Source organism: Pongo pygmaeus, chromosome 3, assembly GCF_028885625.2.
Source record: "Pongo pygmaeus isolate AG05252 chromosome 3, NHGRI_mPonPyg2-v2.0_pri, whole genome shotgun sequence".
Lineage (NCBI taxonomy): Eukaryota > Metazoa > Chordata > Mammalia > Primates > Hominidae > Pongo > Pongo pygmaeus.
Genome location: NC_072376.2, coordinates 52100078 through 52244256, shown reverse-complemented (window position 1 = coordinate 52244256; position 144179 = coordinate 52100078).

The following is a 144179-nucleotide window of genomic DNA, read 5'->3' as shown; positions in this document are numbered from 1 at the left end:
CGGAAGTACCGTTTGACCCAGCAATCCCATTACTGAGTATATACCCAAAGGAATATAAATCATTCTATCATAAAGATAACATGCGTATGTATGTTAATTGCAGCACTATTCATAACAGCAAAGACATGGAATCAACATAAGTTCACATCAATGACAGATTGGATAAAGAAAATGTGGTACATGTACACATATACACCATGGAATACTATGCAGCTATAAAAAATAACGAGATCATGTCATTTTCAGAAACATGGATGAAGCTGGAGGCCATCATTCTTGGCAAATTAATGCTGGAACAGAAAAGCAAATACCATATGTTCTCACTTATAAGTGGAAGCTAAACAATAGGAATACCTGTACATCGAGGGGGAACAACAGACACTGGGGCCTACCAGCAGGTTGAAGTTTGGAAGAGGGAGAGGAGAAATAACTAATAGTTACTAGGCTTAATACCTGGGTGATGAAATAATCTGTACCACAAACCCCTGTGACATGAGTTTACCTATATAAAAAAACCTGCAGATGTACCCCTGAACTTAAAATAAAAGGTAAAAAAATAATTATTTGATATATTATATCTGAGTATTCATTTATTTATGATAAAAAAGCTCATTGTTTTTTCTCCAAGCTACAATATAATATTTGTTCTGATTTATTATTATCCACCTGATCACAAAAATGACTTTGTAAAGTGTTTTTACTTTTTATGAGTATGTTCTGCTTTATCAATAGTTTATTTTTTCTGCCATACTGCCACATTCTATATTTCCAGGAGGCACTTTTCACATTATATTCTATGCAGTGTAGTGCATATTCTGATTGAAATGATGGATGATTAATTTTGATAGATAATTGATTTTATTCTAAATAGTATGCTATTGTTGTACTGACAGCACCATATGTTCTCATTAGTCAAAATTCTCAACTGCCAAAAATGTAAATGTGTTAGATTCTGAAAAGCAATGCTTGGAGAACTTTTAGCAACATGACAAACTAAGGTGATGCATGCAGTGCTCTTATACATTAAAACAAAAAAAGTTTGATAAATTAGAGCAATTAAACAAAAAGTCTAACTCAAAAGAAAGGGATAGCCTCATATACCAAAATAAGAGAACAAAGAAAGCCATAATTTTAAGATGAAAGTGAACTTATAAGTAAATTATGTCAAGAGAGGCTCTGAGATCAGGGGTTCTACATTTCTAACACTCATTGTAAGATATGAAACCTATTATTAAATACATACGAGGTTCACATGGACACATGGCAGGGAGCAACACACACTGGGGCCTGGTTAAAAATGGGGGTTGGGGGGTGGGAGAACATCAGGAAGAAGAGCTAATGGATGCTGGGCTTAATACCTGGATGATGGGTTGATCTGTGCAGGAAACCACTATGGTGCATGTTTACCTATGTAACAAACCTGCACATCCTGCACATGTACCCAGGAACTTAAAATAAAAATTAAAGGAAAAAAAATAAGAAAAAGAAAAATAAGAAAAGAAAATCATCCAGACAACAACAACAGAAAAAGCACCACCACCAACAATAAATAACCAAGCAACAAAGCAAGCAATGTAGTGTTCCCCTAACTCAGCATCAAACACAAAGAACACTTCTTCCCATCAGCATGCATAATTGGGCAGTTTTCAGTGTGATTAGGACTTCCAGGGAAAAGTGATTTTTACAAAATCAAAGCCTCAATTATGGGCCACACACAGATTAGGGTCCAAATTTGCATGGTGTGAATTGTGATGATGTTTTTAATAAGAGGAGTTGGAGAGGAATTAGAAGTTAATCACTAGGAGAATACCTAAATAATATTTGGTAGATGCCCACTACAGCATACTAACTTAGAAAAAGAAAGACTAGTATACATAGAACTACATAGGTAGATACTAAAATATACTTTAAAGTGAAAAAGTCAAGAACTCAAATGAAATTTATAGCATGATACAATTAACAAACCTATACCACTCATGCATTCAAAATGCCACAGTATATATTTTATAAAGATAAGTTCATAGTAAAATACATTTATCAAATCTATTGAACAGGATATTTATGATAAGAATGAAATATACATTTGCTTCTGGAATGTAACAGCAAATTAAAATAATATAAATGGTCCCCAAAATAAGTGAGAGGTTATGCATAAACCAATTATGACACCATGGTATGATGGAGGATAGCAAATAACTCAATATATCTAATTCTCATTAAATAATATGATAAAACAAAACATAGGCTTATAAACAATTTATAGAACAAGAAATAAATAATCCAGCAATTATAACAAATACACTTATATAATTAAATAATAACTGTCTGCTCAGGCTGCCACAACAAAATACCACCGACTGAGTGGCTTTAACAACAAAGTTTACTTTCTCACAGTCCTGGAGGCTGGGAAGTCCAAGATGAAGGTGGTGGCTGATTAAATTCCTGGTGAATGTACTCTCTCTCTAGACTGCAGATGGGTGGCTTCTTATTGTGTCCTGACATAGTAAAGAGAGACAGCTTTGGTGTCTCTTTCTCTTTTTCCAGAGACACCATCCGTTTCAGATTTGGGTCCCTTCTTTACGGTTTCATTTAACCTTAATTACATCCTTGTACAGCCTGTCTCCAAAGACCATCACAGTGAAAGTTAAGGGCTTCAAAAAAATTTGGAGGGACACAATCTAGTTCATAGCTACAATTAAAACACTATATATGAAACTTGCGAGATACCACCTAAGAGATATTGGGGCAGCAGTTCCCATTTTGACATGATACCAGGAGGAGCTCTGCAGACCTACTTCCCAATAAAATGAATCATATTTATTTTTAAATACACACACAGAGAGACCCTGACATTTAAATGTTTCACGATGGTCTTAAAGGTATACAACAAATGAAGAAATATTTAATAAATATTAATAAAATAAAATTAAAAATATTCAATAAATATCTACTAAATTTTATCAGTAAAAGTGAGTCTGTCATTTACCTGTTGTGAAACCAAGTTCTAAGCAGACCAATTAAGAGACAGGGGTTCCCATTTGCAATGCAGACTCCACTCACAGGATGGAGGCTTTGCTTGGGATGTGATGATGTTAAAAATACTGGGTCCCCCAATCCTCTTTGCATCAGTTTTTGGGGTGGAAGTTTTATACTAGAAAAGCCAAGTCAAGAAGACTTGGAGCTGTGGCCCCTTCTACCGTGTACTCAGCTATTAAACGAAGAATGTCATTCAAGAGAAGCTCACCATGGTCCTTGCCCCCAATGCAAAGCCATGGCTTAGAGATTTTGCGCTGGACAAAAGCAGGCCACAAAACAGAGAGCTGCAAATTTCTCCCTTCTTAGGAAACATCATTTGCAACTGAATTTGGAGAAGTTCAAGACTAAGGGCATTCTCAAAATCATTGGAGCTTGCAGTGAAATGCACTTGGGAAGAGAATGGTAGTTCCTTGAAGACATAATCTAAACTACAGGCCAACTAGTTTCCCGGAGAGAACGGGGGAAAAAGAAAGTTGTGAGGCCATTTTTGGGGAACGGAACAAATCTCAAATACTGACCTGGGAAACTATTCTCTCAAAGGAGCTCAAGTTTCATTGGATCAGTCTACAAAACAATTTGTTTCCCAGGACCTTGTTGAAAACAATAGCAATTAGCAGAGTTCAACAGCTTGGTGTGGCCAGGGAAAGAGACAAAAGAGAGCCCTGCCAAATCCATTGTGATTCCAGGATGACTGTGGACATAGCCAAGGCTTTGCATCCTGAGAAGAAGGCTCAGAGGCTTTATACTGCCCATAAGTAAAGAAAAGGATAAGAAAATGCTAACATTTTAACATAGGGGAATAATATTTGACAATTAAAATAAATAAACTGGGTTTAAATTTATCAACGCAGATCAATCTCAGAAGTATAATGCTGAGTGAAAAAATAGATAAGCACAAAATTCAGAAAAATGATTGTTACCTTAGTGAAGAGAGTGAAACTGAATTAAGGAAAAACATAACAATGTTTCAACTTTATGAATAACTTTTTATTTCCATAAAAGTGACAGGAAGAAAACATGAAAATAATTTTTCTTATAATTTTTTTTATTTCTAATTATATTTTGATGTATATTAATTTAAATAAAAGTTAAGTAGTCTTTTATAATTTTCTGTAGTTCTCTTTAGGTTTGAAATGTAGCACAATTAAAATAAAGACTTAAACTGTATTAGTAATATGCATTAGTAAGTGAGCTATAGGAACAGCCATAGAAAAACATGTTGCTATGGTTTGAAGGTGTCCCCCAAAATTCATTTATTGGAACTTAATCCCCAGTGCAACTATATTGAGAGACGGGGCTGTTGAAAGGTAATTAGGTCGTAAAGGCTCTGCTTTCATGAATAGATTAATGCTGATATTGCAAGAGTGAGTAAGTTATCAAGGGAGTAAGTTCCTATTTTAAAAAGATGAGGCTGGGTGTGGTGGCACACGCCTGTAATCCCAACACTTTGGGAGGCTGAAGTTGGCAGATCACCTGAGGTCAGGAGTTTGAGACCAGCCTGGCCAACATAGTGAAACCCTGTTTCTACTAAAAATACAAAAATTATCTGGGTGTGGTGGCGGGTGCCTATAATCTCAGCTACTGGGGAGGCTGAGGCTGGAGAATCACTTGAACCTGGGAGGCAGAGGTTGCAGTGAGCTGAGATCACGCCATTAACACTCCAGCCTGGGCAATAAGAGCAAAACTCCATTCCAAAAATAAAAAAATAAAGATGAGTTGGCTCCATCTGCTCTTGCTCTTGACTGCATTCTCTAGCTCTTTCTTCAACTGTTTGCCATACAAATTAGCAAAAACGCCCTCATCAGAAACTGGCACCTTGATGTTGAACTTCCTGGCCTCCAGCACTGTGAGAAATAAATTTGTATTCTTTTTAAATTGTCCAGTCCCATGTTTTCTGTTTTAGCAACAGAAAGCAGACTAAGACACAAATAAAAATCAGGACATAATACATTTATGACAGATATTTAAAAAAATGAACTTTTTTTCAAAAGAAATAAGTGAAGTAAGTTTGCCTGAAAATTATAAATTAGTGAAATGGACTTAAAAAGAAGAAAAGATATCTGAGATTCTAAGGAATCTAAATACAATTAGATAAATTAACTCATTAATTTTCCACAACCTTGTCAATATACGATAAAGTTTAATATGCATATTTTTAACACTTTAGCAATTTCATGCGTAGGTATAAAGCTCCAAGAATCTCACCTATATGTGAAAATGAGGCATGTAAATGACCATTCAATGCAACAGTTCTTATCACAGCTATGCAAGAAAAACCTCCCACATGTCAACCAAAAGTAGAGTGGTTAACCTGCAGTATAACCATACAATGAAATTTTATAAGCTTTCAAAGTGAACCAGAGTTACACATGCTAATGTAAATAAATGTTAAATAAAACCGGCCTGGCGCAGTGGCTCACACCTGTAATCCGAGCACTTTGGGAGGCAGAGGCAGGAGGGTGACCTGAGGTCAGGAGTTCGAGACCAGACTGGCCAATGTGGTGAAACCCTGTCTCTACTGAAAATACAAAAATTAGCCAGATGTGGTGGTGGGCACCTGTATTCCCAGCTACTCGGGAGGCTGAGGCAGGAGAATCACTTGAACCCAGGAGGCGGAGGTTGCAGTGAGCTGAGATAGCAACATTGTACTCTAGCCTGGGACAAGAGCAAAACTCCATCTCCAAATAAATAAATAAACATAATCCATAATCTCAAACAAGAATATGAATTTAAAGCTGGATGTATGCAATATAAATAACTATAAATATTTAAAATGAAAATGAAAACAATATAATTTATGTATTTATATATTTGTAATAAAAGTATAAAAACATGTTTAAGAAACAAAAAAATTCAGATAATGATTTCCCTGGTGTAAAATAATGTAAAATATTATTGAGAAAGATCCAGGTAGCTCCCTCCAGCTGTCTCTTAAAGATTTATTTCTTTAAGAAAAATTGAGAAAAAAAATTATAAAACCCAGTAAAAATCTAAAAGAATACAATTCAGAAAGCTGGCCTCAGATGTAACTTAATAAACATTGCTTTTCTTTTACTCCATTATTTCTAACTTTCACAGTGAAGTGTTAAGCAAATATTGAGGTGATAGGTGGAATGAGAATGTGGTATACTTTCTCCAAAACAGTCATTGTTTAAAGTAATATACTTATTAAACAGATGCTGAAGTACATATCTGTAATAGCCACAAATTAAAATGCAAGAAAAAAATCAAGAAATTATGACACTTTAATACTGTTCATTTTCTCAATTTCTATCACTCAAACATGCCTCTGGAAAAAAAAAATGTTTTTCTTTGAAAAAACGATTTGCTTTATACTTCCAGAAATACTGCAACTTGCATTTATGACACTCTTCAAAAATAAAATCTTTTACTTTCAGACTAAATCAACTTAAAAATTGTTTAAGATTTTATATTAAACTTCTTTGAGCTAATGTTATTGCTATTGGATGTGGTTGACTGTATCTATTGACTTTGACATTGTCATTCCGAGTTATAAATATTAATGGTAGCAAAACTTCTGTGGATCAATAAATCTCTACAGTGATTTTAAAAATGCCAATTTTGTCTGAAGATTAAAAGTATATTTTGTATATTAACTAAAAACTTCTTCATCAATGATGACATCCTCTCTTCCCAGACTTTCGTCTCTGGTATACAGCTTTGGTAACAGACCAGAAAATCTGTAGTTCACCAAAAGTTTCAAGAATTAAGAGCCAGTGGAATTCACAGTACTTACGGAGTTGGATGCCAGGGGATGTGGTGATAATGAGTATAGCTCTCACTTCCCAAAGCAAAGTGGACAAAACAGAAATGGGCAGTTTTTCCCATGATTTCTCTGTAGAGAGAAAGAGAAAGCACAGATACATTTTGGTTTTCAAACTTCCAACCTGATATATTTGTTGGTTGACCCTATCAAAATCTCAACGCATCCAAAACTGAACTAGCTCATGTTAGACTAGCTCATGTTAGATGGGCATTTATGCCCATCTAACTCCACAAACTTCCTCCTCTCACAGCAATCTCTGACTCTGATAATTGCACCACGACCTGTCCACACAGGGAACCCCTGTCTTTTCTCTGTCTCCACCATGATCTTCTGAGTTTAGGTCACTATAGCCTCTTGCTTAGACCTTTTCCCATCATCTGCTTGTTTTGCCTCCCTCCAGTTTTCAACTATCCAATATAGTCTACAACAGTGATGGTGAGTGGCTCCTCTAAAATGAAAAGTGAATCACGTCAGGGCTTTCAAGTTGTATTTGGTATAATGTTCAAACTTTTCATTATATTTTCAGGACCCTTCTTCACTGTCTCCTGCCCATGTATCCACATTCACCTCTTGTCACTTCACCCCTCCACTTTAATCTCCAGCAATACTCACTCACCTTTTAATTTCTTGAATCCAACTAATTCTTCTTGGCCTCCAAGACTGTATATGCTAATACCTCTTCTTGAAATATTTCCCATTTCTATTTTTAGTCTAGATAATTCTGAGGAATCTTTCTGGCATAACTTCATGGCTACTTCTTTCAGGATGCCTTATTTACCCTTCTAGGTTAGGATATGTCCTATTGTATTCACCTGTATTATGTATCCTGTCACAGCATTTATGCATTTTAGTTTATTTGCTTCCTGACTGACTGTAATCTCCATAAAAGCAGGGGCTATTGTCATCTTGCTCACTGTTAAACAGCTAGTACTTAAAACCTGTGTGGCATACAGTTGATGCCTAGAAACTTTTTTTGTGAAGGAGGCGGGAAGCAAATACATTACCAAAAGGAACATAGCAAAGGTTCTTAGGTATGGTCTGGTGAGAAAGAACACTCTCATAAGTCAGGCAAAGTCATACATAGGCAGCAGGTATACACAGAAGCCTTGGATCTGCAGTGAGTTAGCCCTCCAAGGTTCAGTACAACTGCCCAGGGCACATGGAGTCTCATCACCATGTGCTGCATGTACCTCTGCTGCTGAGGGACTCCAAAAGCACTTTGCTCTGGGTTTTATACCCCAGTCCCCAGCTGAGTCACTGTGCTGAAGCACTGTAGAACATCATATTCTGTGAGAAATGAGGACACAAACTGGGCTGTATCACATATTTCCTCTTTATCTCAGAATGTTCCTCTTGGAATGTCTGATAATTATAACCAAGGAGGAGAAGAACTGGGTCAGCAAAGGCTGTCTGGAGACCTGTCCTTCTGCAAATCATTAAGGCCCATGCTTCTAGGAAGGGGACAGTGAAACAACATTTATTTGAAATATCATGAATGATAGAAATAACTGGTTATTCTTATTTTTGTTATACTTTATTCAAATATTTTTCAAATGTTTCTTGATAGATAAATAAGGTATCATACCCCAAGTCTTTCCATAAACTTAGAATTTGGAATTATGTCTCTATGCTTTTTTGGTTTAATAGTTCTCTCTTATTTGTATTTTTTACAGCTTCTTTTGCACAATTATATTTCACTTCACTGTACATTCTGAAGTAGAAAAGTACATTTAGATACATAATACAGTATGACAAGAATAATCCTTAAACATGTATTAGCCATGCATTACTATAAGTGATATGGACTAAATAGCTTAATCTATCATTTTAGAACACAATTATTAGAGATCGACGATGGGTTCAATTTGCATGTATTTCTGGTCAATTGTTTAAAGCTGCCTTATATTCTGTTGGGAAGAGAGAAGGTGAAACAATATGAGATAATTAGCAAGGAAAATAATCACGTTAATTATTAATGTCAACCAGAGAATGAGAAAAAGGTCATATGGCAGGTCCATCACATAGATACCCTCATGATATTGTGCAATTATTTAGTAGAAAAATAAAAATGAAAGCCAATGGACCCAAGTAGCTAGCACAAAAGAAGTATATATTTGGATAAATGACACTTTGAAATACATATATTGAAACACAAATCATACACACACACACACACACACACACACACGTAATACGTGATCATTAATCTATGACATTGTAGTATTAGGGTAGTAACTCTATTAAGATTTAATTAAAAAATTAGTAATTCTTCCAAATCTGATATTATAAGTGGGCTAAAAATGTAATCATAATGTATTTTAGAATGTTTCACTTCTAAGCACAAATAGAAATAGTCTAACAAATTTCCATGTAAATATAGTATTAGTTATATTGAAATAATTAAGAATGCAGAAAGAATATAAATTTAGTGAAATATTTTCCCTTCCCAGGAAAATCTAGCTGCATAATTACATTGTAGTAAAATTTTGCTTTTCAAAATTTATATTTTATGGCCAGGCGCAGTGGCTCACGCCTGTAATCCCAGCACTTTGGGAGGCCGAGGTGGGCAGATCACAAGGTCAAGAGATTGAGACCATCTTGGCCAACTTGGTGAAGCCCCGTCTCTACTAAAAATACAAAAATTAGTCAGGCGTGGTGGCAGTCTCCTTTAATCCCAGCTACTTAGGAGGCTGAGGCAGGAGAATAGCTGGAACCCAGGAGGCAGAGGTTGCAGTGAACCGAGATCGCGCCACTGCACTCCAGCCTGGTGACAGAGCAAGACTCCATCTTAAAAAAACAAAACAAACAAACAAACAACAAACAAAAAATTTACATTTTACAAAGCCCATTTTGTTTCCAATGGTTATATAACTTCAATTGTTTTAGAAATATATTATTTTTTGAAAAAGAAATTAAAATAATCTGCTGATACTCTACATAATTGTCTCATGGTTTATAATTGTAAGTAGTACGAGACCTTGAAATAAATACATAATTCTTATTATTAACTAGGGGGATTAAACCTTTACTAAATATCAAAATTTTACTGTAATTAAATTTGACTGACATTTTACTAGACTTTTCTCTAAGCGTCATCAACAGATAATATCATATCATGCTTGTTTTTATTTCCTCATCAATTTCTAAGCATCAGGTATATTGCCTAGAAAATGTTGGCATGTGAAAAAATTTTTTTCAAAGGATGTCTCACAGAATGACAAATGGAGAATTATACACACAAGAAATGATGTTTTAAAATACAATGTAAGCATAACTTTCTCTGAAAAATAAAAATTGGGGCTATAAAACCTTAATATAAACAGCTAGTAACGGCCGAGGCAGACTTGAAATCGATATTTCTGTTTTCCAGGTAAAATGTACTTCATAGCATATAATCATTTTTAAAAATAAATATATGTATAAAGAAATTAGTTATAATTGGCTATTTGTTTATAACAAGTTTATTCATAAGCAATGTAGTCTGCTACTATAATGTATCCATTTATATGGTTATTTATAAATTACTTACATAACAGCCCCTACCTGAATCCTCAAGAGACATGTTTGAGCCTCTGGGGTGAAAACCGGGCAGTGACATTTATTTGACTGGTTTTCAGTCAGTCACTCCACAAGGTGGCAGTGTAGTATTATTACAAATAATACCGCTCCTGCAATATTTTTTTTTTTTTTTTTTAAGAATATGTTTTTTTCACGTACGTTGGGGAATTATTTTACCTTTTTTTTCCATGTGATATATCTTAAGGTTAAACAAATTCTGAGTAAATTTTAGATTTCATACATTGTACAAACAAGACAAAATGAGCTTGTTTTAGGTGCCTGAATGATACAAGCTATCCAAGATTTGTTGAATATCATGTCAACATTTTGAAGAGAAATATCTTCACTGAAAAGGGAAGGAAACCTCATGTATATATAATCATTTCTTATTGTCTTACAAAAGCACATTATGTTGAAAGGGAAGGTTCATCACAATCTATATTGAGTCTAATGAAGGTAGTGCTCTGAATTTAAAATTATAATTCTGGATCTTTTCATGTACATTTTTAATTATAAAGAGGAAGAATCACTTGTATGATTGCACATATAAATTGATATTGCCCATGTATACTTCCTTTTTGAACTATAATCTTTTTAGTAAAATTCATCAGAATCTACAAATCTATAAAAGTATCCGAAGAGTATCTCATCAACTCCTTTGTGTTCTGTAGAAGCTTTCACAAAGCTATTGTCATGCTCAAGAATTCGTGATATTCAAAAGTTTCACCGTTAAGTAGAAATAGAGATACAGAAAGAGGCATGCTATGAGGTTTTTAATACAGAAAGTCATGATTTTGGCAATGAATTTATGGTACTTTATTTTGTCATCTTTCTCATCTTGAATTAGTTGAAGTGGGAATGTGTTTGCAGTCATATATGCTGTAGGCAAGAAGATGTTTATCGAGGAGCCACTATTTATTCCTATTTTCAGAGAGCTGTCTCCAGCCTGATGAATACATAGGATAATAAAAACAATTCTGTTACCCATTTTCATTATTTGCTTTCTTTTTTTTTTGTTTCTAAATCTTATTTTTTACTGTAATCACTTATGGTCTACTGAAAAACGGGCTATATAAAATTCAAAATATTATGGTCTTCTTAATTGGGTTCTATCTTCCCAGCACTATTTCACTTTTTTTGTGTAACAGATACTTCTCCATCCTTTTAAAAAAATATTTTCTTCCCCACTTAAACCGTATTATGAGGGAGTTCCAGTCCAGTGCTTTGATAATTTGTGGAGCTGGACCTGTAGCCTAGACCCGGTCAACCATATTTCCCTATGCCTCTAAGCAGAACAATTAATAGTAGACTTATGACTCAATCCAGGCCAATCATAATCCTTTCTTAGAATGTAATCTATTAGAAGTTGGAGAGAGAGAGAGAGAAAAAACTGCAGTGGGAAAGGATTTAGCCAAGTAGAGAAAAAAAAGAGAAAAATTGACGAGGGGGGCAGAATGCTGATGGTATTTAATCTGCAGTTTCAGTCACTGAAGTCCCTGTAGATGATACCTGCTTATCTTCTGTTAATTCTGTGATTTCATATAGGATCTTTCCTATAAACACCATTTTCTGCTTCAGTTAGTTTATTTGGGTTTCTGCCATTTGCAACCAAACAAATTCTGACTAGACAACTGTTTTGCAAGATCTGCAAGTGATATTTTTAAAAGTAATTTTATTGATCATCTGGCAAAATACAGGTAAGTAAATGACAAGAAGTAGGACATATTGTAAAATATATGATAATCATGTTTTAAGCCCTTTATAAATATCAGATTTGGATGAAGAATTACAACTCAGAGAAAAGTATATTACAAAATTAATAAATATGTTGAGCTGTAATTGAGCTATAGTTTTAATTCAATAAATGTTTTTGTTTTCTTAATAAAAATTTTAATACCACACCCACCTCTCCCAAACTTCATATTCCTCACCATCACAGCTAAGCATTGGAAAAAAAAAAAAAATTAGGCCGGGTGCGGTGGCTCATGCCTGTAATCCCAGCACTTTGGGAGGCCGAGGTGGGCGAATCACTTGTTGGTCAGCCTGGCCAACATGGTGAAACCCTGTCTCTACTAAAAATACAAGTTAGCCAGGCATGGTGGAATGCGCCTGTAATCCCAGCTGTTTGGGAGGCTGAGGCAGGAAAATCGTCTGAACACAGGAGGAGGAGGTTGCAGTGAGCCGAGATTACGCCACTGCACTCCAGTCTGGGCAACAGAGCAAGACTCCATCTCAAAATAATATGATACTAATAATAATTAGTCAATGAGGCAGAAAAGGAGTCAAAGGAAGAAGAACGTTCAAAGGTGGGGGTTGTAAAATAAAAATCAGAAGCCTGGAGGAAATGATCATTAGAGAAGCAGAGAAATGTCAGGTTGTGTTCACGGAGTTGAGAATAGTGAAGTCAATGTCTGTATGTCAGAACAAGATGCATTAAGAATCCACTGAAGAACATAAGAAATGGCACTGTGGAAAGAATTCAAAGTTGAGAACCAGTAAAAATAAAAGAATTATGGAAATATGGGAGTTTAATAAAGAAATCTGGGTATTATAACTTTATTATGGATGATGTCTGTTTTGGCTAAGGTACATTTTAGTTTATCATTCTTCATTTTTGCTTTTATTTTGTTGCATTATTTGTTTTGTTCTAACTTATTTTTAAGAATTACAGTGCATCCATATACACCATGGAATATTATGCAGCAATAAAAAATGAAGAGTTCATGTCCTTCGTAGGGACATGGATGAAACTGGAAACCATCATTCTCAGCAAACTATTGCAAGGACAAAAAACCAAACACCGTGTGTTCTCACTCATAGGTGGTAATTGAACAATGAGAACACATGGACACAGGAAGGGGAACATCACACTCCGGGGACTGTTGTGGGGTGGGGGAAGGGGGAAGGGATAGCATTAAGAGATATACCTAATGCTAAATGACGAGTTAATAGGTGCAGCACACCAACATGGCACATGTATACATATGTAACAAATCTGCACATTGTGCACATGTGCCCTAAAACTTAAAGTAAAATAATAATAATAAAATAAAATAAATAAAAAGAAAAAGAATTACAGTGCATCTGCCTGATTACATTTGAGGATTATCTTGAAGTGTCACCAACTAAATGAGCAAGTGTATTTAAAAAGAGAAGAAAAACAAGATTTAGATCTTGATAATTTTGTGGAACAAGGTGACTATATGGTGTGTCTTACATGTAAACTTTTGATAATTGTATGTAAAGTTAGTTTAAAGTAAACTATATTAAAGAACATGGCAAATGTAATTAAATGAACATTTTGAATAATGGAGAGCAATGAAGAGTACTTGTATATTTTGAATTAGAGAGTTGGTGCTATTGATAAGAAAAAAAATCAATGAATGTGCTATGGTTATTGATTTTTCAAGAGAAACTGGTTCAGAAAAAATAATGTCAGAGAAAAAGGACAAAATTTTCATCAAAGGGCAGCATTGTACAAGTGTTCAATTCTACATTATCAGTGCTTACTGCCAATTAAGAAAAAGCAATGAGATAAAAATTCCATCAAACTATGAAAGATTAATTTTTTCACCTGTGTGAAAGATAAACGTTTTAAAGCCATATTGATGGACATTTATAATGAGGTAAAAACAATTCTTGAACTTTTCCCCTCAATTTATTCTCCATATTTTCATTAAACAAACTTATTAAGTCAGAAAACCTAGTTGATTTCTGCCTGATGTATGTCCTACATAATGAATTTCAACTATAATTATTCGGAAGACCTCAATTCTGAATTAGTGTGCTTTTCTTTTTTTTTTTACTTTCAATGCAAACCTTTAACATCATGTTTCCCATTCTTTATATTCTCTTTAACTAGTATGAATGACAGTGATGTTTCTTGATTCTATAGCATATACTTTGTTAATGTGTAATATGGAAAAGTTCAAAGCCAAAGAAATACAAGTGTTTGCTTTGTTTTGTTTTACTAATGTAATAATTTACCTACATCAATAAAAAGATAAAGGAAAGTTAGCCTGAACTATTCACCTGATGACTTCCAGTTGAGATTTTATATAATATCTTAAATACCACAGTGGGCACATAAGCATACAATATTATACATGTGTACTTCTGAAGTTATTTTTCTAACATAATATTATGATATGGCATATTGTATATTAAATAGAGTAATTATTGTCTAAGAAAATACATGTAGTCAATTATTTATTTTCTCTAAACCATATTTTTCTCAACAAATTATGTTACAGGCTAATACATGATTAAATTGTCACAGATTAGAAAATATTGAAGTTGGTACTAATAAGGTTTATTATAGGTACCCTATCAGAGAATCTAAAAAAAGTGATACAATTTAATTTCTCAAACTCTCCCCCTTCTCTGTGTTAAAAATTAACATCTTCATATATTCAAAACACATCCAGTGAGTTTCCTTTATATGAACTCAAACACTATTAGAGACCTCAATAGTTTGATGCAGACACATCTGTTGAAACCATATATAATGAAGCTCATGGCAATCCCAATGGAGCCATAAACAGATATGCTGTTCAATAACTATTTCCAAGTTCATTTATTTAAAAAGTCATAGAAGTTTATTTTAGCTCTGTGATTTCAGTGACAGCCATAGAATTCAATGGCTATACGCTGTTCTAAGGTTTTGACTACTAAATGTTGTTGCAGGTTCTGAAGGGTATTTCTAAGAGTAACCAGAAGAGAGCATCCATATCTCAGAGACACATGGAGCTAAATTAGTAAGGCACAGAAGGTCTACCATACAGCTTAAGCCAACTCTTTCTGAGGAAATGATGATAAATTTCTTTTGATCATGCACAAATGGCTTAGGAAATGACTGGGAGGTAGTTGATATTCCAAGATTCAAGCATCTGGTATTCTAAAAAAACCAATATAACTGCGTCCTAGTTCTGCAAATTTGTTATCAAAACAATTTAGGCTAAGCATTATAGTCATATACTTATTCCAGGGCACATCAGGCCACTAATGTAATTACTGAATGGGTTCTAAGAAGAAGGAAGTTAAATTAAGAAAAACTGTTTTGCATAGCAGTGATTTATAGCCTACTTTACTCCCCAACTAGTGAGAAGTGTGAAATCCAAGTTTTGCAAAATACAGTTTTAATAGTAAAATATTTGAAAAAGAATTCATAGGAGGAAAAGGAGACTCATCAAATCAAAGGAGAAGTTATAATCACATGTGAGCCTTTACAGTAGTATTTGAACAATAATGGTTCTAATCCTAGTAAATGAAAATCCATTATTTTTCAAGGGTTGCAGACTATTTCAGATTCCACTCTGCACTGGGGTATAATTTGAACTTTGTGTATGTGCACATTATTTGTATATTAATGATGCAGTTTTTTTCTATGTCTTCATTTCTAAGTCCTGATTATTTAAACTCTACTATGCTTTCTGCCCCATAAAATTAGTCTTTGGCACTTGAGTCAGAATAGAAAGTTTTCTCAAATATCTCATGTCAATTAGGTCAGGTTAACTCATCATAACATTGCATGCTAAACTATATTAAATACATAAATCAAAAAATGATTAACTGTAAGTTGCAACATTTTCAGGCTTAAAGCATATTAGAAACATTGCTGGAATGAAATAATTTTGCATACATTTTACTGAAGAAATCTGGAATAGAAAAAGGCTTACAAAATGTTGGATCAATAAGAGATTTCATAATGAAGTACTTTAAATTATTCAGAAAATTATTTTCCTCATTCTTTTACAGTGTTAAATCTAAATCCTTCCCTTTGGTCTCTCTTTCCTTTCTTCCCTTTTTCTTCATTTTTTTCCTATCTTTTCCTTTCTCTCTCTCTCTCTCATTTCCTTTCTTCCTTCCTTCTTTTCTTTGCAAGTCTAATATCCTGAGATCTCAATTCCTTGTAATGTGGTAATTATAACCCAACCAAGGGCAACACTACTTCTTAATTATATTTTTGATCAATAATATCTCAGACAATCTGATAACAAGTATGGAGAGTCATCACAAAAAAACATGTATATGAACATAAAACTTTTATTAGATTTAGAGAATTAAAAAATTTTTCTCCCAAGCCTAAACAGAGACATTATAGTGATGGATTCATGAAGTTCATGTTAGAAAAGAAAGCAAAAACAACTTGAGGTTGAGTACATTATTTTAAATACCTTATGATGAGTGTAACATTTCAAAGAAAAACTAAGTGATGTTACTATAAGTGAAACACGAAACCTTCCCTTGTCACCCTTGCAGGGCATGCGATGGGGATGTGGCTCGCTTTTTCGGTGCCCCACTGCTCACACCTCTGGGGAGCATGCAGATGGGTAGGCTGTGGGGCTCTGACCCCACAGCAGTGTCTAGGGGTGAATAGCTGAAGCCCCCGTGGGCATGTGTTACAGTGTGCTCTTCCAGTTTAGCCATCCCTAGGCAGCTTGTATTAGTCAGCTCAATTAGACTGCCTGCCTTACTCAAGGACAGAGGGCTTTCTGTATCCCAGGGTTTCTTGCCTTGGTGCACTGTAAGAATTATATAACACATGGGTTTGGAGAATGAGTGCAAGGTTTTATTGAGTGGAAGTAGCTCTCAGCAGATGGGGGAGCCAGAAAGGAGATGGAGTGGGAAGGTGGTTTTCCCCTAGAGTCAGGGCACTCAGCGGCCAGGCTTTCCTCCAGCTGCCCCAGCCAAACTCCACATTGTTCTGCCGGTTGATGACCTGCCAGACTGCTGGCACCTGCCAGTGCCTGTCAGTATGCTCTTCTGCCAGTGCCTGTCAGTATGCTCTTCTGCCAGTGTGTTCCTTGTAATGTCCAGCCGCTTGTGTCTCTGCCAGCTAGGGTCACAGCACGGGGGTGTGGCAGGCCGGGGTAGTCTTGGGAAATGCAACATTTGGGCACAAAAACAAAAATGCCTGTCCTCACCTAGATCCCGGGGCACAGGCCTGGGGGTAGAGCCCTTACCAAGGACCCAGCCTTCTCTACCAAGCACTTCCCCGCCCCGCTCCCATATCATAAGCACTAAACAGATAGGCTCAAAGATATTTTAACTAGAAGTATTATATGACTTCCAACTTACTGAATTATACTAATAGTATGTAAAACCTTGAGATAAGGAGCCCATCTGTCAATTAATGATTCATCTAAAAGATTGTTTCTGAACAACTAGAATGGGCCAGGCATTGCTTTAAAAAAGGAATGTAAGACAACTATTTGCAAACAGTCCAGTTGCAGGCAAGTATATTATCTCTTTTCCATGCGATCTTAACATGCAGTCATTTGAGTATTAATATATATGCCACAAGATACCCTAATAAAGGTAGTATCCATAATAGATAATAGTTTTTGAGCACTATAAACCCATAAAGTCTAAGACAATCAATCAATTTAGAAGTTTATTTTGCCAAGGTTAAGGACATGGCTGTGACACAGCCTCAGGGGGTCATGACAGCATGTGCCTGAGGTGTTTGGGCTATACCTTGGTTTTATATTTTAGGGAGACATAAGACATCAATCAATACTTTTAAGATGTACTTTGGTTCAGTCCAGAAAGGTAGGACAACTCAAAGTGGAGGGAGGGCCTTCCAGGTTGTAGGTGGATTTGAAGATTTTTTGATGGGTAATTGGTAGAAAGAATTTATCTAAAGACCTAGAATCAATAGAAGAAAGTGATATCTGGGTTAAGATAAAGGATTTTGGAGACCAAGGTCATTATTATGAAGATAAAGCTTCCACGTAGTAGGCTCAGAGAGAATAGATTGTAAATGTCTCCTATCAGACATAAAGAGTCCGTTCCATCAGTCATAAGATCTCCATTTTAATATTAATGCTGGTCAGTTGTGCCTCATTTCCAAAGGGAGGAAGGTATAATTAGGCATGTCCAACCCCCACTTCCCATTATGACCAACTAGTGTTTCAGGTTGACTTTAGAATGCCCTTGGCCAAGAGGAAGAGTTCATTCAGTTGGTGAGAGGGGTTAGAATTTCACTTTTTGGTTTGCAGCACTATGTAGCAATCATGCTCAGCTCTTTACATGTACTTACTCATTTAATTATAAGTATTAAATACAAGGAAGTACATAGAAATATATTATAAAGTGTAAAAATACATTTGCAACTTTTCCACAAGTGGTGGGGAATAGAACTATTACCTAAGAAATAGTAAGCTTAATCCCCGGATGGTTTGAAGATATAAAGTGGCCTATTGTGAGTGAAATGTTTTTAACATTTTATCATGTAAATAAATTACAGACTTGTTGTATTGCATTTAGTAATACATTTCACTATGAAAACAATGTATCTGGCAAGTAAATTAACAACTTTTTTAAGCTCAAATATTTGCCCTAGCTGTGCACATGTATAGATGTGCACACTCACACATACACCACACACAGACAATAGTTCTGAGAGACATGAGGTGGCAAATTGCCAGAGGCAAAAGGAAGTGAAAAACAAGAAGGAGCAGGTAAAGTCCCAGGGCTAAAACTCTCCAGCCCTTCACCACTTGTTTATCCATGGTTCTAAGCCACAAACCTTATCCTATAGGCACTATACGCGGGAACTATTTCATTTCTTTATTCCCAGACCTCAAGAGGTAAATTGCTTCTGGTATCTCATTGAAGAAATTATAGAAGAGTCTATGAGCAAAAGATTTAGAGATAGGAGATTCATATTTGAATCCTGGTCAGGTACTTGATAGCAGTATGAAACTCGACCCAGACCCATCTATAGAGATGATCATAGCAATATAAATAAATATATAAAAATAAATATATAATATATATGCTTATATATATACATATATAAACATGCAGCCATGTGAGTTTTAATATCTATGTCACAGGATATCCTAATAAATGTAGTATCAATAATAGATATTAGTTTATTATATCTAATCTTAATTTATATTATATTATTCTGTAGCTCTCACCCATCCCCCATATATGAACATTTTAATTTAAGTGCATTTTAACTAATTTCCCTGATCTTCCATTTAAAAAGACACTTTATTTCCTTCATTTGGAGGATGTGAGAAAACAAAGTAGGCTTAAAAAAACTCTATATGCATTACAAATTAATACATGTATGTGGCAATAATTCGATATGTCATATACACATAGTAATTGTTACTGCATAAGAAGTTTTTTTTAAATGCCTACTTCTTAACCTACATCCTCTAGATTTTGTACTGGAAAACAAGGGATCATGTAGATGAGAATGAAGAATTAAATATGTGGTTTTTTTGGGTTTCCTGGTATTTATATAAACAACATAAACATTTCTTATTTACAATTAATATCATTTTGAGATGGTAAATATAAAAAAACTTTTTATTTTTTAAATTTCTATATAGATATTAATTGTAAATAGGAAATGTTTGTATTGTTTATATAAATACCAGAAAGTCTATATAAATCTTAGAGAAATATTTATCTTTATCCTGTAACATACTCAAAGATTATTCCTCTACATGATGATGGGAAATATAACAAAATGGTTTTACATTAAAGTGTTGACATATGGGGGAGATAATATGACTTACACTAAGAAAAAAAGAAAGAATATGAAAGCAAGTTGGTTTGCACTAAAAAACATCCATGAAGGATTGTATAAGTAGGAAAGGTTGATAGCTCTTCCTACTTCCCCTCACTACCTGAGAGACACCTATGTTTCTTACCTTCACTATGAAGTGATCCAATTTATGCTTTCCCGTCTTATTTCTCAGAACATCCTTTCACAAAACCAATAATCAGCTGAAGTTATTTTTGTTACCAAAGATACATTGAACATTCATACTTCTTCACTTTGTGCTTATTCTAGGACTCAATATTAGTTTCCCATTGTGGCTGCATCAAATTACTACACATTTAGTTGCTTAAACAGCACAAAGGTATGTTCTTATTATTCTGAAAATTAGACACCTGAAATGAGCCTTACTGAGCCAAAATCAAGTGTCTGCAAGGACATATTTATTTTCAAATGTCTACGGAAGTACCCATTTTCTTGCTTTTTCCAGCTCCTAGCTACTGCTGCCTAAATTCATTGGCTTGGGGCCCCTTTTTTCATCTTCAAACACAGCAGTGTAGCATCTTCAAATTTCTGATACTGATTTCACAATTCCAGTTAAACGACCTTTGTGATTATATTGTGTCTACTTTGATAATCAAGAATAATCTCCTTATTTTCACATTATCTGATTATCAACTTTAATTCTCCCTTGCCAGATAACATATTTATGGGTTCCTTGGATTAAATATTGAACAATTTTGGTGGCCATCATTCTGTCTACTGCAGATCCCAATCCAAACTCATATCTCTCTTATTCTGTAGCAGTTGCTTATTATCTATAACTATGAATTGTTTTATAGCATTATTTTCATTGCTATTTGTGTAACTTATCCTTCTGAACAGCATTCTCAATGCATTAAATTTATTCATATTCCTTTCAGGGTTTGACACCCTGAAGGGCCAGCCTAGCACCCCAAATCTAAATATATTTTTATATTCTTTCTAACAGTTACTTTTCAAGAAACCTAAAATAAGCATTAACTTTAATCAATTGAGGTATTGTACCTCAGGACACTCAGCTGGTTATTTGATACTTTTTAACAATTCATGCATATGCTTTGATGGCTCATCAGAAATTCATAACAAACCAGATGATCAATGCTGATACAATGGCCATGTGCAGATACAATTTATTCTAAAGCTGCAGTTATCAGGACTGGGTTGCAAAGTAAGAGAGATTCTTTGCAAAGTATCCAGGCATTGGGAAGAAAGTGAGAAGCACAAAAGGCTTACCGATACCCACTTCTGCTCCTGCTGGTTTTCTTATTACCCGAGTGCTCTTGCAGATATTGTCCCTTATTTCAGTAGTTGAATTAAGAGGCAGACCTGTGTGCACATGGAGATAGTCTATCTGGAGGAAAACCTGAACGTGGAACCAAACCTGTGCCAAAGTAAATGTTGCATCTAAATGGTTCTTCTCACATGACTGCCACTGCTGAGACAGGCCCAGCTACATGCTGAGCTAGATTGACAGAGAATGCAAATTATTTTCCCCTATTTTTTAAGGAGGAATTGAGTGCTCACATGTAGCTTACTTGCAATGACATTTCCTATTTTGCTTTCCCTAGGATATATATGCTCATGTATATTTAAAATTGAAAGCAATTCTGTTTTCCAGTTTTAATGTGTGATTGGTTCACTTTTTTTAAGGATTTAAATGCTAGTGATATCATTGAATAAATATGAGATTTATTTTAGGAGCAAATGCTGAATTTTGCTTCTTCTCTTCGCTTTTCACATGCATTCCCTCCCTCTGGATACCTATACTATTTTGCAACATATGAACTTAAATTTTCATTGCCAAGCTGCAGGTTACCAACCATTTTGTTAGTAAAAATTATAAGATTCTAAATTCTTGTTCATGTAATCATATCTTGATTGCCACTGAATCTATAGGTGTGATATTACTAAATAGATGAAGAACAATAAAATTGGATTCATTCTGTGGGGCTAATTCTTCAGGGAAACAACATAAGTGTATCCCAGACAAAATAAAGCTGTAGATATGGACACCTTGCTTATTTTACCTGTATAAAAATAAACCACAATCTTTTCACAATTGTCTTCTGTTAGAGCTTTTCTTTTGTTAAATAAGGGAGAAGATGAAATAGAAAGACACAAAAATACTGACTTTTCTTCAATTTGGCAGTCAACATGAATAGCATTCAGCTTTTTTTGAGAGTTTATATCTGTTTTTGCGTATGTATTTAATTATTTTGATAAATGCAACACTTTTTGCCCTGGTAGAGTTACAGCATGCTTTTACTGAGACCTGACTGATTAGCAGAAAGAGTTTATTCAACATAAGACTCAGAATTATGGCAAATGGTTACCATTGTCCATATTTTAATGTTATATTTATCTGTCCTTTATTATGGTATTGTGCATGGTTTATATATACATACAAAGAATAAATAAATATCTGTTTTTTTTTTAATACTAGTAATTCAGCCTTTCATTTTACCTTTGAGTTGTTATTTTTTGTGTGGATGCTCTGTTGTATCACTGGTAGCAGAGTACCCAGTCCTGAGGGAGAAGGTACTCAGAGGCAAAACTTAGCAAATCAAACATCCAACTTCTGTCATGCATCATGAAATGAGAACTTTAACTCCAATACTGGAAGAGCGCTCACCATCCAAGGCACAGTTCTTGGGATGTGCGTACGTTGTGTTACCTAAACCTAACTTAAAAATAGGTAGGTACTATATGATTTTCCTGTTGCCACTATAACCAATTACCACAAACTTGATGACTAAAAACAATAAAACTTTATTCTCTTATAGTTTTCTGGGAGTCAGAAGTCCAAAATCAGTTTCACTTAAGCTAAATTCGTCGGTAGGCCTGTTTCCTTGTGGAGGCTGTGAGGGGATAAGCCACTTCCTTTTATTTTTCAGCTCCTGTGGCTGTGCTTCTTTTATCACCTCCCATCTCATTATGGTTTGCAGTATTCTTTGCTCCGAGGGAATATTAAAACAATGTCAAAACACAAAGTAAGTGTATAATACAGTGGGGTTAGTAACAATCAATCCAGGGAAAACAAACAAGACTGTTTTGTGTATAGACCCAACCTGACTATTTTAAGAGATTCACTAATTCTTCTGAAGAAAACAAACAGTATATGCATTCAGATTTGTGAAAAAATTTATTTTTTTATTTCATAATAGTACCCGTGTAAGGCTGAAAAAAAAAAAAGTCCCAAGGATATCTAAATTCTAAACCCCAGAAGGTACAAATATTCCCTTTTATGACAATAGAGATTTGCAGATGGGATTAAGTTAGTGAGAAAGATAAAATAGAGATAAAGTAAGGATGTTGAGATTATCTTGTATTATCCCTGTGAGCTCTAAATGTAATCACAAGTGTCTAAGAAAAAAATCTAGGAAGTTTTCACTTTAGAACCTGAGAAGAGAGGTGATAAAAGAAGCAGAGACTGAAGTGATGCGCTTTAAAGAAGGAAGAAGGGGCCACAAGCCAAGAAACACGCCCAGCCACAAGGAGCTGAAAAATAAAAGGAAGTGGATTATCCCCTCACAGTCTCCACAAGGAAACAAGCCTGCCAACAACTTGACTTTAGCTTAAGTGAAACTGATTTTGGACTTCTGATTCCCAGAAAACTATAGGAGAATAAAGTTTTATTGTTTTCAGTCATCAAGTTTGTGGTAATTGGTTATAGTGGCAACAGGAGAATCATTACGGTTTACAGACTTCTGGCTTTCAAGGGTAATAGTTATGATTACTAAGAGGTAAAGATCAGTATTTAGATGAGGAAAATCTGTTTTTTATATCATTATCATAATTGTATAAAGACTGTTATTTCAATACTAATCAGGAATAAAGAATGTGTGCCATACTGATTCTAAAAGTGCCTTATCTTTTGCCTTTTGGCTTTCATAATCATGTAAATATAAACATACATTAAATAGGCCCACTTTTCCAGGATTCTTTGCTCCGAGGAAAGACTGAAACAATGTCAAAACACAAAGTAAGTGTATAATACAGTGGGGTTAGTTACAATCAATCCAGGGAAAACAAACAAGCCTGTTTTGTATGTAGACCCAACCTGACTATTGTAAGATTCACTAATTCTTCTGAAGAAAAAACAGTATATACATTCAGATTTGTGAAGAAATTTTATTTTTTATTTTTGTAATAGTTGGTTAATTTCATTGTTTCAGATTGGGATACCTAGGGGTAAGGCCTGAAACATGAATTTCTTACACATGGTTTATTGAGGGAGTACTCTCAAGAAAACAGAAGTGAAGGTAGAAAAGAGCTGTATTAGTACATTCTTGCACTGCTATAAAGAAATACCTGTGACTGGGTAATTTACAAAGAAAAGATGTTTAATTGGCTCACAGTTCTGCAGGCTGTACAGGAAGCATAGCAGCTTCTGCTTCTGGGGAGGCCTCAGGGAGTTTTTAATCATGGCGGAAGGCAAAGGAGAAATGAGGCATCTGCATGGCAGGAGCAGAAGGAAGAGAGAGAGAGGGGAGGTGCTACACACTTTCAAAACAACCAGACCTTATAATAACTCACTCACTCACTATCACAAGAACAGCACCAAGAGGATGGTGCTAAACCATTCATGAAAACTCTGCCCCCATGATTCAGTCACCTCCCATTAGGCCCCACCTCAAATACTGGGTATTACAATTTGATGTGATATTTGGATGGGGGCGAAGATCCAAACCATATCAAGAGCAAAGAAAGGAACAAAATAAAGATGTGTCTCAGGAAGGCTACAGCTATGAGCTGATCTCACAGGGAGCTTCGGAGCACAGAGTTGGTCACTTGCAACAGGATTTGGCCTACTGTAACCCTTGTGAGTCAGTCATTGACTGCAGGCCGTGTCTGAAGTTGAGTCTGATAACCTGACTCCCATTTAGCATTCTGACAAGAGCCAGTCTCTCAAAAGGAGCTAGCTGGAAACTGTTAGGATCTAATGCTCACACTAACTTGGCTGGGCACCAACGATGTCCCTTAAATCCCTAGCACCACAATTCTGATATATCTTTTTTACTCAAATATCATGTCTTTGGGAAATCATTTAATTTTTGTATATCCTATCTCTCCCCTCACCCTAACTGTTGTAAATATCTCTGGTTTTCAAAATGACTTATAGCTATAACTACATAGTTAAATCAATTTGGGTAAAAAGGGCAAAGTTAATTAGTTAGCTAATTAATTCAATATACTAAATCGTTTGGTTTCATATAACTGGCAAATATCCTCTGATAAATTGTTCTATTATAAATGGTTAGTGGGCAATATGTAAACATAACTGAAATACCAGTACTATATATGTAAATATTATCCTACTTTGCTTGACATGATTGAACTGTAAGATATATAGGCTGGGTGCAGTGGCTCACCCCTGTAATCCCAGCACTTTGAGAGGCCGAGGCGGGTGGATCACGAAGTCAGGAGATCGAGACCATCCTGGCTAACACGATGAAACCCCGTCTCTACTAAAAATACAAAAAAATTAGCCGGGCGTGGTGGTGGGTGCCTGTAGTCCCAGCTACTCAGGAGGCTGAGGCAGAAGAATGGCCTGAACTGGGGAGGCAGAGCTTGCAGTGAGCTGAGATGGCGCCATTGCACTCAGCCTGGGAAACTTGAGCAAGACTCTGTCACAAAAAAAATATATATATATATAATATTAAACATTTTGTGTTTTGAAAACACAAATTATTACATATTGAGTATGTAATAGTGCTTTTACTTCCAACATCAATCATGTAAAATTATGATCTGTCAAAAACCTGTGGTCATTGCCTGACCCATTTCATTAAAAAAAAAGTTCTTCAAGCTTATTCTAAGAGGAAACAATGTTTTAAGCAAACAGCTTGTTGCATCAGACCATGAAACTTGAAATAACTTTTACCTAAGTAAGTTTGTTGGAAAAATGGCAATTTTCCTATTTAGTTAATTTCTCAGTGATCCATGACCTCAAATAATACAGAAGTGGCACACCAACTGCTTGCGATGCATCCGAAGAAAAACTATGGCAACAAGTTCACCATATTTGTAATTAGGAGTCTGAAAAAGACTTCAACCGATTTCTCATAAATAGAAAGCTCTGACATTTTCAGACTCCAGGCCGTGAAGGGCACAGGCATTATTTGATGTATCGTTAAGAAAGAGGCCCTGCACTTCCTGCAGTATATTTGGCTGATAAGCTGCCGTAAGCCTATCCAGTGTAGTAAATGAAGAAATGAGAGGAGAAAGTTTCTTTATGAGATCACAAAAATACTGCATAATTTTCCTAGCTTCACTAGCGAAGTAAACATGACCAAATAAAGCACCCAGAGAAAACTTACAGACTTTGCAATCTAAATGTGTTTATTTATAGTGTTTTGCAAATATATAATGACAAAGCCAAACATAAATTCCTCATGCCTTTTTTTCTTGTCCTGATCTGACTAAGTTAATTTTAAAGGGAATTCCATTTTCCTTTTGAATGTCTCATTTGCTACCATGAACACGTTGGTACATTTGCCAACTCCAGTCCTCAAAAACAAACCCCTTCATTCTTTTTTTTTTGTTGTTTCATTCAGAGACTAGATTTTCTTTTCTTTTTTTTTCTTTTTATTTATTTATTTATTTATTATTATTATACTTTAGGTTTTAGGGTACATGTGCACAACGTGCAGGTTAGTTACATATGTATACATGTGCCATGCTGGTGTGCTGCACCCACTAACTCGTCATCTAGCATTAGGTATATCTCCCAGTGCTATCCCTCCCCCCTCTCCCCACCCCACAACAGTCCCCAGAGTGTGATGTTCCCCTTCGTGTGTCCATGTGTTCTCATTGTTCAATTCCCATCTATGAGTGAGAATATGCGGTGTTTGGTTTTTTGTTCTTGCGATAGTTTACTGAGAATGATGATTTCCAATTTCATCCGTGTCCCTACAAAGGACATGAACTCATCATTTTTTTATGGCTGCACAGTATTCCATGGTGTATATGTGCCACATTTTCTTAATCCAGTCTATCATTGTTGGACATTTGGGTTGGTTCCAAGTCTTTGCTATTGTGAATAATGCCGCAATAAACATACGTGTGCATGTGTCTTTATAGCAGCATGATTTATAGTCCTTTGGGTATATACCCAGTAATGGCATGGCTGGGTCAAATGGAATTTCTAGTCCTAGATCCCTGAGGAATTGCCACACTGACTTCCACAATGGTTGAACTAGTTTACATTCCCACCAACAGTGTCAAAGTGTTCCTATTTCTCCACATCCTCTCCAGCACCTGTTGTTTCCTGACTTTTTAATGATCGCCATTCTAACTGGTGTGAGATGGTATCTCATTGTGGTTTTCATTTGCATTTCTCTGATGGCCAGTGATGATGAGCATTTTTTCATGTGTTTTTTGGCTGCATAAATGTCATCTTTTGAGAAGTGTCTGTTCATGTCCTTTGCCCACTTTTTGATGGGGTTGTTTGTTTTTTTCTTGTAAATCTCCATCAAGCTACCAATGACTTTCTTCACAGAACTGGAAAAAACTACTTTAAAGTTCATATGGAACCAAAAAAGAGCCCGCATCACCAAGTCAATCCTAAGCCAAAAGAACAAAGCTGGAGGCATCACACTATCTGACTTCAAACTATACTACAAGGCTACAGTAACCAAAACAGCATGGTACTGGTACCAAAACAGAGATATAGATCAATGGAACAGAACAGAGCCCTCAGAAATAACGCCGCATATCTACAACTATCTGATCTTTAACAAACCTGAGAAAAACAAGCAATGGGGAAAGGATTCTCTATTTAATAAATGGTGCTGGGAAAACTGGCTAGCCATATGTAGAAAGCTGAAACTGGATCCCTTCCTTACACCTTATACAAAAATCAAGTCAAGATGGATTAAAGACTTAAACGTTAGACCTAAAACCATAAAAATCCTAGAAGAAAACCTAGGCAATACCATTCAGGACATAGGCATGGGCAAGGACTTCATGTCTAAAACACCAAAAGCAATGGCAACAAAAGCCAAAATTGACAAATGGGATCTAATTAAACTAAAGAGCTTCTGCACAGCAAAAGAAACTACCATCAGAGTGAACAGGCAACCTACAAAATGGGAGAAAATTTTTGCAACCTACTCATCTGACAAAGGGCTAATATCCAGAATCTACAATGAACTCAACCAAATTTACAAGAAAAAAACAGAGACTAGATTTTCTAAGTAGGAGGCAGAAGCAGAAAGTCCAAACTTCATCATCCTCAAAGCCACCACTAAATCAGAAAGTACAAAGTGCTTCAAATTTAATGCTACTCTTTAATCAATCTTTAGCAACCTTTTAGCAAAGAAAATGTGGCATTTTTCTTCTGGTTCTTCAAAGCTATGACTGTATACATAAATAAAGCAAATACAAATGCACATAAATTATAGAAGCTGCATATAGAAATTCCCATAAATCAATTAAGAAAATTACATGTTGCTGTGATTTATTTAACCTTAAAATATTAGGTAGCTCCTTGGATTCTCATCCAAATAACAATATCCATTTACAGTCCCTGTCTTACTTAGTAAATCATCCTAACACTCCCAATCTCTCAGGCAGCCAAGAACATAGCTGCTGGGAGTACACATATTTTGACCATCTAATTGAAATACTATACAGTATGATAAGTATTGTCTTTGTTTATGTTGCTCTAAAGGAATACCTGAGGCTGGACAAATTATACAGAAAAGAAATTTATTTGACTCACGATTCTGCAGGCTGCATAACAAACACGGTGCCAGCCTCTGCTTCTGGTGAGGAACTTAGGCTGTTTCCATTCTTAGTACAAGCAGACGGGAACAGGCATTCATAGATCACATGGTGAAAGACAGAAAGAGAGAAAAGAGAGAGGTGCCAGGCCCTTTTTGTCAATCAGTTTCAGTGGGAACTAACAAACAGGAACTCAGTCACCCCTGTACCATGCTCCCTGCCCCCACCAACAGCAAAGGCATTAATTTATTTATGATGGATCCACACCCATGACCCAGACACCACCCACTAGGCCCCACCTCTAAAACTGGGATCAAATTTCAACATGAGATTTAGAAGGAACAAATATCCAAACTATTCAAGTGATGATTACACTTCTTTTTCTTTTTTTTTTCCAATTCAAAGAACAGCTCTGATCCCTTGATAAGTTACCTAATCTTGCTGTAGCTCAATATCTTTATATAATGGAGAAAACAATAACTGAATTGCACAGTTTTTATAAGGAAAGCCAGACAAAAATAGATAAATACTGGATAAAAATTAATTGTCCCTAGTTAAAACTTACTCTGTATATTATCCAACAACTAAATTCTAGCAGGAATTAAAGTAAACTCATATTCACATTCTATACACTTCCACCATGAAACTATATTTCCCAATTTAAAGTTGTTTAAAAAATTGTGTACATTATTAAATACCTTCTATTGTATTATCTGTTTCATATTACAAAGAAAGAAAGTTTTGGCTCCCTTCTCCTTATCTTTTTACACCATTCCCCAGGGAAGAGAAATGATTAATAGGATTGTCTATGTTCAGAGGGCATTGATTAGATCATGATTATTAATAGGTAGGTTACCATTCTTTAAAAGGGCCATTTGCCCATATGTGGTTCTTTTTCTTTCAATTTTACATTTCTCATCTTCAGAGAAGTAAAAAATCTCACTATTCTTTCTCTGCAGGATTTTCTTCAGCTCTTTATATTTGTGTATACGTGTGATACACATTGGCACATATATTATTTAAGATTTTTTTACAGCAATTTTAGGTTCACAGCAAAATTAAGAGAAAGGTATGGAGATACTTCATTGATGCCTTCCCCAACACATGCATAGCCTCTATTATCAATATCCCCCACCAAGGTGGTACATTTGTTGCAATTGATGAACCCACGTTGACACATCATCATCACTCAAAGTTCATAGTTTAAGATTCACTCTTGATGTGGTATATTCTTGGGTTTTGTCAAATATATAATGGCATGTTTCCACCCTGTAACTATTATATCCACCACTGGGAATGACTGATCTTTTTTACTGTTTCCATACTTTCGCCTGTTCCAAAGTATCATATAGTTGAAATCAGTTTATAGCCTTTCAATTGACTTCTTTCACATAGTAATATGCATTTAACTTTTTCTCATGTCTTTGCATGGCTTGATAGCTCACTCCTTTTTTTGTTTGTTTATTTTTCAACTTTTATTTTAGATTCAGGGGGTACACGTGCAGATTTGTTACTTGGGTACATTGTGTAGATGTTTGGTGTATGAATGATCCCATCATCCAGGTACTGAGCATTGTGCCCCATAGTTTTTTCAACCCTTTCTCCCTTCCTTCCCTCCCCTTTCTAGTAGGTTCCAAGTTCTATTGTCGCCGTCTTTATGTCCACGAGTACCCAAGCTTAGCTCCAACTTGTCAGTGAGAACAAGTGGTATTGTTTTCTTTTTTTTTTATTATAATTTAAGTTTTAGGGTACATGTGCACAACGTGCAGATTTGTTACATATGTATACATGTGCCATGTTGGTGTGCCATTAACTCGTCATTTAACATTAGGTATATCTCCTAATGCTATCCCTCCCCCCTCCCCCCACCCCACAACAGGCCCCAGTGTGTGATGTTCCCCTTCCTGTGTCCATGCATTCTCGTTGTTCAATTCCCACCTATAAGTGAGAAAATGCGGTGTTTGATTTTTTGTCCTTGCGATAGTTTGCTGAGAATTATGGCTTCCAGCTTCATCCATGTCCCTACAATGGACATGAACTCATCCTTTTTTATGGGTGCATAGTATTCCATGGTATATATGTGCCACATTTTCTTAATCCAGTCTATCGTTGTTGGACATTTGGGTTGGTTCCAAGTCTTTGCTATTGTGAATAGTGCTGCAATAAACATACATGTGCATGTGTCTTTATAGCCGCATGATTTATAATCCTTTGGGTATATACCCAGTAAAGGGATTGCTGGGTCAAATGGTATTTCTAGTTCTAGATCCCTGAGGAATCGCCACACTGACTTCCATAAGGGTTGAACTAGTTTACAGTCCCACCAACAGTGTAAAAGTATTCCTAGTTCTCCACATCCTCTCCAGCACCTGTTGTTTCCTGACTTTTTAGTGATCGCCATTCTAACTGGTGTGAGATGGTATCTCATTGTGGTTTTGATTTGCATTTCTCTGATGGCCAGTGATGATGAGCATTTTTTCATGTGTCTTTTGGCTGCATAAATGTCTTCTTTTGAGAAGTGTCTGTTCACATCCTTCGCCCACTTTTTGATGGGGTTGTTTGTTTTTTTCTTGTAAATTCATTTGAGTTCATTGTAGATTCTGGATATTAGCCCTTTGTCAGATGAGTAGATTGCAAAAATTTTCTCCCATTCTGTAGGTTGCCTGTTCACTCTGATGGTAGCTTCTTTTGCTGTGCAGAAGCTCTTTAGTTTAATTAGATCCCATTTGTTAATTTTGGCTTTTGTTGCCATTGCTTTTGGTGTTTTAGACATGAAGTCCTTGCCCATGCCTATGTCCTGAATGGTATTGCCCAGGTTTTCTTCTAAGGTTTTTATGCTTTTAGGTCTAACATTTAAGTCCTTAATCCATCTTGAATTGATTTTTGTATAAGGTGTAAGGAAGCGATCCAGTTTCAGCTTTCTACATATGGCTAGTCAGTTTTCCCAGCACCATTTATTAAATAGGGAATCCTTTCCCCATTTCTTGCTTTTGTCAGGTTTGTCAAAGATCAGATGTTTGTAGATATGCCACATTATTTCTGAGGGCTCTGTTCTGTTCCTTTGGTCTATATCTCTGTTTTGGTACCCGTACCACATTGTTTTGGTTACTGTAGCCTTGTAGAATAGTTTAAAGTCAGGTAGCATGATGCCTCCAGCTTTGTTCTTTTGGCTTAGGATTGACTTGGTAATGCGGGCTCTTTTTTGGTTCCATATGAACTTTAAAGTAGTTTTTTCCAATTCTGTGAAGAAAGTCATTGGTAGCTTGATGGGGATGGCATTAAATTTATAAATTACCTTGGCCAGTATGGCCATTTTCACGATATTGATTCTTCCTATTGATGAGCATGGAATGTTCTTCCATTTGTTTGTATCCTCTTTTATTTCACTGAGCAATGGTTTGTAGTTCTCCTTGAAGGGGTCCTTCACGTCCCTTGTAAGTTGGATTCCTAGGTATTTTATTCTCTTTGAAGCAATTGTGAATGGGAGTTCACTCATGATTTGGCTCTCTAGCTCATTCCTTCTTAGTGGTGAATAACATTCTACTGTCTGGATACACTGTAGTTTATTTATCCATTTATCTACTGAAGAATATCTTGGTTGCTTCCATGTTTTGGCAGTTATGAATAAAACTGCTATAAACGTCCACGTGCAGGTTTTTGTGTGGACATACATTCTCAACTCCTTCGGGTAAATACCAAGAAGCATGATTAAAGGATTGTGTGGTATGTTTCGTTTTACAAGAAACAACAAAATTATCTTCCACAGTAACCGTGCTATTTTGCATTCCCACTAGCAGTCAATGAGAGTTTCTGTGATTTCACATCCTAATCAGCATTTGGTGTTGTCAGTGTTCTGAATCTTGACCATTCTAAAAAGTGGGTAGTGGTAGCTTATTGTTGTTTTAGTTTGCATTTCCCTGATTGTGTATGATATGAAGCATGCTTTCATATGCCCATTTATTATCTGTATATCTTCTTTGGTAAGGTATCTATTAAAGTCTTTGGCCCATTTATTAATTGGGTTGGTTTTTTTTCTTATTATTGAGTTTTGAGTCTTTAGTATATTTTGGATAACAGCATGGTTTGTCTTTTCATTCTCTCGAGATAGTGTTTTTTTTTTCTTTTTTTAAAGCATGTAGCCATACAAAACATAATAAAAATTTTAATACTTAAATTTGAGTTAGGTAGGAGAACATTCTTATATCTCTTGCCTAAACCACATGCTCCCATAAATCTTTACCTAAGTTCTGCAATTGGGTTTATCAGACATTTTAGCTCAGTGATGAGTTAATTGCCTTCTGTGAGTCATGTATATCTCCCTGAGGATTTAGCATAGGAAGGCTGGGGTGAAGGAGAGGATGCCAAAGAGAAGTAAATGTAATCAAAAAAGGAGAATTTGGATAAAATACCATCAAAACACAATTCCATATCTGTTCTTACTTCTAACTTATGTGTATGCTTTATAAGCCTTTATCTTGTAATAGTTATGGAGTATATCACTTCCTTCTCTCCAGGACCAAACATTATGATGCCATATATTTATTGCACGACTATAATGTTTCTGATATGGTGAGATCATCAAAGTTTTTCCAAACTAAATTATGACACTCAGTGAAAGATAAATGTTGTAGCTCTGAGGCAAAGTGACGAAAGTATTCTTCGACTGCGGTAATTTTTTCAACCACTTATATTTGTGTATACAAGTGATAGACATTGACACTTATATTATTTAAGAATATTTAGAGCAATTTTAGATCCACAGCAAAATTAAGAGAAAGGTACAGAGATAACTCATTGATCCCTTCCCCCACATATGCACAGCCTCCCGCATTATCCATATCCCCCACCAGAGTGGCACATTTGTTGCAAATATTAAAAAGACTGTAGAACTCATTGGGAAGGGCTAGAAGGAAGATGTATGCCTTTGAGACTATTGAAAGTTTTTTCTCATGGCTTACTCAGACTCTTCATTCAGGGTCTCAGATCTGTGAACTAATATCTTGGAATCTGGAGAGGAGCTGTGACTCTCAAATGGAGATTTCCATCAAGACTCTCTTCATTAGACCTAGTTTTTTCTTTCTCTATGTATCTCACGTTTAATCTCACAGGATGCCAACTTATTTTAGTGGCAAAGACCCCGATCAATTAGCCCATCCTGAAGAGCCATGTAGGTCAAACTACTATGATACTTACTCATGCCTAATGATATTACATGAACATGTCTACTTTGCCATAGTGTTTAAGTGCTGCTGCTACCTGTCTACTTAGAATGTTGAATTGTTCTCTTAGAAAATGGTGAGATATTATCATTATTTTTAAGTTATACATATATTTTTAGTTATAAATATATGTTTATATGACTGATTCTGATAGTGAGATTATATAAACAATGAGTGCATTTCATACCATAGAAGAAATACCCAAGGAACTGTGAGGCATGCATGCTTCACCAAGAAAGGGAATACCCAAAGGACCCTAACAAAATCATTTACATAAAAGGTATACAAGTGAATGTCAAAAACATTCCAATTATAGAGTCGAATGAGATAAACCTTTAGTAACTAACAAAGCAAAGCTGCACCATACTCAGGAGAGAAATCTTTCAGATTAATGCTGATGCTGCAGAAAAGATGCAAAGGTCTGTAGCTTAGTTTTATAGTAATTAGTTCTTATGCAATGGTAAACAGAGTGTTGATGTTTTATAAATTGGAGTAATGAAAAGGACTGTAGAATTAATGCAAGTTACAAACTTCTGGAAATTAGTCAAGTGACCTCTAGTGACAGTCAGGGGAATATGTTCTCTACATGAGGGTGGGGAACATGACACACCAGGGCCTGTCGTGGGGTCGGGGGAGGGGGAAGGGATAGCATTAGGAGATATACCTAATGTAAATGACAAGTTAATGGGTGCAGCACACCAACATGGCACATGTATACATATGTAACACACCTGCAGTTTGTGCACATGTGCCGTAGAACTTAAAGTATAATAATAATAAAAAAGAAAACCTATGCCCTTGTCCCAGTGACTATATTTTTAAAGACCTTCATTTTTAGAGACTCTAGGGCACACTCTTCAATGTTCACCGGAGCTCATAATTATGTTACCTTATCACTGTTATCTTGCTGGATCCTGACTTACAAAGCTGTTAAATAGTATCGTGTTACAACAGAAGGATTTCATATTCCTGAAGACAAGAGGGAGCTATTGGAGAAAATCTAGTAAAGGATAAAATATGATTCAAATTGTGTGTCAATAAAGATAGTTGTGCAGATTGTGGCAGGATGGAATCCAAAAGGACACAAAAGAACTGAACACACGAAATCACTTAAAAGTTAATGAGGGTAATCTAAGTAAATAATTAAAACCTGAAAAACGTAGCTGCATAAATTGAAAGGAGGAATAGACTTGAAAAAATATATAGTAGATAGATTGAGTACATTGAGTGAATAATTAATATAAGGGCATTTTGAAAAGAGAATAATCTATGACAATTACCCATCTACTACCTCGAGTAACTGAGATGATGGTGGTGACATTTAGGAAGATGGGTAATACGACAAGCATAAAGAGAAACACTCCTCTTTAATTTATTCCTTTCCCCCTCTACAGCTTCCATTGGGTGTTTATTACCATTCATATGCATAGATATTAATTTAGTGAGTGGAAAAATTGGCAGGTACTTCATCAAGGAAGAGGCTACGTGATAAGGAATCAGAATTCAGAGGTGGACAAAATGATTTTTGCCCAGAACACTCTCACTTAAAATCATTTTGAGCCTCTTAGAGAAAGGGCATGGAAAAAGAGCCTAAGGGAACCTCTAGGCCTACAGCACAGTAAGAGATATTTCATGGACGCTGGTAGCTTTGTGAGGCATAGTGTGGAAAACCCCGCTCACCACAACTCAACAATATCTTATAATTTTTATGCTATGAGGATCAAAACATTTGGTGGAATCAGAGAGAACATCGTAAGAATATGTTGCTCATTTTAGGGTGGTCAGGAACGACTTGTGATTCTCTAAGTAGGCATATCATGAGAAAAGAATGATCACAGATGCCTCATGATAGCTGCAAGACACAGGATAATTTATAGACACAAAGAATCTCTCAGTCTGCTTTCAGGAATTGAAGTGAGACTAATATTAATCGTGTAAAAATTTGGGAAAAATTAGGTCTAAGGGAAAAGAGGCATTTTTGATATGTGCTATTAAGATATCATTAGAGTATCTAACTGGAAACTTTTAGTAGGTCTGATGATATTACAGTCTGAATTTTAGAATATTGGTTTGGGCTGAAAGCATAGAAACAGATACCTTGGGGGAATGATCATTGTTAAAGTTACATGTAGATGTTATTCAATAGGGAGAATATGCAGAAAAATGATCCAAGATGGAACTCTGAGGAACCTTGACATTATCACAATTTTAAAGTAGGTTTTTCCTTCTTTTTTTCATGTAATTGAGAGTTGCTTAAATTATTTGAAGCGTTACGTTTTCATAAACATCAATTAAGTTTTTACCCATACCAATTTTTTTGCTTTTTTATACCAGCAATCCCCAAACTTTTTTGTCACCAGGGTTCAGTTTCGTGGGAAGGAAGATGATTTCAGGATGATTCAAGGGCATTACATTTATTGTGCACTTTATTTATATTATTACATTGTAACATATAATGAAATAATTACACAACTCAGCATAACGTGGAATCAGCGGGAGCCTTGAGCTTGTTTTCCTGCAACTAGATGGTCTCATCTAGGAGTGATGAGAGACAGTGACAAATCATCATGCATTAAATTCTCATGAGGATCAGACACTTAGATCCCTTGCATGCACAGTTCACAACAGGGTTCGAGATTCTAAGAGAATCTAATGCCACCGCTGATCTGACAAGAGGCGGAGTTCAGGCAGTAAAGCAAGCAATGGAGGGTGGCTGTAAATATAGATGAAGCTTTGCTGGCTCACCCAGCGCTCATCTCCTGCTGTACAGTACCAGTCTGTGGCCTGAGACTTGGAGACCCCTGTTTTATTCTGTATGAGGTTAGTTTGTATTAACCCTCCCAAATGTTTCTTAGAAGGAATTTTGCAGGCACAGAAATCAGAGGTTTATTTTGGAGGCACAGAAATCAGAGATTTAGTGCCTTCTTGGGATTTACTATGGTTTGAATGTCCCCGCCAAAACTCTTGTTGAAATTTAATTGTCATTTTAATGATTTTAAGACGTGAGATCTTTAAGAGGTGACTGGATCATTAGAGTTCTACCCTCATGAATGGGTTAATGTCATTATCTTGGGAGTAGGTTACTTATCTTGGGAGTTTGGCTCCCTCTTTCTCTCTCTGTCTCACATGCTCACTTCCACCTTTCACCTTCTGTCATGGGATGGCCCTTGACAGAAGCTGTGCTGGTTCTTGGACTTCCCAGACTCCAGAAATAGGAACAGAATGAACTTCTTTTATTCTTTTATTTTTCTTGTTCTTTTCAGTTAAAGTACAAAGAATAGTACACAAAGTAAATGTTCACACCCCATCACCTAGATTCAACGATTATCAGTATTTTGTCACATCTGCTTCATTTATCCCTATTTTTTGGCTGATATTCTTTAATAAAAATTACTTAAGTACAATTTCACCCCTAAATATTTTACTATGAACCTCTAAAATAAGGGTATATCCTGAACCACAATGCTATCACACCTAATGGTTAACAGTTCTCTGATATCACCTAACACCCTGCGGTACTCACATTTCTCTTACTGAGACAGAAATGTCCTTTTAGCCTAGATATGGTGGCTCATGCCTTTAATCCCAGCACTTTGGGAGGCTGAGGCAGGAAGACTGCTTGAGACAAGAAGTTTGAGACTAACCTGGTCAAAATAGTAAGATCGCATCTCCATAAAAAAAGCAAAAATTAGTTGGCTGTGGTGGTGCATGCCTGCAGTCCCAGCCACTGAGGAGGCTGAGGTGGAAGAATCCCTTGAGCTCAGGAGTTGGAGGCCACAGTGAGCTGTGATTGTACTGCTGCACTTCAGCCAAGGCAATAGAGTAAGACCTCCATCTCTGAAAAAATGTAAAACCAAAATAAAGTAGGAAAAGATATGTATGTTAACTTTGGTACATATACACACATACACACATAATTTCATCTTTATAACTTTCTTGCAAAATAAATAGTACCTCCATGTTGCAAATGAGTTTCAGCCCACTACCAGAAATTAGCAGAACCTAGATATAAACCCAGATCCTCTGGTTAACTTAGTGTCTGATACTAAGAGTTTAAAAATGTACCTGTGGACATCTCTTTTTTTTAATAATCAGAGGGAAAAATAATACCTCATTACTTCTTCTTTATGAATAAAGCACTCCATTGACAAATCATTTAAGAGTCCTGGTTTATCAGTGATTGAAGGCATCCTTAGACATCTCCTTACAGCTGGCTAAGACATCTCAACAAAGGTACTTTGCCTAAGACTGTTTTATCAGTTTTAAGCTCATTTTTTTAACAGCCTATTTCCTACATCTCATTAGTTGTTTTGAAAATACTGCAACTCCTGGGACATATTTAGGGCTCAATAAATGTTAGCTATGTTTGTAAGAAAATTCTGAAGAAAAATCAGTGTACCATAATGCCCAAATAATTTTTATTACCCAGTCTCTTCTAGTCTCTGACCTACTAACTAACCATAATGCTCATTATTAAGACTTTCCAATTCTCTTCAGTGCCATTACAAGTCACTGTATTATAAAATTCTATGCACAATAGCAAAGAATACAGGCTGAAATAAAAACTATGTGGAGCAGAAGGTTTCTAAGAAATCTAATGTGGTGAATGCCACCAGTAGGTGGCTTCTGGAGATAACAGAAAAATAAATTGTCAAAGCCTGATATATTAAGGCTAAAAATGTTTACCCTCTCTATGTGGTGCACATCCCACCCCTTTCAATTGTGCCCTGTGGTTTAACTAAGGGTTACAACCTGTTCCCTGCCAAGCAGACAGTTTTGTATGTGTCAGGAATAGCACAATTCAACTTTTATATAGAAGAGGCAAAGTTGACCAGTTCTGCTTTGGTTAAAGTTTGGCAAGGATGCAAACTCCATCTGTGCTTTCTGACATACAGAAAAAATCACCCTCATACTCAACAATGTGCCAAGGTCCATACACTTGATTAGGCAACCCCCACAACATCCCTGGGAGATAAACATTCTTAGCATTGTTTTGTAGATAGTTATTGGAACAAAAACTTTCTTCTTAGAGATGGTGAAACTGTGAAAGAAAAAATGGCGAGGGGATTAGATTTATAGGTATATTAATACCGTAGCCATCACTTCTTCCATTTAAGAAATAAAACCAAATAGTAAACAGTTCGGTCCTCTAGGAGGTTTCATTGACAAACTGTTCCTGTATAGGTTCTGAGAGGTTTGGAATCAAGTCTTGCATAGAACTAAGATGGAAGGGTTCCAATAAAAGTGTCAGTGAAAGTATAGTTGTGAGATTTCTCAGTCATGTTACAGAATGAGATCTCACCCAGTTCATAGTCCAGGAAAAAGCCAATGCCTCTGGCTTTCACTTCTAACAATAGAGGAGTTGGAATAGCTCATGGTGCATGACAGCTATCATCCTGCAGCTGAATCCTCCAACACTCCTGTTGGGCTAATAGTGGTCCCCTCACCTTTGTGGGAAAAGAATGCCTGTGAATGCCAATAGCCCATTTGGACTTATGTCCCACTTCTACTTCCCAGAAATGCCTGCCAGAATGAAAATTTGGAAAATCCAGGACAACAGGTTTGATTTTAAGTCTTTTTGGGAAACTAAGAATCTTTTGTTTTCTCTTTTTAAATGTCACAACTTTTCTTTAATCCTTAAATACAGTCAGATTATGGTATGCTGTTTCAGGGTGTAGAATTATATCTACCTTAAATTTCTTTATAATTCTCTGCAGAGCAGAATATTTGGGAGGAAATTGCAGTCATCTCTCCTTAAATAAATTGCAAAGATTGATTGGCTATTCTTATTTTTCAAACTTGTAGAAAATTTTAATTTGTGATAGCAAAAATTCCACTTCAGACAACACACTGAACTCTACTATCTTGTTTATTTGACTTTTGAATGTGGAAATGTAGAATGTGGAAATGTACTATCTTGCTTATTTGACTTTTGAATGTGAAAATGCTGTTATGTTTGTGCTGAGTTTTTGTTGACTCTCTTCTTCTTCAGCTAACCTGGAGAGAGCTGCCTATTGCTCATGTTCTAAAAACTGGTTCAGGTGCTCAAATTCAGAGGATAATTCTTGCATTAAGTTTTTCACTTTCTCTCAGTTCTAAGAGTATTTTGCTTGGAATGCTTATTGTTTGAAGGTCTTCCGATTGCTTTTTCAGGAGATGGATGTAACTGCATAGCCTTTTCCTGTGATAAGACAGCCTTTTCTACTGGCCTCATGTGGTGATACTGGTGGTGAGGGGGATGGCTGCACAGGAGATACAACACCACTAACTCCTCCTCACAGAAGATGGTCAGGACCCGGTTGTGCTTCTTGCACAGCATGACTCTATGGCTCCTGGTGATGTAGAGTAGCTTGGGAATTTAAATTATCTTGCCAAGCTGGGTGTATCTCCTAAAAGGCCCCTCTTGGCATTGGTTATAATAGACAGGGCAGGGGAGCCTTTCCTATAGATCCTCCCAAGACTTAGATGCAGGAGCAACAGAACTTATGCACACACTCAACGGAATGGGGCCTGTCAGGTAATCCAGACAGATGGAGCACTTGGTTTCTGCTTGGGGTCCTGTAAGAGTTTTCCCCACTGCCAGTGGACTATGAATGAAGATCTGGACCAAGGTGGGCTTTTTTAAAGAGGTTGGATTCTGCAGGTGCTCTCCAGTGAGAAGTAGATACACTCTCAGATGTCACCATCATTCCTGGGCACAGTTGAAGATTTCACTACAGTTCCGCTGAATTCTCAGTCCCTGATGGCAGTCGTTGAAACCCTTTGAGTCTTCAGACCCTTTAATTCCAGCTGCCAAAAGGAATCCCACCCATGGCCACACAGCTCAGCCAGACAACTACTCTTCTAGCCTTTGGATGCTCAGAGAAAATGAAACCAAACTAAGCACCTTCGTTAGGAAAACAGCCATTGCCTCAAATCCTTAGTTGCTGTGGGTGAGAAAACATTTCTTTCTGCAGCAGGAGAGTTCTGCAGTGGTCCTTTCTCCATGCCAGATGCCACACACTAGACACTAAACACACAAGACTAAACTTATATTCTTTATAAATTACCCAATTTGCAGAAAACAGATAATGACAGAAGCCTACATCTGGGAAGGTCCTCCATTAAAAGAAAAATTGAGTGGAAATCATATATTGTGGGCTCTTTCTCTCTTTTTCCTCATTTATTTCTCTTCCTTATATCCCCTCCCCAAGAGTCAAGAATGCTCACTACATTTAATCTATTGTCTCTCTCCTTGGGAATTTAGAGAATTCTGATTGCCTAGACTGGCTTATATAGGCCATATCTTCTCACAGTTGATAGATTTCTAAAATCAGTTTATCGTAAGACAAAATTCTTTTATTTTTCAAGTACAGATAAGGCTCAATACAAATAATCCTAGAGGTGACAACACTGAACTTAACCATATGGTAAGATGCAAAGACTGATATTGGAATGCAGATTTGGCTGGAAAAGCTTGACCAAAGAGTAGCCAAAAAAATATGTTTTGGCATACTTCAAACATACCCAGTTATTTCTACGTACATTAGTATTCTTTGGCACTTCTAAGGGGTATTAGAAAACTTCCTGAGAAATTGGAGACAGGATATTGATTCAATTAAGCATTCTTTTTAAAGGCTACTGAAAATGTAGAACTATCCTGACTATTAGACAGGATTTAACCTGCTTCAATCTACAGACTGACTATCTAGAGATTATAGCAAGTTATGTAAATGTGTGTAATCCCGAGAAACATTTGAGGCAATTAGATTAGCACATTTAAGGAACATTTCAGAGACAGTCTTCAACCTAAGTAATATTTTGCAATGAAGAAAGTTTTCATTGGAGTTTTCTTTTGTGTGTATGGCCAAACATATCCGGCATATTTGGAAAGGTCTATCTAGTCCCAGGTTCCAAAATATAAGCCTTGAAAATGACAAACGTCTCTCCAGATCTACTTCTTCTTAGGTCTGCTGTAGTGAAATGCTCAGTCCCTGGAGTCATATCAACCTGGGTTAAATTCTGACTTCATCAATTATTACTACAATTTGTTTGAGAAAGTTGTTTAACCTTTCTAAGACTTAGTCTCCTAATATGTAAAATGAGAAGAAAAATGATCAAAAGTGTATAGTACAGTTTGAAACAGATAAGAGTTTCAAACTCTTGGCACCTAAGAAATATCCTGTGAATATTAACTATCATTATCAACAATACTTCCTATTCTGCTTTTGTTTTCTATTTTCATGATATAACTGATTGCATAGTCAGAATCTAAGTACAGAGAAAGAAAAGAAAAAAAACCCTGTAATCAAGGGGTAGAAGTCAACTAAACAAATAGTTAACAGGAAAATGTGTCAATAGACAAAAATTTGCAGGTTGCAAAAGTAGTCACTTTCTTTTATTGAAAATTAGTCAAATTTGGAATTATCTGTGTTATCACTTTCCCACCAAAGGATGATAATAGTCAAGGATGTCAGGAAACTAGCTCTTTGAAACCTAAGATATCAAACTGATATAATTTTAGTATAAAATACCTCATTATTTATATGTGTTTATATAAAAATTTTATACAAATATATTTCCTTCTTCTATACATGTCCTATTTTTACTATTTTGAAAAAGAAAAAATACAATATTCTGCTTATATTTTGACATTTTTTGTCTAATATCAAACCTTGCAGCTTAGAGCATTAAAGTTAAATTATAAAACTATTCCTTTCTTGTTTTATCTTTGGATAGACGAAAATGATATATTTTTAGTACACCATAGTAAGTAATTTCCTCTGTAAGACACTGATAATTCTAGTATACAGTTTCAAGCCCGATAGTTTGAAAGCTTTTTTTTTTTTTTTTTTTTTTTTTTTTTTTAATAGTCTATGCTCCTTTTACACAGTTTGGCATTACCTGCTTAAGAAATAGAAAATCAAACACCTCATGTTCTCACTCGTAGGTGGGAATTGAACAATAAGAACACTTGGACACAGGAAGGGGAACACCACACACCACACACCGGGGCCTGTTGTGGGGTGGGGGGAAGGGGGAGGGATAGCATTAGGAGATATACCTAATGTAAATGGGAGTTAATGGGTGCAGCACACCAACATGGCACATGTATACATATGTAACAAACCTGCACGTTGTGCACATGTACCCTAGAACTTAAAGTATAATTAAAAAAAAGAAAGAAATAGTCACCACATGGCCTCTCTCATCGAAAGTACATGCCCTGAGAAAACAGTTTATAAACTGAGCCCAAAATAAATCCTTTGGCAGAAATGGTTGTATTTTAGAAGAAACCTAGCATAGGGGAAACTTTGCACTTTTCTATACCTGAAACTTAATACCAAAGATCTTCTATAGTCATCATTATTCTCTGTGTTCCCTTCCTTGCTGTTTACCATTCATTCGAGTATGTCTCAGAAAATTCTCATGTAGTTTTATTTTCTATGGGAAGGCATTATAAAATCTTTTTCCTCTGCAACTAAATTCTCTTTTCAAAAGCTTGAATTATTTTCTTTCTTTCTTTTTTAGTTGTGCTTCTTGAACACTGTCTCTAAAAGAGCAGTCAAACCTATCATAAAGCACTTTGTTTATGTCCATCACAATACACAATCTAGAAGAAGCCATAACCTTAGCAAGTCGGCTCCTTTTTTATTCTGCATTGCGTCTTCAATTCAGGGTTTTATTTTTTCCCCTAAGGATATACCATCACTTATCTTTTTATTTTGTTTTCTTTTCCATTATTTAGAACTTGGTTACCAAGACTTTGCTGTTGCACCAGCTGCATGAGGATGGAATTTTTCTTGCTCTAGAGGTAAGTGCAAACATTCATCCTCTGTTTAAGAGCTCCAAGATGATGAATAGCTCAGTAACTTCTGCTGTCTTCTACATAGTTTCTGTGCAAGATTTCGTGTTTTACTTGACACTATTTTCCCTTCACTTTTCAGTATCTTTGCTGTATGATAGCTCTCTTATTTCATTAACGTCTCTCTTGCTAATAAAAGAATGTTTTGTTTGTACCATTTGAAATGATGACTTTTACCATTTGAAATGATCTGATTGTGTAATGATTCTCCTGTGTTTATTGTATATGTCTCTCCTTGCTTCTGCCATCCTCCCTCCCCTCAGTGATTGGCTTGCCTTACTCACTAGTTGCTTTAATATAAGCAATGATGCTACTACAACTGTTTATTTCTTGACCCTGATTATTTCAATATCATTATCAATACTCCAAACTTCCCTGCAAGAATAATCAACAGGAAGAAAAATTTTTAAACATGTTTTTAAAATATATACAGTAAAAGCAAGATTATAGTTCTAATAATTTTCTTGATACCTTGTTCATTTCTCAGGTTGCCACACTTTTGTGTAACACATGTGTACCTGTATCTTAGGAAAGAAGCATCATTGACTTTGTAGTGACTTTGAACAAGTGACTCAATTTCTTTCTGATTTCATGTATCCCACATGGGAAGAGATAAGGCTGTTTGAGAAATTCATTGATATTAATTCAAATTTGATTCTGCAAAAAAAAAAAATTAAGAGAGCTCAGTGATAAATTGAGCTAATTGGTTTCTTTGATTTGAAGGGAAATTTTCAGAAACTGACCAAAACAAGCACTTCACTGCAACATCTGATTAGATCAATATATCTTACCATTAATGAGCTACTGCTTATACATATAGAAATATCCTCCAAGTAATATTTGTTCTCTCTCAGATTTGATATGAGATAAATTATGTCACTCATTAATTGAAACAAGTTTAGATCTTTAATTTTAATTATGAATATTATGTTAAAATACAGAAAAAAATAAGAACATCTATAAAAATAGTTTTGCATTTCTTTGCCTTTAACTATGTAACAACCTCAGTAATAACTTACTGCATATTTATTTCATTGTAATTATAAAGTTTGATTTTAATGTATAAACTGTGAAGTCAACTAAACAGCATTTGCAATCTCACCAAGTGTCACTGAATATTTATAACAGGAAATTAGAAGACACATTAATTTCTCTATCAATGTTGATTTTTACTACAGCGATAACATGAATAATGCTCTTAACTGGATTCATTTACCAACTCAGAATAATGACAAAAAGCAACTGGTTCAATTATAGTTTTCCATGTATGATTATACTATTTTTTTATTTAAAATAATGCATTAATTTATTCACCAGTTAATTATTGGACTCTGACCATAAGCCAAACATTGAGATAGAAAATGAAAGTAGAAAGAATAGGGAGATTATTCCTATACTCACATCACTCACATTCTGTTAGACAGACATAAACATATTCAAAAAACAAACTGCATTGAATGTGTTCTAATACCAGTATGATAAAAATACTGTAATATAGTCCAAAGAAGGAGTTTTATCATGAAGAAGTTGATATTTGTTCTGGACTTTATTAAATAAAGATAATTTTGTCACAGAAAATAGTAATACCACAGTCCAAATTAATAGCACAGAAGTCTTAAAGCATATAGCAGGTTTGAGTGCATTAAGTACCAGCCCCCACATAACAGGCATGGAGGGGTTTAGCAGAAGATGAGAATGAAAAGAAGCTTGAGATAATATTGTTCAAGGAATAGACAATCATAATCTAAAAATTTAGATTTTGTTTTCCTGAAAATAAGAAATCTATAAGATACTGTCCAAATTCTTAGAAAAGCATGTAATGCACTCAGCATTTGGCTCTTGACAACTTATTCAGCCAAATCACCTAGCTTCATCAGTAAGTAATTTGTATCTTCGGCATCTTTCACTGCTTGCAGTTCTTCAGCACATCTGTGGCTTTACAAGTCCTGATTGCTATGGGTGGCACTTAGTTTCCATCTTTCTGCTGCCCTACTTCAATTGGTTAGTTCCTACCCTTTCTTCAAATCTTGGCTTACACATCATATCCTCCAGAAAAAAGTTGCCTGATTCTAGTGTATTGTTAGGTTTGTTAGGTTTCCCTAAGTGCTTCAACAATAGACATATTTCTATCAACTGCATGATTAGATTTATAGTTTCTTCTTTCAGACAACAAGAGAGTTGAGAAGGAGGACTAGCGCTATTTTAAAAAACTCCTCATACAATGGAGAAACCTAAGATGTCACCTTAACCAAAAATATAAAGGCTAGCATGACTGGTACTGTGGTATACAGTTCTTGTGCACCCCCTGATAGCATGCACTGAGTGGGCACACAACTTCTTTGATGCTCTTGGCAAAAAAAAAAAAAAATGCGTTACCAAATATTATCATGAATAAATATTACACAAACCCAATTGAGAGGTATTCTGCAAAATAACTGATCTTCAAAATGTTAAGGTCATGAAAAACAAGGAAAGACTGAGGAATTGTCACAGATTTGAGAAGACTAAGGAGACATCACCATATACAATGTGCAGTCCTGGATTAAATCTTAGCACACAGAGAAATATGTATAGTGGAGAAACTGATAAAATTGAAATGAAGTCTTTAGTTAATAATATTGTACCAATGTTAATTTCTTAACTGTGATAACTGTACTATGGTTATTCAAGATAATAAAATTAGGGAAAACCTGCTGAGGTCATACTGGTGCTCTCTGAACTCGTGTTGAAGCTTTACTGTAAGTCTAAAATTGTTTCAAAATGAAAAGATAAAAGGAGCTCTTGGAATATTTGTTAAATGAATCATTTTGCATAGTGTTTTGGACTAGAAATAATTATCCTCTTCTCAATATTTCTAAATAGCATTTCGGAATGTCTAGTGTACAACTTGCACTAAGTTACGCACTCAGAAATCTTTTGTTTTTAATTTTAAGAGATGAAGTCTCACTATGTTGCCTAAGCAGTACTACGCCATAGATGCTCACCACCTCACCCGAGAGAAGTCTTTTAATAACACAGGAATAACAACCACTAAACCTACACTTTAATGTGCTATTACAAAAAATTTATTCAATGTAATATATTTTAATATGTTCACTATATTAAATGGATATACATAATCCATTTGCACACATTTACATTTCCCAGTGAGTTTTTCATGTCCAGATGCTACATATGTAGTCTTACTTCAGTAATCTTTATTAATACCAAATTAATAAATGTTGTGTAATGCTAGGTAGCAGTGAAGGAGCCATAATACCTCAGAAAAATCCCATTTCTTACAGAAGGAGGTATATTGAGTGGCTTTTGGAGATCAAAGGATATATTTTCTCATAAATGTCAACCATGAAAATCCTCAACAAACACATTCAGTATAATCAAACCATTGTGTGAGAAGCAAACCAAAGACACAGTTTTGGTCTTCATGACATTACTTTTAAAAGCAATAATCCAAAATATATTATAGGAAGACAGAGTTTTAAAAAATGACCCTCAAGAGGGAGTGAGCACAAACAATATCCTGTGATACGCAGTAAATCAAAACTTCAAACTCGAAAAGCATTTGTAAAATGCCTGTAAACATTGTAAAGTTCAGATTTATCACTGATTCCCTCTTATTCTAGACTACTTGGATTTTTTGGTTTTTGTCACTATAACATGTGTAACACAGCTTGTGGAAGCTAAAGGTCACTTTCTGTGTTGTTTCATTTTCACAGACTTGCTGACAAATACAATATTGTACCCAGATGTATATATTCTATTAGATATGACAGGAAAAAAAGGTTAACATAAGCTTTTTAGAAGTGAAAAAAGCGTTGATGTCACCAAGATCCTTTTTCTATATGTAACAAATTGTAAAGGCCAATGTGTATTTTAGCTTACTTTTGATGTCTGCATTTCTTAAGGTTTTATATTTCTCTTGTTCACCAATTTTTCTAACTATAACACTCACATAAAATCTGGTATTTGTCTACAGTTTAAAATGTACTCAAATTAAGATCGGTTCTGTTTATGGGGAACAGAAATTGAGAGACAGAGCTTTTTATGTGCACTCTCAATAATATACGACTCCCTTATAAAAAACAAGAGGTTTCTACCACCAACCTCTCCAAGCAAAAAACTATACGATACTTTCCTTAAAGGTCAGAATTACTTCTCATGTAAACATTAAAGGACTACAGTTTTCCTTTCTCTTCAAGTATCCCTGTGTCTTAGGTCCCTCTTTATTATCCATTAATTGTTTCACCTTATATAAATCCATGTTGATGTTTCATTGAATACTTTCCATTATATTTTTGTAATTATTTTGGTTTATTTTTTAAGCTAAATTGTTGAGGCCCAGCTAAAGTCCTACTACTACTTCTGACTTTGAAACCACTATTGCCAGACTTCATTCATTGGTGATTTGAATTTGTATTTTATATATAAGTGCTGAAAAAGTATATCTTAAATAAATATGGTTTGACAAATTACACATTTATTTTTCCATATCTACCTATAATTACTATTAATATTTACAAGCCTTGGAAAGGGTTTCATCATAAGAAGTTAAGAGGTTCTTAGGACATATTTCTTAAAATATAAGATTTTCTAAAATTCTTAACAAGAATTTGGGGACTTTTTTTCTAATTTATTGTAAATGTGACTGTCTAACCTACTCTAAATTAAGGCAAATAATTGATATGCAATTTTAAAATGAGAAATAGGTAATTATAATCCAAGGTACCATTTATACTTTAGATTCTTTATTAGGAATTCATATGTGACTTCATAATTTTTGCTTCATCGTATTATTAGACATGTTTCTTTCAGAACTGTTGTAATGTATCATGTACTTTTAAAAGCAAACTAAAAGATATGTAACCTAATATTCTTCAATAACACATGATAGTGTGTTATTCTTCAATAACACATGATAACACAGGTACTTGCTCTGTAACTTGCACATGAAATTAAAAAGTGAAATACTGGCTCATACTTTTTACACCAGCTTAATTAAGTATTTTTCTAATCAAAGTCAACCAGGTCATCACTGAGTGTCTTAAAAAAAAAAAACACTGGTATAAATCTAGGTTAAGTATTATATAACTAACTACCTTGCAAAACACAACAGTTAGCAGATAATATGAGTAATTTCTGTAAATCTGCTGCTGTGACATATACTATCTTCCTAGAGTGGTGAAAAAGAGAAAATGTGAAACTATTAAGAGCTTTTGTTTCTTCCGCTTTGTTTTTTGATTATTGGTTTGTTTTAAGTGTATAAGGCTCAACTTACATGCGTGTGTGTATGTGTGTGTGTGTGTGTGTGTGTGTGTATGTGGGTTTATGTAGAAAGAGAATGAGAGTATGCTGCACTAATCAGAAACCAAATTTGAAATCATTTTGTACTAGAGTTTGAATTAGAGAAGTAAATAACATTATTAAATACACTGATAAAATAATCTCAGACAAGCCAATACTCAATTGTTACATGGGTTTTATACCCCCAAATAATTAATTAATATGTTAAGGCTGGGCACGGTGGCTCATGCTTGTAATGCCAGCACTTTGGGAGGCCAAGGCGGGCAGATCACTTGAGGTCAGGAGTTTGAGACCAGCCAGGCCAACATGGTGAAACCCCGTCTTTACTAAAAATACAAAATTTAGCCAGGCGTGGTGGTGCATGCTTGTAATCCCAGCTACTTGGGAGGCTGAGGCAGGAGAATTGCTTGAACTCAGGAGGCAGAGGTTCCAGTGAGCCGAGATGATGCCACTGCACTCCAGCCTGGGTAACAGAGTAAGACTCTGTCTCCAATAAATAAATAATTTAAAATAAAGTTGTCCACAAGGTATAAATTACAATTCCTGTATGCTCTTAAATTCATACATATGCAAATCCCATTTTTAAAATATTCAAAAGTGTTATTGACAAACAGTAGCATCTCCTAACCACAAAATAATAATAATAATAATAATAATAATAATAATAATAAAAGACACCTATATTTAAATGGGAAGAAAAAATTTGAGGTTGAGTAACCCAGGACATCTTCAGGGATTTATTCCTTCCAAAAGTACAGTGTTTCATAGGCCAAGAACATAATACATTCTTTGCAACATGAAGTTTTGGTCTTCTGCTTTTTCCTGCCTGTATCACATTTCTCACCCTCTGTAGCATGTGGTAGGGGCACACAGTTAGAAACATCAAATCAAAATGTTCTCTAGTTTCTAATTTTTCTAATTATATAATGTGAAAGCAAAGAAATGTGTATCATTACCTGTAGCAATCTTTGGTTTTCAGTAGTGAGTGAGTGTGTTAAAACATGCAATGCTCACAGAAACAGAATCTGCTAATACTCAAACCACAGAAAAAAAGAAGGCGAGGGGGCTGATTGGAGAAAGTTCCATCTAGCAGAGAATGTTCTCAGTTAAAATTTTCTTTTCCTTTTCCCTCAGGCCACTTTTCTGAAAATAAGTGATTTTAGTATCTACTTGATGTTGTGAAGGACATTAAAAGTTGAGAAAATTGTAACTATGTTTTACTACTACAGATATGTTGATGTTCCTCATATCTGAAGGTTATTTTGGATCTCTTAATAAAATGGTAAAAAAAAAAAAAAAAAACTATGAATGAGAGTGCTGTAGGAGCTAAACATTCAAAAAGAACAGAAAATTTAAAACTTAAATTAACAAATGTGTTGCCATTTTCTGAATAAAGTTACTTTTATTTAAGGTGCACATCTTGGCAAATAGCCAGAGAAAACATATTTATACACTTAATACGTTTTGTTTTCCTAACCTAAATGGTGTTTAAAGCATGCTAAAAATGTATACATTTCCCTTTGTACAAAAGAGATTTTAGAAGAAAAATCATTTGCGTGGCCATGCGCGTGCATACACACCCCCAACTGTGACTTCATTTTGGAAATTTTTACATTTCTGTATCTTCCAGTTATTTATTCTGTCTTCCTATTTGAATGAGACAGAAATTCTGCATAACACTAAATGCAAATACTTCTCTCTCTTCTCTCTTCCTCTCTCTCTCTCCCTGCCTCCCCTGTGGTGCTGTATGCCATGGAAATTAATCTTCCATATCTGACATCTTCCATGCAAAAAGCATACCAACTTTCACAAAGTGTAAGAGGAAAATATTGTCCAGGTCTTAACTAGGTCATGGAACCTAGTCAGTGAGCTGCCACAGGTTTTGACAGCTGTTCCTGGCTGCAGCTCTGCTGTGTGCATAGGGGCTGCACCTCTCTCTGGATGCCAAGCAGCAGAGCCACAGGGTGCTGATGGCAGTTAGTGCTGTGACAGTCAGCCAGCTTGGTACATTTCCCCAATTGGAAGGCTACTGCCTTCAAAAGTTAGCTTTGGGTACTGCTTTCTCTTATGTTTACAAGAAAACCACAGCCAAATGCCTTGCCTGCCCATCTGTGCCATATTAGACATCTGGACAAACTTGGCCCTTGTATGCATATCAACGTGATGGATTGCAGATTTGTTCTGTCAACTTCCACAGAACATTCACTCAAGATACAGCTCTCCAAGAAAAGTCTCTTTACCTGTGTTTCTAAGAAGCTCTTTATCTTTGAATGCATGACTCATAAGTTGGATACATTACAAGAGCTTAAGAAGCAGATTCATAGCGGGGATCTTTTGGTAAATCTATTCATCCTGAACATTCCCTTGGTTACTCAATTTAGTGATATTTAAGTATGCTCCCTTTGCTATTACATAATTGTTGTAAACAATATATCATTGCACTCAGTTTTTACAGCTTTTTACAAATTGGCAATATAATTTCAGGCAGAAATTATCGAAAATGAGACCAGCCTTTAAGCCATTTTGTGAAAGCTTACTTAGAAGTATTTTTTGAAAAAAAAAAACAACTTTACATAAGTATTTTCACTTCATTGCTGTCTTGCCCTCTATCATTGCTACACACAACCCCCTTCCCCAACTCTCCTCGGTGTCAGACATAAAAACTTCACTTTTAAATGTCAGCAATGACTTCCTACCTGAGTCTGTACTCATCTGATTAAAAAAACACTTTACATAGCTATCACTCGGTTTGAAAAAGTTGTTCCCTCTTAGATTCTATAACACTTCAAACAGCTGGTTCTTATCTTACCTTTCCAAACCTTTCTTAATCTGTTCTCTTGGCTCGTTTTTTTTCCACCTCACACTTAGAGGTTGACATTTTTCAATGTTCTTCCTCTAACTTTTTTGCCATCTTACTTTATTTTTTGCTTCACTTTCCCTTGTTATGGGATTTCACACATTACATAATTTGTCTCTAATCCTTACACATTTTAAACTTGGATAACAATGAGCTATATGCAAAACATGCCATGTAGTACATACATGGCAGCTCCCTCACTATATTTTTATACAATACTTTAACATATAATGTTTATTCAGTTCATTTTTACTTATTCTCTTCTGTGTTAGTTTACTGTTAATGCTGAAACAAATTATTGCAAAGTTAATATGACATAAATTCATTTTCACATAGTTTTATAGTTCAAAAGTCCAAAATGGAACTTACTGAACTAAAATCAAGGTTTCGGCAGGGCCATGTTGCTTTCTGGAAGCCCATGTGGGAGAACCTATTCCTCACCCTTTTCAAATTCCAGAGGCCGTACAATTCCTTCACTGCTGGTTCTCTTCCTTGATCTTCAAGGTGAGCATAGCAGGTCAAGTCTTTCTCAGACTGTATCACTCTCACCTCCCCTTCTGCCTCCTTCTTTTTCTTAATTTTTTTTAAATTTTTATTTAATTTTTTTTATTATACTTTAAGTTTTAGGGTACATGTGCACAATGTGCAGGTTAGTTACACACGTATACATGTGCCATGCTGGTGTGCTGCACCCATTAACTCATTTAGCATTAGGTATATCTCCTAATGCTATCCCTCCCCCCTCCCCCCACCCCACAACTGTCCCCAGAGTGTGACGTTCCCCTTCCTGTGTCCATGTGTTCTCATTGTTCAATTCCCATCTATGAGTGAGAACATGCGGTGTTTGGTTTTTTGTCCTTGCGATAGTTTACTGAGAATGATGATTTCCAATTTCATCCATGTCCCTACAAAGGACATGAACTCATCATTTTTTATGGCTGCATAGTATTCCATGGTGTATATGTGCCACATTTTCTTAATCCAGTCTATCATTGTTGGACATTTGGGTTGGTTCCAAGTCTTTGCTATTGTGAATAGTGCCACAATAAACATACGTGTGCATGTGTCTTTATAGCAGCATGATTTATAATCCTTTGGGTATATACCCAGTAACGGGATGGCTGGGTCAAATGGTATTTCTGATTCTAGATCCCTGAGGAATCACCACACTGACTTCCACAATGGTTGAACTAGTTTACAGTCCCACCAACAGTGTAAAAGTGTTCCTATTTCTCCACATCCTCTCCAGCACCTGTTGTTTCCTGACTTTTTAATGATTGCCATTCTAACTGGTGTGAGATGGTATCTCATTGTGGTTTTCATTTGCATTTCTCTGATGGCCAGTGATGATGAGCGTTTTTTCATGTGTCTTTTGGCTGCATAAATGTCTTCTTTTGAGAAGTGTCTGTTCATATCCTTTGCCCACTTTTTGATGGGGTTGTTTGTTTTTTTCTTGTAAATTTGTTGGAGTTCATTGTAGATTCTGGATATTAGCTCTTTATCAGATCAGTAGGTTGTGAAAATTTTCTCCCATTTTGTAGGTTGCCTGTTCACTCTGATGTGAGGGCGATCTGACTGTGACATCTGTCACCCCATTGATTGCCAGGGTTGATTTGGGTGATCTGGCTGGCTAGGCTGGTGTCCCCTATCCTCCCTCACCACTCCATGTGCATCCCTCCCGAAGTTGTGTGCTCGGTCAAAGAGGACGACCATCCCTGATAGAGGAGGACCGGTCTTCGGTCAAGGGTATCCGAGTAGCTGCGCTCCCCTGCTAGAACCTCCAAACAAGCTCTGCCTCCTTCTTTTATTTAAAAAAAGTTGTAATTTTATTGGGCCCACTCAGTTAATCCAGGATAATGTCCCCATTTTAAGATCAGCTGACTAGCAACATTAATTTCATCTGCAACCTTATTCCCTTATCCCTTGCAACCTAATAAATACACAGGTTCTGGGGATTGGGACATAAAAATCATTGTGGGAGGGCCAGAAAAAATCATCCTGCTTACCATATTTTCTTACCCTTTTTCGCTAGACTATCACTTCCTCCCAAAATTTTCCTCTTATACTCCTTCAAAATGCATTATAAGAATATTTGCAGCTTCATTTTTGAATCTCAGAATTGAGAAATAACTTTAGGGGAAAGAATATTTCAGTGTATGAGAAACTTCTGAATCCTTGTGTTTAGGTGGCATGTGTGACACTGCTGTTAATAATGAATAAAAAGTGAAGCAGGTGCTATATCAAGGAAACATGGGAACACGTGTTAATTATTATAAAATGAACTAGCTAATATATCAAAGGAATGAAAAGGGAAAAAAACAAAGTTTCTGACTTCATCAGGATCTTTTATGATATGGCTTTTTTTTCTGGTCTCTTTTATTTTTATTTATTTATTTTTTATTACACTTTAAGTTCTAGGGTACATGTGCACAACGTGCAGGTTTGTTACATATGTATACATGTGCCATGTTGGTGTGCTGCACCCATTAACTCGTCATTTACATTAGGTATATCTCCTACCGCTAACACCCCCGCCCCCCATGACAGGCCCTGGTGTGTGATGTTGCCCTTCCTGTGTCCAAGTGTTCTCATTGTTCAGTTCCTTAGAGGAGTCTCACTCTGTCACCAGGCTGAGTGCAGTGGTGCAATCTCAGCTCACTGCCACCTCCACTTCCCGGGTTCAAACCATTCTCTTGTCCTAGCCTCCTGAGTAGCTGGGACTACAGGCGCATGCCAGCATGCCCAGGTAATTTTTGTATTTTTAGTAGAAACGGGGTTTCACCATGTTGGCCAGGATGGTCTCGATCTCCAGACCTTGTGATCCACCCGCCTCAGCCTCCCAAAGTGCTGGGATTACAGGCATGAGCCACCGTGCCTGGCCGATATGGCTCTTTCTTCATATTTTTGATGCTGAGTTTAATAATCTACTTATAGCTTTATGAAACTAGATGTAGTGACAGTGTTCATTAAATGTATGCATTACGTATATTTGTAAGGAAGGATTATATTCAATTCAAAAAATTATTTAGAGCTTGCTCTGTTTAAAACTTGCTCACAATTTAAAAAGATGCCAACATGAGTAACACACAGCCACTGATTTGCCCTTCAGGAAGAAGAGAGAGAGACAAAACAAGGAAATGTAGATGAAGCAAATGAGGAAAACAATTGTTCTACAAGGTAACATTCTCCTCAGATATTTGCTAAAATTTCTGTGTGCTTTTTGTTACTGACCTCTCCCTAATTGTCTGCCTTAGCCCAATGAGACTGCTTTTATTACTGGGTATCAGCCATCTCTGCTGAAAAAACTGGGGTTCTGAGGGAAAGTATTTCTAGTACATTATGTTTATTTTCTTTACAGAATACAACTTTCCATATTAACAGGACTTCTTTGTACCAGATATTTACATAGCACATTTAGTGTTACTGCAGAAGATAGAGAATTTGTTAGCAGAAAAAAACCAATTCTTGTTCTATACTTCTTATCTTTTTTACCTATAGCATCCTCTTCCAAGTTTGGTTAGTTATCCACGTTAGATTTATTCTCATCTTTTTTGTCATAAGAGTAATAAAGTCTGTGCAAGAAACTGTAAAGTAGCTACAGACTAAAACTCTCAGAAGCCTTGTGAATACCCAACTGATACTCCAGTTTTTGTTGAGCTACTGTCATATATTTTCCATTTTTACCAAAACTACTGAAGTGAATTTTCATTATTGACTATTTTCAATAGTTCGTTTTCCATTTTGTGTTGAATCCATTTCTATTGAGGCTTCAAACCCATCACCCATCTGAAACCGATCTTATCATAGTCATTAATAATTGCCACCTTCCTAAATCTAATGGCCAATTTTCAGATCTTGATTTTATCTATCAGCAGCACTTTATATGGCCAATTTCTACCTCATCCTTGGAAAGTTTTTCTTCATTTCATTTTTAAAATGCAGTACAATCTTGTTTTCGTAATACCTCAATGGCTGCTCCTTCTCGTCTTTTGGTAATTCTTCCTCTTCACCCTCTGTAAGTATTGGGGTTTTCTAGATTCATTTACTCAATTGTATACCATAGTGTCTACAGATCAAGGACCCTAATATGATATGTTTCTCCTGAATTCGAGGAAAGCCCCATATGCATGTGTAATAAACATTTTAATCTACACACACACACACACACACACACACACGCAATTTGAGCTCTTGATCTCTGCTCCACAGTCCTTCTCATGCTTCAGTCTTTCTTATTTCAGTTAATGGCAAGTTTTTCTTCAAAATTTCCTAAGCCAAAAGAACCTGGAGTCATTTTTGATCCTCTTTTTATTTCACAACACATCTAATGCTTTACTAAATACTGTTGGATATATCTCATCACCTGTACTGCTCTTCTCCCAATCTAGGTTACAATCTTTTCTTGTTTGGATTATTGAATATCCTCTTTACTGGTCATACCACTTCTGCCCTTCCCTTTCAGTCTATATTTCATACAGTATTCAACGTTCCTCTTACAAAGTAAGTCATATTTTTGTCCTTCCTTTCTTCAGAATCCTTTTTTTTTGAAGAAAGGAATGGCTTTTTATTACATAAAATGTTAAAGCCAAAATCCTATTAATGATCTACAAGGCCTCATGAGATTTGGTCCTTGCATGCTATTTTATCTCATACCCTTCACTCTCACCTTCATTTACTGCTTCAGCTGTGCTGACTTCCTTCTGCTCCTTCAAACTACTGAGCTCCTCCCTTTGCAGGGCCCCAGTATTTGCTAGTTCCTCTTCCTAGAATTCTCAACGATTTCTGCAAATATCCACAAGGCTTTTTCTACCTTGTTTGTTCTTTTTGAGTGCATATATATAAGAAAAAGATGCATTAGGTTTAGACTAACTTACTTAATTTTTTTTTTAATTTTACAATTTTACAGTGTGTTTTCTCTAACACACTACAAATGAGTGGCTTTGTAAGCTGTACTATTTATCATCTCTCATTTTTTACTTTCATGTTTAGCGTGAGAAAGAAGAGCTGCACTTGCGTAGTAGTAAAGAACACGGCTGCTGATAAGACTCTCTGGGTTTGGCTTCTTGATCTGCTGTTTAACAGTTGTTGAAACCTTAGACTCACAACTTTTACTCGCTTTACCTCAGTTTCCTCATCAGAAAATAGAAGAATACAAAATACCTCATAAAGTTATTGAAGCGGGTGAGTTGGTACATATAAATAACTTAGAGTAATGTCTGGCAGTCAAGTGAGTATTAAGTATAGGTCTGTAACTGCCAACCATTTTGACTGCTTGGAGGGATCATCCTCAAGTTTTAGATTTGTATTGTACCTTAGATTAAGTAGTTTTATATCTTAGTGACCACAGGCTGATTTCTTAAATTTTGTGAGCCTCATTTTTTACATTCAAAAGTGAAAATAGCACTGTCTTCTGTGCTTACTTTCCAAAGTGGTTGATATGCCTTGCTACTGAATCATTCATCAATTCTACCTTAATAGAAATGCATATTCTTTCTTATAAAGAATAAAAATGACTGCTTCGAAGCCCAGATATTCTATTCCCAGTAACTAGGTACTTTTATCAAACGTAACATTGAGTGTGAAAAGCTTTGTTGAGTACAAGATGTGAGGACACAGTAGTTCCTGACCTCAAGAAATCTACAATCTAATTGGGTAGGAGAGACATATGCATGTAAAATAACAAAAATGCAGAGTATAAATAGTACGACTTGAGGTATAGCTTTATGCATGTCTAAGACAGAAACATGTTTTATTCATTGAATACTATTGATAGAGGCAGGAAGCAGAGAAATTCCAGGCACACAGGGTTGGGTCCCTGGTGAAACCCCACCTTCAAGCTGAAAAGCCTGAAACCTGCAACCCAAAGTGAGAACTTCTATTCCTGTTTGCCCACTCTCTCCTGATTGGTTTTTCCTGAATGTAGACTTTTCAAGAGATGGACTGACTTCAGAGAGATGGCTTGACTTCAGAGAGATGACTTGACTTTGGGGAAGAGACAACCTGACCTCGGGGAAGGCAACCTGCCTTTCCTGTCCCCTTTCCATCTCCTCTCTTCACTGAGAGCAGTTTTAATTGCTCAATAAAATTCTCCATCTTCACCATCCTTCAATTTGTCTGCATGACCTCATTCTTCTTGGACACCAGACAAGAGCTTGGGACCCACTGAGTGTGGGTATCCAGAAAGTCTGTCATACCTTCCCTTTACCCTCGCGAGTGGAGGGCAGTCACCCACATGATGGGGCAAGAGGCCAGCTGAGCTGCTAACACACAGCTGTCCACGGATGGCATAACTAAAGGAGCACTGTAACACCCCCTCTGGGGATTCTGGATGGTGGGAAACCTTATCTGGGCACTGCCATGGACCCTGCATGAAACTTGCTCTTGTGTTGGCACCCAGAGTAGCTGACCAGGTCCTGCACTTGCCTGCTTACATGCTCCCTCCAGCAAGGGGTTGAGTGTGGTAGGCCAAGTAAATGGGGCACCTCTGTTGCAAGTCTGACTAAGGGGCCAAGAAAAATCCTGCATTACTAGCATGATGCCTAACACAATTTACCCTTTAAGCGAATTAAATAACTAAAAAACACTGCAATACATTTTGCAACTATAAATACTTTCTTTTTTTCTTGGATGCAAAAACACTTTCTTCGTTCCTATTTACAAAATCTTTCCTTCTTTGTATACAATCCAAGGAAGGAAAGATCATTTCTCCTGTGATTGTCAGAAAAACTTTATGTTAGACATTCAATTTGATCTACACCATAGAGGCCAGGATTTATACTAGTTAAAAACAAATTATAGTAAGGGAAAAAGTGTGAATCAAATAGGAATGTAGAAAATAATGAAGTCCATTAAGAATTTAAGTAGATGGAGTGGAGAAGTCATGGTTTTTAGAATATGATGATTTCAGAAAACTGGGTTCTTATCCTTATTCTGTAAATTGGATCCATTTAAGTAAGTGGTTTGACCTCGGATGTTCAGCAGATGAGGTTTAACAGAAGTGGCTGATAATCTCTAATTTACACATCTCATACACAGAATGAATAAAATTCAATGCAAAAGAAAGTATGGGTTGTGAAGCTGAAAACAATTTTAATGTTAGCACAAAGTAAATTTTCCATATAAGTAACTATATAGAATTACGAAATTAAATGATCAGATAGATTTGGACTACATTTAATCAGTTAAGACTGTGAATACTTTAGAAAGTTAATATTTTTTAAATGAAGGTATGACTAATGTGGTTTTGTTATTATTTGGGAATAATTAATCTAGCAGAAAATTCAAGAGAATCAATTTATGTAAAATATTTGAATTAACAAAACACAATGAAATAGCCACTGTAGCAATCCTCATGTTAGGCTGGACACAGTGGCTCACGCCTGTAATCCCACTTTGGAAGTCAGCACTTTGGGAGGCTAAGTCAGGCAGATCACTTGAAGACAGGAGTTTGAGACCAGCCTGGCCAACATGGTGAAACTCCATCTGTACTAAAAATACAAAAATTAGCCAGGCCTGGTGGTGCATGCCTGTAATTACAGCCACTTGGAAGGCTGAGGCAGGATAATCACTTGAACCCAGGAAATGGAGGTTGAAGTGAGACGAGATCATGCCACTGCACTTCAGCCTGGGCGACAGAGCAAGACTCTGTCTCAAAAATAGATAAATAAATGAATAAATAAAGCAATCCTCGTGTTGGATGATTAATAGCTATGGTGTTATTAGGTAGGATGATTCTGTGAAGGATAGAAAGAAAAAGTATAATATTAAAATACTGATTTATATGTAAAAGTTGAAGAAAATATTATTAGACAATGTCAATTTTGTACATGAGTGCGTGAGAAAGAAGGTGAGGATAGGGTGAAGACATTTCAAATTCTGAGGGAGTGAGAAGATTTAGTTGTTTTGGAAAATTCAAGTTAAGAGGACAGAAACCTTCAAAGGAAATATTAAATAGATTCTAAAGCAAGAGAAGGTTAAGCTTGAAAAATGATATTCCAATAAATACTGAGGGTCTTAATCAAAGATATAATTTAGGTTGAAGTTTGTATAGAGGGAGCCATACTAATCTGTGTTTTCCTCATTATGATCCTTTTTAAGTTCCTCCTTATCCAGTTACTACATTTCCCATGATCATGGCAACATCAGATCCATTTTCTGCATTTTCCATGATGCCTTTTATATTTTGTCACAGATTCTGTGGGCAAAACCGATAAGCTTTAATTACAAGAATTTGAAGATTTCTAGGTGGTTTTTTTTTTTTATTGCTATTATGAGAAGTAGCAGCAAGGCATCAAAGATAGTCAGGGTACAATTGAATGTATCAAATCAATTTAATACATCACAGAGTAAAATCAACAGCCCAAGATTCTTCGACAATGAACACCACAGGCTATAAAATTACAATTCAAACTATGATCAAACAAAGCATATTGTATAATCAATCAAGCATTCCAATTCGATTATCAAAATACACATCATGTCATAAGCAAGTACAAGGTTTATCCAAATTAGATTAGGCAATATCAAATGATTACTTGTGCTCTTCTCTCTCTTTTTTTGTAATTTATTCCCATATTTGCTTTTCAAGTTTACAATATAGAATTTAAATGTGGAAAAAAACTTTTTTTGGTTGAAAAACAAAAATGTAATGACAATAATTAAAACTTCAGAATCTTATGACAGTTTAATTTTTATAAAATTGAAAACCCCATCTCTTTCTGGACTTGTGTTTATAGCTGTTTTCTTCTTCATCTAGTAACCTGCAATGTCAGCTTCAAAAATGTTCCCAGTTGATCTCTTGACATGATTATGAGAGCTTTAACTGCAGTTTTCACAGAGAATCACTGTTTTAAATTCTTAGAATGCATTAATAGAACAGACAAAAAGTTGAGACTTCGGGCTAAGGAGAAAAAAATTAGGTGCCTTCTTCTTCTTATAATTGAAACCTTAATAATGATGATAATTACAAAATGACGAGGATTAAAATACTCATCTGAGCTAGAACTGACAAGAATAATACACAGCAAAAGTACTTTTATAATGGCATTTTAAAATTATGCAGATTAAGGATGATAAAACTTCTCAAAGTAATTTTATCTAATTTAATAAAACTATTTACTTCATTCAACAAAACTAAAATAGTTCACATCTACTACAAAAGACTGAAATAAATTTGGGCATTTTACCACTTTTCATAGTTTGCTTTTTCAAAAACCAGTCTGAGACAAAGATTAATGTACAAAAGTTTTATTGGGAAGTGCTCTTAGGATCAATTGCTGTGGAAGAAGCAAAAAGAATCAGGACAAGGTAAAGGAAGAAATCATGCTGCAATGCAATCTCAAAGAAGATTTCAGGCAATCCAATGGACATGAAGCTAAGGTGGCCCATCAGAGTTATTTCTAACTGAGTTAAGGGGTGGAATCTTTTTATCCTGGGTCAAACAGACATGAAGTGTGAACTGTTCTGAAGAGGGGGAATGACTTTGGCATTGTAACTGTCTTCTACCAGGGCAATGCAAAGGGAGCTTGACCACTGAGTGCTATTTACTGGCAGCACTCTGAACAGAGCAGAATGTAAGACTTCATCATAAACAGGGGGATCTGAGAGGAACATCCCAGCATCCACTGAAGCCCACCTCTTGACTGCCTGGGCACATGTGTTTCTGTGAGTCCTTGGAACAGCTCCTACCAGCAGACTGTGGTGGGCCTCTTTCCCTTAGGGAAACTGAACTACAGCCCTGCTACGGCAATTCCTCTTGGGACTACAACTGATATTCAGTGTTTAATTCATCTTTTCATTCTAGATGCCCCTTACCCTCAGTTAGCCATTCTGATGGTTTTAAAGATTCCTCTTGTGGCAGAAAATGGGTTTTCACCAGTGAGATATCTGAGCCTCTGGTCATTATGCCTTTTTCAAGCTTTTGCTGGTACATTTTTCTATTTAAGATCAAAACTAGTCAAGACAGTAACTAAAATAGAACACATTATGTAATGGCAGCACCAGCTCCTCCTGATAAATAGGGTTAATTATCCCAGATGAGAGGATGGCTTTTTTTCTTGTCTGCTGGTTTTTGCCATTAGAAACCCAAAGTCTATAATCCATAGAACTGCTTTTGTGCCCTTTTTTGGAAACCATGGCCTCTACCCTCACGTAATATAGATTTTCAGGGTTCACTCCTGCTTTCAACACTGGATTCTTAGATCCAGTTATTGTATCTCTTAGGAAACCTTATTTATTTATTTATTTATTTATTTATTTATTTATTTATTTAATGTCTGCATAAAGCTTATAGTGATTTCTGGAGAACAGTGCTCCAGCCTCACAAGATATTGCCTGTGAGTGGCTGCTGCATTGTGTCTTCAACAGTCTGCTCTATCATTCCATCAGGCCAACAATTTCTGCATCTTATAGTATATACAGTATATATATATCTGGCCAGTAGATCCCATGATCTTGTATTGACTCCTACATAGCTGTTGCTGTAAGTTCCTGCATTTAACATGATGGTGTGTGTGATTTTTGCAAGTGGATAAAAACAATGTAAGTCCTTGCGTAACAGTATTGGTTGTGTTTTTGTGACCCAAAAGGCAAACACATACTCAGAATATGTGTGTATTTCTGTAAAAAATTTTGCAACTCTTTCCAGAGAATAAGGGATCCAATGTAGTCAATCTGTCATCAAATAGCTGTTGGTGTTCTCAAGTGATATCAGAACCTTGGTTGTAGTCTATTCCTGGCAGGTTGGACGTCTGGCAACAGCAGTAGCTATATCAGTCATAGTAACAGAAGCCCATGCTTTTGGCCTAGGCGTAATGTTCACTTATGATTGGTCATTCCTTTAGGTCTCTGATTAGCAGGGGACCTTCCTGCTACTACTTCTGTATTCTCAGACCCAGTGTTCCCACTCATTTGGGACAGGAAGAATTCCTGATGACAGAAATTGGGTAAAGTCAAATATCAGTAATTTTGATCACCTGGTTTTATAGTCCCATTTCCATGGTGGATGATCTTTGATGGCTGTGCAATAGAAAAAATCTTCACACACAATATGCCCACTTCCCTATGTATAGCCACGTGCTTCTAGCCCAGACTGCTGATTTTTCAGAATTTTTCCTCTAGGCTTTATGACCAGCTAGTCAAGCCATTTTTTCTAGTGCCTGTGAGTCCATGTGTGTTCTAATTTTGTCCAATTTTCTTTCTTCACAAAATAGATTGCCAAGTGTACTGCTCAGGACTCAGCACTTCAGGAGATTTGTGTCCTACTGCTGTCTTTTGAGGGTCATACTTGACTGAAGATGTAATTCAGCCAGCATTCCCTTGGGTTTGCACTCACATATTGAGCTGACCCATTTGAGAATGAAACTTGAGTTCTGTCTTTATTTCTTAAATATCCAGAGATGGGAACTGAGAAAAAAGTGCTGTTGCAAAAGTGGTAAATAACATGATCCAGGCTACCTGCTCAAACAATCTTTTTGTTTCCTCTATCTCTGTCCATGCTTCATCCTGCATGTACCACTTCTATTTTAAGACACATGACTGTGGAACTCCATGATTTATGACTTGGTGACTCTAATAGAAACCAGCATTAGATGGTCAATTCCAGTCCCAAACCTCAGTCATATGTTATCACATGATCCATATCTCCATCTCTATTAGAACCCAATAGTGTTGTTTTTTTAAAAGGAATACAATTGTCCGCTAAAAGTGGCATGGTCTCCCTCCAGAATGCTAGTGGACTTGCCTCAAACTCCACATGGTGTTTTTCCTAGCATTGCTACTTTCAATACCACAGTGCAAGAACTGTGTGCATTACAGCCCAGTTCTGCTGCCAAGCACTTTCTTGTTCTTGTCCACCTCAGAGCTGGAAAACTTTTATGTCACCCAGTTTATAGTTTGCTCAGTATTCCCAGGTGTGGAATATGGCATTCTCCAAGGATGAAGAGACATACTCTGTGGTGACCTTTTTTGTGTACTTTGGGTACTTTGGTGGGGATATCCTAGCAACCATCCACTGGACTCATAATAATTTTATAGGTACTGTAGGCCCATGAGTACTTACGCAATTTGTCACTCCTTTTCAGAAGTACACGTTTCTTACCAAGGCCTCAAATGCACTAGCCATTTCTTGTTCACTTTGTCTAATTAGCATGTCATTGATGGAGTTGACCGATGTGATGTTCTGCAGGATGTCCAGGCTGTCTAGAACTCTTTAGACTATGTTATGACAAGAGGTGGGAGAGAGATTAACCCCAAACATCCAAGTGAGTATAAACAGTCTCCGATCCTTTTTTTCTGAAAGAAAAACAGACAAAAATGCACACAGTAAAAAAAAAAAAAAAAATGCCCTCATTCTGTATCTGAGACCAGGTTAATCTACTCTGGCAAAGGCACCATATCTGTCACAGATGATACAATCGGATGAGTTTGCTGCAGTCCAGTCATTTTCCAAATCGATCTTGTTTTAGCAAGTGCCACGCTACTGAATCAAATGATGGGAACCAATGCTCCCATGTCTTTCACGTTTTCAAGGGTGGTATTAAATTCTCCTATCCTGTTGGGATACAGTATTGTGATTTACTATTTAGATTTGAGTGGAGGCTATTTCAGAGGCTTCCACATGGCCTTCCCTATCACAATTGAATTCCCTTCAAAGGGTGAGATACCAACCCTCAAAGAGATCTGCTCCAATTCTACATTTGGATAACAGAAGAATGAACAGTGAGTAGGCCCTAGGACCACTGTGAACTAAACCTGGGATTAGAAATCAATTTATCATCTGGTCCCCATGAACTTCCACTTTAAGAGGGGACCCAGTATGATGCCTTGAGTCCTGAGTTATAAATATCAACACAGATCATATGTCAAAAAATCCCCAAAATATTTGAGTGTACAGTTTCCCTCTCAGCAACTGGAGTAATAGGTCCTTGAGTCCTAAAAAAAAGAATTCCCCATCACTTCTCAATGCAAATCTATAGTTCAAATTCTCAATGCCCTTTAATTGGGATTAATCAGATGTTGAAATCATCACAGCTTAATCAAGTTACCTCCTTTATTTTTTTTAACTTCATGAAAATCTATTCACTTTTTAACCACTAAATATGGTTTCTCTCTAAAACGTCTATCCTGATCTGTTCTCTCCACAGGTTCTAGATGTGACCCAAGTGAGCACAGACTGAATCATTTTCCTGAAATTATTAAAGTTGTGTGTTGAAAATCACACTGACATTTTGAAAAACTTGTATACAGACATATTGTTGGTATTTACCCCCAAACATATTTGTTCATATTCTTTGCTCTTCTTGAAATTCCCTTAAAAAATATTCTATGTCTAACCTAATAAAAAGTATACCTTTGGCTGGGCGAAGTGGCTCACGTCTGTAATCACAACACTTTGGGAGGCCGAGGTGGGTGGATCACCTCAGGTCAGGAGGTCGAGAACAGCCTGACCAACATGGTGAAACCCCATCTCTACTAAAAATACAAAAAATTAGCCAGGCGTGGTGGTGGATGCCTGTAATCCCAGCTACTTGGGAGACTGAGGCAGGAGAACCGCTTGAACCTGGGAGGCAGAGGTTGCAGTGAGCCAAGATCACACCATTGCACTCCAGCCTGGGCAACAAAAGTGAAACTCCATCAAATATATATATATATGCTTATATATATATAAGCTAATATATATATATGCTTATATATATATAAGCTAATATATATATATGCTTATATATATATAAGCTAATATATATATGCTTATATATATATAAGCTAATATATATATATGCTTATATATATAAGCTAATATATATATGCTTATATATATATAAGCTAATATATATATAAGCATATATATAAGCTTATATATATATGCTTATATATATAAGCTTATATATATATATGCTTATATATATATAAGCTTATATATATATGCTAATATATATGCCAATATATATGCTAATATATATATACACACAAACATATATATACCTTTATCTACTTAATTTTAGTTAGTTTGAAACAGCCATTAGTGACAGAATTAATTTCCTTTTTTCCAAGTGGACGCTAAAAAGTACATATATACAATCAACATTTTTTTTTCTATAACTCCTTAATCTCAACAGTCCCTAACAATAAAAATGAAGGCATTGATTTTATTTTCACGTGCATGAACTACTATTGTCTTTGATCACAAATCTGAATCTTCTCTTTGACCTCACAGGAATTACCATCAGTGGTGTACTTAGCTTATTTGACAACTAGAGTGGAAGGTTTTTTGACAGCACACTTCTCTATATGACAAAATCATTGTCAGGAATAACCACGACATGAAATTCATGAAATGAATAATAATAGCCAGAAAAGAAATGCTGACAGGGATAATTCATTGTTATTGAACTTTATATGTAATCATTAAAGTGAAAGTACAAATAATAAACAACTCAAATAAAAATAAATATTATAGTTCACAAAAGTGAAAAATTGTAAAGCACTACTTTCAATTATAAGAGTATATGTTTTAAAATAGAGAAAAATAAACTTAAAATTACATATTGGTTTGCCATACAAATGAATAATGTCTAGTTTCTGTTTTTTGAGCTGTAATTTCTGGAATTTTTTCAATGACATCATCAAAACTGATTGTCACATAATCATGTTTAATAGACAGTGCACCCAGTTTTGTCAATCTAGGTTTGCTCATACTTGATTGAAAAATACTTAATCCAGTCTATCATTGTTGGACATTTGGGTTGGTTCCAAGTCTTTGCTATTGTGAATAGTGCCACAATAAACATACGTGTGCATGTGTCTTTATAGCAGCATGATTTATAGTCCTTTGGGTATATACCCAGTAATGGGATGGCTGGGTCAAATGGTATTTCTAGTTCTAGATCCCTGAGGAATCACCACACTGACTTCCACAATGGTTGAACTAGTTTACAGTCCCACCAACAGTGTAAAAAGTGTTCCTATTTCTCCACATCCTCTCCAGCACCTGTTGTTTCCTGACTTTTTAATGATTGCCATTCTAACTGGTGTGAGATGGTATCTCATTGTGGTTTTGATTTGCATTTCTCTGATGGCCAGTGATGATGAGCATTTTTTCATCTGTCTTTTGGCTGCATAAAAGTCTTCTTTTGAGAAGTGTTTCTTCATATCCTTTGCCCACTTTTTGATGGGGTTGTTTGTTTTTTTCTTGTAAATTTGTTTGAGTTCATTGTAGATTCTGGATATTAGCCCTTTGTCAGATGTGGCACATATACACCATGGAATACTATGCAGCCATAAAAAATGATGAGTTCATGTCCTTTGTAGGGACATGGATGAAATTGGAAATCATCATTCTCAGTAAACTATTGCAAGGACAAAAAACCAAACACCGCATGTTCTCACCATAGATGGGAAGTGAACAATGAGAACACATGGACACAGGAAGGGGAACATCACACTCTGGGCACTGTTGTGGGGTGGGGGGAGGGAGGAGAGATAGCATTAGGAGATATACCTAATGCTAAATGATGAGTTAATGGGTGCAGCACACCAGCATGGCACATGTATACGTATGTAACTAACCTGCACATTGTGCACATGTACCCTAAAACTTTCTAATAATAAAAAAAACAAAAAAAAAAACAAAAATACTTTTTACTAATTTTTATATCAAAAAATTTCTCTCACATGTAAAAAACATATGTAACTAGTTTGAAAAGGCTTAATCATGAAGATAAGTTTGGCAGAGATTTGTAAGTATGACATTTCACAATGCGTTTTAGAAATGATAATTCTGTAATATAAGAATTATAAGTCTCATTTTTTTCAGGATCAATTTTAGTAGCTTTCAAATGTCTCTGCAGGAATACGTGTGTCTGCATGTGTATATGCATGTATATGAGTGATAAAAAGAGTAGAATAGAAAAGGAAAAACTCACAAATTAAAACTCCGAGTTGTCACCTATAACGACAGAATAAAACTAACTCGTGTATTTTATTTTCCTTTGCCTTTACAATAATTGTGCTATCATTGTTTATTTTGAATTTACAGTACAATATCTGAAATATGTGGTACCACAAGGGTGGGAGACATGATTTACTACCAAAGTGAGTTCATATAATCCCAAATCTTACCGAATTTAGTTTAAAAAAAAAATGCAAACTGTTGAGCTCATGATGTCCTGAATGTTCATGCTGAATATTCGTTGGATGCAAACTTTCTTGGAAAAGTGGTAACTTTAGGTGAAGTGGCTCTCTGTAAAACTTTCAGTCCTTCAATTTAATATCTACATAAAATAGGTTTCATAAAAATAAATATTTTTAAAAGTACTAAGGTGAAAATTGCACATATATATAAACATGCAAATATAAATATGAATTTAGGCCTTAACAGTAACTGCAGCAGTTGCTTAGAGGAGCATTTATCACTGACATAGTTCAGAATTGCCAGCTCACGTTGATAGTAAAAAGCTGACCAGATTTAATCGGTTTTATTATAGTTTCTAAATTTCCCATAGTTTATTGTGGGAACCGAATCAGGCTATTTTTATGACCCAGCCTTGTAATCTCATTGATTATATTACTTTCTTTTCATATTTTAATACTTTGTCTGCTGTTATCCTTAGGAAGAAGCACACTGGGAAGAATTTTTTAAAATATAGTAGTGTTTTTTAACTAATTGCTTTTAAATCACACAAATACACAAAAACAAATTTGTGGCTCCTTGCAAGGAACAATTTATTCTCTAATCATTCTGTGACAGCATTTATAAAAATGGCACTCCGATCACTTGAATAAGAATCATTTATGGTTTGGGTGCCCTGCTGCAGACATTTTGAACTAAAATGTCTGAGGGTTGATTCTGAAACTCTGATTTGAAGAGGGAGAAGAGAAGAGAAAAGGCTATAGTCATTCATATATAGTTGTCTTTTCTCACTTCTTGAAGTCTTCCACATCTGACAGCTCATCTTTCCACCATGAAACAATTACTTCACTTAATTTTTGTTAACCTCTCTTCCTATTTTATTCTTCTATTAAAGGACCTATCCTTCTAGATTTATCTGCTGGCTTCTTCTTTCCTACTAATCTATTATTGGCAGAACACTTGAAGTCTCAGTTTTCAGACATTCTTCCTTTCATTCTTTCTTTTCCGCATGCTCTGCCTGAGCTATCATATAAATATAGTATTTTTATGTTCATGACTTCCTCTACACTGATTCTTACGGATGCTTGCAGGCTTATTAAGCATCTCAAACTTAATATACTGTAAACATTACCATCGATTTTTTTTCACTCGTGTGTTTTTTATCCTCAGTATTTCCACTTTTATAAATGACATCATTCATTGTTGCTTATGGCCCAGAAATTAAGAATGCCTCTATTTCTTCATTTTCCTTATCTCTGATATTTAATACATAATCAAATTTTGTTGTCACTACTGCATATATTTTAAATCAAGAATTATTCACCTTGTCTTCCCTATCATGCCAATGGAAACCATCTCTTTTTTTGACTTCCGTAATAGCTTCCATTTACTTTCTCCATCAACCCATTCTGCATACAGAATCCAGAGTGGTCTTGAAAAATATAAACCTGTTGTATAAAAGCCCAGCCTAAAACCTTCTTGTCTCATACTGCCATAAAAAGCAAGCTCCTTAGCACATATTATGTAATTTTTTCTGACCTAGTCTTGTCCATCATCCAACCTCATTTTGTACAACATTCCCCCCTCTCTCACAAAGTTCCAGCTGCATGGATCCGTCTCTATTTCCACCTTCACTGTATTGTCAAGTTCATTCCATTCTTAGATATTTTGTACTTTTTCCACCCTGTACCTGCAATGTTCGTCTTCCTGCCAGTGATGGCAGCGGCAGCCCGTCTGGAGCGGCTGCTGGCACGATGCCAGCTGCAGTGTGGGAGGCACGGCCGGGACTGTGTGCTCCATGGAGCCGCTAGGAGCCGAGAACCAATGGGAGTCCTGCCCTCTTCCAAGTTGGAGAGGCAGGATCCCTGCCCTCGCAGGTGCAGCTGCAGCCACCTAGCCACGGCTGCAGACCAGGCATCCCTATGCTCTCAGAGACCCAGGAAGTCCCCTCCCACTGTAGACTCAGAAGTGTCTGCTCCTGTTGCCTGGCCTCTCTGCACTCTGGCGCCTGCTCCAATTTTGGAGCAAATTTGAGACCGACCCTAGGCACTGTTGTAACCCAGCCAGGTGTGAGCATACCTGGAGCAGCACTGACACACCAGCCCCCTGCCGTCTCAGCCCACTCTGGAATTCGGTCACCAATGAGCACAGGAGAAGGGAGGAGGGTGGCTGAGGGTGGGCTAAGGGCTGCTTGGTGTGGGCCTGCAGGCGCTCCTCAGCACGAACAGCCTGGGCATCATGGAAGCCATGGATGGCAGGTTGATGGCTGCAGAAGGCAGACAGGCTGCTGGGCAGAAAGGGGCAGGTCCCCAGTGAAGCCTTATCTTCAAGCCAGGGATGGCCTTAAGCCTGGGGGCTGGGCCGCCAGTTCCGCTGACTGGAGTGAGAACTTACGATGCTTTTTCCAGGCCCACCCATGGCCACCTATGGACCAATCAGCACACACTTCCTCCTCTCCGTGGCTCAAAAAAAACCCCTGGACTCAACCAGACTCAGGCAGACGACCAGAAGACCTGCCTGCGGAAAGGAGTTACCCACTCCAGGTCTCCTGTTCATTGAGGGCTAAGCAGATGTTGGTACAACCTGCCTGTGGACAGGAGCTATCCACTCTGAGTCTCATCTCTGTTGAGAGGTGCACAGACTTTGGGACAACCTGCCTGCAGAAAGGAGCTACCCACTGTGGGTATCCTCTCTGGTGAGAGCTGGACACTCGTTGGGATGACCTGCCTGCAGAAAGGAGCTACGCACTTTGGGTCTCCTGAGAACTGTTGTGCCACTCAATGAAGCTGCTCTCCGCTTGCTCACCCTCCAGTTTTCCCTCACCCTCCAGTTGTCCACATACCTCATTCTTCCTGGATACGGGAAAGGAACTCATGACCCACTGAATTTCAGGACTAAAAAGCCTGTAACACAAACAGGGCTGAAACACTTCCCCCCAGTTACCACTTTACAGGCGATGAGAAAGAGAGAAGAGCTGTGGCCCTTTGGGAAGCCCAGCCATAGGGGCTCCCTAAACCAGGGCTGTGACACCCTCTTTGGGGTGCTGAGGTTCGTGGCATCTCCAAGCTTGCAGGTACCACTATATTCCTCTCGTCCAGAGGCAGGTGGCCTCAGCAGAAGCCACGCGCAGTACATCTGGTCCAGACACAGCCTGGCATGGAGCCAGCACCTATGCCAGTGCCTGGAGCTACCTGCCATGCCACAGCAGCCAGTTTGCCTAGCTGGCTGTGCACAGTGGCTGGATCCTGTGCTCACTTGCCCACACACCCCTTGCCGTTCTGTGCTCTGCTTGCGTTTGGCAGGTATGGGATCTGGGCTGGCTGCATGAGCCGAGCACAGCTGCCAGGCCAAGTGGGCAGAACAAGCCCAACGGGCACAAGCAATATTCAGGCAGAAGGTGCTGCTGGCCACAGAGGTTTCCGGCTAATGAATTGACACCCTAAGGATCTTGTGACACCAGGTCTGTGCAAGGATGCCTTTTATTATCATTTAGAGCTCAGCTCAGGTGTCACCTTTTCAAATAGGTCATCACAGGCCAATGTACCTGAAGAAGCCCCACCCTCACTCCAGGCATTCTTCAACGTGATGCCCTGTGTCCTTACCGAATCCCTATATAGTTTTCTCAATGATATTTATCCATCTTGTCACATAGTTCCAAAACATACATTCTAGCAAATTGATAAATTGAGTGATTTTTATCACTTAATGTTTGATACAGTCCACTTAAATTACAATAATTCTGAAGCCTTTTCTGACTTTTACTCTCTTATCCTTTGGTGAATGAGAAATAACTGATATGTGAGTTTGACAGCAGAACTGAGCAGGTGTTGTGCAGCTTCTTACTATTTTTATTTGAGACCTGCCTGCATGAATAAAGAACAGGGTCCAGTTTGTATTTTGTCATTCTTAAGCATCCTAAATTGCAATGAAGGTTTTCGGTACTGTCTATGGCCCCCATAGACAAGCTTGCTTAATTCACAAAAGCAATTTTAGCAACTGACCATTTAAATTCTGTTGTAATTGTGCTTGAAAACAAAACACATTGAATGTAATCAGAAATAATATAACCAGTTTATCCAAGATATTTATGTTTAGGCAGCGGGGTTTAGCAAATAAGGCCCATGTGTCACATTTTCTTGGCAGTTCATAGTGGGATATTTGAACTTGGTAAATTTTTTTTTTTCTTTGGTTGGGGAAGAAAGGGTGTGTTAGATTTTAACAATAAAGCCTGGGAAAATAGCTTTAGGACTTAGGTTTTTAATAAGCAGGGACTTTTAACCTTGGCAGTTTCAAAAAGCTAATTGCAACTTTGTCCACACAGGTGACAGATATTTTATATAGCAGAGCTTTTTAAAATGGCAGGGTCATAAGCACTGACCTTATAAAAATGAGTTTGGGCCTCACTGGCCTTAGTAGATGACTGGCCATGTGTGGGTTACTACTGCTTGACCTGGAAATATGGAGGCATGGGGCAGCACATGGTGTTTCCAGGAACTAAAATAAAAATCAGCTCTTAGTAGTCGTTGGTCTGCAGAATAATTTTGTAACTCTAGTGTGTTTTTCAGGCAGGTCCACAGGCCAGGACTTTAGGCTGCAATGTGAGCTTAGCTCAATAATTGCTGTAGAGTATTAGCAAGATTTAATACTTAAATTGTTAGTGCATGTCTAAGTATGTAATGCTATAAAAGCTACCCAAACCCCATTGTTTTTCTTTGTTTGTTTTTTTGTTTGTTTTTGCATGTTTTGAACTACTTTTAGCCTGAAGGAGGAGAGTCTTTGAATGTAGGTTGCTTGCCCACAGGTCCTTAACAATCTCTTCCTGCTACGTAGTCTCAAGCTGCCAGTTCTCTTAGGTATCAAAATGTCACAGCCACAATTTCTTTTTCTTTTTTTGTTTTGGTTTTTTTTTGTGATGGGGTCCCTGCTATTTTGCTCAAGCTGATCTCAATTTCCTGCACTCAAGCAATCCTCTGGCCTTAGCCTACCTAGTAGCTGGGATTACAGAGAAGCCCCACTGCACCTGGCCCCAGTGTCTTGGATTTCTGAGAGGCAAAACTATTCATTCACAGGCCATCCCAGATTCAAAGGGAGAAGTAATAGACTCCATCTTTAAATGTGTGAAGTGATAATGCACATACAGAAATGACAGAAATTGTTGGTAACCAAATCTGTAAACCACCCCATACAGTCGTCCCTGTGGCCACAGTTCCTTCCCATCCCATATGCAAATATATTAATCTCTTCCCCAAATGTCTCATCCTATTATCTCACCAATTTAAAGTTCAGAATTTCATAATCTGCATAAAAATGGAATGTAAATGAGCTTTCTCAGTTGTGACTCTTCTCCAAGTGAAGATTTCTAAACTGAACAGAACTGTTATCTGCCTCCAAACATCCAACATTCATTGGTGAGAAGGGGATGGGAATAATACGATGAATACTCCCATTCAAAAGGGAAGACATGAGAGGCACTGGTTTATAGCTGAACACATGTTAACAGAGTCCCTTGATTAAACCCTAGTTCTGCTTCCTGGAAGTGCTTCTGTGAGGCTCTGAGATCCACGCTCCATGCCATTGGCTATTTTTTTCTTTTTAATGAGTCAGTCTCCTTTATTATTAAAAAAATGATTCATTTTTCTCTTCACAGAAAGCAGGAAAAAAAGGAATGGCTAATGTTTATGTTACAGCAGATAGTCAGGCAGACATGAGCAGGACAGGAGACAGTCCTCACTCCCTGCAACAAAGAAAGTCAGGCAACCATCAGGTGATAGTCAAGTGGTTGTTAACTGTCTCTCTAAAATAATAATTAGTTGCAGCCATGGAGAGGGAGTCTCTCAATAGACAGAAACATGTGAAATGTGATCAACAGTTTCCTGATAAGATCTCAGGAGTTGGGAAAGTGGGCTTAAGCATACATATACTAAGAGGCAAAATGGCAAAGTTTAACTGATGTATGACTTTCCTCTAGGTCACACAATTGGTAAGGGAAAAACACCTCAATTGAGCATGTGTATAATTTCAGTAAACACACTGCGCATGTGGTCCCTCCCAAGTGCTGGCAGGCCACTGCGCATGTGGACAGCCCACCCCGGTGGAAAAATCAAGGGAGAAATAACACAACCCCAGAAGCATGCCAATGTATAAGACCCCAAATCAAAGGTCAAACTGCACACTTGACTCTCTCAAGATCCCCACGTGGCCCTCTTCCAGGTATAATTTACTTCCTTTCATTCCTGCTCTAAACTTTTTAATAAACTTTCACTCCTGTTCTAAAACTTGCCTGGGTCTCTCACTCTGCCTTATGCCTCTCAGTTGAATTATTTCTTGTGAGAAGGCAAGAAGTGAGGTTGCTGCAGACCCCTACAGATTTGCTTCTGGTAATATTTATAGCAGAAGAGCTTTTTCAGTTGGCTTCTAACAAGTGGAAATTTGGGCTCAGAGGCTTATATTCATGTTGTTCTCTTCTGGCCCTTTAGTTTAAATGGGCAAGTTTTTTGAATTATTTGATTTATTTTCACATAACAAATTATTTTCCACTCCTTTAGGATAAAAGCACCACACAGATCTTCTGGAGGTAAGCCTTTCTTTACTTAGGGCTGAAAGTCAGATGTTGTTGGAATACATCCTATGACTCTTAACAAGCATTTTCATTTAGTTTTGTTTGGCTAAGAGAGTCTAGAGGCCCTGCCTTAACTAGGTATCTTACAGGCACAGCCTTCATATAATCTTTAACCTGAGAGGGCATTTTTACTGGCAACAATCTGGATGTAAACATTGCCCAAAGCTACTTCTTATGTTAAGAATAATTTGCCATACAGAGAGGCTGAAAAGAAAAACAACTTTCTTGATAAAAAGAATTAATATCTAAAATATTTCAAGAGATTTATGCTGAGCCAAATATCAGTGACCATGGCTGGTGACATAGCTCCAAGAGATCCTAAGAACATCAGCCCGAGGTGGTCCAGCTACAGCTTCATTTTATACATTTTCAGGAAACACAGGACATCAATTATTACATGTAAGATGTGACAGAGTAGGAGCATCACCATCTTGGACAAGCCCCTCATTTGTAAAGTTCACATTAATAAAAAACACCTAAATCCAAAGGGCATCAGCCTAATGGCTAGTCAGCATGACCATAAAGCACAGATAACATCTCCAACCAAATCATTCCAAATTCCAAACTCCTCCTCAACCAGAGACATGCTATCCCCGAGATAACCCGTCTCCGGCCAGTAAGATGCCTGCCCCAAGATAACTCCCCTCCTCCCAGAGACATTCCAACCCTGCCGTATGACTTCTCCCTCAAACAGGAACATTCCAAGCTTCTGATAAGCCCCCTCACCCTAAAATCAATATATACTCTTAGCCTGTAAGAGAAAGGGCTCCTGACCAAAATCGGCCAGGAGCGCCTCTCAGGTTTTATCCAAAGTAAACCTGTCTTTAACTGCCAGCCGCATTTCATGTTTCTTTCCTCTTCCTTTAACTATTACAAGAGGTACATTGGTTTGATTGGGAAATGTGGGACAACTGGAGGAGGGGGCTTTCAGTTCATAAGCAAATGCAAAGATGTTCTTGACTGGCAATTAGTTGAAATAGTTTATTTAGAACCTAAATCAATAAAAGGGAGTGTTTGGCTTAAGATACTGGGTTGTGGAGACCAAAGTTCTTGTTATGCAGAGGTAGCCTCCAGGTAGGCTTCAGAGAGAATAGATTGTAAATGTTTCTTATGGGACTTTAAAAGGTGCCAAACTCTTAGTTAGTTCTCTCCTGGATCAGGAAAAAGACCTAGGAGCGAAAGAAATTCTCTACAGAATGTAAATTTTTCCCCACAAAAGACAGTTTTGCAGGGCCATTTCAAAATATAAAAAAGAATAGATTTTGGGACAAAATACTTCCGTTTCTTTCAGGCTTGCTATCTGTCATGTTATTGTCTTAATGCTACAGAGAGTCTTGGTTTTCATGTTAACTCTAGGCAGCTATGCTTGAATTTCAAAAAGAGGAGGAGATGATGAGGCATGTCTGGCTATCCATTTCCATCGTAACATGAATTAGTGTTTCAGGTTGATTTTAGAATGCCCTTGGCCAAGAGGAGAGGTCCATTCAGTTGGCGGGGGGTGGGGGGGGGCACTTAAAATTTTGTTTTTGGTTTACAGCTTTTATTTTGCAACCCAGTAAACTCTGAGTTAAAAATATTTTTTCTAAGACTTGAAATTTGAATATTTTCTGATTTGAGTTTATCAATTTTTTCATAGGTGATAAATAAAACCAATTGACATTACCAACATTCTGCCTGAAAATCTTCTTAGGTAGACAATTTAAATAGATAATTTTTCTATTTTTCAAGACAACAAGCAATGTACTTGCTAATTATTCTTCAGATTATGATTTCTAGTCTCCAGTAGCAGTTTCCTTACTGCCCTTCCAATTTCCACCTCTGGGCAATCTCCAAACTTGTGTTCAATGTTTTTGGATTTTGGTATAGCAACACAACACTTCAAGCAGCCCAACTACCAAGCTCTGTATCAATTATCAATTGCTGCAGAATCAACCATAATTTTAGCCATAATCAAAGACTGTCTGACACAGATATTAAACTTAAATACCCCAACAATGTAAGAAGTAGATTTTGCTAAACTGCCTAAAGTGGGTGAGAAAATCTGTTTGATTCCCTGGGTGAATATTAGGAAGTCCAAAATCTGTATCATTAGAAAAGCTGACATTTTGTTCTCTATCTACTCATTTTTCTTATCCCATTTGAAATTAGTTTAAAACTTAAGTGTGTCATTTGTTAGTCCTCTGATCCCAACTTGAACCTCAAGTTTTAAAAAATCAAGGCAACACACATAATGTGTTGTGAATACTACATAATGTAGTGAAAACTACATATTTGTTAAATGAAGAAATTGTGAATGCACACTAATATGTAAAGACTCCTAGGAGACATCTTCAAGAAAGAATATTTGCAGTCTAAAGAAGATTCCCATCCTGACATATGCTAAACCTTGTCTTTTAAATTTCTCTGAGACTCAAGAGTATGCATCTAAAATTTAAAAAAAAGTCACTGTACAAAATAAATTGTTGTCTATGATATGTAAATCTTGGTGTATTTATAGAATTTACATTTCTGTTGTAATATGTATTCAATAAAACATTATAATTGAGGATTATAATAATAAAGGATTATATCTCAACATCAGGGAAAGACATGAAGGCTAGCAGAAATCCCAATACTTCTCCTTTAGTAGCATCAACTGCTAATTATCACTTCAAAATGGAACAATCCAAAATCAGAGTATCTTGAAAGTGAAACATTTTATTTTCTGTCAGAGAGCCATAAGATTTCACCCTTGGTTCAGCCTTCTCTGAACTAGCAAATTCTAATCCTGTTTTTTTATTTTGTGTGATAACAGAACAGGCATACACACATATAGAAATAACATTCAAATTAATGATTCGTAATTTTAAAAATAAAAAAGAATTATGAATTTTTATATAGTTGGTTATATAGGAAAGAACAATATATCTGTACAGATGGAGTGTTAAAAATAAGGCAAAATAAATATTTTTGGTTCTGATAACAAAACATTAGACAATAGGAAATGTAGAATATGTGGGTTTGGTTGACTAGTATAGTGAATGAAAATCAGTATATATGTGTACAGTGTATTTATAAAATTACATATGTATTCATAATTGCAGTACTTCTCTGAATATTTATGTAGCATAGGATATACACAAGTTTAAAAACACATGTCTTAGGAAATACATTCTACTTTTCTTTTTTGTTTGTATGCTTATTGTTTTATGCCTATCCATGGATAGACCAATCCTAATGAGAGAGCCTGGTGGGAGGTGTTCCCTGGAGAAACTCTGACCAGCCCTCCCACTGAGGTGGAAGCTTGGGAAATTCACCACCTTTGCAGCAGGGAGGAGCCTGGCCCCTCCCCTTCCTGTGTGGAACCTGGGATTCAAGCTTAGGTGGAAAGTGCTCTAGCAGGGACTTTGGCCTTGGGAAAGTCCCTGTTTCCCCCTTTTCTTCCTTTTCATCCAATAAATCTCTGTCTTACTTGCCATTCAAATTGTCTGTGAGCCTGAATTTTCATGGCTGGAGAACAAAGAACCCCGTCTTTAGCTGAGCTAAGGAAAAGTCGTGCAACATTTCTGGCCCACAGTGTGAGGGCTCCAAAAGCAGGGAGTGAAATGGGAACTCAAAACCTCTTACCATTGCTTCTAAGCCTTTTCATCCTGGGACTTCTGAGGGTGGGTGAGACCATGCTCCCATCCCCCATTGCTCCCAGGCCGTTTCATGGCATTTTCCTTCCTTTTTTGGGACCCACCAGTGAGCTGCAGCTCCCTGCTGCTCCCCCATCCCCTCCCTGCTGGGGCTGGGACTGGGACACATGGCCCAAGGTTCCCACACACCCAGCTGGCTGGTTCCCAGTCAGGCACCACTGCAGCCTTCCCCTACCAGGCTGAGGGTTTGAACTCCATCAGAAAGTATTAAGCTTTTCTCTGGGTGGAGGAGCCACTTGCCTAAGAATAAGAGGTTCTTCCCCAGGCATTTTTAAACTGTTCTTTTTTCTTTCCCCTTCTCCACCCCATAGGCAGTTAACTTTTGAATTTTTTTAGAAGATGTTTTACTAGGCCAGGCCCCACCCAGTGACTGGGTTTTCTTCCATCTTTCTGTGTGTGTACTGTGTATGATGCCTGTAAAAAGAGCTCTAATTAATTTGGCCTAAGGAAAGACAAGCGCTTGGATCAAGTTCTTTTTTTTTTTTTAAGGGACGGTAAAAGCTGTGATACCTTTGATTTCACGCGACTTTAATCTTTGTGAAATTTTTTTCAGCAGGACCCTGAAGCATCCAGAAAAGGGAGATAAACAGGATTGTTTGACGTGTTTAGGTACATGGGATTGCCAAAATGATGCTCAATCTTCTTTAGATTATATCTTGGTGAATAATGCTAAAATATGCTCCAAAATTATATGGGATTTTAAAAATTCTAATGTTTGAGTATTTGCTATCAATCTTAATTAAGGCTTTTATGTTACAGTATTGTAAACTATGGAGATAACCAAACTTCTTTGTTAATCATTTTTCTAACTATAAATACCCTGCACATTTCGCTATTCACAGAAAATTTTTGTCTTATTTTAATCCTTTACAAAGATAGTTTATAATGAGCTATAGAGCGGTAACAGGTACTCTCAAATACAGGCTTCTGATAACTTTAGAGATTATAACATTGGAATAAAGGAAAGTGTACAGGAATCATGAAGAGCTAAAATGTTCACAAATATCAAGCAAAATGAGTTTACTAAATGGATTGAACTCAGGAAACTGAAGCAATTCTTTTAACTTTTGCTTGGAATATTGCTGATCCTTGTTTTTCAGAGTCAAGAAAGCTTATTTTGAACAATTTATGGCCTTTAATAATTAAGTAAGGTATACATTCCTGTGATCAACATTTAGAGCATGTTTATTTCTCTCTCCCTGGTTCCTCTAGAGTTTGGAAACTCTCTGTGAGTATTCTTAACTTATGGCAATATAATTGTTTGCATCACTGTAATAAGAATCCATTTTTCTTTTGCAACAGAACACAGTTGGAAAAATTGGTAATTTTACCAAAGTTTTGACTGGAAGGGTATGCTTCCTTTTAAGGAGTCAATCTCGACTTGCAGAGCCAATAAAAGCCCAGTGGGGAAACTGGACTCATATGCTCATCTACACAGTCCCTATACAGGATTCTTGACCTATGGTCAGAAAAGAATATCACTTTCTAATAGGTCTAAAAGATCCAAGCTTATCTTAAGAGTAGAGGATCACCCAACTCACAGGGGTTTGAGGATACAAATCCATGGTTGGGCTCAGCTTTAAAAGATCTTATCTGAGATTTCTTGTGGAACAAACTTCAATGAAAGCAAACCTAAAAGGCCTATATGTAAATAATTATTCTTGCTGCACTTTGTGCAAATAATCATGCCAAGTATAAGACTACAGTCTATTTTACTAACCACTCAGTCTTATGTGTTTTGTTTTTCTAACAAACATGAGGACTGGAGAGAGAAATAATGTTTTAAACTTATATTTCTCATTAACTTCTAAATTCATTAGTGGTTTTTAAGTTTTTGCCTACATTTTAGACTAATCCTGCTTGTTCCTGTGAACATACTAGCAATCTCTGGTTGCAGGTCAGAAAGAACAGAAGGGATAGGTAATGTAGAAATCTGGATCAATACTTTAGTTCTGAGCAATTATCCTGCAAATCCTGCCAGGTGATGGAATAAATAGGGGATAAATAGGAGATTACTTTTAGGAAAGTAAGACCAAGGGAGCTAACTAAAGTCAAGCAACATTCACCCAAATCTTAGCAAACATGACTATAGCCACCAGTTATCTGGGTGTGTCACAAGACATCCTTTCCTCTTCCTTGTTGGAGGAGGACTCAGTTCCACAGTTTCCCCTTAGCATCGGGCTTATGTTAAGGAGTCCATGCAACCCCGAGACACATTTTTGTCCCAGACTCAATTCTAAGCTTTGAGTCAAAGCCCTAGAAAGAAAATTGGATCTTAGAGATCCAGAGGCAGATGGCAACAGAGGTTAAAAGGCACAGCACAAGTAAGCATGGCTGATTCCTGCCGATTAAGCAAACCCCAAGCTTCCTGTTTCATGGATAAAGGATATTCACACTAATATCCATGGCAGAAATGAGGTTTAGGGAACTCCAAGGCTACTGACAGTAGGTAGGAAAGAGACAAAGGTGAGAGTGGATAATTTCTATACTCTAGTCCCTTCTTGATTTTATGAGTTCAAGCTGCTTCGGCACTCATGGTTGCACCTGCCAAGGTCGCCGGAACTTGGGGATGCAAGGACGGAAGAGGGAAGAGGAAACTCTTCCCTGTCTCCCTCACATACCCTGGGTATCTGCTAGGAAGAGAAGAGAATCAGAGATGTCTGCTCCTCTCTTTCTAAATGGGTAGCCATTCGTCTTCAGTCTGTACACCTTTAGAATGCATCCTGAACCTCTGGGACTCCTTTGAAAAAATGCCTTCTTTTTATTCCTTTCTCCTCCTCAGTCTTCTCTTCACTGATAGGTAATTGTGTCTCCATACTATGGGACACTCTCCTCAGATGCATCCTCCTAACTGGAAAGAGTTATTTTCCAAACCTTAAACTGGTTGGCTTAGTATTGGGGTCAGGGGAAGGGAACCCATAAGTCCAACATGCCATCAAAAGGGTAAAGTTTTTTAGCCAGTGGGCTTTTGGCCTCCCTCTCCCTGTTCAAACTGGTAAAAGGCCTCAGGATTATTAAGCTGTCCTTACCCCTCCCCTTGTTTTATTTTGATACCTGATTTTTAATAACCTGGTTTGTGTGCTCTTGCCTTGAGGCCATCAAACTCTAAATGGTCATGCAACCAGAGCCTCTGACGATGGCCCCTTCTGCTGGGAACCCTTAGATTGGCCTCTGAGGGCGCTCTGACTGCTCTTTCCTCAAACAGCGCTCCCTGTCAGCAGGAAGCAGCTATGATCAGTCTTTGTCCTTATCCTTATTCTTTTTTTTATTTTTATTTATTTATTTATTTTTTGAGACGGAGTCTCGCTCTGTCACCCAGGCTGGAGCGCAGTGGCATGATCTCATCTCACTGCAAGCTCCGCCTCCCGGGTTCACACCATTCTCCTGCCTTAGCCTCCGTAGTAGCTGGGACTACAAGGGGTCGCCACTGCGCCCTGCTAATTTTTTTTTTTTTGTATTTTTAGTACAGACGGGGTTTCACCGTGTTAGCCAGGATGGTCTAGGTCTCCTGACCTCATGATCTGCCCATCTCGGTCTCCCAAAATGCTAGGATGAGTCACTGGCCCAGTCATCCTTATCCTAATGGCAGTTATATATACTTTTTTAGAGGGAGGAAATGAGACAGCCAGGTGGCAGGGAGTACCTGGAGAAACTCTGACCAGCTTGCCCACTGAGGTGGAGCCTCGGGAAGTTCATGACACTTTCAGCAGAGAGGAGTATGGCCCCTCCTCTTTCTTTGTGGAAGCTGGGATTCAAGCTGAGGGAAGAAAGTGCTCTAGCAGGGACTCTGGCCTTGGGAGAGTCCCTGTTTCCTCCTTTTGTGTCCAGAATTGGTGGGTTCTTTGTCTCACTGACTTCAAGAATGACGCCGTGGACCCTCGCAGTGAGTGTTACACTTCTTAAAGGTGGTGTGTCCGGAGTTTGTTCCTTCTGATGTTCAGATGTATTCGGAGTTTCTTCCTTCTGGTGGGATTCGTGGTCTCCCCGGCTCAGGAGTGAAGCTGCGGACCTTCGCTGTGAGTGTTACAGCTCTTAAGGCTGCACATTTGGAGTTATTTGTTCCTCCTGGTGGGTTCGTGGTCTCGCTGGCTTTAAGAGTGAAGCTGCAGACCTTCGCGGTGAGTGTTACAGCTCATAAAGGCAGTGTGGACCCAAAGAGTGAGCAGCACCAAGATTTATTGCAAAGAGCAAAAGAACAAAGCTTCCACAGTGTGGAAGGGGACCCGAGCGGGTTGCCGCTGCTGGCTCAGGCTGCCTGCTTTTAGTCTCTTATCTGGCCCCACCCACATCCTGCTGATTGGTCCATTTTACAGAGAGCCAAGTAGTCTGTTTTGACAGGGTGCTGATTGGTACATTTACAATCCCTGAGCTAGACACAAAGGTTCTCCACCTCCCCACCAGATTAGCTAGATACAGAGTGTGGACACAAAGGTTCTCCAAGTCCCCACCCGAGTAGCTAGATACAGAGTGTCTATTGGTGCATTCACAAACCCTGAGCTAGACACAGAGAGCTGATTGGTGTGTTTACAAACCTTGAGCTAGATACAGAGTGCTCATTGGTGTATTTACAATCCCTGAGCTAGACATAAAGATTCTCCAAGTCCCCACCAGACTCAGGAGCCCAGCTGGCTTCACCCAGTGGATCCTGCACCAGGCCACAGGTGGAGCTGCCTGCCAGTCCCATGCCCTGCGCTCGCACTCCTCAGCACTTGGGTGATCCATGGGACTGGGCACCCTGGAGCAGGGGGCGGCACTCATTCGGTAGGCTCGGGCAGCACAGGAGCCCACAGAGGGTGGGGGAGGCTCAGGCATGGCAGGCTGCAGGTCCCTAGCCCTGCCCTGCGGGAAGGCAGCTAAAGCCCAGGGAGAAATTGAGCACAGCAGCTGCTGGCCCAGGTGCTAAGCCCCTCACTGCCTGGGGCTGGCCAGCCACTCCGAGTGTGGGGCCTCTGAGCCCACCCCCACCCAGAACTCATGCTGGCTGGCAAGCACACGCAGCCCTGGTTCCCGCCTGCGCCTCTCCCTGCACACCTCCCCGCAAGCTGAGGGAGCTGGCTCTGGCCTTGGCCAGCCCAGAAAGGGGCTCCCACAGTGCAGCGGCAGGCTGAAGGGCTCCTCAAGTGCTGCCAAAGTGGGAGCCCAGGCAGAGGAGGTGCCGAGATTGAGGGAGGGCTGTGAGGACCACCAGCACATGGTCACCTCTCACTTCTCTTACTTTTCACCCAATAAAACTCTGTCTTACTCAACATTAAAACTGTTTGCGAGCCTGAATTTTTGTGGCTGTGGAACAAAGAACCCCGACTTTAGCTGAACTAAGGAAAAGTCCTGCAATACTAACATGGCCCCCAAGATCTTCACCCCATGAGCAAAGTACCCTTTATAATCTCTTCTTGTGTATAGGTGAGACCTTGGATATGATCCATGTGTCTCCTTGATAGGTTACATTTTATGGGAAATACATTTGCAGATCCAATTAAGGTTTTTTAGTTACTTTGACTTTGAGTTAATCTAAAGAAGTTTGAGGGTAGACCTGATCTAATCAGGTGAGACTTTCAAAAATGGTGTTATCCTTTTCCTAAAATCAGAGAAATTCTCCAGTTGGCTTTGAAAAAGTAGCTTCCATGAGTTCTGCAGCTCCAAGAAAATACATTGTGGCAACAACCACATAAGATTTAGAAGAACCTAGAGGTCCAGAAAGAAACAACATGGCTGACAGCTAGGCAGCAATTTTAGAAGACCATAAGCAGAGGACTCAGGTTAACTATTCTAGATTCCTGGGGCATGGAAACAGTGAAATATTAATAATAAATGTATGTTGTTTTAAAGCACTAAGTTTATGGTGCTTTGTTATGTAGCAATAGAAATATAATGTGAAAGGAAAGGGGAAAAAAAGAAAAGTAGAATTGTATGTTTAAAATTTTAATGTGCATACAAATCACCTAAAAGTCATGTCATGATGAAATGAAGATTATGACTGGGCAGATCTGAAGGGGGACATTAGGCTCCCATGTGATGCTGATGGTGATGCTGCTGGTCCATGGGCCACACTTGGAGTAGCAAGGATTTAAACCATACAGCAAATTCAAAGTACAAAATAAAAACTATTTTGGTTTAGCTATGTCTACTCAGAAGATAAATATATATAACTGTATGTAAGTGCTAATCGAGGTATGAGGGCTTATATTTAAACACAAAATAAATAAAACTTTAAAAACATTCAATGTAAAATAAAGGGAGGAATGCATTAAAGGAGAATGATTCTACCAGAAAAGCTAAGTAGATTAAAGCTACTGAAAATGCGTATAAACCTTAATTTCAAATTTCTACCTAATATGACAATATTCTAATGAGAAGAGAAAAATGTTTTTCCTGGTTCTGGATTTCTAATCTGTAAGTTTTATAGAACTAGTTTGTTCTATAGTATAAATTAGAGTTCTGATTATTCTCATCGGTTAAATTGATTTATGTTAATCATCAAATCCCACAGGCACATACTTCTATAGGCCTAATTTAAATTAGGGAGTCTCTGAGGCATGTTCATATTATGGAAGCTCTAGCATTCTGTGTCTCAAGTCTTCTTGTTCAATACAACTACATAGAGTAGTCCTTACCTGTGAAGATTGAGAAGGAACCAAGTGACCAAACACTGCCGAGGAGTAGGTGCCCTTGGCCCAGCCCCATGTTGTTCTTCCAATACATTTCAGAAAAATGCTTCAGATATAGGGGAAAATGTTTGGCTTTTTTTCAATAGCGATTCTCCCACCTGTGTTTATATCTTTTTTTTTTTCTTATTTCCACTGGTACCTGACTTCAGTAATTTTAACAATTGTTTACATTTAAAGTCCTACACCTCTTTTTAAAACATATTATTTTCTCAAAGTGTGTGAACATACTCTCCCATTAAAAAAGAAAACACAATCTTGTGTTTGATCCTCTATTTACCCTCTCATTTCTACCATATGTCTCTTCTTCCTTCTCTGCCAATACCCATAGGTGGAGATGGAATGGCAAGTACACATTCTGTAACCACTTCCTTATTTTCTTAGCTCTTATTTTTTTTTCAAGTAAGAGTTAATACTTCCATGTACCTATCTTAGCTCTCATAACTTTCTGACTTAGCATTTTTCTATTTTCATATCTCCACCACAAGATCTGAAAATTCTTAAGAGTAAGAATACTCACACTTTTATTAATATCACCTACAACCAATGCTTATCTCACTGCTTCCTACAAGGTGAACACCAAGCAAATATTTGGAAAGCAAAGAATCTTATAAAAAGTCATTCTATTTTTTTACATCCATATTATCTATGTTTACAGCAGCTGGATTTTAACAAATGTAATACATTTTTGTAACCAGAACCTAAATTGTGTGAAAAAACATTGTCAACTCCATTGTTCATTTTTTTAATCATAAATTTACCTCTTCAAGGGTTATCATTGATTTTAACAGCACAGATTAGTTTCAATATTTCTGTAACTTACAAAAAGCAAAATATATTGTTTTTACTCTTGTATCTGACATCTTTTACTCAACATTTTTGAGATTTATTCATATGTTGCTTATCATTATAAATTACCCATGTGTTAATATATGACAAAGTATATCTAACTATTCATGGATATTTAAGAATTTTCTAGTTTGGAGCAATAAAGAATAGTGCTGCTATAAATAACTTTGTAGATGACTTTTGGTATCTATATGCATATTGCTAGATATAGATAGAAAAAATATTTCATTATAGTATGTAATACATTAAGCTTTAATAGACAAAGCTATATATTTTTCAGTTGTTAACATAGAAATTACAATACACATTCTGGTCTTATTAGAATCAAACATACATTACTTTTAGCACTTAATGCCACTAAAATTTTATATCTTTAGACTCAATTCATTTCTCACATTTAATGCTATTTTTATGTATAATAAATTTACATATAATTTGAACTTTCATGCTGTGTATCAAAATGCCATTCATCTAATAGTTTTAAGCCATTTATTATCTTAAAGATTCTGAAAGTCAGGAGTTCACGAACAAGAGTATTATCTTAAAGATTCAGGAGTCAGGAGTTAGCTGAGTTCTCTGCTCAGAGTCTCAAAAGAATGTTAGCAACTTGTCAGACAGCTGTACTCTTATCTGGAGGCTCAACTGGGAAAGAATTCACTTTCAAGAGCACTTAAGTTGTTGCAGTATTCATTTCCTTTTGGCCAAAGAACTGGGAGCCCTGGCTTCTTGCTGACTGGAGGCTGGAGGACACCTTCAGCTCCCTGGGGCTCTTTTAAGTTCTCAGAAGCTGACTATTTTTCCTAGAAGATTACTGCTATTCCTGGCCTCATGCCTTCCTCCATCATGGCTACTTAGTGAGGGGAGTCTGGAGAGCAAATATACTAAAAATATGGAGTATTATGTAACATAACACAATCATGGGGTTGAATCCAATCTTTTTGCTATATTATCTTATTTTTGAGCAAGTTATAGATTCTACCCACAGTCAAAGGGAAGGGATTACACAAGAGAATACTAGAAAGTGAGGACTTTTGAAGGCCTCCTGTGGTCTACTACATTTCACAGCCTATCAAATGTTGTGCTGTATACTCCATAGTCAATTGTATTTACCTACATATATTTACCCTTTTTGGTTTTCTTCACCTCTTTATGTATTTCCAAATTTCTTGGTTGTATTATTTGCTTCTACAATTACATTTTATTGTTTATTTCCAAATTTATTTTGTTTCATCTGTGGTTATCAACAAATTCAATCTTTATCTACATTTAAAAAAATGTATTTTCCACTTTTGAGATTCTTTTTTGTTGTTGTTGTATAGAATTCTAGAATGGAAGTTATTTTCCATTAGCAACTTAAAGATGTTATTCTATAACCTTCTAGCTTTTATTGCTTTACTTGCAAAGCCAATTGTCAGCCATAATTATTCTTCAAAATGTAATATTTCTTTTTGTCTGACTACTTTTTACCTTTTATTGAATATCCCTTATATTCTGTTCTGTTCTGTTTCTATTTTTTTACTCTCTATGATTTAATTTGGATATATGTAATACAACAGTCTTGTACTATTTCCAATCTACTGTTAAAAAACATTTATTATTGCAGTTGTCATTTTTTAGATCTATTAGGTCTCATTTATTTCAATTACTCTTTTTTGAATTTTTTGCTTTTTCCATTTTATTTATTTATTAACTTTTATTTTCAGTTCATGGGTACAAATACAGGTTTGTTACATAGGTAAATTTCGGTCATGGGGTTTGTTGTACAGATTATTTCATCACCCAGGTATTAAGCATAGTACTTATCAGTTATTTTTTCTAATCCTCTCCCTCCTCTCACCCTCTGAAAGGCCCCAGTGTGTGTAACTCCCCCATGTGTCCATGTGTTCTTTTTCTTGATTTAAATCTTTTTTTTTTTAATGATTGCAACATTTATTTTAGATTGAGTGGGCACCTGTGCAGGTTTGTCATGTGTGTGTATATTGCATGACACTCAAGTTTGGGGTAAGAATGACCCCCATTACCCAGGATGTGAGCATAGCACCCACTGGGTAGTTTTTCAGCCTTTGCCTCCCTCTCACTCTCCATCCACTAGTAGCCTATTATTATTATTATTCCCATCTTTATGTGCATGTGTGCCCAATGTTTAGCTCCCACTTTTAAGTGAGAGCATGCAGTATATGGTTTTCTGTTCTTAAATTAATTCACCTAGAATAATGGCCTTCAGTGGCACCTACATTACTGCAAAGGACATGATTTTGTTCTATTTTATGGCTGCATAGTATATTTTATATAAATATGTTCTATTTTATAGCTGCATAGTGTATTTGATTACTGCAAAAGACATGATTTTTTTCTATTTTATGGCTGCATAGTATACCATGGCATATGTGTGCCATATTTTCTTTATCCAATCCACCATTAATAGGTACCTAGGTTGATTCTTTTTCTTTGCCATTGAGAATAGTGCTATGATAAATGTACTACTGCATGTGTTTTTTTGGTAGAACAATTTATTCTTTGGATATACACCCAGCAATGGGATTGCTGGATTAAACGCTAGTTTCATTTAACTTTAGAAATCTCCAAACTGCTTTCCATAGTGACTGAACCAATTTACATTTCCACCAACAGTATAAGCCTTCCTGTTTTTCCACAGCCTTGTCAGCATCTATTATTTTTGACATTTTAATAATAGCCATTTGAACTGGTGTGGTGGTATCTCATTTTCTTTTTGATTTTTGTTTCTCTGATCATTAGTAAGTGGAGCATTTTTTCCATGTTTGTTGGCCACTTGTATGTCTTCTTTTGAGAAGTGTCTGTTTATGTCCTTTGCCCATTTTATAATGAGGTTATCTGGTTTTTGCTTCTTAAATTGTTTAAGTTTCTTATAGATTCTGCATATTAGACCTTGTCAGATACATAGTTTGAGAAGATATTCTCTCATTCTGTGGATTGGTTTACTTTGTTTCTTTCACTGTGCAGAAGTTTCTTTAGTTTAATTAGGTCCCACTTATCAATTTTTGTTACTGTTGCAATTGTTTTTGAGGGCTTAGTCATTTTCTTTTTGCCAAGACTGATGTCTAGAGAGGCATTTCCTAGGTTTTCTTATAGGACATTTCTAGTTTGAGATCTTACATTTAAAAGTTTATTTCATCTTCATTTAATTTTTATATATGGCGAACGTTGGGAGAACAGTTTCATTCTTCTGTATGTGGCTAGCCAGTTATCCCAGCATTATTTATTGAGAAAGAGGCCTTTCCTCATTGCTTATTTTTGTTGACTGTGTTGAAGATTAGTTGGCTTTATTTGTGGGTTCTCTAGTCTGTTCCATTGGTCTGTGTGTCTGTTTTCCTACCAGGATCATGCTGTTTTGGTTACTGTATTAGTCTGTTTTCCTGCTGCTGATAAAGACATTCCTGAGACTGGGCAATTTACAAAAGAAAGAGGTTTAATGGCATTACATTTCCACATGGCCGGCGAGCCCTCACAATCATGGTGGAAGGCAAGGAGAAGCAAGTCACGTCTTACACAGATGGCAGCAGGCAAACAGAGAGAGAACTTGTGCAGGGAAACTCCCCTTACAGAACCATCAGATCTCATGAGGCTTATTGAATATCACGAGAACACTATGGGAAAGACCTGCCCCCATGATTCAATTACTTCCCACCGTGTCCCTTCCACAACATGTGGGAATTCAAGATAAGATTTGGGTGGGGACACAGACAAACAATATCCATTACTGTAGCCTTATTATATAGTTTGAAGTCAGGTAATGTGATGCCTCCAGCTTTGTTCTTTTTCTTAGGATTGCTCTGGCTATTCTGGCTCTTTGTTAGTTATGCATGAATTTTACAATAGTTTTTTTTTTTTTTGTTCTGTGAAACGTGACATTGGTAGTTTGATAGAAATAGCATTTAATCTGTACATTAATTTGGGCAGTACTACCATCATAATGATATTGATTCTTCCAATCCATGAGCATAGAATTTTTTTTCATTTATCTGTGTCCCCTATGATTTCTTTCAAAAGTGTCTTGTAGCTCTTTTTGTGGAGATCTTTCACATTGGTAACATGTATTCCTAGGTATTTTGTGTTCATGTGTGTGGCTATTGTAAATAAGATTGCATTATTTATTTGGCTTTCAGGTTGAATGCTATTGGTGTATAATAATGCTACTGATTTGTTTACATTGATTTTGTATCCTGAAACTTTAGTAAAGTCACTAATCAGTTCTGCAAGCCTTTTGGTGAAGTCTTTAGGATTTCCTATGTATAGAATCATATAATCTGCAAGAGAGATAAATTGACTTCTTCTTTTCCTATTTAGATGCCTTTTATTTTTTCTCTTGCCTGATAGCTCTGGCTGGGATTTCTAGTACTATATTGAATAGGAGTGGTGAGAGTGGGCATCCTTTTCTTGTTCTAGTTCTTAGGGGACATGATATCAATATTTGTGCATTCAGTATGATGTTGGCTGTGGGTTTGTTATAGATGGTTTGTACCATTTTGAAGTATGTTCTTTCAATGCCTGGTTTGTCTGAGCATTTTTGGAGGATGTTGGATTTTATTGAAAGCTCTTTCTCCATTTATTCAGATGATTCTATGGTTTTTGTTTTTAATTCTGTTTATGTGGTGAATCACATTTATTGATTTGTGTATGTTGAACTGACTTGGCATCCCGGGAATAAAGCCTTCTTGATCGTGGTAAATTTACACTGATTTACTGCTGAACTCAGTTTACTAGTCTTTTGTTGAGGATAATTCCATCTACATTAATCAAGGAACTTGGTTTGTAGTTCTTTTGTTGTTCTTTGCCAGATTTTGATATCAAGGTGATGCTGGCTTTATAGAATAAGTTAGGGAGGAGGCATTCTTTAATTTTTTTTAATAGTTTCAATATAATTGATAACAGCTCTTCTTCGTACTTTTGATATAACTTGTCTGTGAATTCATCTGGTTCAGGGATTTTTGATTTGTAGGTTTTTTATTATGGATTCAATTTCAGAACTTGATATTATTCTGTTCAAGATTTCAATTTCTCCCTGATTCAATCTTGAGAGGTCTTGAGAGGTTATGTTTCAGGAATGTATCCATTTTCTCTAGATTTTCTAGTTTGTGTGCATGAAAATTTTTCATAATTGTCTTCGAGAATCTTTTATATTTCTGTGAGATCAGTTGTAATATCACCTGTGTAATTTCTAATTGTGTTTATTTGTATTTTCTTTCTTATTTGTTAATCTAGCTTGTGGTCTATTGTTTATTTCTTCAAAGACAAATTTTTGGTTTTATTGATTCTTTGTATGGATTTTTGGATCTCAGTTTCACTCAGTTCTGCTATGATTTTAGTTGTTTATTTTCTTATGCTTGCTTTGGGCTTAGTTTGTTCTTATCTTTTTGTGGTGTTTGGATTAAGTTATGTTTTATTTGATTTAAGAATAGTAACCACTGCTCTTTTTTGTTTTCTATTTGTGTTATGGATATTTCTCCATCCTTTTACTTTGAGGCTGTAGATGTTGTTACATGTGAGGTGTGTTTCTTGAAGACAGCAGATCATATACATATATACAAAATTTTATATATATATAATTTTATATATATAAATTTTTATATATGTATATATATTTTTCTTTATTATTGACTTTGAATAGTCTGGTGACTATATGCATTGTTGATGCTCACTTTATATATATATAAATATATATATATATATATCTTGCTACTCTGTGCCTTTTAAGTGGAGTATTTAGACCATTTCATTCAAGGTTAATATTGACATGTGAGGTTTTTGATTCTATTGTGAAGTTGTTAGCTGGTTGATTTTTAGTTTCTATTGTGTGGTTGCTCTATGGGGTCTGTGGGCTGTGTACTTAAGTGTGTTTTGTGGTAGCAGGTATCGTTCTTTTATTTCCATGGTTAGAGCTTCCCTAAGCATCTCTTGTAAGGCTGTTCCAGTGGTAATAACTTCCCTTAATTCTTGCTTTTCTTAAAAAGATTTTATTTCTCCTTTGCTTATGAAGCTTAGTTTGATTGGATATCAAGTCCTTGGTTAGAATTTCTTTTCTTATAAGAATGCTGAAAATTGGCCATTATTCTGCTCTGGCTTGTAAAATTTTTATTAAGAAGACCACCGTTTATCTTACTGGGTTCCCTTTTTGTGTGATCTGACCTTTCTCTCTAGCTGTCTGTAAGATTTTTTCTTTAGTATTGACTTTGAGTAGTCTGGTGACTATATGCCTCGTTGATGTTCATTTTCCATAGTATCTTACAGGTGTTCTCTGGATTTCTTATATCTGAATGTCTACTTCTCTAGCAAGATTAGGAAAATTTTATTGAATTGTTTAATCAAATTTGTTTTTCAGGTTGTTTATGTTTTCTTCTTCTCTCTTAGGAATGTCAATAATTCATAGGCTTGATCACATTACATAATTCAATATTTCTTGAAGACTTCTTTATTTTTTGGAATTTTTTTGCTTATTTCTGACTGACAGAGTTAGCTCAAAAAACCAATATTTGAGCTTTGAAATTATTTCTCCTGCTTGATCTAGTCTATTGAAAAAGCTTTCAGGTGTATTTTAAAATTTCTTAAGTGAGTTTTTTTAATTCCAGAAGCTCTGTTTGATTTCTTTGTAAAATATTTATATCTTATTTCATTTCTTGGATTGCTTTAGAAGTTTCCTTGTTTTTGTTTTGTTTTCAAACTTTTCTTGGATCTCATTCAGCTTCCTTGCAATCTGTGCTTTGAATTCCTTATCTGTCATTTCATCATTTCTGAGTTTTCAGTTTGGTGAGGTAGCATTGATGGTGAGCTAGTGTGACCCTTTGGTGCTATCAAAATGTTCAGATTTCTCTTGGTGCCTGAATTCTTGCACTGGTTTCTTCTTTTATTTTTTGGCACTTCTAATATTGTAATTATTTTTGTGTGAATAGGATTTATTTTCCTTCTTTCTTTTCATATAACATTATTGGTTATATTATTCCTTTCCATTTCCCCCCTCCCTAGGGTATGTGACTGTAGAGGATGTTGGGTAAAGTCTTTTGGCTTTGTTTCTATAGCCCTATAAACTTTTGTTGGCAAGTTTTATATTGGGCTATGTATTCAACCTACAGGCCAATAGATGGCATTATGGGTAAGAGCCAGCTGTGGCCAAAATAGATATATACTTAATCCTTGTTTACTGGGAGAATTTCTGTTGCCTCAGGCAATGGGCTGATCTGTGGAGTGCACAGTGGTCTGAGCTCCCTATTCAGTCCCTAGATGGGAACCAAGATGGGAGGGGCTAAATGAGTCAAGCCTGCCTATAGGTCCCCAGATGGTAGGCACAAGCACCAGCACTGAAAGAGAATCCAGTGGGTGGCCACAAAATACCCAGTGGTATGTGTAAGCATGCAGCTTCAACTTTTCCTTGGCTTCAAGTTCAAGATGCCTGGAGAGCTGCCTGGGAATAAAGTGTAGACAGTATCACTGCACCACGGTCTCTACACGGGAAGGGTATGATTACTCAGCCCACTAATCCAGGTAAATAGGTGCTCAGGATGCCTGGAGATATACTTGGGCATGGAATGGAGAGGGCCCCTGTGCACAATGGTCTCTGGAGGAACAGTGAGGTAGCTCAGGCTGATGATCCAGGCAAGCAGGTACTCTGCACACCTGGAGTTGTGCCTATGCATGGAGCATAGAGGGCCCTGCTCCACAATGGTCTCTGAATAGGAAAGGTGGGCAATTCAGGCTGCTGATTCAGGTGACAAGTGCTCTAACTGCTTGGAGATCTGCCAGAACATGGAGTAGAAAAGGCCCCGCTTCACCATTGTCTCTGCACAGGAATGGTGAGATGGCTCAGAATCCTGATCTAGGGAAGTGGGTTCTCTGACTGCCTGAAAGCTTTCCTGAGCAAGGAGTAGAGAGGGTCCTGTTGCACCATTGTCTTTGCACAGGAAGAATGGGGTGGCTCTGGCTGCTCATGCAGATGAGCAGGTGTTCTGAATACCTGGATCTATGGCTGAGCATGAAGAGAAAAAAGCCCTGCTACACTACCTGTTTCAATTACTAAAAAAGATTATCCATTATTTTTGTTAATTTTCCTCATTGATCTTCCCTATTTTTCTAAAGTTTATATATATACACACACGTATATTTAGATGGAGTCTTGCTCTGTCACCAGGCTGGAGTGCAGTGGTACGATATTTGCTCACTGCAACCTCAGCCTTCTGGGTTCAAGTGATTCTCCTGCCTCAGCCTCCTGAGTAGCTGGGACTAGAGGTGTGTGCCACCATGCCCAGCTAATTTTTTTGTATTTTTAGTAGAGATGGGGTTTCACCATGTTGGCCAGGATGGTCTCCATCTCCTGACACCAGCCTCAGCTTCCCAACATTTTTTATATTAAAAAAAATATATATAAAAAAATTTAAAAAATACTTACAAATTTTTGTTTCTAGAGATGGTATCTCACTATCTTGCCCAGGCTGGCCTCAAACTCCTGGCTTCAAGTGACCCTTCCACCTAAGCCTCCAAAATTGCTGGAATTACAGGCTTGCTTGCCACCATGTCTGGTCTTCTTAAACATATTAATGATAGTTATTTTAAAGTCTTTGTCTGCTAAGTCTAATTATCTACATCAAATGAGGTTCTACTACTGTCTGCCTATTCTATTGATGGTAGGTCACATTCTGCTGCTTTATTTTTATATTTTGTAATTTGGGTTAATATTCTAGCAGTATGCAAAAAGAAACAAAGCAGAGAAAACAAACCTACAGATTGCAGGGGCTTCATATGATAAAACTTCCTATTGGAGAAGGTTTGTCTTTTTCACATTTAGTTGAGGGAATGACCACTTTAATCCTTTTAGAAATTACTCTAGATTGAAACTGGATTGTATTTTAGTAAAACTAAGTCTTTTTGAGGTGCACTTCTGTTCTTAGTGTACGGCCAGCCCAGGCTTCTGATTGAAAACCTGTCAGATCTCTGTATTCACAGAAATTAAAGACTGTGGAATATCTAGCTGTGATCATAATATCTGCATGTTCAGTTTGCAGCCCATCTCTTCAGCCTCACAGCCCAGGCTAATATCCCAAATAACTTCAAACCTGGCAAAATCTGGAGGTCGGGACCTACAGTGAGTTAAAGGCATATCTTTATCATAACTGTTTTTTGTTTCCTAACCATAGTGAGACATGAGAAGATGTTATTTCATTTTCTTTAAAAAATAAACATTAAGCTCTAGTTTTAAACCTAGCTTAACTACCATCTGCATAGCATTAAAATCAGCAAACATGCCCAGGAAAACTATTCGATGATATAATTAGTTTGCATAAAATAGGGTTTTTTCATTTCTGGAATTTGGTTCATCTAATATTTCTTCTAGACAATGTTGATGACTTTAAAATATGATTTTTATAATTTTTGTAATTCATCTTTTTTCCAGTAGCTGTAGTGAGTATGGGTTCGCTATGAATTAGTATAGTGTACTCAAAAGCAGAAGCCAAAACTAATTTACATTTTACAGATAACACTTCTAAAATTACATCATTTATTGATTTATTATCAGGGATAAGAAAATTGCCTTATGTTATCTACTCATCTTTTTTAATTGACTTTTTTTTTTTAGCTTTTTGTTATTCACAATGGGTGATTTTTATCTTGCTATCTTTTAATGTTAAAGATTCCGAGGTGATTTAGGAAATGGTAAACCCACAGGGTACAGTTAAAGTGATTCTGAAAAGAGGCAAATAATGGAAATCTTGAATTTGAAAGAATACATTCTCTTCATATCACCCTTTTCCCCACATCTGTATATTTTAATAATTGCTTGATCAATTGCTGTTTACCTTATCCAGACTTTAGGACTTTGAGCTCTGTATTTTGTGTTCAATTATTCCAGAAACTTTGGCTTTATTATTACTTTTGTCCATGTCAAATTAGTGGTTTTGTGTGATTCTTTATATAATATCAACTGCATAAATTAAAACATGAATCTAAAACTTAATATTCTTTTAAAGATTTTTATTAAAATGGTGGCCTTAGCATTTCTATCCAAATTGATAGATAAATAGAAAGTGGTTGAGAGTTTAGGTTCTGGAGCCAGACTGAGTTTTAATCAGTTTTCTACCTTTTCTTAGTTATGTGATTATGAGGAAATAAATTAGTTGATATTTCTATGCCTCTGAATCTTCACCTGGTTAATAGGAATAATATTTGTATCATTTTTAGATTTTTACATTAGAGGGTTCAATAAAAAGTGTGAAAAGCACTTAATGACAGTGCCTGGAACATTGTACTTACATAAAAAGTAATATGCCTTTTCATTATTACCTATGCAATTTTTCACATAGCCTAATGTATACACATATATTCACAATTGTTAGAATAATCTTCTTCGGCTTTCTTTTTTCTTTCTTTTTTTTTTGGGATGGAGTTTCGCTCTTGTTGCCCAGGCTGGAGTGCAATGGCACCATCTCAGGCTCACCGCAACCTCTGCCTCCCGGGTTCAAGCAATTTTCCTGCCTCAGCCTCCTGTACTTTGGCTTTCTAACTCCTAAAGCTATAGTAAAACGTAAGTCCTGATTAAAGTTAAAAATAAATGTAACCTTATTTTATAAGATACTATCAAATCCTGCAATGGCAGTAATTCCTAGTTGCTTATTCTACTGTTCTTTCAAAGAAGAATCTTCCCATTTTATTCAAATAGAGGAGATATGGCAAATGTTTATTAGAAAATAAGTATTACATTTCTCAGTGTCTCTTAGAATTATCTGCAGGTGAGAGACATAAGAATTCACTAAGTGGGGCTAATAAGTAAGTTTTCAAAAGAATACAGTCTAGGTGGTCTGTATGTTTTGTGTTTTCGTTCTTACCTTTTTTACCTGATGGAAGCCTAGCACACTGGCTGGAAGTAAAGCAACAGTCTTGAAACCATAAGTTGAAAATAATGAAAACAAATATCATGTTTCAAGGACGGCTTCATTGAGAGACAGAAAATGACTAAGCCCTGGTTGGCAAATATGGACTTACTGTATTAGCCCTTACTGTATTATACCAACATAGTGCCTGTGAGAAAAATAAAATTATTTGGTTAAGCTATTATAAAACTAGTTTTCCATTATATTTCAACAAGAAATTGAGGAAGAGAAGGCAGGAGGAACTGGAAATCCAGTTCAAAGAAGTCGTTTTACAGTTTTAATTATTTGACTTGCCAAAGTTTGTTATTCCAAGATTTTAAATGAAATACAAAATACTAAAAATGTAATAACTTTGTTGCTAATAAGACTGATACAGCTATTTAAATTATTTAATTAAGTCATTCATATTCTGGTAGAAGCATCTGATGCTATATGTGTGCTTGAATCAAGTGTAAGGCACACAGCAGTGGTAATAAGAGGAAAGTCAATGAATGCATTCTTAAACTGTACAGGATTTTAAATTCCTGAGACCATTTCATTCATTTCACTTGTAAAAGGAGCCAAATTTCCAATACAGGTATTTTTATTTTATGTATAATGTGATTCTGGGTTTTGGGGGATGAACATTTATCACATTTCTCACTTCCTTAATTTTTCTTACTTTTCTTCTGTGATGATATTGTAATAGTTACATCTAAATTACAGAACCTGAAGCTTTTGCTATTAGTGTCAAAACCTGGCATATTAAAGCACATATTAATCACATATTTATGGAATAAAATTGATTTATTTTTAGTCATTTGCAAGTGATTCATACTTCATAATTGAAATATATTCCATCTTTTTAGAATTTCAATAGATTTTCAGGTAAATGAACCTACATTTACCTTGTTGAGTTAGAAAGACATTGGAGAGAAAATACCTGTATTTTGCAACAAAATAAATAAAAGATTTGAGATGTTAAAACACCATCCAAATCTGCCTAAGATCATGTACCTATGGAATTACTTTTAAAAAGAAGGGTCCTTTTGCAAAGTGTTATGAAATATATACGCATTATTCAAAAACAAGCAGATAAATAAATAAACTAGTTTGTTAAATGTATACAAGGGTAGATATTTCCAGCCAAATATTTAGATACCATGTATGTAATCATGTCTGTAATACAAACCACTTGACTGTGTGTGGTTATTCAACCATCTGTAGGTAAGAAGCACAAAAACATTCATAAGATCTCCTATTCCTATCATTTCTACCATTCCCATCCTTGCTTCCTTTCCTTATCTTCTAGCATGCAAAGTTGGAATCCAAGGAAAAGGAGCAGCAAGGAGAAAGGGGTGACACTTGGAAACATCATGACAGTTCCTGCGAAGGAGGAACACAGTTAGTGGAGGTGGAGCAAAGAACTAGTGGGCAAAGGAGGTAGCCAGTTTGTGGAGGTGGAGCAAAGAAGTAGTGAGAAGAGGAAGTTCTAAGAACGGTTGGGAGGCCGGGTGTGGTGGCTCACTCCCGTAATCCCAGCACTTTGGGAGGCCAAGGCGGGCAGATCACAAGGTCAGAATATCGAGACCATTCTGGCTAACACAGCGAAACCCTGTCTCTACTAAAAATACAAAAAATTAGCCAGGCTTGGTGGTGGGTGCCTGTAGTCCCAGCTACTCAGGAGGCTGAGGCAGGAGAATGGTGTGAACCCAGGAGGCAGAGCTTGCAATGAGCCGAGATTGTGCCAGTGCACTCCAGCCTGGGCAACAGAGCAAGACTCTGTCTCAAAGAAAAAAAAAAAAAAAGAATGTTTGGGAGATTTAGGCAATGAAGTTAATTAAGGAAATAATATTGAGGATAATGAGAGGCAGATTTCTCATGGTCTGCAGAAAGATTTACAAAATAGAAATGAGTAGGGGTACATACAGATGTATACATAGGTATACAAATAGGTATATGTATATTTTATATATGTGGATATACATATAGGTGTGGATGTGTGTGTGTACATATGTATGCATAAATGTATGTGTATCTGTGTGTATATATTATATTAGTATAAGCATAGACTTTTTTGTATAGATAAATTTACATATATGAAAGTAAACAATGTACATACTAGAGAGAGAGTGCACACAAATGAGGTAAAATTTTAATAACTAAGGAATCTGAGTAAAGGAAAGGTTGAAATTTTTTGTCCTGTCCTTAACATTTTTCCACTTTTATCTAGATTTGAAGCTATTTCAAAATTTTTAAAAAAAGCAACTTTACAAAAATGAACAAACTCCCTTAGAAATGATACATGTTTTCCATAGATTTCTTTTAAAAAAGTCCTTTGAACATTATTCATATTGGCCAAGAATTACTAAAGCAAAATAATTTAAAGTGGCTGATATTAATTTTTAATAAAATTTACATTCAACAGGCAATTCCTGAATCTCCAACCTTATTCAACTATGAGACTGGCTTAGAAGAAGCTTTTCAGGTAAAAAATAAAAATTGGAGCTTTCTGGCCAAGTTTTAAAAATGTTACTTAAAATATTTTGACAGCTGAAAACTAATACCATCTGATGCCTAGAAAACCTCATTCTTATCATGTTTACTCTTAATTTTGATCAGGAATATCCTAAAGCTATCTTCAAAGATTTTAAAATGAGGACACATAGTGCTTCAGCATCGCAAGGGTGACTTTTAAAAAATCATTTTTAAGACTTTTTAACTTGTGACAGAGCAGGAGCACCATCATCTCCAACAAACACCATCACTTTAAGTTCCAGCTCCCTTTCTAGTATCATGCATTTCAAGGAAGTCACTTTTCTTCTAACTACAAGCAGCCAGCAAAAGCAGGCAGTAAAACACAGATAAGACAGCTTGGGCAAGGAGGGAGGTGGGGGGAAGTCTCTTGGGTAACTGCCAAACTTCACCCACATACAATAGGTCCAAGTAAAATAGTGGGCCTTAATAAGCACATTTCTTTCCCTTCAGGTGCACTAAGATAGGGAAGCTGAAAGCAGACTCAGGCAGGGTATGCCTGCAGCTGCAGAAAGATGTATGGGAACAGACACACAACTCTCCCTCCCAGATAAGCATAATGAAGAGATGCAGAAGCAGTACAAACCTCTAATAAACTCTCTCACCCTAAATCCTTAAAAACTCTTAGTCTGTAAGAGAGTGTGCCTCTGACCTAACATGGCCAGAAGCCCCTCTCAGGTTTGTTTTCCCTAAAATAAACCTGTCTTGACTGGTGAGCCACTTTTGGTGTTTCTTTCCTCTTTCTTTAATTCTTAGAAATTGAGCACCAACAAATCTCTATTACACAACCGTTCACAAAAGACAAATAATATAGATATAACAAATTCTTGTCCCAAGAACTACACACATAGTATACAAGCAACAAATACTTGTGATTGATTGTTTAGATAAAATCATTTAGTAAGTTGGCCCCTTTAAGGTATAACCAATTGGCTGAAATTGACCAAATTTAGCAACAATATAATATCCACTGATTAAATAGTTCACTAGTCTTTTAAGATTATTCTTTTTAGTATAATGGCATTCAGCTAGTCTTTTAAGATTATTCTTAACTAGTTAACTAGTCTTTTAAGATTATTCTTTTTAGTATAATGGCATTCAACTAAAATAGAATCTTCTGATATAATAATATCAATAATAACAATAAAAATAATCACAGAAATTGCCTTTTATGGATGGTCTATAATATTTATACTAGGCAATTATTTAATAAAATATTCATAATAACATTGGAGATTGAAAAAGAAAGTCAATTAATGTTTTATAAGTAATTTATTTGTCTGGTAGTATTTCAGATATTTTAAATATGTTACTTCATATTTAATGCTTTAAGGAGTATGACAGAGACAAAATTAAATCTCAAGTTCGTATCACTAACAAATATCACTGTGAGAAATTGAACTGATACACAATTTTAAAATTCATGTTCATTTAATCATAATATGTTGAGTGTAACAATACAATATGCATTAATTATATGAAAAAATATAAATCTTGTCAGTCAGAAAGTGGTAACTGTTTAGTCCAAATTATTTTCAGTTTGTAGGAGGTTTAAAAAGATTTAATATATGGGGCCAGGTACAGTGGCTCACGCCTGTAATCCCAGCACTTTGGGAGGCCGAAGCAGGCAGATCACAAAGTGAAGAGATTGAGACCATCAACACGGTCAAACCCCGTCTCTACTAAAAATACAAAAATTAGCTGGGCGTGATGTGCACACGTGTAGTCCCAGCTACTTGGGAGGCTGAAGCAGGAGTATCGCTTGAACCTGGGAGGCAGAGGTTGTAGTGAGCCAAGATTGTGCCACTGCACTCCAGCCTGGTGACAGAGTGAGACTCCATCTCAAAAAAAAAAAAAAAAATTAATATATGGTTCCTGTTTCTTTTTTTTTACTTATAAGGATATTAGAGAGATAAAACAAAAAATAAGCACCATTGATAAATACATTAAATATATATTCAACATAGATATTTTAAGTACTTAAGAGTGAGACAGTAAATTATTTTAAAATTTGAATAAAAGGAATATTTTTTAAATTGTTATGGAGAAAGGGGAGTATGATCTGGACTCCTAGCTAATCTAATTCTGTTTCTTTTTTTAATATTACTTAGTAGAGAACAAATTTCAAAATTCAAGAGGTGCTGGGAAAGTTGCTTATTCTAGTAATATAAAATCAACTGTCAGAGTTCCTCTGTTAAGAAGGCTTTTAAAAACAGTTTTATTGAGATAGAATTGCAACAATTAAACTCAATACATGATATAAATAAAACCATAGACTAGAGCATATACTACTTATGTCTGAATTTTTTCACTCATTAAGATCATTTTGAGGTTCATCTCTGCTTTGGGGTATATCAGAAGTTTATTCATTTTTATTGCTGAGCAGTATTTCATTATATTGTTACATCACAGTTTTTTAATTCATTCACCTCTTGTTGGCCATTTGAATTGTTTCCAGGTTTTGACTACTACACACAAAGTTGCTATAAATATTTTTGTAAAACTTCTTCTATGGACATATGCTTTCATCTCTTTTGAGTAAATGCCTAAAAGCAGAATGGGTGGTCAAATGGTAAGTATATGTTTAACTTTTTAAGAAAATGTCAAATTGTTTTCCAGTGTGACTGTAACATTTTACATCTTCATCTGCAGTGTATGAGATTCCTAATTTTTCCACATACTTATCAATACTTGATGAAGCCAATCTTTTTAACATTAGCCATTTTAATAGGTTTGTAGTAATATTTACTCCTAAACAGATACCTGGAAGATTCCATGATTTAATATTTATACAGTTTGTGTGGTATTAATTATATGTTTTAAAGAAGATAAAATGTACTCCCTGTATGTATTGTAAACCGTATTGCCAATGATTGTTTAAGTATCATTTGTATACAAGGATGTTTATATAATAAAAGAACCTTGTAAAAGTTTCTACCAGAAAAGGAAGAAAATTCTTAGGAAATCAGTCTAATTTATTTTATACATGGAAAGAAGTTGCCAGCATTTTATAAGTTTCAAGATAGAATGATATGTTATGGCTTTTCATACCCATTATTTATTAACTTTCATTATCCTTACAAATATATGACACCTGTTTTCTTATAACTTAAAAATTTTACGTTCAGGTGTTCTACATTTTCTTTTATTCTTGGTTAAGCAAAAATTTCAAAAATGTATTATGTCTTTTAAACTTTTATTCTTTTAAGGAACACAAAAAGCTATGCTAAACAAACAATTCCAATATAAATACCACCATTTGTATGTATTGCATTTTTATCTTAATTTTTGAGTGCTGTTCATTAAGAAATTGTATTTCATTTTTAAAGTGAGACATAGAATATATCTGCTTCTCTGATGACTCATATGCCTACAATATATATGAAAGCAGAATTTAAATGAATATAAACCGCTCAATGTTTAGGAGTGAGATGTAAAAATGGTTTGTCAAGTTCACTTAGCTTTAGGAGTGGAATTGTATTGAATGGAATCCTAACATCCTCATAGTTTCTGTAGTTTTGAATAATTTCAATGCAGAAATGGCTATATATTTTCTATTTAATACTTACTTATATTTCATTAGCAAAGGGTCTATTAAAATGAAATATCTTGCCAAGTCATGTTTTTAAAATCCCACAAAAATACTTCCACATAGTATCAACTGCCAACATAGTTGGGTGTATGAGGCACTTTATCTTATTTCTACATTTTAGTAATGTGTGTACACTGCCAATAATTGCATTGTATCAATGAAAAATAAGGAAAGAAATCCCTAATAATACAAACATTCTGCAAGTTTCTTGTTTTAAAGAAAGAGCACAATGATTTCCACTGCCCTTTGTATGTCTTAGTTGCTAGATTTACACTGATTTTTTCCTGCTGTCACATTAGGAGTTCGGCTAGAAATAATTTGTCCATAAATAGCATATTTGCAGGTCCTATTTTAGTATAGGCAATCAACTCAGATACTGATAAAGTCTTTGGTTAATTTTAATCATTAGTGAAAACACAAAGCTCTGAATTTAAAAGACCTCATTATTCACAAGGACAAAACCACTGAGTTACAATGAAAAGTAAAGGCCATTTGTAAAATTTTTGTTTGTTCATGCATCTATAAATGTCTCATGTTTTTATACATTATGGTTACCTATATGTTGGATACCCTCCTATCAGGTCACTGCCATATGTAAAAAATATTTTGACTTCTTCACTTTAAAGAAACAATTGTTCTTAAATATTAAGACACTATTTATTAACAAAGTCACTTGTTCAAAGTACATAAGCATCATATATTTGACCCTGTCACTATTTCAACATTCATCGTGCTTGAAGCTTTTAAAGTTTTTACATCTTTTCATGTGTTCAGCTCTTTTGTTAGTGCGAGACATTTAAACATATAGCATACAGATTTTTACTAATTATATTTTTCATGGGCTGTTGACATTGAGCTACTGATTCTGACATTCTGAGATTGAGGGAGTATCTCAAGAATACCTGCGAATGGAGCAGAATTTGGCAGAAGGAGAAGCTGAACTGTATGCAGTGGCAATAAAAGTCTCAGCTGATCCCATAGAGATTCTGAAGTCGGGGTGACCATCAGGGACTAACTTGAGAGGTAATTCTCTTAATGATTAGAGTAATGGGTGTCTTAATCCTGAAGAGAAGATCAGAGTGTCTCACCACAGCATGCACTCTAGTTGTAAGTGGGTTTTATCTCATATATGATTTTCTGAAAACATTAGAAATTTAACTTTTAAACCTTTAATAAATATGGCATTTCCTCAGAACTGTGATTTTTTTATATTTTAATGTTTCTAAAATCAGAATATGTCATAATCAATGTGTACCATTAATTTGATTTCTTTTTCTGAAAAAAAAAAACCTGAACCAATATTATACTTTATAAGCAATCCCAATGCCTGTGTAAAGGAAAAAATATATAGTACGTATCATGTGGTGTAATTTTGTTATGCCTCATACACACAGAAATATATCTGGTTTTATAAGTCTCTTTCTGATTCTCAAAGCAGATTAAGTATTTGACTAACATTCTTTCTATGTAGCCATAGATAGATTTTTGTTAGGGCTTTGCTTTGTGATCTTTCTGTATAGCCCAGGGAATTGATCATGATGATTCTAATCGTGTTGATTCAAATTCTGCCAAGCTGACCTGGGATCACTGTTTATTTTTTATGTTTGAATGTATATCTTCAAAGTATTGCCATCCACACGTTTTCTGTAGCCTTCTGTCTTCATTTATCTTCTCACTGTACTTTTTTTTTTTTTTTTTTTTTTCTTTTATTGTAACTGTACTTTTTAAGTCATTTTTGATCCGTTTCAATTACTAAACATAACCAGGATCTTTGGAATTCTCCAGGCCAGCATATCACTGCTCTGAGATTATTACTGTAACTGAGAGGAATGTCTTGAAATAGAGGTAATAGGGTTAATAATTTTAAATAAGCTTCATAAGATAATCTCCATAAAATCATGCTGGTGGACCAGTAGAGTCCCCTTAAAGACACAGAATGGGAAACTGGGCTTGCAAAATATTTGCATAAGAGTGTTCTTCAGTGAAAACCACAATGCATTTCTCACATGGAAGCATATTAGAACAGTATAGCATATCTGGTATCAGCATCTTTTTTTTTTTTTAATTGAGACAGGATTTCACACTGTCACCCAGGCTGAAGTGCAGTGGTACAATCATAGCTCACTGCAGCCTTGCTCTCTTGGGTTCGAGCACTCCTCTGGCCTCAGCCTCCCAAGCAGGGGGAACCACAGGCCCATGTCACCACGCTTGGGCTATCTTTTTTTTTTTTTTCTTTTGTAGAATTGAGGTCCCACTATACATGTTGTCCAAACCGGTCTCAAACTCCTGGACTCAAGTGATCCTGCCACCTTGGCCTTGCCAAGTGCTGGGATTACAGGCAAGGGCCACTCTGCCTGTCAGCACCTATTTTAATTTTCTAATCTTTCAGACAACTTGTTTCCAGAATGATGCTACTTTTCTTTTTCTTTATAAACAAACCTCTAGGGATCAATAAACACTCCAATTCCTCCCTTTACCCCTAACTGAATACTGTTAAATGCTTACATAAGGAGTAACAATGGGAGGAAGACTTCAGAGAAAGATTAGCTCAAATAAGAGAACAATGTTGACTTGTTTTTACAGAAAGCAATGTTAAAATATTATCAAAGATACTAAATATCATAATATTTTACATTCTCTTTCAAGTTCTGATTTTAAATAATCATACATTATTAACATTGTTACTCAATCAAGTATCACTCATATATATTTAAATATACATTTCTAAGTTTTTATATGTTTTTCACTATAAATCTAATGGTGTTGGTTTTTTTCCTGTGTTAAAAAAAGCAGTTGCCATCACATGTGGTTGATCTGATAAATTTCACTATGCTAAAGACTGCAGAGAATGAATGAATCAATATAAATGTTTGATTTAAGGTGACCTAGTAAAGATTTTCTTATGCTTTTGTGTGATTCACATAGGAAGAGGCTTTCAGTTCTAGGATGTACATCTGAATATAAATGTGCACTGTGTCACAGTAAATTCAAGTTGATCTGAACATTATACTAGTCCAGTGATTCACCACATAACCTCAAATGCCTGAAAGCATGTAAGCAACAGACTAAACTTTGAGAGTCAGAGAAATGGAAAGAAAAGCTATTTCTGGTGAGGGAGAAAAAATAGAAGTTAAAAAAAATCCATGAAATATTTATGGATTTTGCATGTATCATTCTAATAAGAATGCAAATATTGTGAATTCTTTCTACTCATACAGTACTGACATTTACCAAATAGAATTCTGTTATTTGACCTCTTTCTGTAAACATTGACATTGCACTCACATTTATAATAGATTTCTGTCTGTTTTACCACAGTTGAATGTTTCCATTGGGAATGTTATTGCTTATTATGGCTCAAAATGCACCTGCACCAGCTGTGCGACTAAACATAAAGAAGCCACCAGCCAAAATCCCGGAGACTCTTAACAGTCCTTTGCTCCATTACTGCCATAGATCCAACATCCATCCTGAAGCAGCAGGAAGGAAACTTCTCTAACACTTCATTTCCACAGAAATGAGAGTCTGACTTGTACTCTTGCTTTCTTTCATAGCACTATCTACTGACCTATTCCTTGCATCCTTAACTTTAGGCAGTCTCATGTTGCATTAGTACAAATTGTTAGATAAAAGATGATAAATTCAGTTGAGTAATAACCTAGAAATGTTAAGAAAAAATTTATATATGTAGTTTACTTAAAAGCACAAAAGCATAAAGAGAATGGGGGAAAACAAGACCTTAGCCTATTTTGTAAAAAAACTATCGAATCATTAACACAATTAGCATTACCAAGAGGTTCTCTGAGATCAGAAAGCATTTTATAAAAAATATCTTATATATACATATTAAGCTCTGTCATTATGTTTTTATAGTTTTGCCGATGTTGAAAATGGGTCAGGTCAACATAAATAAAAATGCTAAGAATAATTCTCTTCAGGAACTAAAGCTGAAGAGACAAGCAATATAATACTAAACCAAAATATAAATTAAAACATATATTTCGGCCAGTCACAATGGCTCACGCCTGTAATCCCGGCACTTTGGTAGGTGGGCGAGTCACCTGAGGTCAGGAGTTTGAGACCAGCGAGGCCAATATGGTGAAACCCCATCCTTACTTAAAATACAAAAATTAGCCGGGTGTGGTAGCACGTGCCTGTAGTCCCAGCTACATGGGAGGCTGAGGCAGGAGAATTGCTTGAACCCAGGATGCAGAGGTTGCAGTGAGCCGAATTCATGCCACTGCACTCCAGCCTGGGCGACAGAGCAAGACTCTGTCTCAAACAAACAAACAAAACAAAACAAAACAAAACAATAACATATCTTTCATAGATATGGGCTCCAAAAATCTCTGAAAATATTTATAGACACTAACAGAATGTTATTGGACTGTCAACTAAATTGACTTTTAAAAAATAGAATAATTTAAAGTGGTTATTTTTCATGTTAAATATTGATTTTATTATATTTATTTTTTAATTAGTTCCAAAGGCTACACAGACATTTCTCAATATCATATGATAGGCCCATTCTTGACTTGTTGGACTTCTGTAGGGTAGCTAATGATGAGAAATCTATTTATCTGACAATCAGTGAATTTTTTTTGTTATTCCTACTCACAAAAGTGTAAATTTTCTCATTTCTTTTTCCTGGTGTTTCCTCCAATCAATATATTTATGACTACTTGACAAATCAGTGGCGGCAAATATATAGATGTTAGTTTAGTCAAAAGCTTAATTAGATAATATTATTTATTCAGTAGCTTTTTATCCAGCTAATATGCATGAAACTCTAAACTAGGGATTAGGTTAAGCTCTGGGGATAAAAATCTCCACTCTTAAGAAATTTAAAATTTATTAGTGACTACAGATAATCAAAAAAATCTTTTTCTAACTTACTCAGATACATGGCAAAGTGTGGTAGGAGTTTGTCAGCTGAAGGTCCATGATTGACGAGGGTGAAACTGCATTAGATAAAACAGCATTGGCTGAATGCGGTGGCTCTTACCTGTAATCCTAGCACTTCGGGAGGCTGAAGTGGGTGGATCACCTGAGGTTAGGAGTTTGAGACTAGCCTGGCCAACATGGTGAAACCCTGTCTCTACTAAAAATACAAAAATTAGCTGGGTGTGGTGGTGGGTGTCTATAATTCCAGCTACTCAGGAGGCTGAGGCTGGAGAATTGCTTGAACCTGGAGGGCAGAGGTTGCAGTGAGCTGAGATCATGCTGCTGCACTTAGCCTGGGCAACAGAGCCATGCTCATCTCAAAAAAAAAAAAAAAAATACAGCATGTGCAAGAGGCCAAGGACAGTTTTTAGCTAGCAAATAAAATCAGAGATGAAAAGGAGACATTAAAACTGACAACAGAAAAATACAAAGAATTATAAGCAAGTATTATGAACAACCATATACCAACAAATTAGAAAACAGAAGAAATGAATAAATTCCTGGATGCACACAGCTTACCAAGATTGAATCATGAAGTAATAGAAAACCTGAACGGACCAAAAATGAGTAATGAGATTGAGCAGTAATAAAAAGTCTCCCATCAAAGCAAAGCTCAGGATCTAATGGCTTCATTGCTGGATTCTACCAGTCATTTAAAGAATAACTAATACCAATTCTACTCAAACGATGCCAGAAAATTGAAGAGGATGGAATACTTCCAAACTCATTCCATGAGGCCAGCATTACTGTGATGCCAAAACTAGACCAGGACACAGCAACAACAACAACAAAAGCAACAACAACTACCGGCCAATATGCCTGATGAACATAGATACAAAAATCCTCAACAAAATGCTAGTAAGCATAATTCAACAACATATTTAAAAGATAATTTATCACAATCAAGTCAAATTCATTCAAGAGATGTAAGGATGGTTCAACATATACAAATCAATAAGCATGATATATTACATAAACAGAATCAAAAACAAAACCCATAAGACTGTTTCAATAGATGCTGAAATAAATTTGATAAATTTTAAAAATATTTTTATAATCAAAGACCTTAACAAACTGGGTATAGAAAAAACATACCTCAAAACAGTAAAGGACATACACAGCAAATCCACAGCTAACATTATACTAAAGAAGAAAAAGTTAAGTGTTTTCTGTAAGATCTGTAGCAAGATAAGTATGTCCACTTTCCCCAATTTCATTCAACGTAATATTGAAAGTTTTAGCCAGAGCAGTTAGGCAAGCAAAAGAGATAACGGACATCCAAATTGGGACGGAGGGGGTTAAATTGTCCCTCTTTGCATACAAATGATCATATATATAGAAAATCTTAATGACTCCACCAAAAAACTGTTCAAATTAACAAATGAATTTAGCAAATTTTCAGAATAGAAAATGAACATACGAAAACTAGTAGTGTTTCTATTCAACAATAGTGAATTCTCTGAAAAATCAAAAAAGTTATCCCATTTATAATAGCTCTAAAAATAAAATAAAATATCTAGGAATACACTTAACTAAGTATGTGACAAATTTTTACCATAAAAATCAAAAAATAAATTGATGAAAAAAATTAAAGAGGACACAAATAAATGAAAATACATCCCCTGTTCATGGACTAGAAGAATTAGTATGTACAAATGTCCATATTGACTATCTGTACTCAATGTAATCTATATTAAAATACTAATGGCATTCTTCACAAAAATAGTAAAACAATGTTAAAATTCACATGGAAATGTGAAAGACCCTGGGATAGGCAAAACGATCTTGAACAAAAGTAACAAAGCTGGAGACATCACAGTACCTGACTTCAAAATATACTACAAAGCTATAGTAGTCAAAACAGCATGAAATTGGCATAAACATAAACACATAGACAAGAATCATGAACAGAATATTGAACTCAGGTATAAATCCATACATTTACAGCCAACTAGTTTTCAACTAAGACACCAAGAACATACATTAGGGCAAGAACTGTATCTTCAACAAATAGTTCTGGGGAACCTGGCTAGCCACATGCAGAAGAATGAAATTAGATCCTTTTCTCTTACAATATACAATAATAAACTCTCAATAATTTAAAGACTTAAATGTAAGACATGAAATGTTGAAACTACTAGGAGAAAATGTAGGGTAACTGCCTCATAAATTTTAACTGGGCAAAGATTTTTAGAATAAGATCTCAAAGCACAAGCAACAAAAGCAAAAATAGACCAATGAAATTTCAACTAAATAAAAAGCATCTTCACAGCTAAGGAAACCATCAATAAAGTAAAAAGACAACCTGCAGAATGGGAGAAGTTATTTGCAAACTATGCATCTGACAACGAATAAATATCCAGGATATAAAAATAACTGGAACAGTACAATAAAACAAACACATAAATGATCTGACTTGAAAATGGCAGAAGATTTGAGTAGATGTTTCTCAAAAGAAGACATATATTTAACATTTGAAAAAATGTTCAGCATCACTAATCATCAGGGAAATTCAAATGGAAAACACAATGGGATATCACCTCACCCCACTCTGAATGGCTATTATCAAAAAAGATAAAACCTAAGAAATATTGGCAAGGAAGCAGAGTAAAGGGAACTCATACTCTATTGGTTGGAATGTAAATTAGTACAGCCAATAAAAAAGCAGCATCGAAGTTCCTCAAAATATTAAAATCCCATTACCGAGTATATATCCAAAGGAAATAAAATCAGTATGTCAAAGAGACATCTGCTCTTGCAGGCTTATTGCAGCATTATTCACAATAGTTAAGATAGTGAATCAACTTAAGAATCCATCAAGGGATGCATGGATAAAGTGTGGATTATATACACAATAGAATACTATTCAGCCATAAAGCAGAATGAAATTTGTCATTTGTGGCAACATGGATAAATCTAGAGAGCATTGTGTTAAGTCAAATAGCCAGGCATAGAAAGACAAACACATTATTTCACCCATATGTGGAATCTTAAAAAGTTGATTTCATGGAAGTAAAGAGTAGAATGGGGTAACACAAAATGGAGAGGATAGGAGGGAGTAGGAGGTTGGAAGTGGTCAGTCGACATGCAAAATTTCCAGTAAGCAGGAATAATAAATTCTGGTATTTTATTACATAGTAGAATGACTTCAGTAAATAAGAATGTAGTCTATATTTTAAGATAGAAGATACAATTTTGAATGTTGTCATTACAAGAAATGATAAATGTTTAAAGTGAATAATATGCTAATTACCCCGATTTGATCATCATACAATGCATCCATGCATTTAACCTTCATACTACAACCCATAAATATGCAGTTATTACGTGTCAATTATAAATTTAAAAATTATTAATACAAATATATCTTCATTTGAAAAAGATCAGGCAATGCTATTGTCTTACATTGCTTTGAGAAAAAATCTAAATATTAAATAAAGAAGAAAAACATAAAATAGTGTCTAAATAATACAAATATTTTATTTTCATCCATACAAGAGAGCTCTCCATACTATGTTTTAAACCTCATGCCTATAATTCTGAAGAGTTTTGCAAAATATATGAAGCTGTAAAAATCATGAAAGCTTATTATCAATAAAGAGAATAAGGTGTGTAGGTGCGAGCATGGACACACATACATGCATGTGTATTTGACTTGATGATGTTTAAAAGAAATGCAAACAAAATTCTATAACTTATTTTTCTCAAATTGTCTCAGATGATTTTTGCAATCAATGTGGCAAAATCAATGTGATTTCTCCCTCGTGATGAAAATGTTCAGTCCCTAGAAACTTCCAGGCCCCATAGTGTTTCTGCTTCTCTTTATTCAGTGCTTGTATTTGAAAGAAAAATCATGTCACCATAAAAATAGCACCTGCTCTGGAGTCAGGCAGATATGGGTCACATATCATATCTCAGGAACTAATTAATTGTGTAACTTTGGTCAAATTTAATTAAAACTCTTGGCTTCAATTTCTTCATCTGCAAAAGGAGAATGTTATTACTATATATAGTTGTAAGAATTAAGGATAATGCTGTAAAGTGTTTTTAAACATAGTAATAAGCTCACATTATCATGGTACTTATTTGTTTTTATTTAACCTTAACAAATTTTTTAATGAAGATGTGGACAATGTAGTATAATTTTCCTAGGAATTTAGTCCACACTTGGATTAGCTATATGCAACATACTTCTTTTTGTTTTCTCATTTACCAGCTCATTAATATTCATTAAACATAGCTTTTATAAAGTAATCAACTTATAAAATGGCAGTATTATTATTTATTAACAGCATATTTATATAAGACATATAAAAACACAAATAGTAAAAACAAAAGTTAAAATCTAGGTTTAACATTCTTGCAATCCAACAAATACAAACTGTAAATAAATTTTGATCAAATATAGGAAAAAAAATTAGAACAGAAGAAAGGCAGAAAAATAGCTTGTTATCTTCAATTCATTTCTTTATAAAATATTAAACAAATTTCAATGCAATTATCTAGATTCAATTTTTATAAGAGAAAAATATGAAAAATTAGGAACAAATTATGATTACTATAGCTTTCAATATTGATAGAACTTCATATATTCCAGATATGTAATAAGAATTAAGTATATGTATATAATTCAACATAATATAGCTGCAATTAAAACTCTGCCAACTATTTATAGTCTTAAAATAGCAACTGATCACTGAGCAAAAATGAAGTTATTCTTAGATCATTTTCTCTGTGGCACAGCAGTTGTTGCAGTCTTCTTACTAACTAATTTGTTTCTATGTCAAAGTACCATCCTTAACACTTAGAAAATATTATGTGTAATAAGTTGTTATATGCTACTCATAGAAGTAGAAGCAAAGAACTTTGATAGAAAAAGAATGATACCAAATATAGATGGCCAAAGTTGATAGATATCCTAATGGTATGGTTTAATTTGCTACCTTAATAAATGTAGTATATTAACTAAGCGGTTAAGGCAATCAATCAGCAACACAGAATGGGAGAAAATTTTTGCACTCTATCCATCTGACAAAGGGCTAATATCCAGAATCTACAAGGAACTTAAACAAATGTACAAGAAAAAAAACAAACAACCCCATCAAACAGTGGGTGAAGGATATGGACAGACACTTCTCAAAAGATGACATTTATGCAGCCAACAAACATATGAAAAAAGGCTCATCATCACCGGTTATTAGAGAAATGCAAATCAAAACCACAATGAGGTACCATCTTATGCCAGTTAGAATGGCGATCATTAAAAAGTCAGGAAACAACTGATGCTGGGGAGGATGTGGAGGAATAGGAACATTTTTACACTGTTGGTGGGAGTGTAAATTAGTTCAACCATTATGGAAGACAGTTGGGCGATTCCTCAAGGATCTAGAAGTAGAAATACCATTTGACCCAGCAATCCCATTACTGAGTATATACCCAAAGGATTATGAATCATTCTACTATAAGACACATGCACACGTATGTTTATTGTGACACTATTCACAATAGCAGAGACTTGGAATGAACCCAAATGCCCATCAATGATAGATTGGATAAAGAAAATATGGCACATATACACCATGGAATATTATGCAGCCATAAAAAAGGATGAGTTTATGTCCTTTGCAGGGACACAGATGAAGCTGGAAACCGTCATCCTCAGCAAACTAACACAAGAACAGAAAACCAAACGCCACATGTTCTCACTCATAAGTGGGAGTTGAACAATGAGAACACATGGACACAGGGAAGGGAACATCACACACAGGGGCCTGTTGGGGGGTCAGGGGCTAGGGGAGGCATAGCATTAGGAGAAATATCTAATGTAGATATCGAGTTGATGGGTGCCGCAAACCACCATGGCATGTGTATACCTATGTAACAAACCTGCACATTGTGCACATGTACCCCAGAACTTAAAATAAAATAATAAAAATATTAACCAGTCTAAAAAAAAAATCTGAATAAAATAAAAATCTTGTCTCAATCTGTTTATTTTTCTCATTATGGCTACTATTTTTATAAAGGCAAGACCAGATATTACAGGAAAACTTATTCTCAGGGACAGATTGGATTATTTCCTATTATTTCCACAAACTCTAGTGAAATTTCCTAGTCTGCATTTGTAGAAAATTGTTTCCAATTATTGCTTTTTATTGCACTTTTAAATAGATGTATTTTGTGTAGAAAACTATGTCTACTAGTCTACTAAATGGAATTACAATACACTTTTGTTGTAGTGTTAATTTTAACATTAACTTTACAGTGAAAACATCTCAGAGGCCCATTTTCCATTACATGAACAACGACAACAGCAAGAGCAACAACATGATAGCTAACTTGTTTTGAGCAGGTACATCATGTGAAGTGTTATATAAAGCATTATAAAAGATCAAGTTTTACTTAATGGTCACAATAATCTTGAAGTAGATATAATTATGACATTTGTTTAGTGAATAAGAAAAATAAGGTTTGGAGTAGTATACTGATTACAATCAGAATTCAAACTTGAATCTGAATTGAATAAAGAGAACTGGGTTTAGTTCACTAGAAAATAACAATATAGAAAGTCTCCAGTGTGCTATGCCTTGATATTTTCATTCATTATAGTGACATGCTTGTGTCCGCCATACCCAAAATTCAAATGTCAGAATGCTTGTATTTCCTTCAAAATTCAGAGGTTAAAATTTTAACTCCCAATGTGATAGTATTAGGAGGTGGAGTCTTTGTTAGATAATTAGGCCATGAGAACTAAGCCTCATGAATGGAATTAATGTCCTTATAAATTAGGTCCCAGAGGGCCGCCTTATCCCATCTGCCATGTGAGGTTGTTGATGAACAAGGAAGCAGGCCCTTACCAGGTAACAAATATGCAGTTGTCTTGATCTTGGACTTCCCAGCATCCAGAATTGTGAGAAATACATTGCTGTTGCTTACAAACCACCCAGTCCATGGCATTTTGTTATAGAAGCCCAAACACATGGAGGCAATATGTTGACTTTTTTTTTTTATTTTTTTTTATTTTTAATATTTATTAATTTATTTGAAAAATAATGAAACCATCACATATCAATATAAATTTTATATTTTATGAAAAATAACATATTTTCCCAAAAAAATTACTTAAAAGAGTAGCATCACTTTATATATTTTCAGATCTCCTTAATGTATGGCTTAATAAATGACAATTGGATCCTGATAGCCGCTTCTGCATTCCATCTGTTGGGTATAAACTCTACTTTATACTTGTGAGAGAATGAGTGAACAAAAGGCAAAAAAGATTTTATGAAGATAGTTTTGACCTCACAGGCCTCACTTCCACTCCCAAAAGATCACTGAAACTTTCAGGAGTTACTAAATCACATTTTGAGAACCACTGCTCTGCACAATTCAGTACCATGAAAATAAGGTTGAGAATTCAAAATGCTTATGATAGAATAAGGTAGTCAGAAATAAACTCTCTTCAGTTGAAGGATACATGGGAAAAATTGAAGCTTACCTACAGAAGTATAAGTTTACAAATAACTTACAACTTAAGTCTGGAGGATAATGATCAGGGGCTCATAGAGGACCTGATGTTGAACTTTACATAACAGTAGAGACTTGCTTGAAGTGAAGACTCACACACACAAGGTTCAACAAGCTTATTGGAGACCAGTGACTCGAGTTGTAAAATATAAAAACATCTGAGCTACAAGGCTTCATAGAAGTCATCTATTACCATCTTTACTCTTTTCTATATGATAAAATTGAGGTTCATTCAGATTTCCTCAATACTAATTAAGCATTCTTTACTATGCACCAAGTTACAGAACTGAAAAGAAGCATTTCAAATATGGCCACCACAGGCTAATTTTATTTTTTCATAACATTTGGGGGAAGGGGTAGTTAGTGATCCCTTCGAATGGTTAATGAAATCTAAGAATCTATTCCTTAGAAAAATATATAGATGCACATATACATAGGTCCCTGAAGCTCAAGTATAAACTACACGTTTCCCAGTGAAAATTGTTTATTTTCATCCAGAACATCTCAAATATGAGTTTTTTCTACTGGAATCTGAGGATCGTGGCTATTCTCCAAAGGTATTTCCTGTCACCAAGGTATTTCCTGTCACCAAGATAATGGTATTTCCTGTCACCAAGATGACATAGATAAGAGACTGGTCTCATATCCTGAAGGTAAAAGGATGGATTACATACAGCCCTCTGAAAATTCACTTTTTGACATTGAGTCAGGGTTCTTAGTTTATTCTCTCCTATGAGAATATATTCATACATATTTTCCTATGAGAAAATATATATAAAGACTCCTATGAGAATACATACTCATACATCATTAATACATATCAATGATATACAGTGTAGCCAGCTTCTTAGAGATTATTCTCAGTTTATCAAGTGCAGGAGTGATAGATTATGATCATATCAAATCCCCAGTGTAAGGCACACCTTGGAAATGAAAGAACAATAGTAAATCTTAAACGACTAAGTTTGGAGTTCAACAACAATAAATTACAATGTTCTTTTGTTTGGTAATTTCAGAAGAGGAAACGTTACAGGCAAGTTCCACCAATGTACAACAACTATGTAAGATAATGAAAGAATAATAGTCTAGACAGATGATGGTTTTAGCTGCAGCAGTACCACTGGATGCACTTTCTCTATTTCAAATAAATTCATTCAATAGATGTTTGTGAGCCAAGATTGTATGCAAGGCACATACTCTAGTAAAATGATTTATTTTGAATCAAAATATTTAAGATGAGACATCATCTAATCTAGTAATCACTTTTTTAAAGATAAAGAACAGAAACAAGTGAGTTTGGTGATGTTTTGTACAAGGTTAACCTAATTTACTGAAATGTGGGAACAACAACAAAAAGAGAACTCGGTCAAACACTCTCACCATGGTATATGCCCACCAATATTTTTCACCCTTTCTGGGAAACCTTCCCTGACTGTTCAAGTAAATCTGATCATTTATCTTCTGTGCCACAATTGAGCCAAGTACATAGATCCATCATTGTAATTACTCATAGTATTACAATTATTTACATCTCCCCATTTATCTGGAAAAGAGATTAAGAGTATGGGCACTGGAGCTCCAATCTCAACCACTTACAAGCTGAATGACTTGGAGGAGGTCTCTTTAGCTCTCCATGCTTCAGTTTCTTTTTTTAACTTTTTAATTTTTTTATTGTTTATTTCTTTTTTTTTTCATGTTTCATTCTCTTTATCTGCAAAGTGGAGTGGATATGGTACCCAACTCATAGAGGTGTTAATGAGATTTAAATGAGAAAATCTATATAAAATGTTTAGCACAGAGCCTGGCACATGCTAAGAGCTGAAAAATGAGCTGTTTTTATTTTTCTTATTTTTAAGGTATTTCTTGAGTACCAACAATATTTCTGGTTCCAAGGATACCTTGGATGTTCAGTCAAAAAAAAATTGTTGGGTATCTAATATATACTAAGTGCTATGCCAAACACTGAATGTTCAAAAAACAGTAAAATACAGTATTCAGCATGATAATAACTGTAATTGAAATGAACTGATGTTATAATAGTAAACACAAACGAAAATGTGATTAACAGCTAGGGAGGGTAGAGACAAATTGCATGGGGAAAGGAAATTGTTATTATTATTCCCCCTCTTTTTTCTTTTTTTTTTTTTTTTTTTTTTTTTTTAAATGATTGTATCCAATTTATTTATTTATTTTTTTTTTTTTTTCATTTTTTTTTTTTTCTTTTATTGTAATTATTATTATTATTATTATTATACTTTAGGTTTTATGGTACATGTGCCCAATGTGCAGTTAGTTACATATGTATACATGTGCCATGCTGGTGCACTGCAACCACCAACTCGTCATCTAGCATTAGGTATATCTCCCAATGTTATCCCTCCCCCCTCCCCCCAACCCACAACAGTCCCTGAAGTGTGATGTTCTCCTTCCTGTGTCCATGTGTTCTCATTGTTCAATTCCCACCTATGAGTGAGAATATGCGGTGTTTGGTTTTTTGTTCTTGCGATAGTTTACTGAGAATGATGATTTCCAATTTCATCCATGTCCCTACAAAGGACATGAACTCATCATTTCTTATGGCTGCATAGTATTCCATGGTGTAGATGTGCCACATTTTCTTAATCCAGTCTATCATTGTTGGACATTTGGGTTGGTTCCAAGTCTTTGCTATTGTGAATAATGCCGCAATAAACATACGTGTGCATGTGTCTTTATAGCAGCATGATTTATAGTCCTTTGGGTATATACCCAGTAATGGGATGGCTGGGTCGAATGGAATTTCTAGTTCTAGATCCCTGAGGAATCGCCACACTGACTTCCACAATGGTTGAACTAGTTTACAGTCCCACCAACAGTGTAAAAGTGTTCCTATTTCTCCACATCCTCTCCAGCACCTGTTGTTTCCTGACTTTTTAATGATTGCCATTCTAACTGGTGTGAGATGGTATCTCATTGTGGTTTTGATTTGCATTTCTCTGATGGCCAGTGATGGTGAGCATTTTTTCATGTGTCTTTTGGCTGCATAAATGTCTTCTTTTGAGAAGTGTCTGTTCATGTCCTTTGCCCACTTTTTGATGGGGTTGTTTGTTTTTTTCTTGTAAATTTGTTGGAGTTCATTGTAGATTCTGGATATTAGCCCTTTGTCAGATGAGTAGGTTGCGAAAATTTTCTCCCATTTTGTAGGTTGCCTGTTCACTCTGATGGTAGTTTCCTTTGCTGTGCAGAAGCTCTTTAGTTTAATTAGATCCCATTTGTCAATTTTGGCTTTTGTTGCCATTGCTTTTGGTGTTTTAGACATGAAGTCCTTGCCCATGCCTATGTCCTGAATGGTATTGCCTAGGTTTTCTTCTAGGGTTTTTATGGTTTTAGGTCTAACATTTAAGTCTTTAATCCATCTTGAATTGATTTTTGTATAAGGTGTAAGGAAGGGATCCAGTTTCAGCTTTCTACATATGGCTAGCCAGTTTTCCCAGCACCATTTATTAAATAGGGAATCCTTTCCCCATTTCTTATTTTTCTCAGGTTTGTCAAAGATCAGATGGTTGTAGATATGTGGCATTATTTCTGACGGCTCTGTTCTGTTCCATTGATCTATATCTCTGTTTTGGTACCAGTACCATGCTGTTTTGGTTACTGTAGCCTTGTAGTATAGTTTGAAGTCAGGTAGCGTGATGCCTCCAGCTTTGTTCTTTTGGCTTAGGATTGACTTGGCGATGCGGGCTCTTTTTTGGTTCCATATGAACTTTAAAGTAGTTTTTTCCAATTCTGTGAAGAAAGTCATTGGTAGCTTGATGGGGATGGCATTGAATCTATAAATTACCTTGGGAAGGATGGCCATTTTCATGATATTGATTCTTCCTACCCATGAGCATGGAATGTTCTTCCATTTGTTTGTATCCTCTTTTATTTCCTTGAGCAGTGGTTTGTAGTTCTCCTTGAAGAGGTCTTTCACATCCCTTGTAAGTTGGATTCCTAGGTATTTTATTCTCTTTGAAGCAATTGTGAATGGGAGTTCACTCATGATTTGGCTCTCTGTTTGTCTGTTATTGATGTATAAGAATGCTTGTGATTTTTGCACATTGATTTTGTATCCTGAGACTTTGCTGAAGTTGCTTATCAGCTTAAGGAGATTTTGGGCTGAGACAATGGGGTTTTCTAGATATACTATCATGTCATCTGCAAACAGGGACAATTTGACTTCCTCTTTTCCTAATTGAATACCCTTGATTTCCTTCTCCTGCCTAATTGCCCTGGCCAGAACTTCCAACACTATGTTGAATAGAAGTGGCGAGAGAGGGCATCCCTGTCTTGTGCCAGTTTTCAAAGGGAATGCTTCCAGTTTTTGCCCATTCAGTATGATATTGGCTGTGGGTTTGTCATAAATAGCTCTTATTATTTTGAGATACGTCCCATCAATTCCTAATTTATTGAGAGTTTTTAGCATGAAGGGTTGTTGAATTTTGTCAAAGGCCTTTTCTGCATCTATTGAGATAATCATGTGGTTTTTGTCTTTGGTTCTGTTTATATGCTGGATTACATTTATTGATTTGCGTATATTGAACCAGCCTTGCATCCCAGGGATGAAGCCCACTTGATCATGGTGGATAAGCTTTTTGATGTGCTGCTGGATTCTGTTTGCCAGTATTTTATTGAGGATTTTTGCATCAATGTTCATGAAGGATATTGGTCTAAAATTCTCTTTTTTTGTTGTGTCTCTGCCAGGCTTTGGTATCAGGATGATGCTGGCCTCATAAAATGAGTTAGGGAGGATTCCCTCTTTTTCTATTGATTGGAATAGTTTCAGAAGGAATGGTACCAGCTCCTCCTTGTACCTCTGGTAGAATTCGGCTGTGAACCCATCTGGTCCTGGACTTTTTTTGGTTGGTAAGCTATTGATTATTGCCATAATTTCAGCTCCTGTTATTGGTCTATTCAGAGATTGAACTTCTTCTTGGTTTAGTCTTGGGAGGGTGTATGTGTTGAGGAATTTATCCATTTCTTCTAGATTTTCTAATTTATTTGCATAGAGGTGTTTGTAATATTCTCTGATGGTAGTTTGTATTTCTGTGGGATCGGTGGTGATATCCCCTTTATCATTTTTTATTGCATCTATTTGATTCTTCTCTCTTTTTTTCTTTATTAATCTTGCTAGCGGTCTATCGATTTTGTTGATCCTTTCAAAAAACCAGCTCCTGGATTCATTAATTTTTTGAAGGGTTTTTTGTGTCTCTATTTCCTTCAGTTCTGCTCTGATTTTAGTTATTTCTTGCCTTCTGCTAGCTTTTGAATGTGTTTGCTCTTGCTTTTCTAGTTCTTTTAATTGTGATGTTAGGGTGTCAATTTTGGATCTTTCCTGCTTTCTCTTCTGGGCATTTAGTGCTATAAATTTCCCTCTACACACTGCTTTGAATGCGTCCCAGAGATTCTGGTATGTTGTGTCTTGGTTCTCGTTGGTTTCAAAGAACATCTTTATTTCTGCCTTCATTTCGTTATGTACCCAGTTGTCATTCAGGAGCAGGTTGTTCAGTTTCCACGTAGTTGAGCGGTTTTGAGTGAGATTCTTAATCCTGAGTTCTAGCTTGATTGCACTGTGATCTGAGAGACAGTTTGTTACAATTTCTGTTCTTTTACATTTATTGAGGAGAGCTTTACTTCCAAGGATATGGTCAATTTTGGAATAGGTGTGGTGTGGTGCTGAAAAAAATGTATATTCTGTTGATTTGGGGTGGAGAGTTCTGTAGATGTCTATTAGGTCTGCTTGGTGCAGAGCTGAGTTCAATTCCTGGGTATCCTTGTTGACTTTCTGTCTCGTTGATCTGTCTAATGTTGACAGTGGGGTGTTAAAGTCTCCCATTATTAATGTGTGGGAGTCTAAGTCTCTTTGTAGGTCACTCAGGACTTGCTTTATGAATCTGGGTGCTCCTGTATTGGGTGCATATATATTTAGGATAGTTAGCTCTTCTTGTTGTATTAATCCCTTTACCATTATGTAATGGCCTTCTTTGTCTCTTTTGATCTTTGTTGGTTTAAAGTCTGTTTTATCAGAGACTAGGATTGCAACCCCTGCCTTTTTTTGTTTTCCATTTGCTTGGTAGATCTTCCTCCATCCTTTTATTTTGAGCCTATGTGTGTCTCTGCACGTGAGATGGGTTTCCTGAATACAGCACACTGATGGGTCTTGAGTCTTTATCCAATTTGCCAGTCTGTGTCTTTTAATTGGAGCATTTAGTCCATTTACATTTAAAGTTAATATTGTTATGTGTGAATTTGATCCTGTCATTATGATGTTAGCTCGATGTTTTGCTCGTTAGTTGATGCAGTCTCTTCCTAGTCTCAATGGTCTTTACATTTCGGTGTGATTTTGCAGTGGCTGGTACCGGTTGTGCCTTTCCATGTTTAGCGCTTCCTTCAAGAGCTCTTTTAGGGCAGGCCTGGTGGTGACAAAATCTCTCAGCATTTGCTTGTCTGTAAAGTATTTTATTTCTCCTTCACTTATGAAGCTTAGTTTGGCAGGATATGAAATTCTGGGTTGAAAATTCTTTTCTTTAAGAATGTTGAATATTGGCCCCCACTCTCTTCTGGCTTGTAGGGTTTCTGCCGAGAGATCTGCTGTTAGTCTGATGGGCTTCCCTTTGATGGTAACCCGTCCTTTCTCTCTGGCTGCCCTTAACATTTTTTCCTTCATTTCAACTTTGGTGAATCTGACAATTATGTGTCTTGGAGTTGCTCTTCTCGAAGAGTATCTTTGTGGCGTTCTCTGTATTTCCTGAATCTGAATGTTGGCGTGCCTTGCTAGATTGGGGAAGTTCTCCTGGATAATATCCTGCAGAGTGTTTTCCAACTTGTTTCCATTCTCCCCATCACTTTCAGGTACACCAATCAGACGTAGATTTGGTCTTTTCACATAGTCCCACATTTCTTGGAGGCTTTGCTCGTTTCTTTTTATTCTTTTTTCTCTAAACTTCCCTTCTCGCTTCATTTCATTCATTTCATCTTCCAGGGCTGATACCCTTTCTTCCATTTGATCGCATCGGCTCCTGAGGCTTCTGCATTCTTCACGTAGTTCTCGAGCCTTGGTTTTCAGCTCCATCAGCTCCTTTAAGCACTTCTCTGTATTGGTTATTCTAGTTATACATTCTTCTAAATTTTTTTCAAAGTTTTCAACTTCTTTGCCTTTGGATTGAATATCCTCCCGTAGCTCGGAGTAATTTGATCGTCTGAAGCCTTCTTCTCTCAGCTCGTCAAAGTCATTCTCCGTCCAGCTTTGTTCCGTTGCTGGTGAGGAACTGCGTTCCTTTGGAGGAGGAGAGGTACTCTGGTTTTTAGAGTTTCCAGTTTTTCTGCTCTGTTTTTTCCCCATCTTTGTGGTTTTATCTACTTTTGGTCTTTGATGATGGTGATGTACAGATGGGTTTTTGGTGTGGATGTCCTTTCTGTTAGTTTTCCTGCTAACAGACAGAACCCTCAGCTGCAGGTCTGTTGGAGTACCTGGCCGGCCGTGTGAGGTGTCAGTCTGCCCCTGCTGGGGGGTGCCTCCCAGTTAGGCTGCTCAGGGGTCAGGGGTCAGGGACCCACTTGAGGAGGCAGTCAGCCCGTTCTCAGATCTCCAGCTGCGTGCTGGGAGAACCACTGCTCTCCTCACAGCTGTCAGACAGGGACATTTAAGTCTGCAGAGGTTACTGCTGTCTTTTTGTTTGTCTGTGCCCTGCCCCCAGAGGTGGAGCCTACAGAGGCAGGCAGGCCTCCTTGAGCTGTGGTGGGCTCCACCCAGTTCAAGCTTCCAGGCTGCTTTGTTTACCTAAGCGAGCCTGGTCAATGGCGGGCGCCCCTCCCCCAGCCTCGCTGCCGACTTGCTGCTTGATCTCAGACTGCTGTGCTAGCAATCAGTGAGACTCCGTGGGCGTAGGACCCTCTGAGCCAGGTGCGGGCTATACTCTCCTGGGGCACCGTTTCCTAAGCCCGTCGGAAAAGCACAGTATTCGGGTGGGAGTGGCCCGATTTTCCAGGTGCCGTCTGTCACCTCTGGAAGGGGAACTCCCTGACCCCTTGCGCTTCCCGAGTGAGGCAATGCCTCGCCCCTGCTTCGGCTGGCGCACGGTGCGCTCACCCACTGACCTGCGCCCACTGTCTGGCACTCCCTAGTGAGATGAACACGGTACCTCAGATGGAAATGCAGAAATCACCCGTCTTCTGCGTCGCTCGCGCTGGGAGCTGTAGACCGGAGCTGTTCCTATTCGGCCATCTTGGCTCCTCCCTCTCAATATGTTGACTTTGAAACCTTTGGCCTGACTTCTGGTTTCCAGTTCACCATGCAAGAACCTAGAAGTTGCTACTTTATTCTAACAACAAGTAAAAAGCTTAACCAACTGAAAGTCAGCATCTCTTCTTAGATTCATCATCAAGGGGAGGTCACAGTGCAGCCCCCTGCCCTAAAAGTTGGAGAGACCAATGGGTAAATGTAGAGAACTGTGACTTTCCAGAGGCCAATAAGCACAAATCTTCATGGAAAACAGTGCTAAAGTAGAGAAACCTGAAGTATAACTGACAAATGGCTGGAGGCTTATTGTAGACAAGGCTGAGAGATAACATCTCAAGGGTAACTTGAGCTTTACTTTTAGGAGCTCAATAAGGTTCTTACAGTGAGTATTGGAGGAAAATCCCCTTGTATTTTGGCAGCAAGAGAGAAAAAAGGAACTATTTTGAAATGGCCAGAGCATTCTGTTCTTAACAAGGCCTGTCCTCCAGAGAAATCATTTAATTAAAGAGTAACTGATCAGGGGAAAGGGAAATATCTAATAGCAGATGATTCTAGACTTCCATGTGGAAGGAGAGAAATACCCAACTTCAGCTTGTCCTAGCTATTCTGTCCAACAGGAGGGGGAGAAAAACTGAGAAGTACATTTGAAGTTTACACTCCAGAGTTATAAGTTGATAAAACAATTAAGACCTTCTCATAGAACTATATAACACTATCCCCCTCCACACATCATACCACTGCATCAGTAAAGGATTATTTATAACAATTAATTATACCGAGTGTGTCATGCCTGGCTATGAAGAAAAAAATACAAGCCACACTAAAAAGCAAAAACACAGTTTGAAGAGACAGGTCAAGCAAGCATAACAACCAGACTCAGATATTTCTGAGAGTTAGAAATGAGAGTTAACATTCTGAGAGAATGTTAAAATCCTCAGAATGGGAATTTAAAATAACTATGAGTAAAATGCCAAATGAACTAATGAATAAAGTAAAACACATGTTAAAAACAGATGAGTTCTCCTTGAAGAGGTCCTTCACATCCCTCGTAAGTTGGATTCCTAGGTATTTTATTCTCTTTGAAGCAATTGTGAGTGGGAGTTCACTCATGATTTGGCTCTCTGTTTGTCTGTTATTGATGTATAAGAATGCTTGTGATTTTTGTACATTGATTTTGTATCCTGAGACTTTGCTGAAGTTGCTTATCAGCTTAAGGAGATTTTGGGCTGAGACAATGGGGTTTTCTAGATATACAATCATGTCATCTGCAAACAGGGACAATTTGACTTCCTCTTTTCCTAATTGAATACCCTTGATTTCCTTCTCCTGCCTAATTGCCCTGGCCAGAACTTCCAACACTATGTTGAATAGGAGTGGTGAAAGAGGGCATCCTTGTCTTGTGCCAGTTTTCAAAGGGAATGCTTCCAGTTTTTGCCCATTGAGTATGATATTGGCTGTGGGTTTGTCATAGATAGCTCTTATTATTTTGAGATATGTCCCATCAATACCTAATTTATTGAGAGTTTTTAGCATGAAGAGTTGTTGAATTTTGTCAAAGGCCTTTTCTGCATCTATTGAGATAATCATGTGGTTTTTGTCTTTGGTTCTGTTTATACGCTGGATTACATTTATTGATTTGCGTATATTGAACCAGCCTTGCATCCCAGGGATGAAGCCCACTTGATCATGGTGGATAAGCTTTTTGATGTGCTGCTGGATTCAGTTTGCCAGTATGGAAGAACATTCCATGCTCATGGGTAGGAAGAATCAATATTGTGAAAATGGCCATCCTTCCCAAGGTAATTTACAGACTCAATGCCATCCCCATCAAGCTACCAATGACTTTCTTCACAGAATTGGAAAAAACTACTTTAAAGTTCATATGGAACCAAAAAAGAGCCCGCATCGCCAAGTCAATCCTAAGCCAAAAGAACAAAGCTGGAGGCATCACACTACCTGACTTCAAACTATACTACAAGGCTACAGTAACCAAAACAGCATGGTACTGGTACCAAAACAGAGATATAGATCAATGGAACAGAACAGAGCCATCAAAAATAATGCCACATATCTACAACTATCTGATCTTTGACAAACCTGAGAAAAACAAGAAATGGGGAAAGGATTTCCTATTTAATAAATGGTGCTGGGAAAACTGGCTAGCCATATGTAGAAAGCTGAAACTGGATCCCTTCCTTACACCTTATACAAAAATCAATTCAAGATGGATTAAAGACTTAAATGTTAGACCTAAAACCATAAAAACCCTAGAAGAAAACCTAGGCATTAACATTCAGGACATAGGCATGGGCAAGGACTTCATGTCTAAAACATCAAAAGCCATGGCAACAAAAGCCAAAATTGACAAATGGGATCTAATTAAACTAAAGAGCTTCTGCACAGCAAAAGAAACTACCATCAGAGTGAACAGGCAACCTACAAAATGGGAGAAAATTTTTACAACCTACTCATCTGACAAAGGGCTAATATCCAGAATCTACAATGAACTCCAACAAATTTACAAGAAAAAAACAAACAACCCCATCAAAAAGTGGGCAAAGGACATGAACAGACACTTCTCAAAAGAAGAGATTTATGCAGCCAAAAAACACATGAAAAAATGCTCACCATCACTGGCCATGAGAGAAATGCAAATCAAAACCACAATGAGATACCATCTCACACCAGTTAGAATGGCGATCATTAAAAAGTCAGGAAACAACAGGTGCTGGAGAGGATGTGGAGAAATAGGAACACTTTTACACTGTTGGTGGGACTGTAAACTAGTTCAACCCTTGTGGAAGTCAGTGTGGCGATTCCTCAGGGATCTAAAACTAGAAATACCATTTGACCCAGCCATCCCATTACTGGGTATATACCCAAAGGACTATAAATCATGCTGCTATAAAGACACATGCACACGTATGTTTATTGCGGCATTATTCACAATAGCAAAGACTTGGAACCAACCCAAATGTCCAACAACGATAGACTGGATTAAGAAAATGTGGCACATATACACCATGGAATACTATGCAGCCATAAAAAATGATGAGTTCATGTCCTTTATAGGGACATGGATGAAATTGGAAATCATCATTCTCAGTAAACTATCGCAAGAACAAAAAACCAAACACCGCATATTCTCACTCATAGGTGGGAATTGAACAATGAGAACACATGGACACAGGAAGGGGAACATCACACTTTGGGGACCGTTGTGGGGTGGGGGGAGGGGGGAGGGATAGCACTGGGAGATATACCTAATGCTAGATGACGAGTTAGTGGGTGCAGCACACCAGCATGGCACATGTATACATATGTAACTTACCTGCACATTGCGCACATGTACCATAAAACCTAAAGTATAATAATAATAATAATAATTAAAAAAAACCAGACGACTGATGGAAGCAGAGAGATGTAAATTAGAGCAAAGAACCAAAAAGAAATGCTATATATATATATGTGTGTGTGTATATATATGTATATATATACACACACACATATATATATAAAATACTGTAACAGAAATGAAGAAATGCCTTTGATGGACTTCATGGTAAGCTGGACATAGCTGAAGAAAGAATTCCTGAGCTTGAGTATGTCTTAGTAGAAACTGCCAAAACTTAAAAACAGAGGTAAAAAAGACTGAAGAAATAGAATATTCAGGAATGATAGAACAACTCCAAAAGGTGTAACATATATGTAATGAAAATTCCAGAGGAAGAAGATAGAAAAAGAACAGAAAAATGTGAGCTAATGACTCGGAATTTTCCCCCAATCAATATTAGACACCAAACCACTTCACAGGAAACTCAAGAAAGCACCAGGCAAGTTACATTCCTCAAAACCCACACCTAGTTATGTAACTTTCAAACTATAGAAAACCAAAGACAAAGACAAAATCTCAAAAGAAAACAGAGGGCGAAAACACATTACTTACAAAGGAGAAAAGACAAGAATTACATGAAACTTCTCCTCAAAAGGCGTGTAAGCAAAACGAGAGCGTAGCAAACTATTTAAAGTGTTGAGAGAAAAAAACCCATGAAGCTAGAAGTCTATACACTGAAAAATTGTCCTTCAAAAGTGAAGGAGAAATAAAGACAAAAATTGAGGGAATCTGTTGCCACTAGGCATACCTTGCAAGAAATATTAAAAGAAATTCTTCAGAGAGAAGGAAAATGATAAAGGTCAGAAACTCAGATCTAATAAAATAAAGTAAGAACGATGAAGAAGATATAAGTTAGGGTAACATAAAAGCTTTAACTTTTCTTATTCTTAATTGACCTAACATGATAGTTTGTTCAAAATAGTAATAGCAATTGTGTATTTGATTACGTGTGTGTGTGTTTGTATATATATATGTACATATATATGGTTATATATAGGAAAATGAAAGACAGAAATAATAAGAAGGAAAGAAAAAAGACAGGATAATTTTTATTATGAAGTACACTACTCATGAAAAGGTACAATATTACTTGAAGACAAATGGTACACAGCAAAACACAGAATATTGTAACACTGTAGTTGTGGTATATAAACTACTCATTACTTTAGTAGAAAAACTAAAAGAATAACCTTTTAAAAGTAACAACTACAACAATTTTTCAAGACATAGTATAATAAAATATGAACAGGAACACAAGTTAAAAAGCAGGGAGTAGAGGATGAAGTAAAGGTGCAGTTTTTATTAGCTTTATATTCACGTGTTAGTTTGTGCAATCACTGTTAAGTTGTCATCACTTTAAAATAATTGATTAAAATAAAATGTTACTCCCAAGCGTCGTGGTAACCTCAAATCAAAAAACTTACAACAGATACACGGAAATTAAAAAGCAAAAAATTAAAACATAGTACCAGAGAAAATCATCATCAAAAAAAGGAAGACAGGAAGGAAGGGAAGATGGGAGAAAGGGAGGAAGGGAACACCCAAACACTAAATTAGAAAACAAATAAAATGGAGGTAGTAAGTCCTTGCTTAATAGTAATATTGAAAGTATATGGACAAAGTCCTCCACTCAAAGGACATACCGTGACTGAATGAGTTAAAAAACAAGAACAATCTCTTGCCTACAAGAAAGACACTTAACCTATAAAGACACATATAGATTGAAAATAAAGGGATGGAAAAATATTTTATGCAACTGAAAACCAAAACAAAAGAAAGAGTTACTATACTTAGACAAAATTAATTTCAAGACAAAAACTATACAAAGATGCAAAGAAGGTCATTATATAATGACAAAGGATTCAATTCAGTAAGAGTATAAAATAATTGTAAATATATGTGCACTCAACACTGGAGTACCCAGATACAAAAAGCAAATATTAGAGCTACAGAGACAAATAGACCCCAATACAATAATAGTTGGAGACACTAACATCTCACTTTCAGCATTGGACAGATAACCCAGACAGAAAATCAGCAAAGAAACATTGGACTTAATCTGTCCTATATATTAGATAGTCCTTATAGATATGTACAGAACATTTCATTCAATGGCTACAGAATATACATTCTTCTGAGCACACAGATCATTCTCAAGGACAGACCATATGCTAGGCACAAAACAAGTCTTAAATAAATTTAAAAAATTATATCAAGTATCTTCTCTGACCACAATGGAATAAAACTAGAAATCAATAACAAGAACTTTGGAAACTATGCAAACACATGGAAATGACACAGCATGCTTCTGAATGGCCAATGGATCAATGAATAAATTAAGAAAGATGAACATATTTTTTGAACCAAACTAAAATGGAAATGCAACATGCCAAAACCTATGGAATATAACAAAAATAGTATAAGAGGAAAGTTTATAGCAATAAGTGCCTACGTCACAAAAGTAGAAATACTTTATATAAAAAAAATTAATGATCTATCTTAAAGAACTAGAAAAGTGATAGCAAACTGACCCAAAATTAGTAGAAGAAAGAAATAATAAATATCAGAGGAGAAATATATAAAATTGAAACAAAAAACATCAATGAAATTAAAAATTGTCTTTTAAAAAATAAAATGAACAAAACTTTAGCCAGCCTAAGAAAAAAAAAAAAGAGAAAAGACCCAAGTAAATAAAATCAGAGATTAAAAAGGAGACATTACTACTGATACCACACAAATGCAATGGACCTTTAAAGGCTACCATGAGCAACTATGTGCCAACAATTGGAAATCTTAGAAGAAGTAGATAAATTCCTAGACACATACAACATACCATTATCGAACGATTAGTAAACCTAAAACTGAATAGACCAATAATAAGTAATGAGATTGAAGCTGTAATAAAAAATCTCTCAGAAAAAAAAAAAAAAAAGCAGCCTGGGACCCAATGGCTTCTCTACTGATCTTCATCAAACATTTGAAAGGGCTAATACAAATCCTACTCAAACTAAACCAGATAATAAAAGAAGGGAAGATTCTTCTAAAGTTACTCTACAATACCAGTATTACCCTGACACCAAAAGCAGACACACACACACACACACACACACACACAGACACACACACACACACACACACAAACCACTATAAGTCAGTATTCCTGATCAACATTAATGCAAAAATCTTCAACAAAATACTAGTAAATAATATTCAACAACACATTCAAAAGATCATTCCTCATGACCACAAGGGATTTATCCCAGGGATGCAAGGATGGTTTAACACATGCCAATCAATGTGATAATTATATCAACATAATAAAGAACAAAATTCATATGATCATTTCAATTGATGCTGAAAAACCATTTGATAAAATTCAACATCGCTTTGTGATAAAAACTCTCAAAAGAACTGATTATAGAAAGAACATACCTCAAAACAATAAAAAGCACATATGACAGACCCACAGCTAGTATCATACTGAATAAGGGAAAACTGAAAGCTTTTCCTCTAAAAAGTGGAACACTACAAGGATGTTCACTTTTACCATTGTGATTCAACATGGTACTGGAAATCCTAGCTAGAGCAATCAGAGAAGAGAAAGAAAGAAAGTGCATCCACATAAGAAAGAAAGACATCAAATTATCCTTGTTTTCAGGGTAATATGAGTCTGTATTTGGAAAAACCTAAAAACTTCACCAAAAAACCGGTAGAACACATAACAAAATTCAATAAATATCAATGACATTCTTCACAGAAAAAAAAATCCTAAAATTTATACAGAACCACAAAAGACCCAGAATAGTACAAGCTATCCTGAGCCAAAAGAACAAAACTGGAGGAATCCCATTACCTGGCTTCAAATTATACTACAGAGCTGTAGTAACTCAAACAGCCTCTGTCATTTGACCTTGGGTAAATTAAATAACCTGCAAGAGTTCTATCCTTTTCTATTTGTAAAATAGAAATAAATATGTGTATCACACAAGGCTATTACCAGGATTAAATGGCATAGCACATGTAATGGTACTAGCATGAAAACAGACACATTGATGAATGGGACAGAACAGAGAACCCACAAATAAATCACATCTACAGTAAGCTCATTTTTGACAAAGATGTCAAGATCACACATTGGGCTAAAGACAGTCTCTTCAACAAATGATGCTGTGAAAATTGGATATTTATATGGAGAAGAATGAAATGAGATCCTGCCCCTCACCATATACAAAAATCAAATCTAAATGGATTTAAGACTTAAATCTAAGACCTCAACCTATGAAATTACTAAAATAAAACATTGGAGAAACCCTTCAGGACACTGGTCTGGGCAAAAATTTCTTGAGTAATATCCCTAAAGCACAGGCAGCAAAGCAAAAATAGACAAATGGGATCACAACAAGTTAAAAAGATTCTGCATAACAAAGAAAACAATAAACAAAATGAAGAGACAACAGTCAGAATGGGAAAAAATTTGCAAATCATCTACCTGACAAGGGATTAATAACCATAATATGTAAGGAGCTCAAACAACTCAATTAGAAAAAAATCTAATAATTCAATTAAAAATGGGCAAAGATCTGAAAAGACATTTCTCAAAAGAAGACATACAAATGGCAAACAGTAATATGAAAAAATCATCAGAGAAATGCAAATTAAAACTACATTGAGGTACTATCTCATCATCATTAAAATGGCTTTTATCCATAGAGCAACAAATGTTAGTGAGGAAGTGGAGAAAAGGAAATCCTCATACACTGTTGGTGGGAATATAAATGAGTATACCTGCTATGGAGAGTTTGGAGGTTCCTCAAGAAACTATATAAAAGTAGAACCGCCATATGATCCAGTAATCCCAGTGCTAGGTATACGCCCAAAAGAAAGGAAATCAGCATATCAAAGTGATATCTGTGCTCCCAAGTTTATTGTAGCACTATTCACAATAGCCAAGATTTGGAACCAATCTACATGTCCATCAACAAAAAAACAGATCAAAAATATGGTAAATATACAAAATGGAGTCCTGTGCAACCATAGAAAAATGAAATCCTGTCATTTGCAACAACATGGATAGAACTGGAGGACATTATATTAAGTGAAATAAACCAGGTACAGAAAGACAAACTGTGAATGTCTTCACTCACTTGTGGCAGAGGATAATAAAGGTAACAGGGAGCGGGAGAGTTGGGGATGGTTAATGGCTACAAAAATATACTTAGAGAAAATGAATAAAATGAGTATATGACAGCACAAACAGGTGATTGCAGTAAACAATAATTTACTGTACCTCTAAAAATAACTGTACCTCTAAAAATAACTAAGAGAATATAATTGGAATGTTTATAACACAAATAAATGATAAATGCTTGAGGATAAATGCCCATGTACCCTCATATGGTTATTATGCATTGTATTCCTGTGTCAAAATATGTCATGTGCTCCATAAATATATACATATACTATGTATCCATAAAAATTAAAAATAATAAAATAGACTTGAAATAGTTGGAAATGTATTTGCAAATTCTAGGGAAACCACAAAAATATAGAGAAAGAAATATAAGTCATATACAAAGAAAATATATACATATAAAAACTCGATTACAATTAGAAAAGGCAAAAAAAGAGGGCAAAAAATAGGAGCAAAGAACATGGCCAAGAAATAGAAAACAGTAATAAATATGGTAGATATTAATAAAAGTATATCCATAATCACTTTGAATACTGATGGTCTACACAACCATTAATCTACTTTCTGTCACATTTGCCTATTCTGGACATTTCATATGAATGGAATCATAACATATGTAGCCTTTTATGATTAGCTTCTTTCATTTAATATAGTATTTTCAAGATTAATCTATATTGTAATATGTATCAGGGCTTTGTTTATTTTTTTCAATGTTTTTATTGTGGTAAAATATATATAACAAAGTTTACTACATTAATCACTTTAAGTGTACAGTTCAGTGGTATTAAATACACTCTTAATGTTGTGCAACCATCACCACTATCCATCTTGAAATGTATTTTCTTCTTGTAAATCTTTACACCAATTAGACATTTTCTCACTTCTCCCTCCTTCCAGTACCTGGCAACTACCATTCTACTTTCTGTCTCTATGATTATAATGACTGTAAGCACCTCATGTAAGTGGAATCCTACAGTATTTACCGTTTTGTGACTAGTTTACTTCACTTAGCATAGTGTCCTCAAGGTTCATTCATGTTATAGCAGATGTCAAAATTTCATTTCTTTTTAAAGCTGAATAATATTCCATTGTATGTCTATACCATATTTTGCTTTTCCATTCATCTGTCAATGGAAGCTTAGTTTGCTTCTGCATTTTAGCTAGTGTCAATCATGCTACTGAGATCCTGCTTACAATTCCTTTGGGTTTATACTCAGAAGTGGAATTGTTGGATCATGTGGAAGTCTATTTTTAATTTTTTGAGGAACTACCACACTCTTTCCCAGAGAAGCTGTACCACTTTACGTTTGCACTAACAGTGCAAAAGGATTCCAATTTCTCTACATCCTTGCCAACACTTATTTTTTTTTATTTTATTTTTTTACAGAAGCCACTCTAATAGGTGTAAGGTGACATCTCTTGTATTTTTGATTCGCATTTCCCTGATGATTAGTGATGCTGATTTTCTTTTATGTGCTTATCAGCCATTTGTGCATACTTCTCAGGTTAAATGTCTATTCAAATCCTTTACCCATTTTTTTCATCTTTTTTGTGTGAGTTTGTTTTTGTTGTTGTTGTTGAGCTTTAGGTGTTCTTTTATATTCTGGATTTTACTATTTTGCCAGATACATGATTTACAAATAATTTCTCTCATTTTGCGCAATGTCTTTTTACACCGTTTATAGGATCTTTTGAGGCCCTAAATATTTGAATTGTTATTAAATCCAGTTTGTCGATATTTTCCTTTGTGCTTAAGCCTTTGGTGTCACATTGAAGAAGTCACTGCTAAATCAAATGTTGTGAAGTTTATGCCCTATGTTTGCTTCTAAGAGTTTTATAGTTTTAGATATTACATTAATGCCCCTGATCCATTTTGAGTTTTTTAAAAATTATTTGCATATAGTATCTACCTCTTTCTTGTCCATGTGGATATTCAGGTTTGCCTTCACCATGTGTTGCAAAGACTGCCCTGTGCCCGTTGAATGGTTGTGGCACTTTTGTCAAAATAATTTGAAGATACGTGTAGGATTTATTTCTGGGCTCTCTATTCTATTTCATTGGTCTATATGTTTGTCTTAATGCCAGTATCACACAATTTTGATTAATGTAGCTTTATAGTAAGTTTTGACATCAGAAAGTGTGAGTCCTTTAGCTTTGTTTTTCTTTATAATGATTATTTTAGCTATTTGGGTTCTCTTGAAATTCCATGTGAACTTTAGGATGAGCTTTTCTATTTCTGCAGTAAACATCATCATAATTTTGACAGGAAATGCATTAAATCTGCAGATAACTTGAGGTAGTATTGGCAATATTCTTAAAAATATTAAGTTTTCCAATCCATAAATATGAAATATGTTTCTATCTATCTATTTATGTCTTCTTTAATTTCTTTCACCAATGTTTCATAATTTTCATTCTACAAGTCTTTCACCTTCTTGGTTAATTTACTTCTCAAGTATATTATTATTTTTATGCTATGATAAATGAAATTATTTTTATAAATTTCTACTCAAATTGTTTATTTTTAGTGTCTAGAAATATAATGATTTTACCTGTTGTCTACAACTTGAGTAAATTATTTGTTAGTTGTAACAGGTCTTTTGGAATCTTTAGGATTTTCTACAAATCAGAATATTTCTTCTGTGAATAAAGATAACTCTATTTCTATTTCTCTAATTTGGATGTCTGTTGTTTATATTTCTCTAGGTAATAAACTATGTGAGAAAAAGAAAATGGAAACAATACTTTCTCATTTCCCCTCCTTCCAGCACCTGGCAACCACCATTCTACTTTCTGTCTCTATGATTGTAAGTACTCTAAGCACCTCACATAAGTGGAGGTACCTCTAAGTACCTCACATGTTTCTTTCTCTACCTCATTTCTTACCTAGTTTCTCTGGCTAGAATTTTTAATATTACATAAAATAGAAGTGGTGAGAGTAAACATTTTTGTCTTCATCTTAGAGAAAAAACTTAATTTTTAACCAGTAAGTATGATATTTGCTGTGGGTTTTTCATATATGGCTCTTAATATGTTGCAGCAGTTTCTCTTCTTCCTAGTTTGTTGAGTTTTATCATAAAATATTGTTATTTTTTTCAAATGTGTTTTCTACATCAATTGAGATGACCACACCTATGTACATTCTTCACAAGGGCAAGTGAGACATTTTCCAGAAAAAACGATGTTAGGCTACAAATTGTCTGAATAGATTTAAAATGATAAATAAAACAATGTATCCTGTTCTACCTAAATGAAATAAAGTTAACAATCAATCACAAAACATAATCAATAACAAAATTAAAAATAGAAAATTTATGAAATTGTAAAAATTAAACAGCACACTTTTAAACAACCAATGGATCAAAGAAGAAAAGTAAATTACAAAATACTTCAAAATGAATAAAAATGAAAACACACACATACCAAAACTTATGGAACAAAGCAAAAGCAGCGATGAGAGAAAATTTATGGCTATAAACACATTAAAAAACAAGAAGCATCTTAAATCAACAACCTAACTTTTCCACTAAAGGAACTAAATAAAAATAAAAATCTAAAACTAAAGTTAATAGAAGAAAGAAAATAAAAAAGATTAGAGGAAAGATAGACAAAATAGGGAATGAAAAGAAAATATAGCAAATCAATGAGACCCAAAGTTTGTTACTTAAAAAGAAAAAATGACAAATTTTTAACGATAGATAAAGAAAATAAAGAAAAAACACTTAAATTACTAAAACCAGAAATGAAAATGAGATCACTATTTATAGAAATAAAAAGACATATAAGAGAGTACTGTGACCAATTGTATACCAACAAATTGAGTAACCTAGATGAAATGGACAAGTTTCTAGGAAAAAAATACCAGGACTAAATAATAAAGAAATATTAAATCTGAGTAGGCCTGTAATTAGTTAGGAGAGGCTATGGAGAGGCAAAAGGCCCTGAAAAGCCAACACAATATTGCAGGAGAAAAAAAGGTGGAGGACTGTAGCTATTTGACTTCATGACTTACTATAAAGCCAGTAATAAAGACAGTGTAATGTTGGCAAAAGAATAGGCAAATAGATTAATGGAATAGAAGGGCAAGTCCAAAAATAGACCCACATAGGTATAGTCAACCGATCTTTGACAAAAAAGTAAGGCAATACAATAGGAAAAAAATCTTTTCTACAAATGGTGCTGGAACAACTGGACACCACATGAAAAAAAAATCAAAACTTAGACTTTACACCTTTTTTGAATATTAACTCAAATGGATTCTATGCTTAAATATAAAATGAAATACTATAAAATTCCTAGAAGATGATGTAAGAGAAAATCTAGAAGTTCTAGGGTATGGCAATGACTTTTTACATACAACACCAAGGCACTACCCACAAAAGAAAAAAGATGATGAGCTGAACTTTATTAACATTAATAACTTCTGTGAAAGTCCAGTTCTAGGTGAAAGATCAGTGGTTGCCAGTGGTTAGGGATAAACAAGTGGAGAATAGAGGAGTTTTAAGTCAGTGAAATGACTCTGCATGATACCATAACGGTGGATACATGTCACTATATATTTGTCCAAATCAATAGAAAGTAAAACACCAAGATCTAACCCTCATGTAAACTATGGGCTTTGGGTAATAATAATGTGTCAGTGCCATTTATCAATTTTAACAAATGTATTAGTTTGGTGGGGGAGGCTAATAACAGTGAAGGTTATGCACGTGCACATGCAGAGGTATATTGAAAATCTCTGTACCTTCCACTCAATTTTTATCTTAACCTAAAACTGGTCCAAAACTGTTCTATTTAAAAATGATATGTTTTATAATAAAACTACACAACACATTAAATTCAATTTACCAGTTTATTTAATGCAGAAGATAAAATGACCTTGAGTCTGAACAAAGAATATTAAACATGCATTCTAAATCTACACAAAACTTGAGAGAGCATCATTTTGAAATAGTCCAGACTTTGTCTTACATTCTATTAAATGAGCATTAAGCTAACTGATTATCTAAGGCCCTTCCAGATCTAAGATTCTTTTTTTTTTTTTCCTCAACATTGTCAAAGAAGGAGACATCAAAAAAACAAGGGCTGGGTTAGGTGGCCCTTGTAATTCATGTAATGGAGAGTGATTGAAGGACTTTCTTTAAGTAATAACATAGTGAGTTCTTAATAGCATAATGTTATTAAAAGATCAGTATGATGGGAGAGTAGCAATGGCAGATACAGAACTGGCAACTCTTCGTTTTGAATGATAAAGAGAGCTGGGGGAGGGAAATATCCAGGCTTGGACAATTGGGGTCATAGAAGTAACATTCACTAAAATAGTGAACATTGAAAAGGGGAAAGGGGGTTAGTTAGAGTTGAGAGGAAAAACAGATGCATTTTGTTTTGCACAAGTGCAGTTTGATGAGGTATGCTGGGTATAAGATTAAGTACTTGATTTGAATTATTTGATGTATTGAGGTAATGAAGAAAAAATATTTTAAAGCTTTGAAATGTGTTGCCAAATTACTCTTTAAAATGTTTTTACAATTTATCATATCCACTGTCATAATATGAAAGTGCCTATTTTTCCACACCATTGCCTGGTGCTAATATTTGATATTTATAAAGAGGTTTGTCAATTTTATGGAGTAAAACAAAAATGACACATTTCATGAAAGAAACAGAAGATTGCTTTAGAAAGCTTAGTTGATGGTATAAATTTTATCTGAATATGGCATAACTGGCTATAAATGGTGAAATAACAGACATTGCAAATCATGAGTTGTAATGTTTGTTCTTTGGGTCACAAAACACAGAAGCCTCAATTATAGATTTGGTGAATATGAACTGATTGTGAAATAAAAATTACCTATCAGAGCAAGTATTGGTGACTTGATATATTAGATATTAATTTCCACATAACCAATCACCAAAAACCTACGATCACATACATTTATTATCCAACAACATCCATAGGTCAGGAACCTAAGCAAGGCTTGGGTGGATCTTGGGCTCAGGGTCTTAAAAGACTGCTAACAAGCTATCAGCTGGACCACATTCTTTCTGGAGCTCAGCGTTCAAGCTCACATGATTGTTGGTAGAATTCAATTTCTTGTGGTTGAAGGATTGAGGCCCTTATTTTCTTGCTAACTGTCAGGCAAGTGTTGCCCTCAGCTCCTGGTGCCCACCTTTAGTTTCTTGACTGTGGCCTTCTCACAGCGTGCAGCTTACTTTCTCAAGGCCAGTAGATGAATCTTATTCTTGTCTGCTGAAAGAGGGTCTTACATAAGCAACCTAATCTAGGGAGTGACTATCCTACCACTTTTTTATATTCTACTGCCTGGAAGCAACTTACACATTTTGCCCACACTTAAGGGGAGGGAATGATACAAGCACATAATTCTTTAGGGGTCCCACTAGGGTATATGTATTAAAACTACTCTTCAAAAATACCAAAATAAATTGTTCTCACAGTGGAAATAGAATCACTTTATGCCTTAGGAAATGTGTAGCTACAAGGAACAGCATACCTTTATAAAAATAAATAAAAATTAAGAGGGTTTATTATCTCATAGGGTGAGAAGAATAATGGTAGAGAAATTCCAACACTGATGTTTCATCTTAATGAAGTAGCTGATGATGGTGGTGGTTGTCATCAGTTCCTTATGCCATCCTCAACACACATGCTGTCTTTCCTGTCACGGTCACAAATGCAACTCAATCAGTTACAGGCTTCATGTACAGACATAAAGCAGTGAAGAGATATGATGTCTTTAATTCACTTTAAACAAGGAGAAAAATTTCCCAACAGAGTTCTCTGATCTCATTGGTCAGGACTGTTTACACAGCAAGCACTAGGAGGAAGGGAATCTGGGAACGTCTATGGCATTCTCAGATTCTATAATTTTAGAAAGAACACTTCCATCAATGGGACAAGGAGAATGACTATTGGGTAGAACTGTCTTTTATATTATTATAAAATAATTTTTAATAAAAATTACAGCTTTTTATACAAGCCTGCATACAGACATATTTTGCTCTATCTTGAACTTGTAAAACAAATTTTACTCTTCTTAAAAGTTTCTGATTTTCATCTTATCAATAGGAAGCATCTGTTTTACTTCAGTTTTGACTTTGATTCTTGGAGAGAAATCTGTTTGTAATCTTTTACATAATGGTTCCACTGAGAGAAAGGAAATACCGAGCTATTTCCCACCCTCCTCGTCCCAAACTCACTAGAAACAAATTGCTGTCCTAAAGACTTCAAAGAACCTCACAATTAGAAACTTTAATAAACAACTATGTTTCATATCTCCTTTTCAATACATTCCAGATAATGTGTTCATTTCAGTTTCCCATCTAAGGAAGGCTTTGCATGCAAGATGACAGTGTGTGCTTATTAAAATACCTTGGTTCAGGACAAATGGTACTCCTACTATTTCTACTTAAAAGAAAAATATCATTTGATATTATCAGCAAATTGGCTATAATTCAACAATATCTATGGTTTTATATGATATTTGGTACATCTGAAATCCTCAAAGAAATTGGAGTTTCAAATCACTTGACTATCTTTTTGCATCATGAAAATTGCTTTCAAAGACTTTTAGACACTGTTACATTTAGGATCCAATTACATGCCCTCTGTAAACAAGTAATTTTCCTAACGAGCTAATAAAGTTTGTGTCTCAACCAATTTTACTGCTAAGAGATGGCAAAGAAAATACAAGTATATCAAAGAATTTTTTTCTGGGAGTTGAGTACTTCAGAAATGTCTTTCTTTTGTAGTATCGCTTGCAAACTACTATTGCTTATTTTTGTCAACAACAACAACAAAAATGTTCCCCAGATATAGCAACAAACTTTTAAAAATTAGAAAACATTATAGATAAATTAATAATTAAAATAATTCAAAATTTAAAATAAGAGCAGTTGATAAGTAGGTAAATGTTACCTAAAGCCAAAACATGTTTTATTTTCAACACCAAGAGGATAAAATATAGTTTTTATTCCGCCAAAACACTTTTATATTTTTGACTCCTTATGCCAGTCTTCTTACAAAATTATATTTTTGTTTTTGTTGTAGTTTGACCTAAAATGACTCTGGACATTTCAAGAAGACAACTCATATTATGACAAAAATCATTGCTAAATTTCAAATTAGCTTGCTTAAATTTCCTAATATTTAGTTAGATTATAACCCGAGTTACTTTTAAAATGTCATTAAATTTAAAATCTAATTCAGGCCATAATGATAAATTCAAACTTTATTTACAGGTGTGTAAATCTTATCAACTCAATAATACCTAAAACAACTGTATTAACTTTCACGCCCGTTTCTGCTTTGATCTTTACAGCTAAAGCTAGTTTCACATTTATCTCAAGAACCAACAGTAATTTAGCTATGTTCTTCCACTGACACAATTTTTTACATGGTATTATATTTTTAGTTCTGTCTTATCCATCCGTAAGCAACTTGAGGATAAGATATAATTATGTCTTTCTACCTCCTCAAGTTTCTTTTAAGTCATTAATATTAAGCGATAGTTCATGAATACATGGATACTAGTTTTGAGGGTTTCTGAGAATGAAAGTGAGTCAAAATAAAAGGCATAATACTATTTTTACTAACAACATGTGCATATTGTGTCAGACACCTCCTACATATTATTTTAGTTAATCAGCAAAACAATAGTAGTGTGTTATTTTTGTCTCCGTTTTACAGGTGATGAAACCTGCCCAAGTTTACATAGCCAGTAAGCAACAGAAGAGAGATTCAAAGCCTAGCAAGCTTGCTATATAATACCATGTGCTAAACCACAATTTTAAATGAGAAACCTGTAGAAAGATTATAAAAATTGGAATGACAAGAAGGAAATTTCATGCAGAAATAAAATTGCCTACAAATAATTTCTCAAATCCAGAAAGATTATAGCAAATACAGTTCTAAATGCAATAGAGTTTCAATAGGTGGTTTAATTAGAACATCTGAATCAGATCCTGTTTTTCTAAAACAACATAAGAGAAAATAAGAATAGACTGTTTTTAGGATTGTACAAGGGTCTGATACTTACCTGTCTATTGCTTTCAAGCTCTTAACTGGACACAAAAATATTTTGATCAAACTGTCAGCTTTACTATTGCAATAGCCGAGTGGAGGTCATGGCTTTTGAACTTTGGAAAAAGGGCTTACCTATTGCCAACATCCTTCTCTCACCCTTCCTCTTTCACTGGTACAGAAGGGACAGCACAGACACTACTCTAGAGTCTCAGTCAGTCACTTTAACATGATCTCAAGGCAAAGAGCAAATTAAACCACACTCTCTCTGCAGGCAGGCAGATAGAAAAAGAGAAGCACAAACAAGTCTGTGCCAGCATGTTCAAGTCCTTGTCCCTAATTCACCTAACAATCACTCCATCTTTAAGGAAGAGTGAGTAGCAGAAGGAGATGAGGCTGTTCTCAAATAATTTCCTCTAAACAGTAACATAAAGTCAAAGAAATAGAGTTCCCTCCAAAGGATTAAATCTCTGGAAATGGAACTGGCTGGGGAAAAAAATGACCAAATAGTTTAGATCAGGCTAACGGGAATCCGGATAGCAACATCCCAGCTATTAACTATCACAATAGATTGGGAAAGGTAGAAGACTATTGAGAACAGATTCATTAAGACTAGGACAACATAGGCTTGGACATAAACTCTAAGAAAATCAATCTTAAGGAGATGGGAGACTATTAAAAGTAATAGGATAAAATCATAAATTATACTAATGAAAAAGAAAAAAAGGAAATCAGCTAAAATAAACCAATAGGACTTGTGAAACTATATAACTGCAAATACTGAGAGCATCAATAATATATTCTTAAGAAAGTTGGCTCTTTGATTTAAATCAGTATCAAGGACATTGTATTGAAAAGCTTATCCTTTAAAATCAAGATCCTTAAGAAACTTTGGTATTGGAACCAAAAAATCTCAATAAAATATCTTTAAGTTGTGACATATCAAAATACTGGGGCAGCCTGCTTGAAAGAGCCTACCACAATATTTTCCTGCTTCTGTTAGAACCAATGAAAATACTTTATCATGACTTATAGAACTAATGAAAACCCTCTATCCTTATGCAGTACACTATATATATATATATACACACACACACACACACACATATATAGTATGAAATGTGTTATATATATAACATATATGCAATATGTTTATATACAAACATATATAAATATATATATACAAACAATATATATGTAATATATTTTACAAGAAGGCAATTATGTTAAAATATTATTTTGGAATCTTTTTTATAATTAAACTATATTTTAAATATTTTTTCATGTATTATAGATTTTAGCCATCATCTTAGAAAACAATTTTGAATGCATCTTTTAAAAATATTTAGGTTTAGGATTGTATATATTCAAGTGTAAACATGATGACAAGTTCAGCGTATATCACAACCACACATACACATATACCCATACACTACTAACACCACCAACACTACAGTTTAAAAGTCATGTTGGACTCCAGAGTTACAATAGCCAAATAATCATAAGGGAGATCATTTGGTTAGCATTTTTAAGGGTCCTGTTTAGGATTTATAACACTTTTCTACATTTCATCTTAAAACATTTTTACATTTACATCACATACTTCTAGCTAAAATGATGTTACTAGAAGCATTCAAAGATCAAGTAATCCAAGCACTGTTATACAAATAAATGTACATCTTTTAATGAAGATGTCTTTCATATTTTGCCTTCTGTACTGTTGAGATGTATGAGTTCTTGCAAATGCCTTGTTATTTTGCTGATTTATTTATTTGTTTGTTTATTTGCTGTGCAAAAGCTTTTTTTAGTTTGCTGTAGTCCTACTTGTCTATTTTTCCTTCTGTTCCTTGTGCTTTGTGTGTAAAATCCAAAAAGTCATTAACAAGACCAGTCTTTTCTTCTAGACATTTATGATTTTAGGTTTTACATTTAAATCATCAATGATCATAGATTTGATTTTTGTGAGTGCTATTAAGGGTTCAGCATTTTTTCTTTTGCTAGCATTATTTATTGAAATGACTATCTTTTTATCATTATTTCATCTTGGTGCCTTTGTCAAATATTAGTTGACTGTATATGTTTGAGTTTATTATTGGGCTCTCAATTCTGTTTCACTAGTCTGTATGTCTTTTTATGCCAGCATCATTCTGTTTTTACTATGGTTTTGCAGTATAGTTTGAAACCATATATTGTAATACCTTCAGCTTTGCTTTTCTTTCTTAAGATTGCTTTGTATATTTTGGGTCTTCTGTGGTTCCATATAAATTTTTGATTTTTTTTATTTATGTGAAGTAAGTAATTGGAATTTTAATAGAGTTTGTATTGAATCTGTAGATGAGTTTGGGTAGTATGGACACTTAAAAAATATTAATTCTTCTGGTCCATGAACACAAGATAAAGATATCTTTTCACTTATTTGGGTCTTCTTTAATTTCTTTCATCAATGTTTTATAGTTTTCAGTGTACAGATATTTTACCTTTTAGATAAATTTCTACGCATTTTGTATTTTATGTTGTATATTTTGTTGGCAGGATTTGACCTCTTTCAGTATGGTTATAGAATCTTTATATTTAACAGATTTTTAAAGTACTTCAATGGAATAGCTAAAAATACACTTGTCAAATGTAAAGGACAAAACAGATACAATATGTTTAAAACATAATGCTGTTGATTATCTCCACAAGGAAAAGTGGGGACCAAAAGTATAGCATCGTATATTAAAAAAAAAAATTATTTGGTTCCTTAAAGTCTAGAGCGATAAAGACAATGCTCCTTCTTAGAATTTCCTTGAATAAATTTAAAGAAGGCTTTAAAATAATTTTAAAATCCGTGACTGTTGCCAACCCCTGTAGCAAGACATTTAGAGAAAGCTTTCTCATCTCAAGCTGGATGTATCTCGCAAATTTTAGCTATTTGGTAACATTATATTGGTACCATTTTCCTTTACCTCCCACCAGATGGAAAGCATCAACTCTAGCATTTGCCTTAGAAATACTG